Source organism: Leptodactylus fuscus, chromosome 2 (genome assembly GCF_031893055.1).
Source record: "Leptodactylus fuscus isolate aLepFus1 chromosome 2, aLepFus1.hap2, whole genome shotgun sequence".
Lineage (NCBI taxonomy): Eukaryota > Metazoa > Chordata > Amphibia > Anura > Leptodactylidae > Leptodactylus > Leptodactylus fuscus.
This window is the reverse complement of record NC_134266.1, coordinates 201,622,350-201,766,528: the sequence shown is the minus strand read 5'-3', so window position 1 is coordinate 201,766,528 and position 144,179 is coordinate 201,622,350.

The following is a 144,179-nucleotide window of genomic DNA, read 5'->3' as shown; positions in this document are numbered from 1 at the left end:
GTTTCTGACTGGGAATTCAAAGAATATATTGGGGTTACGTGCACCCACAATTTTTACTACTGGTATACAGTGCCATTGTCTGACTGGGAATTCAAAGAATATATTGGGGTTATAAATACCCTCATTTCTTGCTACTGCCATATAGTGCCAGTTTCTGACTGGTAATTCAAAGAATATATTGGGGTTACGTGCACCCACAATTTTTACTACTGGTATACAGTGCCATTGTCTGACTGGGAATTCAAAGAATATATTGGGGTTATAAATACCCTCATTTCTTGCTACTGCCATATAGTGCCAGTTTCTGACTGGTAATTCAAAGAATATATTGGGGTTACGTGCACCCACAATTTTTACTACTGGTATACAGTGCCATTGTCTGACTGGGAATTCAAAGAATATATTGGGGTTATAAATACCCTCATTTCTTGCTACTGCCATATAGTGCCAGTTTCTGACTGGTAATTCAAAGAATATATTGGGGTTACGTGCACCCACAATTTTTACTACTGGTATACAGTGCCATTGTCTGACTGGGAATTCAAAGAGTATATTGGGAATACAAATACCCTCATTTCTTGCTACTGCCATATAGTGCCAGTTTCTGACTGGGAATTCAAAGAATATATTGGGGTTACGTGCACCCACAATTTTTACTACTGGTATACAGTGCCATTGTCTGACTGGGAATTCAAAGAATATATTGGGGTTATAAATACCCTCATTTCTTGCTACTGCCATATAGTGCCAGTTTCTGACTGGTAATTCAAAGAATATATTGGGGTTACGTGCACCCACAATTTTTACTACTGGTATACAGTGCCATTGTCTGACTGGGAATTCAAAGAATATATTGGGGTTATAAATACCCTCATTTCTTGCTACTGCCATATAGTGCCAGTTTCTGACTGGTAATTCAAAGAATATATTGGGGTTACGTGCACCCACAATTTTTACTACTGGTATACAGTGCCATTGTCTGACTGGGAATTCAAAGAATATATTGGGGTTATAAATACCCTCATTTCTTGCTACTGCCATATAGTGCCAGTTTCTGACTGGGAATTCAAAGAATATATTGGGGTTACGTGCACCCACAATTTTTACTACTGGTATACAGTGCCATTGTCTGACTGGGAATTCAAAGAGTATATTGGGAATACAAATACCCTCATTTCTTGCTACTGCCATATAGTGCCAGTTTCTGACTGGTAATTCAAAGAATATATTGGGGTTACGTGCACCCACAATTTTTACTACTGGTATACAGTGCCATTGTCTGACTGGGAATTCAAAGAATATATTGGGGTTATAAATACCCTCATTTCTTGCTACTGCCATATAGTGCCAGTTTCTGACTGGTAATTCAAAGAATATATTGGGGTTACGTGCACCCACAATTTTTACTACTGGTATACAGTGCCATTGTTTGACTGGGAATTCAAAGAGTATATTGGGAATACAAATACCCTCATTTCTTGCTACTGCCATATAGTGCCAGTTTCTGACTGGGAATTCAAAGAATATATTGGGGTTACGTGCACCCACAATTTTTACTACTGGTATACAGTGCCATTGTCTGACTGGGAATTCAAAGAATATATTGGGGTTATAAATACCCTCATTTCTTGCTACTGCCATATAGTGCCAGTTTCTGACTGGTAATTCAAAGAATATATTGGGGTTACGTGCACCCACAATTTTTACTACTGGTATACAGTGCCATTGTCTGACTGGGAATTCAAAGAGTATATTGGGAATACAAATACCCTCATTTCTTGCTACTGCCATATAGTGCCAGTTTCTGACTGGTAATTCAAAGAATATATTGGGGTTACGTGCACCCACAATTTTTACTACTGGTATACAGTGCCATTGTCTGACTGGGAATTCAAAGAATATATTGGGGTTATAAATACCCTCATTTCTTGCTACTGCCATATAGTGCCAGTTTCTGACTGGTAATTCAAAGAATATATTGGGGTTACATGCACCCACAATTTTTACTACTGGTATACAGTGCCATTGTCTGACTGGGAATTCAAAGAGTATACTGGGAATACAAATACCCTCATTTCTTGCTACTGCCATATAGTGCCAGTTTCTGACTGGTAATTCAAAGAATATATTGGGGTTACGTGCACCCACAATTTTTACTACTGGTATACAGTGCCATTGTCTGACTGGGAATTCAAAGAATATATTGGGGTTATAAATACCCTCATTTCTTGCTACTGCCATATAGTGCCAGTTTCTGACTGGTAATTCAAAGAATATATTGGGGTTACGTGCACCCACAATTTTTACTACTGGTATACAGTGCCATTGTTTGACTGGGAATTCAAAGAGTATTTTGGGAATACAAATACCCTCATTTCTTGCTACTGCCATATAGTGCCAGTTTCTGACTGGGAATTCAAAGAATATATTGGGGTTACGTGCACCCACAATTTTTACTACTGGTATACAGTGCCATTGTCTGACTGGGAATTCAAAGAATATATTGGGGTTATAAATACCCTCATTTCTTGCTACTGCCATATAGTGCCAGTTTCTGACTGGTAATTCAAAGAATATATTGGGGTTACGTGCACCCACAATTTTTACTACTGGTATACAGTGCCATTGTCTGACTGGGAATTCAAAGAATATATTGGGGTTATAAATACCCTCATTTCTTGCTACTGCCATATAGTGCCAGTTTCTGACTGGTAATTCAAAGAATATATTGGGGTTACGTGCACCCACAATTTTTACTACTGGTATACAGTGCCATTGTCTGACTGGGAATTCAAAGAGTATATTGGGAATACAAATACCCTCATTTCTTGCTACTGCCATATAGTGCCAGTTTCTGACTGGTAATTCAAAGAATATATTGGGGTTACGTGCACCCACAATTTTTACTACTGGTATACAGTGCCATTGTCTGACTGGGAATTCAAAGAATATATTGGGGTTATAAATACCCTCATTTCTTGCTACTGCCATATAGTGCCAGTTTCTGACTGGTAATTCAAAGAATATATTGGGGTTACGTGCACCCACAATTTTTACTACTGGTATACAGTGCCATTGTTTGACTGGGAATTCAAAGAGTATATTGGGAATACAAATACCCTCATTTCTTGCTACTGCCATATAGTGCCAGTTTCTGACTGGGAATTCAAAGAATATATTGGGGTTACGTGCACCCACAATTTTTACTACTGGTATACAGTGCCATTGTCTGACTGGGAATTCAAAGAATATATTGGGGTTATAAATACCCTCATTTCTTGCTACTGCCATATAGTGCCAGTTTCTGACTGGTAATTCAAAGAATATATTGGGGTTACGTGCACCCACAATTTTTACTACTGGTATACAGTGCCATTGTCTGACTGGGAATTCAAAGAGTATATTGGGAATACAAATACCCTCATTTCTTGCTACTGCCATATAGTGCCAGTTTCTGACTGGTAATTCAAAGAATATATTGGGGTTACGTGCACCCACAATTTTTACTACTGGTATACAGTGCCATTGTCTGACTGGGAATTCAAAGAATATATTGGGGTTATAAATACCCTCATTTCTTGCTACTGCCATATAGTGCCAGTTTCTGACTGGTAATTCAAAGAATATATTGGGGTTACGTGCACCCACAATTTTTACTACTGGTATACAGTGCCATTGTCTGACTGGGAATTCAAAGAATATATTGGGGTTATAAATACCCTCATTTCTTGCTACTGCCATATAGTGCCAGTTTCTGACTGGTAATTCAAAGAATATATTGGGGTTACGTGCACCCACAATTTTTACTACTGGTATACAGTGCCATTGTCTGACTGGGAATTCAAAGAGTATATTGGGAATACAAATACCCTCATTTCTTGCTACTGCCATATAGTGCCAGTTTCTGACTGGGAATTCAAAGAATATATTGGGGTTACGTGCACCCACAATTTTTACTACTGGTATACAGTGCCATTGTCTGACTGGGAATTCAAAGAATATATTGGGGTTATAAATACCCTCATTTCTTGCTACTGCCATATAGTGCCAGTTTCTGACTGGTAATTCAAAGAATATATTGGGGTTACGTGCACCCACAATTTTTACTACTGGTATACAGTGCCATTGTCTGACTGGGAATTCAAAGAGTATATTGGGAATACAAATACCCTCATTTCTTGCTACTGCCATATAGTGCCAGTGTCTGACTGGGAATTCAAAGAATATATTGGGGTTACGTGCACCCACAATTTTTACTACTGGTATACAGTGCCAATTTCTAACTAGGAATTCAAAATGCGCAAGGCTCCCGGAAAGGGACGTGGACGAGGCCGTGGGCGAGGTCGGGGGAATGGTTCTGGGGAGCAAGGTAGCAGTGAAGCCACAGGGCGTCCCGTGCCTACTCCTGTGGGGCAGCAAGCATTGCGCCACTCCACAGTGCCAGGGTTGCTTGCCACATTAACTAAACTGCAGGGTACAAACCTTAGTAGGCCCGAGAACCAGGAACAGGTCTTGCAATGGCTGTCAGAGAACGCTTACAGCACATTGTCCAGCAGCCAGTCAGACTCTGCCTCCTCTCCTCCTATTACCCAACAGTCTTGTCTTCCTTCCTCCCAAAATTCCGAAGCTTTACAGAACAATAACCCAAACTGTCCCTGCTCCCCAGAGCTGTTCTCCGCTCCTTTCATTGTCCCTCAACCTGCCTCTCCACGTCACGATTCCACGAACCTAACAGAGGAGCATCTGTGTCCAGATGCTCAAACACTAGAGTCTCCTCCATCTCCGTTCGATTTGGCGGTGGATGACCAGCAACCCACCCTCATCGACGATGATGTGACGCAGTTGCCGTCAGGGCATCCAGTTGACCGGCGCATTGTGGAGGAGGAGATGAGACAGGAGTTGGAAGAGGAAGTGGTGGATGATGAGGACACTGACCCGACCTGGACAGGGGGGATGTCAAGCGGGGAAAGTAGTGTGGATGTTGAGGCAGGTGCAGCACCAAAAAGGGTAGCTAGAGGCAGAGGCAGAGGTCAGCAGCTTAGGCGAAGCCAGGCCACACCCGGAATCTCCCAAGATGTTCCAGTTCGTACCCAGCCCCGAAAAACTCCCACCTCGAGGGCACGTTTCTCGAAGGTGTGGAGTTTTTTCAAGGAATGCGCCGAGGACAGATATAGTGTTGTCTGCACAATTTGCCTCTCGAAATTGATTAGGGGCTCTGAGAAGAGCAACCTGTCCACCACTTCAATGCGCCGTCATTTGGAATCCAAGCACTGGAATCAGTGGCAGGCAGCAACGGCAGGACAAAGGCCGCCTGCCGTTCACGCCACTGCCACTGCCTCTGCCACTGCCTCTGCCTCTGCCACTGCCACTGCTGACTGTGCTGGCGATGCACTCCAGAGGACGAGCCAGGACACCACTTCATCTGCCTCCGCCACTTTGTTGACTTCTACCTCATCCTCCCCTGGTCCTGTCTTATCTCCTTCTCCTGCACCATCAAAGGCACCATCAGGCGTTTCTTTACAACAACCCACCATCTCTCAGACATTGGAGCGGCGGCAGAAATACACTGCTAACCACCCACACGCGCAAGCCTTGAACGCCAACATCGCTAAACTGCTGGCCCAGGAGATGTTGGCGTTCCGGCTTGTTGAAACTCCCGCCTTCCTGGACCTGATGGCAACTGCGGCACCTCGCTATGCCGTCCCTAGCCGTCACTACTTCTCCCGGTGTGCCGTCCCCGCCTTGCACCAGCACGTGTCACTCAACATCAGGCGGGCCCTTAGTTCCGCGCTTTGCACAAAGGTCCACTTGACCACCGACGCGTGGACAAGTGCATGCGGACAGGGACGCTACATTTCACTGACGGCACACTGGGTGAATGTAGTTGAGGCTGGGACTGCTTCCCAAACTGGCCCGGTGTACCTCGTCTCCCCGCCTAACATTCCTGGCAGGGACACGAGAAGAACACCCCCCTCCTCCTCCTCCTCTACCGCCTCCTCCTCCGCCACCGCCTCCTCCTCCGCCACCGCCTCCTCCTCCGCTGTTAGATTGACCCCAGCTACGAGTTGGAAACGTTGCAGCACTGGCGTTGGTAGACGTCAGCAGGCTGTGCTGAAGCTGATCAGCTTGGGGGACAGACAGCACACTGCCTCCGAGGTGAGGGATGCCCTCCTCGATGAGACGGCAATATGGTTTGAGCCGCTGCACCTGGGCCCAGGCATGGTCGTTTGTGATAACGGCCGGAACCTGGTAGCAGCTCTGGAGCTTGCCGGACTCCAACATGTTCCATGCCTGGCCCACGTCTTCAACCTAGTGGTGCAACGTTTCCTAAAGAGCTACCCCAATGTTCCAGAGCTACTGGTGAAAGTGCGGCGCATGTGCGCCCACTTTCGCAAGTCGACAGTAGCCGCTGCTAGCTTAAAATCTCTCCAGCAACGCCTGCATGTGCCACAACACCGGCTTTTGTGCGACGTCCCCACGCGCTGGAACTCAACGTTTCAGATGTTGAATAGAGTGGTTGAGCAGCAGAGACCTTTGATGGAATACCAGCTACAAAACCCTAGGGTGCCACAAAGTCAGCTGCCTCAGTTTCACATCCATGAGTGGCCATGGATGAGAGACCTTTGTGACATCCTACGGGTCTTTGAGGAGTCCACAAGGAGGGTGAGCTCTGAGGATGCGATGGTGAGCCTTACAATCCCGCTCTTGTGTGTTCTGAGAGAATCCCTGATTGACATCAGGGATAACTCAGATCACACAGAGGAGTTAGGGATAGCATCCGATCCGTCACAGCTGGAGAGTAGGTCCACACATCTGTCCGCTTCACTGCGTTTAATGGAGGAGGAGGAGGAGGAGGAGGAGGAAGAAGAGTTGTCCGATGATGTGATGGTGATACAGGAGGCTTCCGGGCAACTTCGAATCGTCCCATTGTTGCAGCGCGGATGGGTAGACATGGAGGATGAGGAGGAAATGGAGATTGAACTTTCCGGTGGGGCCAGAGGAGTCATGCCAACTAACACTGTGGCAGACATGGCTGAGTTCATGTTGGGGTGCTTTACAACCGACAAGCGTATTGTCAAAATCATGGAGGACAACCAGTACTGGATCTTTGCTATCCTTGACCCCCGGTATAAAAACAACATCTCGTCTTTTATTCCGGTAGAGGGGAGGGCCAATCGCATCAATGCTTGCCACAGGCAATTGGTGCAGAATATGATGGAGATGTTTCCAGCATGTGACGTTGGCGGCAGGGAGGGCAGTTCCTCCAGTAGGCAACCAAGTTCTCACCGGTCCACACAAACGAGGGGCACACTGTCTAAGGTCTGGGACACCTTGATGGCACCCCCTCGCCAAAGTGCCGCCACGGAGGGTCCTAGTGTCACCAGGCGTGAGAAATATAGGCGCATGTTGCGGGAATACCTTTCCGACCACAGCCCTGTCCTCTCCGACCCCTCTGCGCCCTACACGTATTGGGTGTCGAAGTTGGACCTGTGGCTTGAACTTGCCCTATATGCCTTGGAGGTGCTGTCCTGTCCTGCCGCCAGCGTCCTATCTGAGAGGGTGTTCAGTGCAGCCGGTGGCATCATCACTGACAAGCGCACCCGTCTGTCAGCTGAGAGTGCCGACCGGCTCACTTTGATAAAAATGAACCACCACTGGATAGAGCCTTCATTTTTGTGCCCACCTGTGTAAAGCACCCCAACATGAAACTCCATGTCTGTACTCAACCTCTCCAATTCCTCCGCATCCTCATACTCATCCACCATAAGCGTTGCACAATTCTGCTAATACTAGGCTCCCTCCAACATGATTTCCCCCAACTCTGCTGGTTAGAGGCTCCCTCCACCCTGATTTCCACCAACTCTGCTGGTTAGAGGCTCCCTCCACCCTGCTTTCCCACAACTCTGCTGGTTAGAGGCTCCTTCCACCATGAATTTGCCCAAACTGGGCTGTTTAGAGGCTCCCTCCACCATGAATTGGTCCAAACTGGGCTGGTTAGAGGCTCCCTCCACCATTAATTGGTCCAAACTGGGCTGGTTAGAGGCTCCCTCCACCATGAATTTGCCCAAACTGGGCTGTTTAGAGGCTCCCTCCACCATGAATTTGCCCAAACTGGGCTGTTTAGAGGCTCCCTCCACCATGAATTGGTCCAAACTGGGTTTTTTAGAGGCTCCCTCCACCATGAATTGGTCCAAACTGGGCTGGTTAGAGGCTCCCTCCACCATGAATTGGTCCAAACTGGGGTGGTTAGAGGCTCCCTCCACCATTAATTGGTCCAAACTGGGCTGGTTAGAGGCTCCCTCCACCATTAATTGGTCCAAACTGGGCTGGTTAGAGGCTCCCTCCACCATGAATTTGCCCAAACTGGGCTGTTTAGAGGCTCCCTCCACCATGAATTGGTCCAAACTGGGCTGTTTAGAGTCTCCCTCCACCATGAATTGGTCCAAACTGGGTTTTTTAGAGGCTCCCTCCACCATGAATTGGTCCAAACTGGGGTTTTTAGAGGCTCCCTCCACCATGAATTGGTCCAAACTGGGGTTTTTAGAGGCTCCCTCCACCATGAATTTGCCCAAACTCTGCTGGTTAGAGGCTCAATCCACCCTGATTTTCAAAACAAATGTTGGTGCCAACCTCAACTTACTACAAGGGCCAAATTCACTGCTGGTGACAAGCTCTCCTCACTGCAAGTGCCAAATACACATGTTTCAAGGTGTTTTCCTACTGTCAGAGAGGTGGTATTGAGTGTGTAAAGTGTGTAGTTGTTAGGCTGTGATGTTGGGGTAATAGAGGGTCTTTGGTGTGTTAGATGCCCCCAGACATGCTTCCCCTGCTGTCCCAGTGTCATTCCAGAGGTGTTGGCATCATTTCCTGGGGTGTCATAGTGGACTTGGTGACCCTCCAGACACGGATTTGGGTTTCCCCCTTAACGAGTATCTGTTCCCCATAGACTATAATGGGGTTCGAAACCCGTTCGAACACACGAACATTGAGCGGCTGTTCGAATCGAATTTCGAACCTCGAACATTTTAGTGTTCGCTCATCTCTAGTGAACACCTTAAAAAAAATATACTGCAATGCACAAATTAACATATTTTGGTCACTTTGCATTGGAACCAATAAAAAGTACAACTTGCCCCACAAATAAAGAGTCCTGATATATCTCCATCAACTGTATAGTGAAAAATTTATAGGCATCAGAAAACGGTGACCACAAGAAAATCGTTCATTTTCAAAAAATGACACTTTATTTGAAAAAGTGTAAAACATAATAAAAACCAATTTAACTGGGGGCCACACGGTGGCTCAGTGGTTAACACTGAAGTCTTGTAGCGCTGGATTCCTCAGTTCGAATCCTGCCAAGGGCAAAAAAACCATCTGCAAGGAGTTTGTATGTTTTCCCCATGTTTGCATGGATTTCCATCCCATACTCCAAAGACATACTGATAGGGAAAAATGTACATTGTGAGCTCTATGTGGGGCTCACAATCTAAATTTAAAAAAAATAAAAATAATAACTATGGTATAATTTTCATGACTTGCCAAACAAAGCAGTCATGTCATTTTTAATGCAGAGTGAACAATGTAAAAACAAGATGCAAAAAAGTATAATAGAATTGTGTGTTATTTCACTTGGACCCTCAAAAAACATAAATAAAAGCTAGTCAAAACATGATATTAGACCGCAAAATGGTGGCAAATGAAAGTATAATTTGTCACGCAAATAATATACCTCACATAGCATAGACAATAAAAAAGTTATGAATTTTGGAAGACGGGGAGGGAAAATCTGAAAAAAGTTGTCGAGCATTAACTTACAAACTACCCTGCATCATTAAAAGGTTAAAGAGATTAGCAATACTGATAGCACAATTAATCAGATGTTTCAGTTGACTATGCGACCTTATCAATGAACATGAACAAGAGTGCTACAGTGTGGCATGCATACTTGCTCTACTCATATCCGGATGGTCAGTGATAAAGAATAGAGATGAGCGAGTAGTGTTCAATCGAGTAGGTGTTCGATCGAATACTACGGTATTCGAAATACTCGTACTCGATCGAACACTACTAGCTGTTCGAAGTTTAATGTTCGATGCAGAAGCAGCGTTGATTGGCAGAATGTTATACATTCTGCCAATCAACGCTGGTTCTTCTCTTACCTTTCCAAAGTGTTCTCCGCGCTGTGTCCCCGCATCTTCTTCCGGGTGGAATTCTCTCTGCCTAGGCATCCGGCCTAGGCAGAGCCAACTGCGCATGTGTGGGCATGCACGCGCATACACGCACATGCGCAGTCGGCTCTGCCTAGGCCGGATGCCTAGGCAGAGTGAATTCCACCCGGAAGAGGACGCGGGGACCCTGCGCCGGGAGAAGACTTCAAGCAGAATCCAGCCCAACCGTCACTCGTGGACTTGGTAAGTATGATTTTATCGAATGTTGCCTACCCCTGAAATGAGCATTTCCCCCTATAGACTATAATGGGGTTCGTAATCCGTTCGAACAGCCGAACAGTGTGCGGCTGTTCGAATCGGATTTCGAACCTCGGACACTTTAGTGTTTGCTTATCTCTAATAAAGAACCAAAACATCTGATTTTATAGATTTTATGGATGCAGCAAAACCAATGACTTTATGTGGATTTTTAATGGTATATTATTTTTTTAATGCAGATCCCAGCTCCTGCAGCTGTAGTATACATTGTACCATGCTGAGAATAGAGCAGGTTCAGCTCCTAAACCCAAGCTATCACAGTGTCATGAATGTTTTGCTACAAATTTCAGAATCTTAGTAATCCCACTCACTTAAATGCACACACATAGTATGAAAGGGTTAAAAATGTGAAAAATAAAGACGTTTAAAACTGATATGTTAATATAGCTAAGAGATGTCTAAAAAATAAGCACCAGCTTATTATATTCAATCTGTAAGACATTTTCTCTGGGAACAGCACATTACAAATGTATTAATCCAGAATACTTGGTGTATGAGTGTCATTTTAATGTCAACCTATCTCTCTACAAGTGTCAGGAATTTCAAGGTAAGGCAACTTGATTGTGTCTTTAAAACACCACTTAGACTGTATATTTTCATTATATCTTCTATTTTCCACTAGTTCTGTCATACTGAAACAAATAAACGGTACATTTCTGGTGCATATTTATAATCAAGTAAGAAGACTAATACTAATATTCAAGTAAATAATACTAAATAATAAGTGAATATGGGGGATATGGCTTGTCACCATGTTACCAACAGGTAAAAAGCCATGTTTGCAGCCTATATTCTATGTCAATCAAGCCAGAGCTATTGGACTACAAATTGGTTCTTTGAATGCATTATCACAAAAAAAAAACATTTTTATGAGCTCTTAACACAGAAGTGGGAAAAAAAGCATTTAGAAGCACAAAAATGGGACGCTTTTCATAAAAAAAAAAAAAAAATTGTCTATAAACACAAGGGAAAAAATACACATTTGCTTTCTCCTCGTTAGAGATGAGCGAGTATATTCAATCGAATACCTCCCCTCCGTAGATATTGGTGTTAAAAAAAAGGCGCATGGGGAGGTTGGAGAGGAATCGAATATTTCTTGCGTTTCCGCGTGGTATTCGACTGAGTACACCAATAACTATGCAAATTGAGTTATTTGATCGAATAGTAGTATTCAGTCAAATACTATTCGCTCGTCTCTACTCCTCATCTGTAATTATTTGGACTATATAATATATGCTGTATTACTTATCCAACGGTGTGAACTCTATAAAAAAGATTAAAAACCCAATGCCAATTATGTATATTTAGGTCACCTAAAAAAGCATAAGTACAACTTCTCCTCCCTCCAAGAATTGGCCGACAGTCAGCCTTAACAGATATAACAAAAAAAAATTATAACTCTCAAAATAATTGTATAAGCAAATATGTTTTTTTTAGTGTTTGTATTGTGAAAAAGTATCAAACCATAAAAAAAAAACTATATGAATTTGGAATTTTGCTGTTGAATAAGACATCATTTATATTTTACAGTCCCTTCAAAATGGATGGGATTCTGGCTAATCCCATCCACATACAGCAGAAAATAATCTGCAGTGGAAATGCCGCTATTCAAAAAACGCTTGTGTTTATGCAAATTGCAGCATATTAATTATTCTATGGAATTATACTGTACGCTGGCGGTATAATGGAAACAGAAAGTCCGCAGAGTTATACTTTCTGTGACAAGCGCTGCAGGAAAAGCTGCAATGCATTTTTGCCGTGGTTTTTCTTGCAGTTCTTTTTGTCTGTGGCTCGCTATGAGGGGCCTTAGCCTTAAAGGGTTTGTCCGGCTGACTCAGGCCGAATAAATGGGCTGAGTCAGGTGCAGAATCCACGGGAAGATAGGGCAGCTCTCTTCTTTTTTGCCATACCAGCTAGCAGAAAAAAGAAGCGAGTGGCTCCCATTGAAGTCAGTGGATTTTTAGGTGGATCTGCATCAAAATCCACTGCCAAAAAACTCTGTGTGAACAGACCTTTATACTCCAAAAAATACTTTGCCAAACAATGAACACCATGAAAATAAATTGGAAAATCAAGAGTGGAATTGCTGTTTATTTGCATTCCCTCCAACAAAATAAAAGTTACTTGATATATTACAAGTACTTAAAAATGGTGCCATTAAAGAATATAATTATTCCTACAAAGACAGGAAATCACTGTATACATCTATGTTAACTGAAGTTTTTAAAAGTAGGTGTTTGAGTCTTTAATAGAGATGATTCGAATACTAGATTTGAATAGTTTTGAATACCTCCACTCCCATAGGAATGCATTGTAGTGGCCGCACACCAAGGGGTTAAGCGCTGGCCAGCGGCGCTGGCCACTAACATGCATTCCTATGGAGCGAGGCATTCGAATCTAGTATTTGAATCATCTCTAGTCTTTAACAACAAACAAGGCAAGCCCAATGTCAGCATAACATATACTGCAGGGAAATGAATGTGCATAGAGCGCTGAAGATACAGTCCAAAGCTAGCAGAAGGGAATATACCACTAAAGAAGCCTTCCATTTAAAAACCCATGTTCATTGTAAATCAGTTAAACCAAAGCCTATGCAGAGTCATGTGATTCAGACAGAAGTCCATGGTAGTCACTATGACTTCTGTAGGAAAAATGTATGTCATCTTTATGGGCTTGGGTTGGATACTGTGTTATTGGATTAACAATACATATGATAGATGTTTGATCAAAAGGCTGCTTTACTGCTATTTTATTCTATTAGCTGTGCTCTTAGGGCCCAAATGAGGCCAAAGGGAAGTATTAACCACTTCCGGACCGCCCATAGACTATATACATCCGGATAGTGGTTGCCTAGTTCTGACAGGACGTACCTGTACGTCCAGTCAGAACACAGCAGCTGCACGGAGATCATGCAGCTACTGAAGCTGAAAGCCGGCTGTAACTTCAGCCAGAGCTCCCAGAGAGATGGCAGGGAAGATTTACTACCTCCTCTGCCTTCTCGATCGCTGTGTATACAGCACTCAATGGACACTGTATACACGGCTATGGACGCTGCCATAATTCAGCTGCCCTCTGACCCGGCGGTCACGTGATCCACCAGGAGCAGAGTCTTACCAGAGCTGCTGGGTCCTACAGGACCCCAGATCAGCTCAGTAAGCTGTATATACAGTGTGCAGGGGGCTTGATTTCTCCTGCAACTGAGGCTAAATGTACCAGCCCCAGTTATAGGAGAAATCAGCCTCCAGTACAAAAAAAAGTGATCAGTTGTCCCCAAAGGTCTCTTATCACCTTATGAGGACACAATCTGAAAAAAAAAATAAAATAAAAATATAATAAAAAAGTTTTTTAAAAAATGTAAATAAAAAAATAAATAATAATAATACGCTAATAAAATGCCGTTATTAACCCCTTAGCGACCCTTGACGTAACTGTACGTCATGGGTCGCATGGGGATGTATGGAGCGAGCTCACACGCTGAGCTCGCTCCATACACGGCAGATGCCGGCTGTATAATACAGCCAGGACCTGCCACTAACAGCAGCGGTCGGTGCCCGAGCCGATCACTGCTGTTAACCCTTTACACACTGCGGTCAAACGTGACCGCAGTGTGTAAACGGCGCCGGCGGCATGGGCGCCGCCATGTTTCCCCGATCGCCGCCCTCCTGAACGTCACAAGAGGGCGGTGATCGGTTGCTATGACAGCCGGAAGCCTATTGAAGGCTTCCAGGCTTGTCTCTGCACGAGATCTATTAGACGATGCCAGAGGCATCGTCTAATAGAAGTGCTGCGATTTTCCTATTCACTGCAATACTGTAGTATTGCAGTGAATAGTATGAGCGATCAGACTCCCTAGGTTTCAAGGTACCTAAGGGGTCTGATCATAAATGTAACAGAAGAAAAAAAAAAGTTTTTAAAAGTATTAAAAAAATAAAAAAAATATAAAAGTTCAAATCACCCCCCTTTCCCTAGATCAGCTATAAAAGTAATTAAAGAACATTAAACATAAACATATTAGGTATCCCTGCACTCCAAAATGCCTGAACTATTAGAATATTAAAACATTTATCCCGTACTGCGAACGGCGTAGCGGCAAAAAAAATAAAAACAGCCAAAAAGCGTTTTTTTCAACACTTTTCCTCCTATAAAAAATTGAATAAAAAGTGATCAAACCATCGGATCTTTCCCCAAATAGTATCAATAGACACGTCATCTTGTCCCGCATAAAAAGACACCACAACCAGCTCCATACATGGAAATATGAAAAAGTTACAGGTGTTAGAACATGATGACACAAATTTTTTTTTCTATTTTGCAAAGTTTATCATTTTTTTAAAAGTATCAAAAAATTTCAAATACTATATAAATTTGGTATCACCGCGTTTGTACTGACACGTAGAACACAGGTAACATGTCATTTGTACCAAACAGTGAATGCTGTAAAAATTAAACCCATAAGAAAATGGCGCAAATGCATTTTTTCTCCAATTGCGCCTCATTCTGAATTTTTTTCCAGCTTCCCAGTACATTGCACAGCATATTGAATGGTGCCATTACAAAGTACAATTTGTCCCGCAAACAATAAGCTATCATGTGACTCTGTGAACTGAAAAATGAAAAAGTTATGGCTCTTGAAATGTGAGGAGGGAAAAACGAAAATGCGAAACCAAAAAATGGCCTGGTCCTTAAGGGGTTAAAGGTTATAGCCCCACCCCCGATGACACCATACAAAATAAAAATTACCATAATGGAGAGGAAAAACTATATTATAACGTTTTTCAGTGACACTTTGTGTTAATTAAAAAAAAATAAAAATAAAATTCATAACCAGACAAAATTTCCCTCCTATTTTGTTTATATTTTCCCGGCTATAAAAGAAATTAAAACACATTTGAAAATAAAAACAACATAAAAATAAAGCCCTATGTGTCCCCAAAAAAAGACGCAAAAATTAGTTGACTGAGACATACGGGAAGAATATTACAAAACCGCACTTACAAAAAAAACCCGAAGATGTGTCTGGTCCTGGACCACAAATTGGCCCGGTACTGAAGTGGTTAAATGTTGTATAAATAAAGTACGTTTGTTCATCTGGTATTGTGTACTTAGTGTATAAAAGAACTTTCTCAATCCTAGCATAAACCTTGATGCAGCAGTATAGGGTACAGCTTTTTTTTAGAGTTTATTTTTAATATCTTAAATTTAATATGAGCAAATATATTTGAGTGTTTTATTCTTCTGAATATATGTTCTAAGTATTCAAAAAGGAGTCAGATCCTCCAAAGCACAGCACAATTAAAGGAAGATTGATATGAAAGAGCTTAAAAAATATTGTTTTGTATTGAAATAAGGGGGAGCTTTATATGTAAATCATTCTTACTTGGAGTTTAAGAACGTGGAACAATTCTTATCACCTCTGACAAGAAGAAAATACAGGCCACATTTCCACAGCATAAATTATATTTGCACTGTCAGAAAAATAAGAACAACACATTTTACTGGTTATATTTGTAGAACATCAGAGGTTCAACCAAGTGAACAAATGTGTTTTTAGGAATTGCAGACAGCCTATGTAAAAACAAGTACAGTATTCTTAGGCAGCCTACTTAAAAATAAAATCTTGAAGGTCAGCTATTTGTTTCACACAACTGTATAATAATGGAGATCCACTTATTTGGAACTTATTTGGAACCTTATTGTAGCACAATAAGGTTCCAAATAATCTATGTCTGCAAGATTTCTCCTAAACTGTTCTGTGCAGTTTAGCAGTTAGTCCTGCAGACATAGCTAGACATGGACTATATTATACGTTTTTCTTTTTTCTTAATTGTCCGGATTTAGTGTCCCTTTAACTTGCCGGCAGCAGTCCCCTACTCCTCTATGGTCATTGCCATTCAGTAGTATGTTTGAGGCTGGATATGAAGTTGAAATCTAATGTAAACAAGCAGTCAGAATGAAGTTAGAAGAAACAGGACAATAGCTTAATAAGTGGTGAAGGAAATAGATATCCCTAATAAGATATATTACAAAGTTGGATATGCAAGCATGCTATTCATCTAGTTATTTATTACTGGGGTTATGATTTAGTAGTTTGCGATCACAAACATATGTAGAACTCATAGTCACTTCAAAACTATTCTATTATTCTCTAAAAAATTTAAAGTTTAAATTTTCTTGAAAATGTTAAAATTTGCTACTAAACTAATAAGTCTCCTAACATCCTAAAACTGTAAAGAATATAAAAAAAACTATGCCAGTATAAGGTAGGTCTATCATATGGTAAATGGTGGGAGAGGCCACAGGAAAATGGCCAACGGACATGCGCAGTCGGCGCTTTTGGACAAAGAGAAGAGGAGCGCAAGAAAAGAGGTGGAGAAGGACAGAGGCTGTCGCTGGAGAGTTTTCGGACAGTATTGGGGACACCCCCAGTGCTGCGATAAAACTCATTTACTTAAGGAAGAAAACAGATATTTCTAAGAAATGGTGGCACAGATCAGAATAATAAAGGTAAGAGAAGAATGGCCTTTCTTAAGGCTATTCTTACAAGTATTTAGTTTAAAAAGGGTATTCTGATAATAGAATCCCTTTAATTATGTTGGGAGGTGATATCTGTCTTAGAAACAGATTACTTAAAATTTAGAAAATTGCTTATTTAAAAAAAATGGAGTGAAATTTATATTTATAATAAATAATTGCTATGCTTAAAAAGTATGACCAAGAGTTGCTATCAACATAAAGTACTAAGTGTCACGAAAAACCAATCTCAAAATCACTTGTATAGGTAAATGCATACAGTTATTGCTACATAAAATGACATGTCAGATATAAAGCATGGGACTCTGTCATAAAGGCTGAAGTTGGCTGCATCTAGAAGGGGTTAGTTCATATCATCCATTACAGAACAAACAACACTTACTGTATTATCTTTATATCAAACCTTTGCTCTGAAAATAAAGCTCACCAGCTCCACATGTACAATATGTGCTGTATAAACATTGAAGACCAGCGGTCTCTTTGTCCATACAGTGTTACATGGCAGATGTGACCACTAATTTGGCTTTCCCAGGCTGCTTCCACTACTGCTCAGGTGCTGAATGATAACTGAATGCATTCAACATGTGAAAGTACGGCTAGCAGGATCCTGTTGGACGAGTTCATCTATTGTCCTGTACCTACACAGAAATTGAGGTAGCGATGACAGCCAAGAAAGTGCTCAACCAATTAAATCACATACTGTAGGTCGTGGTATTTTACATTGAATTTACACTGTGACTACCAGTCTCCAATGTTCATGGGCATGAGAATGATATAGAGATAGTTGCACTTTTAACATCACATTTTAGGCACCAAGCTCTGAATATGAAAAATAGTTGTGTAACATATGTGCTTTTAACATCCTTTATATGGCCATTTTTAGAAAAATGGGAGTGTTTGGATATATATGCTGTGGGGAGGTTAGCTCGGTAGAAGCAGTGGTGCGGACCCAAACAGTCAAGACAGGGACACAAAACGTGCAGCAAACTGGTTTATTTACAAAAAAAAAAAAAAAACCAAACAGGAAAATAAACCTTCACTTCAGACATAAAATAAACAAAACAAAATACAGCCTTAACTTCGGCACAAACAAAATAAATATCTGCGCGTCTGAGCCCCTAACTATACAAAACAAGCGCAATACAGTCTCACTGGACTTGGGGTTACAGGACAGAACCATCTACCTCCTTTCACTTTATGGAACTGCACTGCAATGCTGGATTGGCAGCCTTTTCTGGCCCAGTAATGAGCCAAGGATCTACACCTGGGCTGAGGCCTACTCCAGATACGCCCTGTACCACACATATGTCAGAAACCTGGGGCTAATATATCTGGACTCCAGCACTCTGCCTGTCACCTTCTCACATCACATGTCACTTTTTTAAGTGACAGTGATCACTGTCAGGGCTCGTTCACATCTGCACTCCGGGTCTCTGTTATGCAGGTTTCCGTTTCCTGCACGAAACTGGGCAGGAAACGGAAACCTGCAGGCATTTTTCAAACTCATTCATTTGAATGGCTTTGAAAAGTGTCCGGCCGTGAGTGCCGGTGAGCGTTTTATGCTCTCCACGGCAAAACCGTTTTTTTTTTTTTTTTTTAACTGGACACAAAGTAGGACATGTAGGACTTTGTGTCCAGTTTTAAAAAAACGGCTTCGCTGCGGAGATCACAAAACGCTCACCAACGCTCACGGTTGGACACGGTCTGTCAGGTTTCCATCTTCTGTCTGCAGAAGACGGAAACCTGAGAACGGAGACAGAGACGCAGGTGTGAAACCAGCGTCAGTTAACATTACATGTCCATTTTTTTCAATCCTGACAAACCCAATACAAATTTATAGGGTCAGATTTAAATGTTTATATTTAGGGTGAAGCATCAGTTCTACAGGCACTGACAGTTGTAAACTGATACAAAGAAGACATTGAAAACTGACACGGCCAGAGAACTGATGAAAACAAGTGGCACATTGATGAAAAATAGTCATTAAAAATTGACAATTTCATCCGTTTTTAATGTATAGATTTTTTTGTGTACAAGTAGCCTTAACAGTGAATCACTTTTGAGGAATAGAAATTAAAGTGGAAATCAGTGTCAACAATATAAAAAAAAGGCAGTAAGAGAAAAGTTTTTTTTTTTTTTTTTTTTTTTTTTTTAAAGTCCGTACACAGGGATTTTTTTTTTTTTTAAATCAACTCTGTCAAGTGTTGTAACTGCAAAAGCAGATTGCAATGCGGTAATAACGTGTTTGTACAGAAATGAGGTCAAGACCCCAGTTGAGTATTTAGACTGGAAAATATTAAAGTGTAGCGATTCAGCTGTGGGAGAAAGAGGCTGGCTGGTGGTAGAAGAATTTTTCAAATCAAGCTGGTTTTCCCTCAAAAATGAAAAGAAAAAAGTCATTAAAAAGTTATCAATAGTGGAATAAAGGCACCATAGTAGATCAAATACAGGATTATGTGATCTAACAATAGATCCAAGTAAGTTGTACTTTATGATTGAACAATACCCTGAAACTGAAAGAAGTATCTTATATTGGAATACATCTATAATATTCTATATTCTATATAGTTAAATCTTCAGCCAATGTAACTCTTACTAATTAGAACATTTGAGCTTGTTATGTTTCTCAGAGGAACTTGTTTGTCTGTAAGACATATTCACAGTCAAAAGAACCTTCAATTTTTCCCTTGCAGAATTCTCAGAGCAAAGTTTTTCTTTCTTTTGACAATGCTGTGTCAGGGTATTTTTAGTGTAGATTTTATGTTTGATTTTTATTATTATTATTATTATTATTATTATTATTATTATTACTATTATTATTATTATTATTGTTTATTATTTTATTACATATATATATATATATATATATATATATATATATATATATACATACACCGTATTTTTCGGACTATAAGACGCACTGGACTATAAGACGCACCTAGGTTTTAGAGGAGGAAATTAGGGGAAAAAAATTTTGAAGCAAAAAATGGTAAAATATTTAATATATGGGAGTTGTAGTTTTGCAACAGCTGCAAGGCCACATTGACAGGTGACCCTGCAGCTGTACGGGTACGCATAGTGTTTTTTCTACTGTTATATATATATTCTAGGGAAAGGAGTGATTTAGAACTTTTATTTATTTCATATTTTTATTATATATTTTTAAAGCTTTTTTTTTTTTTATTACTATTTTATTCCCCCCCGGGGGCTTGAACCTGCGGTCACTTGATTGCAAGTCCCATAGACGGCAATACAACTGTATTGCCGTCTATGGGACATTCTGTATATTAGTATTACGGCTGGTCATAGACCCAGCCGCAATACTAATACAGCAGTGACAGGCCTGGGGGCCTTCATTAGGCTCCCGGCTCTCACCCGAACAGGTCGGCTCCTGCGATGTCGCCGCGCAGGAGCCGGCCTGCAACTTCACAGGTATGGGGCCGGTGGGGACCGGCTCCGGGGGAGAAGGCGCCGCCAATCCAGACTACAGACCCGGCATCCACTGTACTAGAGAGGCGGATGCCGGCAAGGGATAGATGCAGGGGCCGGGGCCTGAGACATCGCTGCGCTCCTCTGCCCTGCATGAAGCCAGCGGCGGGGGGACGGAGGAGCGGAATAGCATCGCCCCTGCCGCTGCTGGCTTCATGCAGGGCAGAGGAGCGCAGCGATGTCTCAGGCCCCGGCCCCTGCATCTATCCCTTGCCGGTATCCGCCTCTCTATTACAGCGGGTGCCAGGCGCCACATTCAGAATATAAGACGCACTCTTCTTTTCCCCCCAAATTTGGGGAAAAAAAGTGTGTCTTATAGTCCGAAAAATACGGTATATATATATATATATATATATATATATATATATATATATATATATATATATATTATCAAGTCAAAAAAGGAATCAGTTTTAGGCCTATTATTTAAAAACATTATCTTTGACACATGTTACCACTAAGGTAGAGATTTGACAAATTTCTGATGGACCAGCACAAACATGTTAAGCCTTATTCACATGTCACACGGCCATTTTGAGAACACATTTATTTCAGTGAGCCTACTCACATGGACAATTTTTTGACAGACACTTTAACAACCTTCAATCAGACATAAGGATGACAGCTTCAACCAAAATGTTAAAGTAAAATAAGAAATGATGTTTAAAATTTTGACTATTGATATGTCCATACAGCTATTGATATATTTAGCAAAAAAGCAATGTACTGATCGATTACCTAGTTTCTGATTTCAATATCTAGTAATGGATTGTTTCAGTTTTATCATTAATATATCCATATTATCCAAAGTGTAAGCATCATTTGTCAGAAAAAGCAAATTCCCTGAGGTAGTTTTATAGCATTATAAACAGAAAATTCTCGGCTTTTTATGTAGGTAGGAAGCATTAAAATCAGCCCAATGTAATTAGCCCTGTAGCATTCTCTCTTGAGGAGAGGTTACATTTGCCCATGCATTATTTATACATTTTGGGAAATCACCTTTTAGCAATATAGTTAGACTCTATTTGAACTTGAAAGGCATTGTAATTTCAACGGCTCCAGCTGAGTTTAATTCACTTTCATTTATCTAGCTTGCTCGTAGAGTTAGAAGGTCTTGATGTAACCACATACTGTCATTAACCTGTCAAAGTGTGATATGGACAGATGTTCTAAATAATAAAACAGCATGTAATCAGCGCTAGAAATGAACTGCTAATAAACTAAATATACAGTATGTAAAGTGCCTGTGAAATGTTGAGCATTTTTCTTTTGTCTTCCAAAGTACGCTTTACCTTTCATCTCGCAGAGTTCAAAAAAATATGTTTCTTTCAGGTGAGTACTTAAACGCAATACCCAAGACAGCAAATGCAAACCCACAGATGTGTCCTTCCTTAACATTGCACTTGGCTTGACATATATCAAGATATTCAGGTTTAAAGAAAAACCCTGAGATTTCCTGATACTCTGTTGGGAGATTCACATGCTATATCTGTTTATGCGTGGTCAACCAGTGACTGTGATTGCAGTTTCTCAAGGGTTTTTCTAGCGTGGTGTGATACTGTAATGACTTTGTATTATGGGATATTGAAATCCTTAGAGGGGCTCTATCATTGGGAAAAGTAATTTTTAACTAAGCACATACTTGCATAGCCTTTAGAAAGGCGATTTCACACCTACCTTTTGTATGTAAATTGCCTCAGTTGTTTTTGAATGAACCCGCTTTTATTCATTTGCTAATTAGCCTCTTGGTGCACCCCGGAAGTCTCATCATGCACCCTCTGTGCTATTCTTTCCTATGTATGTGTACAGCACAGGCTGCTGATGATGATGACTCAGCTTCCTGCTTGCACACACACATAGGAGAAAATAGGAGAGTACAATCAGTGAAAAAATTAAGCAAGAAAAAGGATTTGATACTCAGCCCAAATGTTGTCGAATCTCGGTTTTCATGTATAAAGTTCCTTTTCACCGATATATCCTCGGTAAGGCTATGCCCGGAAGGTTGGACTCCCTCGACTCGGAGTAGTAGGCACAAATTTCAAAGGTAAAAAAGATCCAGCAAAAGCCAAGGTGGATGGTTCAATGTAGAAAAAATTCCTTCTTTATTGTAAATCACAAATTCTCAATAAAACCACAACGGTACAAACATTACTAGCAAAAAATAGCGTCAGACTTTCCCAATGATAGAGCCCCTTTAACAAAATTATGAATGAGAAAACATCAGTACTGCTGAAACTGTGTCAACTTTATTGTTCTTAAATGCAAAACATAGCTCAGTCCCAACCACTGCTGATCTAATGGAGGCCGGGACCATACCCTAAACTGACAACTATTTATGTCCTATCCTAATAAAAACTTTTCAGGAAAACACCTTCTGCTTCATACCACTTATCAATGGACACGTAGTAGTTCTTTTTAGCTAATGACAAAACCAAATGACTCACTTAATTGACTTAGATTAATCAATTAATAAATCTCTGACCCCTTAGTAATACTTGTTCATGTAAGTCCACCTGAACGTAAATCTGCATCAGTTAGGAACTGCTGCGTCAAATTTTGGGAAAGTAAGGCTAAAGCCCCATGGGACATCCCACAGCACTAAAGTGCTGAGGGAAAAACCTTGGCGGCAATGCATCACAGTGCTTCCTGCAGCACTTTAGACAGAAAGCTCACGGGCTGCAAACTTTCTGTTGCAATTATACCTAAATGACCAGCTGCAATTTGCAAAACCTGCGTGGAAATCGGGGTGTGTCCGCACCACAGTTTTTACCTCAAAGTGGGCATGGGATTCACTAGAATCCCCTCCACTTTGCCATTACTGTAAAACACTGCGATTTTTTCCACGGTGTTTCCACCACGGGCAAATAAAGGCGTTTCCATCCCATGGGGTCCCGATGTAATTGTTAAGGCACAAAAATAGCAGGGAGGAGCATTAGATAAATAGATACATCAGTTATCCCTGCATCCAAAAATGCCTAGACTGTTAAAGTATAAAAATATTTATCCCCCCACCAGTGAACATCGTAATGGGGAAAAAAAATCCCAAATCACCTTTTTTTCTACTTCACCTTCAAAAAATTTGTAATAGGAAATTAATTGTATTAATTTGCACCTCAAAAAATTCACTTTACACAGTTCGGTACATGGAAATATGACGTTAGGGGTGTCAGAATATGGCAATGCATAGAAAAAAACTTTTGTGGGCATTAAAACATAACATCTTAATAAATTTGGTATAAGCGTGATAATAATGATCCACATAATATGTAATTTTTACAGCTTAGAGATAGCCACAAAGACAAAACCTATGAGAAAATGAGGCAACTTTTCGGACCCCCGAGTATAATGATCGGCGGCCCAGGAGAGGTAAGAAACATAAAAAACACTGTTACTTAACTCTCCATGATCTGGGCAGGCTTCGGCCTAGTTTTCTAATGTCTCAGGATCCCGACCTGGACTCATTTGGAGGCCAACAGCATAGGAGCCGGGAGATAGGTGAGTAACAGAGGTTTTTTTATGTTTTTCTCCCCCTGGGTCTCTGATTATTGTACTCTGGGGTCTTTTCAGACCCTAGAGTATAATAATTGTTTATGGGTGTCCACAGTGAGACATAATACTGTGTGCAGGGGACACTACGGGGTACAATGCTGTGTGCAGGAACCAATATGGGGCATAATACTGTGTGCAGGGGCCACTATGGGGGATAATGCTGTGTGGAGGGGCCAGTGAGGGACATAACAGTTTTGCAGGGGTCACTATGGGGGATAATACTGTGTGCAGGGGCCACTATGGGGTATAATACTGTGTGCAGGGGCCACTATGGGGCATAATAAAGCGTGCAGGAATGCGTAGGAGGGTGGTCGGTCGAGGTCTTCGGCGTCGGTGTTGGTCGGGGGGCCCATGTCAAAAGATCACCATGGGGCCCCACAATTCCTAGTTATTAGAGATGAGCGAACAGTGTTCTATCGAACTCATGTTCGATCGGATATTAGGCTGTTCGGCATGTTCGAATCGAATCGAACACCGCGTGGTAAAGTGCGCCATTACTCGATTCCCCTCCCACCTTCCCTGGCGCCTTTTTTGCTCCAATAACAGCGCAGGGTAGGTGGGACAGGAACTACGACACCGGTGACGTTGAGAAAAGTAGGCAAAACCCATTGGCTGCCGAAAACATGTGACCTCTAATTTAAAAGAACAGCGCCGCCCAGGTTCGCGTCATTCTGAGCTTGCAATTCACCGAGGACGGAGGTTTCCGTCCAGTTAGCTAGGGCTTAGATTCTGGGTAGGCAGGGACAGGCTAGGATAGGAAGGAGAAGACAACCAACAGCTCTTATAAGAGCTAAATTCCAGGGAGAAGCTTGTCAGTGTAACGTGGCACTGACGGGCTCAATCGCCGCAACCCAGCTGTCCCAGGATCCTGAATGGAATACACTGACAGTGTATTCCCGTATACCCGATATATACCCCCGATACCCGTTCCAACGGTGTGCCCCCCCACCTTCACCCCAGAAATACCCTGCAAGTCCCCTAGCAACAGAATTGGGGCTATATACACCCACTATTTTTGCTACTGCCATATAGTGCCATTGTCTCACTGGGAATTCAAAGAATATATTGGGCTTACATATAACTTCAATTCCAGGGAGAAGCTTGTCAGTGTAACGTGGCACTGACGGGCTCAATCGCCGCAACCCAGCTTTCCCAGGATCCTGAATGGAATACACTGACAGTGTATTCCCGTATACCCGATATATACCCCCGATACCCGTTCCAACGGTGTGCCCCCCCCACCTTCACCCCAGAAATACACTGCAAGTCCCCTAGCGATAGAATTGGGGCTATATACACCCACTATTTTTGCTACTGCCATATAGTGCCATTGTCTCACTGGAAATTCAGAGAATATATTGGGGTTACGTGCACCCACAATTTTTGCTACTGGTATATAGTGCCATTGTCTGACTGGGAATTCAAAGAATATATTGGGGTTATAAATACCCTCATTTCTTGCTACTGGTATATAGTGCCATTGTCTGACTGGGAATTCAAAGAATATATTGGGGTTACAAATACCCTCATTTCTTGCTACTGCCATATAGTGCCAGCTTCTGACTGGTAATTCAAAGAATATATTGGGGTTACGTGCACCCACAATTTTTGCTACTGGTATATAGTGCCATTGTCTGACTGGGAATTCAAAGAATATATTGGGGTTACAAATACCCTCATTTCTTGCTACTGCCATATAGTGCCAGTTTCTGACTGGTAATTCAAAGAATATATTGGGGTTATAAATACCCTCATTTCTTGCTACTGGTATATAGTGCCATTGTCTGACTGGGAATTCAAAGAATATATTGGGGTTACAAATACCCTCATTTCTTGCTACTGCCATATAGTGCCAGTTTCTGACTGGGAATTCAAAGAATATATTGGGGTTATAAATACCCTCATTTCTTGCTACTGGTATATAGTGCCATTGTCTGACTGGGAATTCAAAGAATATATTGGGGTTACAAATACCCTCATTTCTTGCTACTGGTATACAGTGCCATTGTCTGACTGGGAATTCAAAGAATATATTGGGGTTACAAATACCCTCATTTCTTGCTACTGCCATATAGTGCCAGTTTCTGACTGGGAATTCAAAGAATATATTGGGGTTATAAATACCCTCATTTCTTGCTACTGCCATATAGTGCCAGTTTCTGACTGGGAATTCAAAGAATATATTGGGGTTATAAATACCCTCATTTCTTGCTACTGGTATATAGTGCCATTGTCTGACTGGGAATTCAAAGAATATATTGGGGTTATAAATACCCTCATTTCTTGCTACTGGTATATAGTGCCATTGTCTGACTGGGAATTCAAAGAATATATTGGGGTTACAAATACCCTCATTTCTTGCTACTGCCATATAGTGCCATTGTCTGACTGGGAATTCAAAGAATATATTGGGGTTACGTGCACCCACAATTTTTGCTACTGGTATATAGTGCCATTGTCTGACTGGGAATTCAAAGAATATATTGGGGTTACAAATACCCTCATTTCTTGCTACTGCCATATAGTGCCAGTTTCTGACTGGTAATTCAAAGAATATATTGGGGTTATAAATACCCTCATTTCTTGCTACTGGTATATAGTGCCATTGTCTGACTGGGAATTCAAAGAATATATTGGGGTTATAAATACCCTCATTTCTTGCTACTGGTATATAGTGCCATTGTCTGACTGGGAATTCAAAAAATATATTGGGGTTACAAATACCCTCATTTCTTGCTACTGCCATATAGTGCCAGTTTCTGACTGGTAATTCAAAGAATATATTGGGGTTATAAATACCCTCATTTCTTGCTACTGCCATATAGTGCCAGTTTCTGACTGGGAATTCAAAGAATATATTGGGGTTATAAATACCCTCATTTCTTGCTACTGGTATATAGTGCCATTGTCTGACTGGGAATTCAAAGAATATATTGGGGTTACAAATACCCTCATTTCTTGCTACTGCCATATAGTGCCAGTTTCTGACTGGTAATTCAAAGAATATATTGGGGTTATAAATACCCTCATTTCTTGCTACTGGTATATAGTGCCATTGTCTGACTGGGAATTCAAAGAATATATTGGGGTTATAAATACCCTCATTTCTTGCTACTGGTATATAGTGCCATTGTCTGACTGGGAATTCAAAGAATATATTGGGGTTACAAATACCCTCATTTCTTGCTACTGCCATATAGTGCCAGTTTCTGACTGGTAATTCAAAGAATATATTGGGGTTATAAATACCCTCATTTCTTGCTACTGCCATATAGTGCCAGTTTCTGATTGGGAATTCAAAGAATATATTGGGGTTACAAATACCCTCATTTCTTGCTACTGGTATATAGTGCCATTGTCTGACTGGGAATTCAAAGAATATATTGGGGTTACAAATACCCTCATTTCTTGCTACTGCCATATAGTGCCAGTTTCTGACTGGTAATTCAAAGAATATATTGGGGTTATAAATACCCTCATTTCTTGCTACTGCCATATAGTGCCAGTTTCTGACTGGGAATTCAAAGAATATATTGGGGTTACGTGCACCCACAATTTTTGCTACTGGTATATAGTGCCATTGTCTGACTGGGAATTCAAAGAATATATTGGGGTTACAAATACCCTCATTTCTTGCTACTGCCATATAGTGCCAGTTTCTGACTGGTAATTCAAAGAATATATTGGGGTTATAAATACCCTCATTTCTTGCTACTGGTATATAGTGCCATTGTCTGACTGGGAATTCAAAGAATATATTGGGGTTACAAGTACCCTCATTTCTTGCTACTGCCATATAGTGCCAGTTTCTGACTGGGAATTCAAAGAATATATTGGGGTTATAAATACCCTCATTTCTTGCTACTGGTATATAGTGCCATTGTCTGACTGGGAATTCAAAGAATATATTGGGGTTACAAATACCCTCATTTCTTGCTACTGGTATACAGTGCCATTGTCTGACTGGGAATTCAAAGAATATATTGGGGTTACAAATACCCTCATTTCTTGCTACTGCCATATAGTGCCAGTTTCTGACTGGGAATTCAAAGAATATATTGGGGTTATAAATACCCTCATTTCTTGCTACTGCCATATAGTGCCAGTTTCTGACTGGGAATTCAAAGAATATATTGGGGTTATAAATAACCTCATTTCTTGCTACTGGTATGTAGTGCCATTGTCTGACTGGGAATTCAAAGAATATATTGGGGTTATAAATACCCTCATTTCTTGCTACTGGTATATAGTGCCATTGTCTGACTGGGAATTCAAAGAATATATTGGGGTTACAAATACCCTCATTTCTTGCTACTGCCATATAGTGCCGTTGTCTGACTGGGAATTCAAAGAATATATTGGGGTTACGTGCACCCACAATTTTTGCTACTGGTATATAGTGCCATTGTCTGACTGGGAATTCAAAGAATATATTGGGGTTACAAATACCCTCATTTCTTGCTACTGCCATATAGTGCCAGCTTCTGACTGGTAATTCAAAGAATATATTGGGGTTACGTGCACCCACAATTTTTGCTACTGGTATATAGTGCCATTGTCTGACTGGGAATTCAAAGAATATATTGGGGTTACAAATACCCTCATTTCTTGCTACTGCCATATAGTGCCAGTTTCTGACTGGTAATTCAAAGAATATATTGGGGTTATAAATACCCTCATTTCTTGCTACTGGTATATAGTGCCATTGTCTGACTGGGAATTCAAAGAATATATTGGGGTTACAAATACCCTCATTTCTTGCTACTGCCATATAGTGCCATTGTCTGACTGGGAATTCAAAGAATATATTGGGGTTACGTGCACCCACAATTTTTGCTACTGGTATATAGTGCCATTGTCTGACTGGGAATTCAAAGAATATATTGGGGTTACAAATACCCTCATTTCTTGCTACTGGTATACAGTGCCATTGTCTGACTGGGAATTCAAAGAATATATTGGGGTTACAAATACCCTCATTTCTTGCTACTGCCATATAGTGCCAGTTTCTGACTGGGAATTCAAAGAATATATTGGGGTTATAAATACCCTCATTTCTTGCTACTGCCATATAGTGCCAGTTTCTGACTGGGAATTCAAAGAATATATTGGGGTTATAAATACCCTCATTTCTTGCTACTGGTATATAGTGCCATTGTCTGACTGGGAATTCAAAGAATATATTGGGGTTATAAATACCCTCATTTCTTGCTACTGGTATATAGTGCCATTGTCTGACTGGGAATTCAAAGAATATATTGGGGTTACAAATACCCTCATTTCTTGCTACTGCCATATAGTGCCATTGTCTGACTGGGAATTCAAAGAATATATTGGGGTTACGTGCACCCACAATTTTTGCTACTGGTATATAGTGCCATTGTCTGACTGGGAATTCAAAGAATATATTGGGGTTACAAATACCCTCATTTCTTGCTACTGCCATATAGTGCCAGTTTCTGACTGGTAATTCAAAGAATATATTGGGGTTATAAATACCCTCATTTCTTGCTACTGGTATATAGTGCCATTGTCTGACTGGGAATTCAAAGAATATATTGGGGTTACAAATACCCTCATTTCTTGCTACTGCCATATAGTGCCAGTTTCTGACTGGTAATTCAAAGAATATATTGGGGTTATAAATACCCTCATTTCTTGCTACTGCCATATAGTGCCAGTTTCTGACTGGGAATTCAAAGAATATATTGGGGTTATAAATACCCTCATTTCTTGCTACTGGTATATAGTGCCATTGTCTGACTGGGAATTCAAAGAATATATTGGGGTTACAAATACCCTCATTTCTTGCTACTGCCATATAGTGCCAGTTTCTGACTGGGAATTCAAAGAATATATTGGGGTTATAAATACCCTCATTTCTTGCTACTGCCATATAGTGCCAGTTTCTGACTGGGAATTCAAAGAATATATTGGGGTTATAAATACCCTCATTTCTTGCTACTGGTATATAGTGCCATTGTCTGACTGGGAATTCAAAGAATATATTGGGGTTATAAATACCCTCATTTCTTGCTACTGGTATATAGTGCCATTGTCTGACTGGGAATTCAAAGAATATATTGGGGTTACAAATACCCTCATTTCTTGCTACTGCCATATAGTGCCATTGTCTGACTGGGAATTCAAAGAATATATTGGGGTTACGTGCACCCACAATTTTTGCTACTGGTATATAGTGCCATTGTCTGACTGGGAATTCAAAGAATATATTGGGGTTACAAATACCCTCATTTCTTGCTACTGCCATATAGTGCCAGTTTCTGACTGGTAATTCAAAGAATATATTGGGGTTATAAATACCCTCATTTCTTGCTACTGGTATATAGTGCCATTGTCTGACTGGGAATTCAAAGAATATATTGGGGTTATAAATACCGTCATTTCTTGCTACTGGTATATAGTGCCATTGTCTGACTGGGAATTCAAAGAATATATTGGGGTTACAAATACCCTCATTTCTTGCTACTGCCATATAGTGCCAGTTTCTGACTGGTAATTCAAAGAATATATTGGGGTTATAAATACCCTCATTTCTTGCTACTGCCATATAGTGCCAGTTTCTGACTGGGAATTCAAAGAATATATTGGGGTTATAAATACCCTCATTTCTTGCTACTGGTATATAGTGCCATTGTCTGACTGGGAATTCAAAGAATATATTGGGGTTACAAATACCCTCATTTCTTGCTACTGCCATATAGTGCCAGTTTCTGACTGGTAATTCAAAGAATATATTGGGGTTATAAATACCCTCATTTCTTGCTACTGGTATATAGTGCCATTGTCTGACTGGGAATTCAAAGAATATATTGGGGTTATAAATACCCTCATTTCTTGCTACTGGTATATAGTGCCATTGTCTGACTGGGAATTCAAAGAATATATTGGGGTTACAAATACCCTCATTTCTTGCTACTGCCATATAGTGCCAGTTTCTGACTGGTAATTCAAAGAATATATTGGGGTTATAAATACCCTCATTTCTTGCTACTGCCATATAGTGCCAGTTTCTGATTGGGAATTCAAAGAATATATTGGGGTTACAAATACCCTCATTTCTTGCTACTGGTATATAGTGCCATTGTCTGACTGGGAATTCAAAGAATATATTGGGGTTACAAATACCCTCATTTCTTGCTACTGCCATATAGTGCCAGTTTCTGACTGGTAATTCAAAGAATATATTGGGGTTATAAATACCCTCATTTCTTGCTACTGCCATATAGTGCCAGTTTCTGACTGGGAATTCAAAGAATATATTGGGGTTACGTGCACCCACAATTTTTGCTACTGGTATATAGTGCCATTGTCTGACTGGGAATTCAAAGAATATATTGGGGTTACAAATACCCTCATTTCTTGCTACTGCCATATAGTGCCAGTTTCTGACTGGTAATTCAAAGAATATATTGGGGTTATAAATACCCTCATTTCTTGCTACTGGTATATAGTGCCATTGTCTGACTGGGAATTCAAAGAATATATTGGGGTTACAAGTACCCTCATTTCTTGCTACTGCCATATAGTGCCAGTTTCTGACTGGGAATTCAAAGAATATATTGGGGTTATAAATACCCTCATTTCTTGCTACTGGTATATAGTGCCATTGTCTGACTGGGAATTCAAAGAATATATTGGGGTTACAAATACCCTCATTTCTTGCTACTGGTATACAGTGCCATTGTCTGACTGGGAATTCAAAGAATATATTGGGGTTACAAATACCCTCATTTCTTGCTACTGCCATATAGTGCCAGTTTCTGACTGGGAATTCAAAGAATATATTGGGGTTATAAATACCCTCATTTCTTGCTACTGCCATATAGTGCCAGTTTCTGACTGGGAATTCAAAGAATATATTGGGGTTATAAATAACCTCATTTCTTGCTACTGGTATGTAGTGCCATTGTCTGACTGGGAATTCAAAGAATATATTGGGGTTATAAATACCCTCATTTCTTGCTACTGGTATATAGTGCCATTGTCTGACTGGGAATTCAAAGAATATATTGGGGTTACAAATACCCTCATTTCTTGCTACTGCCATATAGTGCCGTTGTCTGACTGGGAATTCAAAGAATATATTGGGGTTACGTGCACCCACAATTTTTGCTACTGGTATATAGTGCCATTGTCTGACTGGGAATTCAAAGAATATATTGGGGTTACAAATACCCTCATTTCTTGCTACTGCCATATAGTGCCAGCTTCTGACTGGTAATTCAAAGAATATATTGGGGTTACGTGCACCCACAATTTTTGCTACTGGTATATAGTGCCATTGTCTGACTGGGAATTCAAAGAATATATTGGGGTTACAAATACCCTCATTTCTTGCTACTGCCATATAGTGCCAGTTTCTGACTGGTAATTCAAAGAATATATTGGGGTTATAAATACCCTCATTTCTTGCTACTGGTATATAGTGCCATTGTCTGACTGGGAATTCAAAGAATATATTGGGGTTACAAATACCCTCATTTCTTGCTACTGCCATATAGTGCCATTGTCTGACTGGGAATTCAAAGAATATATTGGGGTTACGTGCACCCACAATTTTTGCTACTGGTATATAGTGCCATTGTCTGACTGGGAATTCAAAGAATATATTGGGGTTACAAATACCCTCATTTCTTGCTACTGGTATACAGTGCCATTGTCTGACTGGGAATTCAAAGAATATATTGGGGTTACAAATACCCTCATTTCTTGCTACTGCCATATAGTGCCAGTTTCTGACTGGGAATTCAAAGAATATATTGGGGTTATAAATACCCTCATTTCTTGCTACTGGTATATAGTGCCATTGTCTGACTGGGAATTCAAAGAATATATTGGGGTTATAAATACCCTCATTTCTTGCTACTGGTATATAGTGCCATTGTCTGACTGGGAATTCAAAGAATATATTGGGGTTACAAATACCCTCATTTCTTGCTACTGCCATATAGTGCCATTGTCTGACTGGGAATTCAAAGAATATATTGGGGTTACGTGCACCCACAATTTTTGCTACTGGTATATAGTGCCATTGTCTGACTGGGAATTCAAAGAATATATTGGGGTTACAAATACCCTCATTTCTTGCTACTGCCATATAGTGCCAGTTTCTGACTGGTAATTCAAAGAATATATTGGGGTTATAAATACCCTCATTTCTTGCTACTGGTATATAGTGCCATTGTCTGACTGGGAATTCAAAGAATATATTGGGGTTATAAATACCCTCATTTCTTGCTACTGGTATATAGTGCCATTGTCTGACTGGGAATTCAAAGAATATATTGGGGTTACAAATACCCTCATTTCTTGCTACTGCCATATAGTGCCAGTTTCTGACTGGTAATTCAAAGAATATATTGGGGTTATAAATACCCTCATTTCTTGCTACTGCCATATAGTGCCAGTTTCTGACTGGGAATTCAAAGAATATATTGGGGTTATAAATACCCTCATTTCTTGCTACTGGTATATAGTGCCATTGTCTGACTGGGAATTCAAAGAATATATTGGGGTTACAAATACCCTCATTTCTTGCTACTGCCATATAGTGCCAGTTTCTGACTGGGAATTCAAAGAATATATTGGGGTTATAAATACCCTCATTTCTTGCTACTGCCATATAGTGCCAGTTTCTGACTGGGAATTCAAAGAATATATTGGGGTTATAAATACCCTCATTTCTTGCTACTGGTATATAGTGCCATTGTCTGACTGGGAATTCAAAGAATATATTGGGGTTATAAATACCCTCATTTCTTGCTACTGGTATATAGTGCCATTGTCTGACTGGGAATTCAAAGAATATATTGGGGTTACAAATACCCTCATTTCTTGCTACTGCCATATAGTGCCATTGTCTGACTGGGAATTCAAAGAATATATTGGGGTTACGTGCACCCACAATTTTTGCTACTGGTATATAGTGCCATTGTCTGACTGGGAATTCAAAGAATATATTGGGGTTACAAATACCCTCATTTCTTGCTACTGCCATATAGTGCCAGTTTCTGACTGGTAATTCAAAGAATATATTGGGGTTATAAATACCCTCATTTCTTGCTACTGGTATATAGTGCCATTGTCTGACTGGGAATTCAAAGAATATATTGGGGTTATAAATACCGTCATTTCTTGCTACTGGTATATAGTGCCATTGTCTGACTGGGAATTCAAAGAATATATTGGGGTTACAAATACCCTCATTTCTTGCTACTGCCATATAGTGCCAGTTTCTGACTGGTAATTCAAAGAATATATTGGGGTTATAAATACCCTCATTTCTTGCTACTGCCATATAGTGCCAGTTTCTGACTGGGAATTCAAAGAATATATTGGGGTTATAAATACCCTCATTTCTTGCTACTGGTATATAGTGCCATTGTCTGACTGGGAATTCAAAGAATATATTGGGGTTACAAATACCCTCATTTCTTGCTACTGCCATATAGTGCCAGTTTCTGACTGGTAATTCAAAGAATATATTGGGGTTATAAATACCCTCATTTCTTGCTACTGGTATATAGTGCCATTGTCTGACTGGGAATTCAAAGAATATATTGGGGTTATAAATACCCTCATTTCTTGCTACTGGTATATAGTGCCATTGTCTGACTGGGAATTCAAAGAATATATTGGGGTTACAAATACCCTCATTTCTTGCTACTGCCATATAGTGCCAGTTTCTGACTGGTAATTCAAAGAATATATTGGGGTTATAAATACCCTCATTTCTTGCTACTGCCATATAGTGCCAGTTTCTGATTGGGAATTCAAAGAATATATTGGGGTTACAAATACCCTCATTTCTTGCTACTGCCATATAGTGCCAGTTTCTGACTGGGAATTCAAAGAATATATTGGGGTTACGTGCACCCACAATTTTTGCTACTGGTATATAGTGCCATTGTCTGACTGGGAATTCAAAGAATATATTGGGGTTACAAATACCCTCATTTCTTGCTACTGGTATACAGTGCCATTGTCTGACTGGGAATTCAAAGAATATATTGGGGTTACAAATACCCTCATTTCTTGCTACTGCCATATAGTGCCAGTTTCTGACTGGGAATTCAAAGAATATATTGGGGTTATAAATACCCTCATTTCTTGCTACTGGTATATAGTGCCATTGTCTGACTGGGAATTCAAAGAATATATTGGGGTTACAAATACCCTCATTTCTTGCTACTGGTATACAGTGCCATTGTCTGACTGGGAATTCAAAGAATATATTGGGGTTACAAATACCCTCATTTCTTGCTACTGCCATATAGTGCCAGTTTCTGACTGGGAATTCAAAGAATATATTGGGGTTATAAATACCCTCATTTCTTGCTACTGCCATATAGTGCCAGTTTCTGACTGGGAATTCAAAGAATATATTGGGGTTATAAATAACCTCATTTCTTGCTACTGGTATGTAGTGCCATTGTCTGACTGGGAATTCAAAGAATATATTGGGGTTATAAATACCCTCATTTCTTGCTACTGGTATATAGTGCCATTGTCTGACTGGGAATTCAAAGAATATATTGGGGTTACAAATACCCTCATTTCTTGCTACTGCCATATAGTGCCATTGTCTGACTGGGAATTCAAAGAATATATTGGGGTTACGTGCACCCACAATTTTTGCTACTGGTATATAGTGCCATTGTCTGACTGGGAATTCAAAGAATATATTGGGGTTACAAATACCCTCATTTCTTGCTACTGCCATATAGTGCCAGTTTCTGACTGGTAATTCAAAGAATATATTGGGGTTATAAATACCCTCATTTCTTGCTACTGGTATATAGTGCCATTGTCTGACTGGGAATTCAAAGAATATATTGGGGTTATAAATACCCTCATTTCTTGCTACTGGTATATAGTGCCATTGTCTGACTGGGAATTCAAAGAATATATTGGGGTTACAAATACCCTCATTTCTTGCTACTGCCATATAGTGCCAGTTTCTGACTGGTAATTCAAAGAATATATTGGGGTTATAAATACCCTCATTTCTTGCTACTGCCATATAGTGCCAGTTTCTGACTGGGAATTCAAAGAATATATTGGGGTTATAAATACCCTCATTTCTTGCTACTGGTATATAGTGCCATTGTCTGACTGGGAATTCAAAGAATATATTGGGTTTACAGATACCCTCATTTCTTGCTACTGCCATATAGTGCCAGTTTCTGACTGGGAATTCAAAGAATATATTGGGGTTATAAATACCCTCATTTCTTGCTACTGCCATATAGTGCCAGTTTCTGACTGGGAATTCAAAGAATATATTGGGGTTACGTGCACCCACAATTTTTGCTACTGCTATATAGTGCCATTGTCTGACTGGGAATTCAAAGAATATATTGGGGTTACAAATACCCTCATTTCTTGCTACTGCCATATAGTGCCAGTTTCTGACTGGTAATTCAAAGAATATATTGGGGTTATAAATACCCTCATTTCTTGCTACTGGTATATAGTGCCATTGTCTGACTGGGAATTCAAAGAATATATTGGGGTTACAAGTACCCTCATTTCTTGCTACTGCCATATAGTGCCAGTTTCTGACTGGGAATTCAAAGAATATATTGGGGTTATAAATACCCTCATTTCTTGCTACTGGTATATAGTGCCATTGTCTGACTGGGAATTCAAAGAATATATTGGGGTTACAAATACCCTCATTTCTTGCTACTGGTATACAGTGCCATTGTCTGACTGGGAATTCAAAGAATATATTGGGGTTACAAATACCCTCATTTCTTGCTACTGCCATATAGTGCCAGTTTCTGACTGGGAATTCAAAGAATATATTGGGGTTATAAATACCCTCATTTCTTGCTACTGCCATATAGTGCCAGTTTCTGACTGGGAATTCAAAGAATATATTGGGGTTATAAATAACCTCATTTCTTGCTACTGGTATGTAGTGCCATTGTCTGACTGGGAATTCAAAGAATATATTGGGGTTATAAATACCCTCATTTCTTGCTACTGGTATATAGTGCCATTGTCTGACTGGGAATTCAAAGAATATATTGGGGTTACAAATACCCTCATTTCTTGCTACTGCCATATAGTGCCATTGTCTGACTGGGAATTCAAAGAATATATTGGGGTTACGTGCACCCACAATTTTTGCTACTGGTATATAGTGCCATTGTCTGACTGGGAATTCAAAGAATATATTGGGGTTACAAATACCCTCATTTCTTGCTACTGCCATATAGTGCCAGTTTCTGACTGGTAATTCAAAGAATATATTGGGGTTATAAATACCCTCATTTCTTGCTACTGGTATATAGTGCCATTGTCTGACTGGGAATTCAAAGAATATATTGGGGTTATAAATACCCTCATTTCTTGCTACTGGTATATAGTGCCATTGTCTGACTGGGAATTCAAAGAATATATTGGGGTTACAAATACCCTCATTTCTTGCTACTGCCATATAGTGCCAGTTTCTGACTGGTAATTCAAAGAATATATTGGGGTTATAAATACCCTCATTTCTTGCTACTGCCATATAGTGCCAGTTTCTGACTGGGAATTCAAAGAATATATTGGGGTTATAAATACCCTCATTTCTTGCTACTGGTATATAGTGCCATTGTCTGACTTGGAATTCAAAGAATATATTGGGGTTACAAATACCCTCATTTCTTGCTACTGCCATATAGTGCCAGTTTCTGACTGGGAATTCAAAGAATATATTGGGGTTATAAATACCCTCATTTCTTGCTACTGGTATATAGTGCCATTGTCTGACTGGGAATTCAAAGAATATATTGGGGTTATAAATACCCTCATTTCTTGCTACTGCCATATAGTGCCAGTTTCTGACTGGGAATTCAAAGAATATATTGGGGTTATAAATACCCTCATTTCTTGCTACTGGTATATAGTGCCATTGTCTGACTGGGAATTCAAAGAATATATTGGGGTTATAAATACCCTCATTTCTTGCTACTGGTATATAGTGCCATTGTCTGACTGGGAATTCAAAGAATATATTGGGGTTACAAATACCCTCATTTCTTGCTACTGCCATATAGTGCCATTGTCTGACTGGGAATTCAAAGAATATATTGGGGTTGCGTGCACCTACAATTTTTGCTACTGGTATATAGTGCCATTGTCTGACTGGGAATTCAAAGAATATATTGGGGTTACAAATGCCCTCATTTCTTGCTACTGCCATATAGTGCCAGTTTCTGACTGGTAATTCAAAGAATATATTGGGGTTATAAATACCCTCATTTCTTGCTACTGGTATATAGTGCCATTGTCTGACTGGGAATTCACAGAATATATTGGGGTTATAAATACCCTCATTTCTTGCTACTGGTATATAGTGCCATTGTCTGACTGGGAATTCAAAGAATATATTGGGGTTACAAATACCCTCATTTCTTGCTACTGCCATATAGTGCCATTGTCTGACTGGGAATTCAAAGAATATATTGGGGTTACGTGCACCCACAATTTTTGCTACTGGTATATAGTGCCATTGTCTGACTGGGAATTCAAAGAATATATTGGGGTTACAAATACCCTCATTTCTTGCTACTGCCATATAGTGCCAGTTTCTGACTGGTAATTCAAAGAATATATTGGGGTTATAAATACCCTCATTTCTTGCTACTGGTATATAGTGCCATTGTCTGACTGGGAATTCAAAGAATATATTGGGGTTATAAATACCCTCATTTCTTGCTACTGGTATATAGTGCCATTGTCTGACTGGGAATTCAAAGAATATATTGGGGTTACAAATACCCTCATTTCTTGCTACTGCCATATAGTGCCAGTTTCTGACTGGTAATTCAAAGAATATATTGGGGTTATAAATACCCTCATTTCTTGCTACTGCCATATAGTGCCAGTTTCTGACTGGGAATTCAAAGAATATATTGGGGTTATAAATACCCTCATTTCTTGCTACTGGTATATAGTGCCATTGTCTGACTGGGAATTCAAAGAATATATTGGGGTTACAAATACCCTCATTTCTTGCTACTGCCATATAGTGCCAGTTTCTGACTGGTAATTCAAAGAATATATTGGGGTTATAAATACCCTCATTTCTTGCTACTGGTATATAGTGCCATTGTCTGACTGGGAATTCAAAGAATATATTGGGGTTATAAATACCCTCATTTCTTGCTACTGGTATATAGTGCCATTGTCTGACTGGGAATTCAAAGAATATATTGGGGTTACAAATACCCTCATTTCTTGCTACTGCCATATAGTGCCAGTTTCTGACTGGTAATTCAAAGAATATATTGGGGTTATAAATACCCTCATTTCTTGCTACTGCCATATAGTGCCAGTTTCTGATTGGGAATTCAAAGAATATATTGGGGTTACAAATACCCTCATTTCTTGCTACTGCCATATAGTGCCAGTTTCTGACTGGGAATTCAAAGAATATATTGGGGTTACGTGCACCCACAATTTTTGCTACTGGTATATAGTGCCATTGTCTGACTGGGAATTCAAAGAATATATTGGGGTTACAAATACCCTCATTTCTTGCTACTGGTATACAGTGCCATTGTCTGACTGGGAATTCAAAGAATATATTGGGGTTACAAATACCCTCATTTCTTGCTACTGCCATATAGTGCCAGTTTCTGACTGGGAATTCAAAGAATATATTGGGGTTATAAATACCCTCATTTCTTGCTACTGGTATATAGTGCCATTGTCTGACTGGGAATTCAAAGAATATATTGGGGTTACAAATACCCTCATTTCTTGCTACTGGTATACAGTGCCATTGTCTGACTGGGAATTCAAAGAATATATTGGGGTTACAAATACCCTCATTTCTTGCTACTGCCATATAGTGCCAGTTTCTGACTGGGAATTCAAAGAATATATTGGGGTTATAAATACCCTCATTTCTTGCTACTGCCATATAGTGCCAGTTTCTGACTGGGAATTCAAAGAATATATTGGGGTTATAAATAACCTCATTTCTTGCTACTGGTATGTAGTGCCATTGTCTGACTGGGAATTCAAAGAATATATTGGGGTTATAAATACCCTCATTTCTTGCTACTGGTATATAGTGCCATTGTCTGACTGGGAATTCAAAGAATATATTGGGGTTACAAATACCCTCATTTCTTGCTACTGCCATATAGTGCCATTGTCTGACTGGGAATTCAAAGAATATATTGGGGTTACGTGCACCCACAATTTTTGCTACTGGTATATAGTGCCATTGTCTGACTGGGAATTCAAAGAATATATTGGGGTTACAAATACCCTCATTTCTTGCTACTGCCATATAGTGCCAGTTTCTGACTGGTAATTCAAAGAATATATTGGGGTTATAAATACCCTCATTTCTTGCTACTGGTATATAGTGCCATTGTCTGACTGGGAATTCAAAGAATATATTGGGGTTATAAATACCCTCATTTCTTGCTACTGGTATATAGTGCCATTGTCTGACTGGGAATTCAAAGAATATATTGGGGTTACAAATACCCTCATTTCTTGCTACTGCCATATAGTGCCAGTTTCTGACTGGTAATTCAAAGAATATATTGGGGTTATAAATACCCTCATTTCTTGCTACTGCCATATAGTGCCAGTTTCTGACTGGGAATTCAAAGAATATATTGGGGTTATAAATACCCTCATTTCTTGCTACTGGTATATAGTGCCATTGTCTGACTGGGAATTCAAAGAATATATTGGGGTTACAAATACCCTCATTTCTTGCTACTGCCATATAGTGCCAGTTTCTGACTGGGAATTCAAAGAATATATTGGGGTTATAAATACCCTCATTTCTTACTACTGCCATATAGTGCCAGTTTCTGACTGGGAATTCAAAGAATATATTGGGGTTATAAATACCCTCATTTCTTGCTACTGGTATATAGTGCCATTGTCTGACTGGGAATTCAAAGAATATATTGGGGTTATAAATACCCTCATTTCTTGCTACTGCCATATAGTGCCAGTTTCTGACTGGGAATTCAAAGAATATATTGGGGTTACGTGCACCCACAATTTTTGCTACTGCTATATAGTGCCATTGTCTGACTGGGAATTCAAAGAATATATTGGGGTTACAAATACCCTCATTTCTTGCTACTGCCATATAGTGCCAGTTTCTGACTGGTAATTCAAAGAATATATTGGGGTTATAAATACCCTCATTTCTTGCTACTGGTATATAGTGCCATTGTCTGACTGGGAATTCAAAGAATATATTGGGGTTACAAGTACCCTCATTTCTTGCTACTGCCATATAGTGCCAGTTTCTGACTGGGAATTCAAAGAATATATTGGGGTTATAAATACCCTCATTTCTTGCTACTGGTATATAGTGCCATTGTCTGACTGGGAATTCAAAGAATATATTGGGGTTACAAATACCCTCATTTCTTGCTACTGGTATACAGTGCCATTGTCTGACTGGGAATTCAAAGAATATATTGGGGTTACAAATACCCTCATTTCTTGCTACTGCCATATAGTGCCAGTTTCTGACTGGGAATTCAAAGAATATATTGGGGTTATAAATACCCTCATTTCTTGCTACTGCCATATAGTGCCAGTTTCTGACTGGGAATTCAAAGAATATATTGGGGTTATAAATAACCTCATTTCTTGCTACTGGTATGTAGTGCCATTGTCTGACTGGGAATTCAAAGAATATATTGGGGTTATAAATACCCTCATTTCTTGCTACTGGTATATAGTGCCATTGTCTGACTGGGAATTCAAAGAATATATTGGGGTTACAAATACCCTCATTTCTTGCTACTGCCATATAGTGCCATTGTCTGACTGGGAATTCAAAGAATATATTGGGGTTACGTGCACCCACAATTTTTGCTACTGGTATATAGTGCCATTGTCTGACTGGGAATTCAAAGAATATATTGGGGTTACAAATACCCTCATTTCTTGCTACTGCCATATAGTGCCAGTTTCTGACTGGTAATTCAAAGAATATATTGGGGTTATAAATACCCTCATTTCTTGCTACTGGTATATAGTGCCATTGTCTGACTGGGAATTCAAAGAATATATTGGGGTTATAAATACCCTCATTTCTTGCTACTGGTATATAGTGCCATTGTCTGACTGGGAATTCAAAGAATATATTGGGGTTACAAATACCCTCATTTCTTGCTACTGCCATATAGTGCCAGTTTCTGACTGGTAATTCAAAGAATATATTGGGGTTATAAATACCCTCATTTCTTGCTACTGCCATATAGTGCCAGTTTCTGACTGGGAATTCAAAGAATATATTGGGGTTATAAATACCCTCATTTCTTGCTACTGGTATATAGTGCCATTGTGTGACTGGGAATTCAAAGAATATATTGGGGTTACAAATACCCTCATTTCTTGCTACTGCCATATAGTGCCAGTTTCTGACTGGGAATTCAAAGAATATATTGGGGTTATAAATACCCTCATTTCTTGCTACTGCCATATAGTGCCAGTTTCTGACTGGGAATTCAAAGAATATATTGGGGTTATAAATACCCTCATTTCTTGCTACTGGTATATAGTGCCATTGTCTGACTGGGAATTCAAAGAATATATTGGGGTTATAAATACCCTCATTTCTTGCTACTGCCATATAGTGCCAGTTTCTGACTGGGAATTCAAAGAATATATTGGGGTTATAAATACCCTCATTTCTTGCTACTGGTATATAGTGCCATTGTCTGACTGGGAATTCAAAGAATATATTGGGGTTATAAATACCCTCATTTCTTGCTACTGGTATATAGTGCCATTGTCTGACTGGGAATTCAAAGAATATATTGGGGTTACAAATACCCTCATTTCTTGCTACTGCCATATAGTGCCATTGTCTGACTGGGAATTCAAAGAATATATTGGGGTTACGTGCACCCACAATTTTTGCTACTGGTATATAGTGCCATTGTCTGACTGGGAATTCAAAGAATATATTGGGGTTACAAATGCCCTCATTTCTTGCTACTGCCATATAGTGCCAGTTTCTGACTGGTAATTCAAAGAATATATTGGGGTTATAAATACCCTCATTTCTTGCTACTGGTATATAGTGCCATTGTCTGACTGGGAATTCACAGAATATATTGGGGTTATAAATACCCTCATTTCTTGCTACTGGTATATAGTGCCATTGTCTGACTGGGAATTCAAAGAATATATTGGGGTTACAAATACCCTCATTTCTTGCTACTGCCATATAGTGCCAGTTTCTGACTGGTAATTCAAAGAATATATTGGGGTTATAAATACCCTCATTTCTTGCTACTGGTATATAGTGCCATTGTCTGACTGGGAATTCAAAGAATATATTGGGGTTACAAATACCCTCATTTCTTGCTACTGCCATATAGTGCCAGTTTCTGACTGGTAATTCAAAGAATATATTGGGGTTATAAATACCCTCATTTCTTGCTACTGGTATATAGTGCCATTGTCTGACTGGGAATTCAAAGAATATATTGGGGTTATAAATACCCTCATTTCTTGCTACTGGTATATAGTGCCATTGTCTGACTGGGAATTCAAAGAATATATTGGGGTTACAAATACCCTCATTTCTTGCTACTGCCATATAGTGCCAGTTTCTGACTGGTAATTCAAAGAATATATTGGGGTTATAAATACCCTCATTTCTTGCTACTGCCATATAGTGCCAGTTTCTGATTGGGAATTCAAAGAATATATTGGGGTTACAAATACCCTCATTTCTTGCTACTGGTATATAGTGCCATTGTCTGACTGGGAATTCAAAGAATATATTGGGGTTACAAATACCCTCATTTCTTGCTACTGCCATATAGTGCCAGTTTCTGACTGGTAATTCAAAGAATATATTGGGGTTATAAATACCCTCATTTCTTGCTACTGCCATATAGTGCCAGTTTCTGACTGGGAATTCAAAGAATATATTGGGGTTATAAATACCCTCATTTCTTGCTACTGGTATATAGTGCCAGTTTCTGACTGGTAATTCAAAGAATATATTGGGGTTATAAATACCCTCATTTCTTGCTACTGCCATATAGTGCCAGTTTCTGACTGGGAATTCAAAGAATATATTGGGGTTATAAATACCCTCATTTCTTGCTACTGGTATATAGTGCCATTGTCTGACTGGGAATTCAAAGAACATATTGGGGTTATAAATACCCTCATTTCTTGCTACTGGTATATAGTGCCATTGTCTGACTGGGAATTCAAAGAATATATTGGGGTTACAAATACCCTCATTTCTTGCTACTGGTATATAGTGCCATTGTCTGACTGGGAATTCAAAGAATATATTGGGGTTACAAATACCCTCATTTCTTGCTACTGCCATATAGTGCCAGTTTCTGACTGGTAATTCAAAGAATATATTGGGGTTACGTGCACCCACAATTTTTGCTACTGGTATATAGTGCCATTGTCTGACTGGGAATTCAAAGAATATATTGGGGTTATAAATACCCTCATTTCTTGCTACTGGTATATAGTGCCATTGTCTGACTGGTAATTCAAAGAATATATTGGGGTTACGTGCACCCACAATTTTTGCTACTGGTATATAGTGCCAATTTCTAACTGGGAATTCAAAATGCGCAAGGCTCCTGGAAAGGGACGTGGACGAGGCCGTGGGCGAGGTCGGGGGAATGGTTCTGGGGAGCAAGGTAGCAGTGAAGCCACAGGGCGTCCCGTGCCTACTCCTGTGGGGCATCAAGCATTGCGCCACTCCACAGTGCCAGGGTTGCTTGCCACATTAACTAAACTGCAGGGTACAAACCTTAGTAGGCCCGAGAACCAGGAACAGGTCTTGCAATGGCTGTCAGAGAACGCTTACAGCACATTGTCCAGCAGCCAGTCAGACTCTGCCTCCTCTCCTCCTATTACCCAACAGTCTTGTCCTCCTTCCTCCCAAAATTCCCAAGCTTCACAGAACAATAACCCCAACTGTCCCTGCTCCCCAGAGCTGTTCTCCGCTCCTTTCATTGTCCCTCAACCTTCCTCTCCACGTCACGATTCCACGAACCTAACAGAGGAGTATCTGTGTCCAGATACTCAAACACTAGAGTCTCCTCCATCTCCGTTCGATTTGGTGGTGGATGACCAGCAACCCACCCTCATCGACGATGATGTGACGCAGTTGCCGTCAGGGCATCCAGTTGACCGGCACATTGTGCGGGAGGAGGAGATGAGACAGGAGTTGGAAGAGGAAGTGGTGGATGATGAGGACACTTACCCGACCTGGACAGGGGGGATGTCAAGCGGGGAAAGTAGTGTGGATGTTGAGGCAGGTGCAGCACCAAAAAGGGTAGCTAGAGGCAGAGGCAGAGGTCAGCAGCTTAGGCGAAGCCAGGCCACACCCGGAATCTCCCAAGATGTTCCAGTTCGTACCCAGACCCGAAAAACTCCCACCTCGAGGGCACGTTTCTCGAAGGTGTGGAGTTTTTTCAAGGAATGCGCCGAGGACATATATAGTGTTGTCTGCACAATTTGCCTCTCGAAATTGATTAGGGGCTCTGAGAAGAGCAACCTGTCCACCACTTCAATGCGCCGTCATTTGGAATCCAAGCACTGGAATCAGTGGCAGGCAGCAACGGCAGGACAAAGGCCGCCTGCCGTTCACGCCACTGCCACTGCCTCTGCCACTGCCTCTGCCTCTGCCACTGCCACTGCTGACTGTGCTGGCGATGCACTCCAGAGGACGAGCCAGGACACCACTTCATCTGCCTCCGCCACTTTGTTGACTTCTCCCTCATCCTCCCCTGTTCCTGTTTTATCTCCTTCTCCTGCACCATCAAAGGCACCATCAGGCGCTTCTTTACAACAACCCACCATCTCTCAGACATTGGAGCGGTGGCAGAAATACACTGCTAACCACCCACACGCGCAAGCCTTGAACGCCAACATCGCTAAACTGCTGGCCCAGGAGATGTTGGCGTTCCGGCTTGTTGAAACTCCCGCCTTCCTGGACCTGATGGCAACTGCGGCACCTCGCTATGCCGTCCCTAGCCGTCACTACTTCTCCAGGTGTGCCGTCCCCGCCTTGCACCAGCACGTGTCACTCAACATCAGGCGGGCCCTTAGTTCCGCGCTTTGCACAAAGGTCCACTTGACCACCGACGCGTGGACAAGTGCATGCGGACAGGGACGCTACATTTCACTGACGGCACACTGGGTGAATGTAGTTGAGGCTGGGACTGCTTCCCAAACTGGCCCGGTGTACCTCGTCTCCCCGCCTAACATTCCTGGCAGGGACACGAGAAGAACACCCCCCTCCTCCTCCTCCTCTACCGCCTCCTCCTCCGCCACCGCCTCCTCCTCCGCCACCGCCTCCTCCTCCGCTGTTAGATTGACCCCAGCTACGAGTTGGAAACGTTGTAGCACTGGCGTTGGTAGACGTCAGCAGGCTGTGCTGAAGCTGATCAGCTTGGGGGACAGACAGCACACTGCCTCCGAGGTGAGGGATGCCCTCCTCGATGAGACGGCAATATGGTTTGAGCCGCTGCACCTGGGCCCAGGCATGGTCGTTTGTGATAACGGCCGGAACCTGGTAGCAGCTCTGGAGCTTGCCGGACTCCAACATGTTCCATGCCTGGCCCACGTCTTCAACCTAGTGGTGCAACGTTTCCTAAAGAGCTACCCCAATGTTCCAGAGCTACTGGTGAAAGTGCGGCGCATGTGCGCCCACTTTCGCAAGTCGACAGTAGCCGCTGCTAGCTTAAAATCTCTCCAGCAACGCCTGCATGTGCCACAACACCGGCTTTTGTGCGACGTCCCCACACGCTGGAACTCAACGTTTCAGATGTTGAATAGAGTGGTTGAGCAGCAGAGACCTTTGATGGAATACCAGCTACAAAACCCTAGGGTGCCACAAAGTCAGATGCCTCAGTTTCACATCCATGAGTGGCCATGCATGAGAGACCTTTGTGACATCCTACGGGTCTTTGAGGAGTCCACAAGGAGGGTGAGCTCTGAGGATGCGATGGTGAGCCTTACAATCCCGCTCTTGTGTGTTCTGAGAGAATCCCTGATTGACATCAGGGATAACTCAGATCACACAGAGGAGTTAGGGATAGCATCCGATCCGTCACAGCTGGAGAGTAGGTCCACACATCTGTCCGCTTCATCGCGTTTAATAGAGGAGGAGGAAGAAGAGTTGTCTGATGATGTGATGGTGATACAGGAGGCTTCCGGGCAACTTCGAATCGTCCCATTGTTGCAGCGCGGATGGGTAGACATGGAGGATGAGGAGGAAATGGAGATTGAACTTTCCGGTGGGGCCAGAGGAGTCATGCCAACTAACACTGTGGCAGACATGGCTGAGTTCATGTTGGGGTGCTTTACAACCGACAAGTGTATTGTCAAAATCATGGAGGACAACCAGTACTGGATCTTTGCTATCCTTGACCCCCGGTATAAAAACAACATCTCGTCTTTTATTCCGGTAGAGGGGAGGGCCAATCGCATCAATGCTTGCCACAGGCAATTGGTGCAGAATATGATGGAGATGTTTCCAGCATGTGACGTTGGCGGCAGGGAGGGCAGTTCCTCCAGTAGGCAACCAAGTTCTCACCGGTCCACACAAACGAGGGGCACACTGTCTAAGGTCTGGGACACCTTGATGGCACCCCCTCGCCAAAGTGCCGCCACGGAGGGTCCTAGTGTCACCAGGCGTGAGAAGTATAGGCGCATGTTGCGGAAATACCTTTCCGACCACAGCCCTGTCCTCTCCGACCCCTCTGCGCCCTACACGTATTGGGTGTCGAAGTTGGACCTGTGGCTTGAACTTGCCCTATATGCCTTGGAGGTGCTGTCCTGTCCTGCCGCCAGCGTCCTATCTGAGAGGGTGTTCAGTGCAGCCGGTGGCATCATCACTGACAAGCGCACCCGTCTGTCAGCTGAGAGTGCCGACCGGCTCACTTTCATAAAAATGAACCACCACTGGATAGAGCCTTCATTTTTGTGCCCACCTGTGTAAAGCACCCCAACATGAAACTCCATGTCTGTACTCAACCTCTCCAATTCCTCCGCATCCTCATACTCATCCACCATAAGCGTTGCACAATTCTGCTAATACTAGGCTCCCTCCACCCTGATTTCCCCCAACTCTGCTGGTTAGAGGCTCCCTCCACCCTGATTTCCACCAACTCTGCTGGTTAGAGGCTCCCTCCACCCTGCTTTCCCACAACTCTGCTGGTTAGAGGCTCCCTCCACCCTGCTTTCCCACAACTCTGCTGGTTAGAGGCTCCCTCCACCCTGATTTCCACCAACTCTGCTGGTTAGAGGCTCCCTCCACCCTGCTTTCCCACAACTCTGCTGGTTAGAGGCTCCCTCCACCCTGATTTCCCACAACTCTGCTGGTTAGAGGCTCCCTCCACCCTGATTTCCACCAACTCTGCTGGTTAGAGGCTCCCTCCACCCTGCTTTCCCACAACTCTGCTGGTTAGAGGCTCCCTCCACCCTGATTTCCACCAACTCTGCTGGTTAGAGGCTCCCTCCACCATGAATTGGTCCAAACTGGGGTTTTTAGAGGCTCCCTCCACCATGAATTGGTCCAAACTGGGCTGTTTAGAGGCTCCCTCCACCATGAATTGGTCCAAACTGGGGTTTTTAGAGGCTCCCTCCACCATGAATTGGTCCAAACTGGGGTTTTTAGAGGCTCCCTCCACCATGAATTTGCCCAAACTGGGCTGTTTAGAGGCTCCCTCCACCATGAATTTGCCCAAACTGGGCTGTTTAGAGGCTCCCTCCACCATGAATTGGTCCAAACTGGGGTTTTTAGAGTCTCCCTCCACCATGAATTGGTCCAAACTGGGCTGTTTAGAGGCTCACTCCACCATGAATTGGTCCAAACTGGGGTTTTTAGAGGCTCCCTCCACCATGAATTGGTCCAAACTGGGGTTTTTAGAGGCTCCCTCCACCATGAATTTGCCCAAACTGGGCTGTTTAGAGGCTCCCTGCACCATGAATTTGCCCAAACTGGGCTGTTTAGAGGCTCCCTCCACCATGAATTGGTCCAAACTGGGGTTTTTAGAGGCTCCCTCCACCATGAATTGGTCCAAACTGGGTTTTTTTAGAGGCTCCCTCCACCATGAATTTGCCCAAACTGGGCTGTTTAGAGGCTCCCTCCATCATGAATTGGTCCAAACTGGGGGTTTTAGAGGCTCCCTCCACCATGAATTGGTCCAAACTGGGTTTTTTTAGAGGCTCCCTCCACCATGAATTTGCCCAAACTGGGCTGTTTAGAGGCTCCCTCCATCATGAATTGGTCCAAACTGGGGGTTTTAGAGGCTCCCTCCACCATGAATTGGTCCAAACTGGGGTTTTTAGAGGCTCCCTCCACCATGAATTGGTCCAAACTGGGGTTTTTAGAGGCTCCCTCCACCATGAATTGGTCCAAACTGGGGTTTTTAGAGGCTCCCTCCACCATGAATTTGCCCAAACTCTGCTGGTTAGAGGCTCAATCCACCCTGATTTTCAAAACAAATGTTGGTGCCAACCTCAACTTACTACAAGGGCCAAATTCACTGCTGGTGACAAGCTCTCCTCACTGCAAGTGCCAAATACACATGTTTCAAGGTGTTTTCCTACTGTCAGAGAGGTGGTATTGAGTGTGTAAAGTGTGTAGTTGTTAGGCTGTGATGTTGGGGTAATAGAGGGTCTTTGGTGTGTTAGATGCCCCCAGACATGCTTCCCCTGCTGTCCCAGTGTCATTCCAGAGGTGTTGGCATCATTTCCTGGGGTGTCATAGTGGACTTGGTGACCCTCCAGACATGGATTTTGGTTTCCCCCTTAACGAGTATCTGTTCCCCATAGACTATAATGGGGTTCGAAACCCGTTCGAACACACGAACATTGAGCGGCTGTTCGAATCGAATTTCGAACCTCGAACATTTTAGTGTTCGCTCATCTCTACTAGTTATGCCACTGACTACAGCCATTTCTTCCCTTACCTGTCCTAATGGCTGGCAGGAAATAATCAGTCTTTCTTAATCTGATATCACAAGCTGACTACAACTTGTAATGCTGTCCATACAATAAGTGTCTGTGTGGCCGCCCAGCATCTGTTTTGTGAATTGCAGCATCTCAAGGGTACTTAACCAAAGTCAAGTACTTAACCAAATTAGAGGTAAACTAAGGATGGACACTTCTGTGCATGCTAGTTTTATTAGCGTTTAACACAAGAGATGGAATTTCCTATGACACTTCTAAAGGAAGAGATAAATAGTATCTATGTCATGCCTTTCATATCTTTATAGTCATCAGGAGTATGAAAATATTATTCACGAACATCAATGTGTAATTTTCATTCATGTGTAATATATGCATGATTAAACAACAACAATAGTAATGTGTAACTGAGCTATAAAATCTATTGATAACAAAATACCTGGGATGTGCTATTACTATACCATATGTCCTTGAGACAGTGCTACAGAAATTCAATTGACCTATCCTTAACCTTTAGCATGACTGCTGATTTAAGTTATTGTGTACTTCAGGTTTTTGAAATAGCTGTTTTCCCATAGGAAGGATGATGATAGAAATTAAATAGAGGAACCAGAATGCACTTACAGATTCAATGTCACCAACAAAAGTCAGTAAGTAATTTCAAATGTGTCAGCTGTCACAAAAGCACCAAGGTTCTTCACCTACAGTATAATTCAGTAACTGCTTACCATTGTGGCAATTCTTGTAAACTTTTTAAGAAAAGGTAAGAATTGTGTCAGTGTTGTGTCTTTATACTATATACAAAATTATTAAGAAATTATTTGTAGTAATAACTAGAGATGAGCGAATACCGTTCGATCGAGTAGATATTCAATTGAATATTAAGGTATTCGAGATATTCGATTCCAATCGATTACCATGCGGTAAATGCAGTGAAAATTTGATTTCCCTCCCACCTTACCTGGCGCTTTTTTTTGCACCAATAACTGTGCAGGGAAGGTGGGACAGGAAGCAGGAAAACGTAGGCATCAAAAAAAATGGGAAAAAGTCATTGGCTGGCGAAATCATGTGACCTCCGATTTGTAAGAATAGTGTCAGCCATGTTCATGTTATTTGCGGTTTGGAGTTAGATAGGGAGAGACGTTGTGCTGAGGGCGAGAGAGGATTTAGGTTTGGACAGGAAAGAAAAATTAAAACCAACAGCTCTTTTAAGAGCTAAACTACTTCACCAGTGTATATACACTTAGCTCCTAAAATTTCCCAAAAGCCTTTTTTAGGGCTCAAATTTTCCACCAGTGGTATACTCTGTATAACTGTCCCATAGGGGTAATAAGAAAGCTGTATACTGTTATCCGGTATACACAGCAGTATATAGGCCCAATATATCTACCCTGTGTATACAAAAAAACATAAATTTGTATACAATCCATCAGTTTGTCAACTCACTCACTCACTCATTCCTATATACTGTCATACTAGTATATACGGCAGTATATAGGCCCAATATATCTACACTCTGTGTATACAAAAAAAAGAAAATTGTATACAATCCATCAGTTTGTGAACTCGCACAAAAAAAAAAAAAAAAATTAACATTTGTATACATCTCAAAATGCACAAGGCTAAAGCAAAGGGACATGGACGGGAATGAGGCCGGAGACGTGGAAATGCAGCTGGGGAGTAAGGTTGCGGTCAAACTACAGTGCATCCAATGGCTACTGGTGAGGGGCAGCCAGCATCATACTTCTCCACAATCCCTGGCTTGATGGCTACATTAAGTAGGGTTCAGGGTACAACATTGACCAGGCCTGAGCACCAGGAACAGGTGCTGCAGTGGCTAGCACTTCCAGCAGCTTTTCCAGCAGCCAGTCAGTCACTACCTCCAGTCATCTTTCTGCCCCTTTCTGCCCCTCCTTCCTCCCAAGATGCCTAATCTTCCCAGCAGAGTCATCCCACCTTTGCCCCCTCCTAGGAGCTGTTTTCAGGTCCTTTAACTGTCCCTCACTCTGTCCCACCACTTCACAAATCCCAGGAGCTAACAGATGACTTTGTGTGTCCTGATGCCCAAACACTACAGCATCCACTGTCTCCTGGCGATTTTGTGGTTGTGGCCCCACAACCCGTCATGAGTGATGATGTCGAGACACAGTTGCCATCAGGGCAGGCTGTTGTCATGTGCGGTGTGCAAGAGGAGAAGCAGAGTGAGGAATTGGAAGAGGAGGTGGTGGACGACGAGGTGACTGACCCGACCTGGGCCGGGCTGATGTCTAGCGGGGAAAGCAGCGTAGATCTGGAGGCAAGTGCAGCACCAAAAAAGGTGGCTGCAGGCAGAGGCATATCCAGAGGCAGAGGACAGCTGCTTCACAGAAGCCAGGGCAGATCCATCAAGGCCCAAGATGTTCCTAGCCACTTGAAAAAAACTCCCCCATCCAGGCCAAGTTCCTCTATGGTGTTGAGATTTTTCAATGTATATGCGGAAGTCAAATTTAGTGTGGTTTGCATACTGTGCAACTCCAAACCAAATAGGGTCTCTGAAAAGGGCAACCATACCACCTCAGGCATGCGCCGTCATTTGGAAGGCAAGCACTGGGCTCAGTGGGAGAGAGCAAACGCATTGCCGCCACTGCCTTTTCCACTGCGTCCAGTGCTATTGCTGCAGTCCAAACCACCAGCCAGGACACCTCCACATCTGCCTCTGTCACTTTGCGGATTTCACCATCATCCTCCCCTTTTCCTGCCTCCGCTCCTTCTCCTACAAAAAATTTGCCTTCCCAGCAACCCACCATCTCCCAGGCGTTTGAGCGCAGGCAAAAATATAGTGCAACCCACCCATATGCCCAAGCCTTAAACAGGCATATTTCCAAACTGCTGGCCCTGGAGATGTTGCTGTTCAGGCTTGTGGAGACTCAGGCCTTCTGTGACCTGATGGCAGCTGCGGCACCTCGCTATGCCGTCCCTAGCCGTCACTACTTTTCCTAGTGTGTCGTCCCCACCTTGCATCAGCACGTGTCACAAAACATCAGGTGTGCCCTTAGTTCCGCACTTTGCATTAAGGTCCACTTGACCATCGACGCATGGACAAGTGCATGCAGACAAGGATGCTACATATCACTCACGGCATACTGGGTGAATGTAGTGGAGGCTGGGACCGAGTCGCAAAGTGGGGCAGCCTACCTCCTCTCCCCGCCCAAGATTCCTGGCAGGGATTCAGAACCACCCTCCCCCTCCTCCTCCTTGGCTGTAACATCAACCCCAGCTGCAAGCTGGAAATGCTGCAGCACTGGCTTGGGGAGACATCAGCAGGCCGTACTAAAGCTCATCAGCTTGGGGAACAGACTGCACACTGCCTCCGAGGTGAGGGATGTCATCCTCGATGAGACGGCAGTGTGGTTTGCATCGCTGCACCTGGGCCCAGGCATGGTCGTGTGCAATAATGGTCAGAACCTGGTAGCAGCTCTGGAGCTTGCCAGCTTTCAACATGTTCCATGCCTGGCTCACGTTTTCAACTTAGTGGTGCAACGGTTTTTAAAAATGTACCCCAATGTACATGAGCTACAGGTGAAAGTGCGGCGCTTGTGCACCCACTTTCGTAAGTCGACAGTAGCCGCTGCTAGCCTCCGAATCCTTCAGCAACGCCTACATCTGCCTGAACACCGGCTGTTGTTCAACGCCCCCACATGCTGGAACTTGATGCATCAAATGTTGAGCAGGGTGTGTGAGCAGCAGAAACCCTTGATGGAGTACCATCTCCAAAACCCAAGGGTTCCTCAAAGTCAACTCCCACAGTTTCTGCACCATGAGTGGCCATGGATGGCAGACTTATGCGAGATCTTGCGTGTCTTTGAGGAGTCCACCAAGAGGGTCAGCTGTGATGGCGCACTAGTGAGCGTAACCATCCCGCTCCTATCTGTGATGCGTGAATCCCTCATCACCATCAGGGATAATGCATTGCATGCTGAGGAGTCAGGGGTAGGAGCAGACCCATCCCAGCAGGATAGTCAGTGCACGCTCCTGTCAGCTTGTAATGACGGAGGAAGAGGAGGATGAAGTGGCAGATGAGATCATTGTCACACACGCGGCTAGCTGGGAAGTTCAGTGTGTCTCATTACTTCAGCGCGCATGGAGCGAAGGGGATGAGGAAGAGGAGGAAATGGACAGTGACCCTTCCGGTGGGAGCAGTGAAGTCATGCCAAGTAACACTCTGGCACATGGCTGACTTCATGTTGGGCTGCTTTTCCAGTGACAAATGCATTGTCAAAAGCCAGGAGAGCAACCAACACTGAATTTTTTTTGATCCTCGACTCCCGGTATAAAAATAACATATTGTCTTTGATTCCGGTAGAGGGGAGGGCCAATCGCATTTATGATTGCCACAAGCAACTTGAGTAAAATATGATGGAAATGTTTCCATCAACTCTCGTTGGCAGCAGAGAGGACAGTTCCTCCAAGAGGCTAACAACTGCCATCCAGTCCACACCCACCTTGGGCACACTCTTCAAGGTGTGGGACACCTTAATCGCACCCCTTCGCCAAAGTACCCTCACTGAGGGGCCTAGTGTCACCAGGAGGGACAAGTATAGGCGCATGTTGTGGGAATACCTGGATGACCACAGCTCTGTCCTCTCCGATCAGTCTGCGCCCTACACTTATTGGGTGTCAAAGTTGGACTGCCGCCAGCGTTCTAACGGAAAGGGTCTTCAGCGCAACTGTTGGCATTACACAGATAAGCGCAGCCATCTGTCAGCTGACAGTGCTGACCGGCTGACGCTGATCAAAATGAACTGCCATGGATTGACCCATCATTTGCATGTCCACCAGTGTCAAGCACCTCAACATGAAGTTGGATGTGTGTGCTCCAGGTCTTCAGTTCCTCCTCCTCCACCATCACAGTTGAAAAACAAAATTTAAAATCACCCCATTAAGGCTCACCTCAAGGGCCTAATATTTTTCTCCGACAAGGCTTTATTCATCCATATTAGGCTCCTACAATCCTCAATTCATCCCAAGGGCCAAAAACTATGCTGGTTATAGGCTCAATTCACCCAAAGGGCAAAAAACTATGCTGTTCAGAGGCTAAATCCACCCAAAGGGCCAAAAACCGTGCTGGTTAGAGGCTCAATCTACCCAAAGGGACAAAAACTAAAACTCTGCTGTTTAGAGGCTCAATTCACCAAAAGGGCCAAAAACTATGCTGCTACAAAGCTCAATCCACCCAAATGGCCAAAAACTATGCTGCTACAAGGCTCAATCCACCCAAAGGGCCAAAAACTATGCTGATTAGAGGTTCAATACACCCAAAGGGACAAAAACACTGCTGTTTAAAGACTTAACTCACCGCAAGGGCCAACAAATCTCTGCTGGTTAAAGGCTCAACTCACCTCAAGGGCCAAAAACACTGCTGTTTAAAGGATCAACTCACCTCAAGGGCCAACAAATCTCTGCTGGGTAAAGGTTTAACTCACCTAAAGGGCCAACAAATCTCTGCTGGTAGGGCCTAAAACTATGCTGGTAAAAGGCTGAAGTCACTTCAAGGGCCCCAGTCTCTGTTGGTAGCTCAGCTTACGGGACTTAATTTGGAAGGGCTCACTTTAATTGTCAGAAAAGTGAATTTTTGAAGGTCTTACTACATCACACACACACAATGACAGTTAAGGATGGGGCTGTTGGATTTCCCATTGCCTATGCCATCTGTGGTTGTCATGGTCAACGTGATTTAAAGGGGTGCATGGTAATGTTTCTTTAGCTTTAAAATTTTGTTTCTGTCCATACTATTGTGGAAGAAAGAAGGTTTCTAAGTATTTATCAACTTTCATAGAGGTTCTATTGAGTGTGGAAAGTGTCTAGTTGACAGGCTGTGATAGTAGGGTAATCCTGGGACTTGGGCGTGTTAGATGCCCCCAGACATGCTTCCCCTGCTGTCCCAGTTGCATTCCAGAGGTGTTGGTATCATTTCCTGGGGTGTCATTTTGGACTTGGCGACACTCTTTTGTCAAATTGTGGTTTCCCCTGAAACAAGCATTTTTTCCCCATAGACTTCAATGGGATTTGATATTCAGTTGAATAGTCGAATATTGAGGGGCTACTCGAAACGAATATCGAATATCGTATATCGTATATCGAATATTTCACTACTCGCTCATCTCTAGTAACAACTCAAGAAACAAATGCATAAGTATGATTATATATACCATAGAATGTCCTACATGACATCTATGTTATCAGATCTTAACTTTGGTAATAGGCCTTCCACTTTGCTGGTATGGGTTTCTTGTGCACCCTTTTGATGTTGGGCAGTCACTATTACAGTAGCTGAGCTTTTGTATTGGCAGTTCTTATTTCTTTCTTGCCAACAACTAAGCCTTTGTAACTGGTCTCAGACTGGAAGGTGCCGTCATTCCAGCCAGTAGGGATCCATGTGTATAAAAAAACAAAAACAAAAATGGCTTCAGGTTGTGACATCACCTAACTCAAAGAGTAGAACTGGAGTCTCAGCCCACCTTTCTACATATTTCACAGACTCGGGATCCCTGAGGAAGTGGTATTACAAACTGTGGCCATTTTTGTTTTTGTTTTGCAATGTATGTGAATCACTACTGGTCAGAGGATATCCATGGGGTAAAGAAGATCTGCAACTTCTTGAGGTACCTGTTTATGTTTATTATGAATGAACTTATTTATTTGGATTTTGGATTTATATATTGCTGAAGACAACACCTGGACAAATGACTATTTGGAGGATACTAGAGCAACATATTTGAATTGTTAGTCAATATATGGTCTTTATTCTGGAAGATATTACATCAAAGTTATCCCTTTTGTTTCATCAACCTAAAATATTTCAAAATCTATGAAATTTTGGGGACTGATGAATCCCAAGGAGGGGTTCTCTTTTGCTAAGTACAGTGCTGGTTGGGAGTTTTGGTACCTTGATCCTGATCACAATAGATAGAGGATTGTATTATGTTGTGAACAAGAGTGCACTGATGCATAATATAGTGGTTTAAACAGGACAGGTTGTTGTTTTAGGTAGTGCAAGTCCCCTATTTTGTTTCCAGCAGCCTTCTATATTCTAAAGCTATTCTCTTGTATGGTGAATGTTCAGAAGCACACCACTATTGAAGCGAGGTGAGGTGGCTGCCTCAGGTGGCACTTACAAAGGGACAGCAATTGTACCATTTTTTTTCTCTAAACTACCCCAAGAGACAGGCCACTCTGAAAACAAAACTGAACAGACCTGTGCGTCTCAAAGCAGGCAGCGATGATAAAATGTCATCACACCTCCTGCACTGAGATGCAGACGTCTTATGCACAGGTGAAGAAGAGGAGACAGCAGCAGCAGCAGCAGTGGTGGTGGCTCCATCAAGGGATCACAGGTAAGTGAGAGTACCTTTTTTTTTAATAGGCCGCTACTTGCTGGAGTATCCCCAGCAGGTAAAGGCCTATTTACCTTCCTGTCCCTGTGCTCCTGCTCATGGCCGCCCCCGCTTCCCCTTCAGCTATAGAACACAGATCCCTGAGAATAATAATCAGAAACTCAGGGGAGGTGCATAATATAGTTTGGGTGGGCTACAATAGAGGTTGGGTGGGCCACAATAGAGGTTGCAAGGGCCACTGTGTATGTGATAAAGAGTTTTTGTTTTTTTTATGTGGATTGTGGGCCCCATATAGGGGTCACAATGTACTTTTTTTTCTTATCAGTATGTCTTTGTAGAAGGGGAAGAAATCCATGCAAACACAGGCAAACATACAAACTCCTTACAGATGTTGATCCTGGTGGGATTCAAACCCAGGACTCCAGCTCTGCAAGGATACAGTGCTAACCACTGAGCCATCATGTTACCCCATGTGAGAAAGAGTTTTGTGACAGAAGATTATAAGGTCTCTGACTTCAATACTGGGTATTGTTTTCCGATCATTTGTTCCAGGCACAGGAGGCTCTTGGAGATTTTTTTTCATTTAGTTCACCAAGATGTTTGGAACAACCTCCAACCTCCATGAAGAGGTTCATGAAAAGGTGACCATGAAAAGGTGGTCACACTAAATATTGACATGATTTAGGTGTAATCAAATTTTATTGAAAATTTTTAAAACAAAGTAAAACATAACATGCGCATGAAAGGCAGAGGTCAAAGTAAAAGCAGAGCAAAGGCCAAAGGCCAACAGCGTCCAAACCAACAATATTCACAAAGACCCTCAAGCGCAGGAACATGAAAAACTAAGACAAATAAAGAGAACACAAGGAGGGACAAGAGGAGAGCAGGGTACAAAATAAAAAGGAACCAGCAGAGGGAAGACAGGACACAAAGGGAAGAGGGACCAGGGCAGGCAAAAGCTGGAAAAAAGATGGAGCGCAGTCAGAGGCCAAACAGGGAAGCGAACTCCGGGGTTTCCTGAAATATGATCTACGGCCGCCAGAGGGCTTCAAATTTAGAGGAATCCGCAGAGTCCTCAGCAACCAGAGCCTCCATCCGCCTGATGAGAAGGAGCTCCTGTAGCCACTCTACTAGGGAAGGCACCACGGGGCTCCGCCAATGTCTGGGTATAACCGTCCTAGCGGCCGTGAGAAAATGGCGCAACAAGTCGCCTTTGACCTTGGAGATTTTCCCAGGAATCAAGGAGAGGAGAGCCACTTGAGGAGAGGGAGATATAGAACGACCACTAACCTTTGAGTAGACAGAAAAGACCGAAGACCAGAATACCTGGATCTTACTGCATTCCCACCAGATGTGGAAGAAGGATCCCACTGCAGAACCACAGCGCCAGCACACGTCTGGGACGGAGGGGTAGATACGATGCAAGAGAGTCGGGCAGCGGTACCATCGAGACAGAAGTTTGAAGTTCTTCTCTTGAGCGCTACATGGCAGCGGCAGTTTATGTACAAATAGGAAAGAGCGAGCCCAATCAGCAGAGGACAGGTGCAGACCTAAATCAGAATCCCAAGCTCTAGTAAAGGGGGGAAGACCTGGGGTAGCGGCAGTCAAGAGAACATCGTAAAGAAGCGAAAGAGCACCAGGGGGCGCCTCCTGCCGGCGCAATACTGCCTCTAAAACGGTCGGAGCAGCAGCAAGAACCGGCGGCAAGGAAAACCTGCGGAAAAAGGTTGAAAGCTGGTTATACTCCAACCAGGAAAGGGACAACCCCGGAGAGGAAGCACTAAGTTGTTCGAGGGATGGGAGTGGGGAGGACCCCGCGATAGAGCCGAGCCTAATGTCATCGTCAACAGACCAGCAAAGAAAGCGACGGGCCGACTGAGCAGGAGGGAACATGGCATTCCGAAAAAGAGGAGTCAGGGAACCAGGGACCCTAGCCAAAGACGACAACTGACGAACCCTATCCCAGGTTGCTAGGAAGTGTGAGGAGAGCAAGGAAAGGAAGGCAGGAGAGGGCCGGAAGTGAGGGGGAATCCATGGTAAGGAAGCAAGGGGAGCAGACAGAAGTGCCGCCTCTATTGAGACCCACTGCTTGTCAGAGGCCCTGAACCGCCAATCGAAAAGACGGAGCAAGACCGCAGAGCGGTAATACAAGAAAGGATCAGGAAGGCCCGCTCCCCCACAAACCCTACGACGAGTAAGAGAACGAAACTTAAGCCTGCTGCGGGAGGGTCCCCAAACAAACCTACTGAACATTGACTGCAAAGTCATAAAATAACGCCGAGGAACCGGGACTGGAAGAGTTTGGAACAGGTAAAGGAACCTAGGGAGCACATCCATTTTCAGGGCATTAATACGGCCAAACCAAGACAAGCCAAGGGACCCGTATGTCCTCAGGTCTGCCTTAGTTCTTTCAAGCAGAGGAAGGTAGTTCAGGGCAACCAGATCGGATGGATCAGAAGGAACCTGAACCCCCAAATATGTAATAGAGCGAGATTGCCATTTAAAGGGGAAGCTCGCAGCAAGATGCGTCACCTCCGATTGCGGAAGCGACACGTTAAGGGCCTCACTTTTCGTCAGGTTGACCTTAAAATTAGAGACGTCGCCAAAACGACAAAACTCGTCCAAAATAGCCGGAAAAGAGACGCGGGGTTGAGTAACATACAGAAGCAAATCGTCGGCATAAAGAGCCAACCGAATCTGGGCGCCACCGACCAAGGGGCCTAGGACATCCGACCGAGTGCGCAAAGCAACCGCCAGGTGCTCCATTACCAGAGCGTATAAGAGAGGGGACAGAGGGCAGCCCTGACGAGTACCATTGCGCACCGGAAAGGAATCAGACAAAAGGCCATTGGAGTGCACCCTCGCAGACACATCCCCGTACAAGGAAAGGACTTTCTGCAAGAACCCCGATCCTATCCCTATCTGCTCCAGGGTCGCACGAAGAAAGCCCCAGTGAACGCGGTCAAACGCTTTCTCGGCGTCAACGGATAACAGACACATGGGAGTATGGCTAGAGCACGCCGCACCAGTAACGAGGAGGGTCTTACAAACATTGTCCCTAGCCTCACGGCCCGGGATGAATCCAACTTGGTCCGTATGGACCAAATGGGGCATCAAGGGAGAAAGACAGTTTGCGAGCAGCTTGGCGTAGAGTTTGATATCAATATTAAGCAGAGATATCGGACGGTAGTTGGCGCAACAACTAGGATCTTTACCGGGCTTTGGTAAAACCGTAACCAAGGCAGAGAGGGATTGGCGAGGAAAAGGCGCGTCAGCATCCACGCTATTAAAAACACGAAGCAAGAAAGGGGTCAGTAGTTCCCGAAAAGATTTGTAGAAGCGAGGGGTAAAGCCGTCCGGACCTGGAGATTTACCCAACGGAGTCGACCGAAGGACCTCCGTTACCTCCTCTTCAGTAAACGGAAAGTCGAGAGAGGAACTAACATCAGCGGTAAGAATAGGGAGAGGCGTAGCAGAAACATATTCCCGTATCTTACTCAAAGCCAGCTCCGGGTCCAGGTCGGCATAACGACCCCTAAGGTTATACAAATCACGAAAAAAGTCACGAAAAACATCCGCAATAGCAACCGAGTCGTGTACGGTGTGGGCGGCCCTGTTCCGAATACAAGGGATATAGGACGCCGAAGAACGGGGGTGGAGACGTCGATCAAGCAGGCGCCCGCATTTATCGGCAAATTCGTAGAAACGACTTCTCATCCTATCCCTCTGTCGGGCGGACGCCTCATCCAGGAAAGAGCGAAGCTCTTCCCTCACGTTAAGAAGTTCGTTGAAGGTTGAAGGGGCCAAAGTCCGCTTATGTTCTTCCTCTAGTCGGTGAATATGATCCAGCGTGGAAGAAATCCAGGCTGAACGTTCCTTCTTAAGGCGCGAGCCATGTTGTATAAGAACGCCCCGAAGGACGCATTTAAATGCCTCCCAATGAGTCGGAAGAGGGGTCGGGTCCTGAGCGTGCGACGCCTCGAACTCTCGAATAGTGGACTCGATGGCAGAGCGACACGTCGCATCCCGAAGGAGGCCGTCGTTAAGGCGCCATGTGAACGGACGAGGGGCGAGGCCCGGAATCGAGAGAGACAGAAACACTGGAGCATGATCCGACCATAGAACTGACCCGATCCGTACTGCCAGCGACCAGGAGAGGGCATGGTGGCTAATCAGAAAAAAATCAAGATGGCCGTAAGAACCGTGAGCAGGGGAGTGGTACGTAAAGTCGCGACCCTGCGGATGAAGGATTCGCCAGACGTCAACTAAACGGTGGGAGTGGAGGGAAGAACGAAGCCTCCTGAGCTGGGCAGGAGCGCAGATTGTACTGTTGAGGTAGTGACCTCTGCCAGAATAAGGGTCACTTCCAGTGGTCAGTCACCTGCTCCAAATCAATCATGCATGTGCGCGCTGACAAAGATAAACACTGACGTTGATGCAGTTTCCATCTCAGTCCATGCAACTGGGCGCTCACACAGTACTGAGGTTTATTGAGGAAGTTACAGTTTTTATACAGGAATGCAAGAAAGATAAGATAACGGCAGGCTGTAAGCATATACGTCTTGTATCCGAATACACTGGCGATCAGTCATTGGCTCTTAAATTTCAACATCTCTTAGCTTTTGATTTCCTGAGAAATGATACTGTCTTTCTTGTAAACCACATGACGATCGTGTGTGTCAGCATCTGGGTGCGGTACTGGATACGGGTGCCATCTTAATTTGTAAACGTTGCACAAAGAAAAATATAATTTCTTAAGCAGTATAAAGCATGTATAAAAATAAGAATAGACATGGTCTACCTTCACAGTACGAGGGGGGGAAGAATCAACAGTCGGGTCAAGTACAAAGTTAAAGTCACCCCCTAAAAGAACCACCCCCTCACTAAAGTCGGCTAGTTTACGCAACAGGGACCTACAGTAGACCATCTGCTGCTGATTAGGGAGATAGCACCCTGCTACTGTGACCAAAGAGCCACCAATACGCAATTTCAAAAAGACATAGCTGCCCTCTGGATCAAGCATCGAGTCCAACACCTCAAATTGAAGGGAACGGTGAAAGGCAATAGAGACACCCTTGGATTTGGAGGACGGGTTGGCGCTGTGGTACCACAAGGGATAGTATCTGCTATGAATGTCAGGGATGTGGCCCCGCCGGAAGTGGGTCTCCTGTAAAATCAAAATATGAGAGCGGGATTTGTGGAAATGATAGAGGATTTGGTTACGTTTTTGGGGGACATTAAGGCCCCTAGCGTTAAAAGAACAAAGAGTAACAGAAGCCATACCTGAGTCGCTCAGAGGGGAACACAAAGAACAGGGAAAGACACAGGAGGGAAATGGAGGACAAGGACAAAACTAGACAAAAACAAAGAAACAGAAGAACGAAAATGAACAAGGGAACAAACACAAACAAGAGAAAAAAAAAAAAAAACACTAAGTGGGGGAGGAGGAGCCTCCCTAGAAAAGGTGGGGAAGGGTGACAAAAAAAAGCACCACAATCGCACTACTGAGTAGCGCGAGGACCCCGGTGGGAGACGAGCCTAAACAGAACGGCACCGCCCCTACCCGGAGACCCCGGGCCAAATAACACAACAACAGTCGCATGACAAAGAGAAATCCAACCGGATAAAAAAGAGGAAACTGAAAAAAAAAATGCAATAAGTAACATAGACCAGCCAGGTCAAAATCAAGGTGGAAGATTGTCCTGAACTGCAGCGGCACCAGCAGAGGCAAGGGAACGGGATCGTCTGCGCTGGCGGGACTTGCGTCGAAGTCCTGCCGGAGGGAGCGCAGGAGGAGCACCTGAAGAGGAAGGCCAGCCGGGGACATCTACGGGAGGTAGGCCGAGAGCCAGCATAAAAGAAGGGATCTCGTCAGGGTGATGAAGAGAAAGCAGACGGCCATCTTTGCGGACTTGCAGACGAAACGGGAACCCCCAGGAATACGGGATACGGTGTTGAATCAGAACATCCAGTAATGGCTTGAGAGCACAACGTTTGGCCAAGGTGAGCCTGGAGAGGTCAGGAAGAAGCGACAAGGGATGATCTTGGTACAAAATCTGCTCAGAATCCCGGGCCTTGCGCATAATAGCCTCTTTCAGCTGATAACGGTGTACACGGCATATCACATCTCTAGGCAAATCAGAACTAGGGGCCCGCGGTCCCAGTGCCCGATGGGCACGATCAAGTTCCAAGGGGGAGTCCACAGGTTCACCCAGCAGTGAGTTAAATACAGAACGCAAAGTCTCATCCAATTGCTTATGGTCCACAGACTCTGGGAGACCCCGTACACGGATATTGTTCCGTCTGTTTCGATTCTCCAAGTCATCAATAGTATCAGATAAACGTTGTAGTTGCCGGGAGTGCGCTTGAAGAGTCCTGGACAGAGAGCTGAGCAGAATTAGCCGAGGCAGAAGTCTCAACTGCCGCCACGCGGTGCTCCAAGTGCTTCACAGAGGAGGACACTGCAGACAGTTCGGCCTTGTATGACCGTTCCAGTCTCAAAACATACGCTTCCATGTCAGCCTTGGTGGGAATAGAGCCAAGAGCAGCACTAAGATGACGCAATTCCCCCAACGCGTCACCCAGGGGGGTCACCTCGACACCAGGGAGCAGCAGAGGAGAAGCCAGGGAGATGTCGGGGCCTGGAGCAGCATTACCAGGAGGAGCAGCAGAGGGACCCTGAGGTCCTGAGGAAGATGGAAGTCCACTGGGAGGCCACAGGAGGGGGATATCCAGGGTGCCCCGTGCCCCAAGTACAGAGTGAGGTTGGGAAGGCTGCTGCCGGGGCTCCGGAGTGCTGTGAGCCTTAGGAGAAGGCATGGCTGCAGGGGAGGAAGGAAGGGAAGGCCAGTCCATATCCAGCCTAGAAGTAGAAGGTAGTAGGGGGCCGGCGCCATTTTGGAAGAGCCGTTCAGCGTGATACCCGGAGCGCCGAACAGCTGCTGGAGCCCTGCAGCCGATGAGACCGCTGCCGGCGGCTGAGAAGAGGACCTGGCCGGTCCACGTCTATTCCTCCCCATTCAGAAGGGAAAAAGGAGCCGGTTGGAGGTAAGTGACAGGTGGCCCGGGGATCCAGGGAAGCGGAGCTCAGAGAGTGAGCGTCTTTACTCCGCCATGGTTAGGCCACGCCCCCCTATTGACATGATTTAGGGCTAGTTCACACGTGGGCAAAGGGGAGGTTTTTGACAGCGGAATTCGCTTCAAAAACCTCTCCTTTAACATGGTGGTCTATGTAGACCACTAGCTTTTTTTTTCCTCCTAGCGTTTTCCGCCTGAAGAAGCGACATGACTAGAGATGAGCGAACAGTGTTCTATCGAACTCATGTTCGATCGGATATTAGGCTGTTCGGCATGTTCGAATCGAATCGAACACCGCGTGGTAAAGTGCGCCATTACTCGATTCCCCTCCCACCTTCCCTGGCGCCATTTTTGCTCCAATAACAGCGCAGGGTAGGTGGGACAGGAACTACGACACCGGTGACGTTGAGAAAAGTAGGCAAAACCCATTGGCTGCCGAAAACATGTGACCTCTAATTTAAAAGAACAGCGACGCCCAGGTTCGCGTCATTCTGAGCTTGCAATTTACCGAGGACGGAGGTTTCCGTCCAGCTAGCTAGGGCTTAGATTCTGGGTAGGCAGGGACAGGCTAGGATAGGAAGGAGAAGACAACCACAACAGCTCTTGTAAGAGCTAAATTCCAGGGAGAAGCTTGTCAGTGTAACGTGGCACTGACGGGCTCAATCGCCGCAACCCAGCTTTCCCAGGATCCTGAATGGAATACACTGTCAGTGTATTCCCGTATACCCGATATATACCCCGATACCCGTTCCAACGGTGTGCCCCCCCACCTTCACCCCAGAAATACCCTGCAAGTCCCCTAGCAAAAGAATTGGGGCTATATACACCCACAATTTTTACTACTGGTATACAGTGCCATTGTCTGACTGGGAATTCAAAGAATATATTGGGGTTATAAATACCCTCATTTCTTGCTACTGCCATATAGTGCCAGTTTCTGACTGGTAATTCAAAGAATATATTGGGGTTACGTGCACCCACAATTTTTACTACTGGTATACAGTGCCATTGTCTGACTGGGAATTCAAAGAATATATTGGGAATACAAATACCCTCATTTCTTGCTACTGCCATATAGTGCCAGTGTCTGACTGGTAATTCAAAGAATATATTGGGGTTACGTGCACCCACAATTTTTACTACTGGTATACAGTGCCATTGTCTGACTGGGAAATCAAAGAATATATTGGGGTTATAAATACCCTCATTTCTTGCTACTGCCATATAGTGCCAGTGTCTGACTGGGAATTCAAAGAATATATTGGGGTTACGTGCACCCACAATTTTTACTACTGGTATACAGTGCCATTGTCTGACTGGGAATTCAAAGAATATATTGGGAATACAAATACCCTCATTTCTTGCTACTGCCATATAGTGCCAGTTTCTGACTGGTAATTCAAAGAATATATTGGGGTTACGTGCACCCACAATTTTTACTACTGGTATACAGTGCCATTGTCTGACTGGGAATTCAAAGAATATATTGGGGTTATAAATACCCTCATTTCTTGCTACTGCCATATAGTGCCAGTTTCTGACTGGTAATTCAAAGAATATATTGGGGTTACGTGCACCCACAATTTTTACTACTGGTATACAGTGCCATTGTCTGACTGGGAATTCAAAGAATATATTGGGAATACAAATACCCTCATTTCTTGCTACTGCCATATAGTGCCAGTGTCTGACTGGGAATTCAAAGAATATATTGGGGTTACGTGCACCCACAATTTTTACTACTGGTATACAGTGCCATTGTCTGACTGGGAATTCAAAGAATATATTGGGGTTATAAATACCCTCATTTCTTGCTACTGCCATATAGTGCCAGTTTCTGACTGGTAATTCAAAGAATATATTGGGGTTACGTGCACCCACAATTTTTACTACTGGTATACAGTGCCATTGTCTGACTGGGAATTCAAAGAATATATTGGGAATACAAATACCCTCATTTCTTGCTACTGCCATATAGTGCCAGTGTCTGACTGGTAATTCAAAGAATATATTGGGGTTACGTGCACCCACAATTTTTACTACTGGTATACAGTGCCATTGTCTGACTGGGAATTCAAAGAATATATTGGGAATACAAATACCCTCATTTCTTGCTACTGCCATATAGTGCCAGTTTCTGACTGGTAATTCAAAGAATATATTGGGGTTACGTGCACCCACAATTTTTACTACTGGTATACAGTGCCATTGTCTGACTGGGAATTCAAAGAATATATTGGGAATACAAATACCCTCATTTCTTGCTACTGCCATATAGTGCCAGAGTCTGACTGGGAATTCAAAGAATATATTGGGGTTACGTGCACCCACAATTTTTACTACTGGTATACAGTGCCATTGTCTGACTGGCAATTCAAAGAATATATTGGGAATACAAATACCCTCATTTCTTGCTACTGCCATATAGTGCCAGTGTCTGACTGGGAATTCAAAGAATATATTGGGGTTACGTGCACCCACAATTTTTACTACTGGTATACAGTGCCATTGTCTGACTGGGAATTCAAAGAATATATTGGGGTTATAAATACCCTCATTTCTTGCTACTGCCATATAGTGCCAGTTTCTGACTGGTAATTCAAAGAATATATTGGGGTTACGTGCACCCACAATATTTACTACTGGTATACAGTGCCATTGTCTGACTGGGAATTCAAAGAATATATTGGGAATACAAATACCCTCATTTCTTGCTACTGCCATATAGTGCCAGTGTCTGACTGGGAATTCAAAGAATATATTGGGGTTACGTGCACCCACAATTTTTACTACTGGTATACAGTGCCATTGTCTGACTGGGAATTCAAAGAATATATTGGGAATACAAATACCCTCATTTCTTGCTACTGCCATATAGTGCCAGTTTCTGACTGGTAATTCAAAGAATATATTGGGGTTACGTGCACCCACAATTTTTACTACTGGTATACAGTGCCATTGTCTGACTGGGAATTCAAAGAATATATTGGGAATACAAATACCCTCATTTCTTGCTACTGCCATATAGTGCCAGTTTCTGACTGGTAATTCAAAGAATATATTGGGGTTACGTGCACCCACAATTTTTACTACTGGTATACAGTGCCATTGTCTGACTGGGAATTCAAAGAATATATTGGGAATACAAATACCCTCATTTCTTGCTACTGCCATATAGTGCCAGTGTCTGACTGGGAATTCAAAGAATATATTGGGGTTACGTGCACCCACAATTTTTACTACTGGTATACAGTGCCATTGTCTGACTGGGAATTCAAAGAATATATTGGGAATACAAATACCCTCATTTCTTGCTACTGCCATATAGTGCCAGTGTCTGACTGGGAATTCAAAGAATATATTGGGGTTACGTGCACCCACAATTTTTACTACTGGTATACAGTGCCATTGTCTGACTGGGAATTCAAAGAATATATTGGGGTTATAAATACCCTCATTTCTTGCTACTGCCATATAGTGCCAGTTTCTGACTGGTAATTCAAAGAATATATTGGGGTTACGTGCACCCACAATTTTTACTACTGGTATACAGTGCCATTGTCTGACTGGGAATTCAAAGAATATATTGGGAATACAAATACCCTCATTTCTTGCTACTGCCATATAGTGCCAGTGTCTGACTGGGAATTCAAAGAATATATTGGGGTTACGTGCACCCACAATTTTTACTACTGGTATACAGTGCCATTGTCTGACTGGGAATTCAAAGAATATATTGGGAATACAAATACCCTCATTTCTTGCTACTGCCATATAGTGCCAGTTTCTGACTGGTAATTCAAAGAATATATTGGGGTTACGTGCACCCACAATTTTTACTACTGGTATACAGTGCCATTGTCTGACTGGGAATTCAAAGAATATATTGGGAATACAAATACCCTCATTTCTTGCTACTGCCATATAGTGCCAGTTTCTGACTGGTAATTCAAAGAATATATTGGGGTTACGTGCACCCACAATTTTTACTACTGGTATACAGTGCCATTGTCTGACTGGGAATTCAAAGAATATATTGGGAATACAAATACCCTCATTTCTTGCTACTGCCATATAGTGCCAGTGTCTGACTGGGAATTCAAAGAATATATTGGGGTTACGTGCACCCACAATTTTTACTACTGGTATACAGTGCCATTGTCTGACTGGGAATTCAAAGAATATATTGGGAATACAAATACCCTCATTTCTTGCTACTGCCATATAGTGCCAGTGTCTGACTGGGAATTCAAAGAATATATTGGGGTTACGTGCACCCACAATTTTTACTACTGGTATACAGTGCCATTGTCTGACTGGGAATTCAAAGAATATATTGGGAATACAAATACCCTCATTTCTTGCTACTGCCATATAGTGCCAGTTTCTGACTGGTAATTCAAAGAATATATTGGGGTTACGTGCACCCACAATTTTTACTACTGGTATACAGTGCCATTGTCTGACTGGGAATTCAAAGAATATATTGGGAATACAAATACCCTCATTTCTTGCTACTGCCATATAGTGCCAGTGTCTGACTGGGAATTCAAAGAATATATTGGGGTTACGTGCACCCACAATTTTTACTACTGGTATACAGTGCCATTGTCTGACTGGGAATTCAAAGAATATATTGGGAATACAAATACCCTCATTTCTTGCTACTGCCATATAGTGCCAGTTTCTGACTGGTAATTCAAAGAATATATTGGGGTTACGTGCACCCACAATTTTTACTACTGGTATACAGTGCCATTGTCTGACTGGGAATTCAAAGAATATATTGGGGTTATAAATACCCTCATTTCTTGCTACTGCCATATAGTGCCAGTTTCTGACTGGTAATTCAAAGAATATATTGGGGTTACGTGCACCCACAATTTTTACTACTAGTATACAGTGCCATTGTCTGACTGGGAATTCAAAGAATATATTGGGAATACAAATACCCTCATTTCTTGCTACTGCCATATAGTGCCAGTGTCTGACTGGGAATTCAAAGAATATATTGGGGTTACGTGCACCCACAATTTTTACTACTGGTATACAGTGCCATTGTCTGACTGGGAATTCAAAGAATATATTGGGAATACAAATACCCTCATTTCTTGCTACTGCCATATAGTGCCAGTGTCTGACTGGGAATTCAAAGAATATATTGGGGTTACGTGCACCCACAATTTTTACTACTGGTATACAGTGCCATTGTCTGACTGGGAATTCAAAGAATATATTGGGAATACAAATACCCTCATTTCTTGCTACTGCCATATAGTGCCAGTTTCTGACTGGTAATTCAAAGAATATATTGGGGTTACGTGCACCCACAATTTTTACTACTGGTATACAGTGCCATTGTCTGACTGGGAATTCAAAGAATATATTGGGAATACAAATACCCTCATTTCTTGCTACTGCCATATAGTGCCAGTGTCTGACTGGGAATTCAAAGAATATATTGGGGTTACGTGCACCCACAATTTTTACTACTGGTATACAGTGCCATTGTCTGACTGGGAATTCAAAGAATATATTGGGAATACAAATACCCTCATTTCTTGCTACTGCCATATAGTGCCAGTTTCTGACTGGTAATTCAAAGAATATATTGGGGTTACGTGCACCCACAATTTTTACTACTGGTATACAGTGCCATTGTCTGACTGGGAATTCAAAGAATATATTGGGAATACAAATACCCTCATTTCTTGCTACTGCCATATAGTGCCAGTTTCTGACTGGTAATTCAAAGAATATATTGGGGTTACGTGCACCCACAATTTTTACTACTGGTATACAGTGCCATTGTCTGACTGGGAATTCAAAGAATATATTGGGAATACAAATACCCTCATTTCTTGCTACTGCCATATAGTGCCAGTGTCTGACTGGGAATTCAAAGAATATATTGGGGTTACGTGCACCCACAATTTTTACTACTGGTATACAGTGCCATTGTCTGACTGGGAATTCAAAGAATATATTGGGAATACAAATACCCTCATTTCTTGCTACTGCCATATAGTGCCAGTGTCTGACTGGGAATTCAAAGAATATATTGGGGTTACGTGCACCCACAATTTTTACTACTGGTATACAGTGCCATTGTCTGACTGGGAATTCAAAGAATATATTGGGGTTATAAATACCCTCATTTCTTGCTACTGCCATATAGTGCCAGTTTCTTACTGGTAATTCAAAGAATATATTGTGGTTACGTGCACCCACAATTTTTACTACTGGTATACAGTGCCATTGTCTGACTGGGAATTCAAAGAATATATTGGGAATACAAATACCCTCATTTCTTGCTACTGCCATATAGTGCCAGTTTCTGACTGGTAATTCAAAGAATATATTGGGATTACGTGCACCCACAATTTTTACTACTGGTATACAGTGCCATTGTCTGACTGGGAATTCAAAGAATATATTGGGAATACAAATACCCTCATTTCTTGCTACTGCCATATAGTGCCAGTGTCTGACTGGGAATTCAAAGAATATATTGGGGTTACGTGCACCCACAATTTTTACTACTGGTATACAGTGCCATTGTCTGACTGGGAATTCAAAGAATATATTGGGAATACAAATACCCTCATTTCTTGCTACTGCCATATAGTGCCAGTGTCTGACTGGGAATTCAAAGAATGTATTGGGGTTACGTGCACCCACAATTTTTACTACTGGTATACAGTGCCATTGTCTGACTGGGAATTCAAAGAATATATTGGGAATACAAATACCCTCATTTCTTGCTACTGCCATATAGTGCCAGTGTCTGACTGGGAATTCAAAGAATATATTGGGGTTACGTGTACCCACAATTTTTACTACTGGTATACAGTGCCATTGTCTGACTGGGAATTCAAAGAATATATTGGGGTTATAAATACCCTCATTTCTTGCTACTGCCATATAGTGCCAGTTTCTGACTGGTAATTCAAAGAATATATTGGGGTTACGTGCACCCACAATTTTTACTACTGGTATACAGTGCCATTGTCTGACTGGGAATTCAAAGAATATATTGGGAATACAAATACCCTCATTTCTTGCTACTGCCATATAGTGCCAGTGTCTGACTGGGAATTCAAAGAATATATTGGGGTTACGTGCACCCACAATTTTTACTACTGGTATACAGTGCCATTGTCTGACTGGGAATTCAAAGAATATATTGGGAATACAAATACCCTCATTTCTTGCTACTGCCATATAGTGCCAGTTTCTGACTGGTAATTCAAAGAATATATTGTGGTTACGTGCACCCACAATTTTTACTACTGGTATACAGTGCCATTGTCTGACTGGGAATTCAAAGAATATATTGGGGTTATAAATACCCTCATTTCTTGCTACTGCCATATAGTGCCAGTTTCTGACTGGTAATTCAAAGAATATATTGGGGTTACGTGCACCCACATTTTTTACTTCTGGTATACAGTGCCATTGTCTGACTGGGAATTCAAAGAATATATTGGGAATACAAATACCCTCATTTCTTGCTACTGCCATATAGTGCCAGTGTCTGACTGGGAATTCAAAGAATATATTGGGGTTACGTGCACCCACAATTTTTACTACTGGTATACAGTGCCATTGTCTGACTGGGAATTCAAAGAATATATTGGGAATACAAATACCCTCATTTCTTGCTACTGCCATATAGTGCCAGTTTCTGACTGGTAATTCAAAGAATATATTGGGGTTACGTGCACCCACAATTTTTACTACTGGTATACAGTGCCATTGTCTGACTGGGAATTCAAAGAATATATTGGGAATACAAATACCCTCATTTCTTGCTACTGCCATATAGTGCCAGTTTCTGACTGGTAATTCAAAGAATATATTGGGGTTACGTGCACCCACAATTTTTACTACTGGTATACAGTGCCATTGTCTGACCGGGAATTCAAAGAATATATTGGGAATACAAATACCCTCATTTCTTGCTACTGCCATATAGTGCCAGTGTCTGACTGGGAATTCAAAGAATATATTGGGGTTACGTGCATCCACAATTTTTACTACTGGTATACAGTGCCATTGTCTGACTGGGAATTCAAAGAATATATTGGGAATACAAATACCCTCATTTCTTGCTACTGCCATATAGTGCCAGTGTCTGACTGGGAATTCAAAGAATATATTGGGGTTACGTGCACCCACAATTTTTACTACTGGTATACAGTGCCATTGTCTGACTGGGAATTCAAAGAATATATTGGGGTTATAAATACCCTCATTTCTTGCTACTGCCATATAGTGCCAGTTTCTGACTGGTAATTCAAAGAATATATTGTGGTTACGTGCACCCACAATTTTTACTACTGGTATACAGTGCCATTGTCTGACTGGGAATTCAAAGAATATATTGGGAATACAAATACCCTCATTTCTTGCTACTGCCATATAGTGCCAGTTTCTGACTGGTAATTCAAAGAATATATTGTGGTTACGTGCACCCACAATTTTTACTACTGGTATACAGTGCCATTGTCTGACTGGGAATTCAAAGAATATATTGGGAATACAAATACCCTCATTTCTTGCTACTGCCATATAGTGCCAGTTTCTGACTGGTAATTCAAAGAATATATTGGGGTTACGTGCACCCACAATTTTTACTACTGGTATACAGTGCCATTGTCTGACTGGGAATTCAAAGAATATATTGGGAATACAAATACCCTCATTTCTTGCTACTGCCATATAGTGCCAGTGTCTGACTGGGAATTCAAAGAATATATTGGGGTTACGTGCACCCACAATTTTTACTACTGGTATACAGTGCCATTGTCTGACTGGGAATTCAAAGAATATATTGGGAATACAAATACCCTCATTTCTTGCTACTGCCATATAGTGCCAGTTTCTGACTGGTAATTCAAAGAATATATTAGGTTTACGTGCACCCACAATTTTTACTACTGGTATACAGTGCCATTGTCTGACTGGGAATTCAAAGAATATATTGGGAATACAAATACCCTCATTTCTTGCTACTGCCATATAGTGCCAGTTTCTGACTGGTAATTCAAAGAATATATTGGGGTTACGTGCACCCACAATTTTTACTACTGGTATACAGTGCCATTGTCTGACTGGGAATTCAAAGAATATATTGGGAATACAAATACCCTCATTTCTTGCTACTGCCATATAGTGCCAGTGTCTGACTGGGAATTCAAAGAATATATTGGGGTTACGTGCACCCACAATTTTTACTACTGGTATACAGTGCCATTGTCTGACTGGGAATTCAAAGAATATATTGGGAATACAAATACCCTCATTTCTTGCTACTGCCATATAGTGCCAGTTTCTGACTGGTAATTCAAAGAATATATTGGGGTTACGTGCACCCACAATTTTTACTACTGGTATACAGTGCCAATTTCTAACTAGGAATTCAAAATGCGCAAGGCTCCCGGAAAGGGACGTGGACGTGGACGAGGCCGTGGGCGAGGTCGGGGGAATGGTTCTGGGGAGCAAGGTAGCAGTGAAGCCACAGGGCGTCCCGTGCCTACTCCTGTGGGGCAGCAATCATTGCGCCACTCCACAGTGCCAGGGTTGCTTGCCACATTAACTAAACTGCAGGGTACAAACCTTAGTAGGCCCGAGAACCAGGAACAGGTCTTGCAATGGCTGTCAGAGAACGCTTACAGCACATTGTCCAGCAGCCAGTCAGACTCTGCCTCCTCTCCTCCTATTACCCAACAGTCTTGTCTTCCTTCCTCCCAAAATTCCGAAGCTTTACAGAAGAATAACCCAAACTGTCCCTGCTCCCCAGAGCTGTTCTCCGCTCCTTTCATTGTCCCTCAACCTGCCTCTCCACGTCACGATTCCACAAACCTAACAGAGGAGCATCTGTGTCCAGATGCTCAAACACTAGAGTCTCCTCCATCTCCGTTCGATTTGGTGGTGGATGACCAGCAACCCACCCTCATCGACGATGATGTGACGCAGTTGCCGTCAGGGCATCCAGTTGACCGGCGCATTGTGCGGGAGGAGGAGATGAGACAGGAGTTGGAAGAGGAAGTGGTGGATGATGAGGACACTGACCCGACCTGGACAGGGGGGATGTCAAGCGGGGAAAGTAGTGTGGATGTTGAGGCAGGTACAGCACCAAAAAGGGTAGCTAGAGGCAGAGGCAGAGGTCAGCAGCTTAGGCGAAGCCAGGCCACACCCGGAATCTCCCAAGATGTTCCAGTTCGTACCCAGCCCCGAAAAACTCCCACCTCGAGGGCACGTTTCTCGAAGGTGTGGAGTTTTTTCAAGGAATGCGCCGAGGACAGATATAGTGTTGTCTGCACAATTTGCCTCTCGAAATTGATTAGGGGCTCTGAGAAGAGCAACCTGTCCACCACTTCAATGCGCCGTCATTTGGAATCCAAGCACTGGAATCAGTGGCAGGCAGCAACGGCAGGACAAAGGCCGCCTGCCGTTCACGCCACTGCCACTGCCTCTGCCACTGCCTCTGCCTCTGCCACTGCCACTGCTGACTGTGCTGGCGATGCACTCCAGAGGACGAGCCAGGACACCACTTCATCTGCCTCCGCCACTTTGTTGACTTCTACCTCATCCTCCCCTGGTCCTGTCTTATCTCCTTCTCCTGCACCATCAAAGGCACCATCAGGCGTTTCTTTACAACAACCCACCATCTCTCAGACATTGGAGCGGCGGCAGAAATACACTGCTAACCACCCACACGCGCAAGCCTTGAACGCCAACATCGCTAAACTGCTGGCCCAGGAGATGTTGGCGTTCCGGCTTGTTGAAACTCCCGCCTTCCTGGACCTGATGGCAACTGCGGCACCTCGCTATGCCGTCCCTAGCCGTCACTACTTCTTCCGGTGTGCCGTCCCCGCCTTGCACCAGCACGTGTCACTCAACATCAGGCGGGCCCTTAGTTCCGCGCTTTGCACAAAGGTCCACTTGACCACCGACGCGTGGACAAGTGCATGCGGACAGGGACGCTACATTTCACTGACGGCACACTGGGTGAATGTAGTTGAGGCTGGGACTGCTTCCCAAACTGGCCTGGTGTACCTCGTCTCCCCGCCTAACATTCCTGGCAGGGACACGAGAAGAACACCCCCCTCCTCCTCCTCCTCTACCGCCTCCTCCTCCGCCACCGCCTCCTCCTCCGCCACCGCCTCCTCCTCCGCTGTTAGATTGACCCCAGCTACGAGTTGGAAACGTTGCAGCACTGGCGTTGGTAGACGTCAGCAGGCTGTGCTGAAGCTGATCAGCTTGGGGGACAGACAGCACACTGCCTCCGAGGTGAGGGATGCCCTCCTCGATGAGACGGCAATATGGTTTGAGCCGCTGCACCTGGGCCCAGGCTCTGGAGCTTGCCGGACTCCAACATGTTCCATGCCTGGCCCACGTCTTCAACCTAGTGGTGCAACGTTTCCTAAAGAGCTACCCCAATGTTCCAGAGCTACTGGTGAAAGTGCGGCGCATGTGCGCCCACTTTCGCAAGTCGACAGTAGCCGCTGCTAGCTTAAAATCTCTCCAGCAACGCCTGCATGTGCCACAACACCGGCTTTTGTGCGACGTCCCCACGCGCTGGAACTCAACGTTTCAGATGTTGAATAGAGTGGTTGAGCAGCAGAGACCTTTGATGGAATACCAGCTACAAAACCCTAGGGTGCCACAAAGTCAGCTGCCTCAGTTTCACATCCATGAGTGGCCATGGATGAGAGACCTTTGTGACATCCTACGGGTCTTTGAGGAGTCCACAAGGAGGGTGAGCTCTGAGGATGCGATGGTGAGCCTTACAATCCCGCTCTTGTGTGTTTTGAGAGAATCCCTGATTGACATCAGGGATAACTCAGATCACACAGAGGAGTTAGGGATAGCATCCGATCCGTCACAGCTGGAGAGTAGGTCCACACATCTGTCCGCTTCACTGCGTTTAATGGAGGAGGAGGAGGAGGAGGAGGAGGAGGAAGAAGAGTTGTCCAATGATGTGATGGTGATACAGGAGGCTTCCGGGCAACTTCGAATCGTCCCATTGTTGCAGCGCGGATGGGTAGACATGGAGGATGAGGAGGAAATGGAGATTGAACTTTCCGGTGGGGCCAGAGGAGTCATGCCAACTAACACTGTGGCAGACATGGCTGAGTTCATGTTGGGGTGCTTTACAACCGACAAGCGTATTGTCAAAATCATGGAGGACAACCAGTACTGGATCTTTGCTATCCTTGACCCCCGGTATAAAAACAACATCTCGTCTTTTATTCCGGTAGAGGGGAGGGCCAATCGCATCAATGCTTGCCACAGGCAATTGGTGCAGAATATGATGGAGATGTTTCCAGCATGTGACGTTGGCGGCAGGGAGGGCAGTTCCTCCAGTAGGCAACCAAGTTCTCACCGATCCACACAAACGAGGGGCACACTGTCTAAGGTCTGGGACACCTTGATGGCACCCCCTCGCCAAAGTGCCGCCACGGAGGGTCCTAGTGTCACCAGGCGTGAGAAGTATAGGCGCATGTTGCGGGAATACCTTTCCGACCACAGCCCTGTCCTCTCCGACCCCTCTGCGCCCTACACGTATTGGGTGTCGAAGTTGGACCTGTGGCTTGAACTTGCCCTATATGCCTTGGAGGTGCTGTCCTGTCCTGCCGCCAGCGTCCTATCTGAGAGGGTGTTCAGTGCAGCCGGTGGCATCATCACTGACAAGCGCACCCGTCTGTCAACTGAGAGTGCCGACCGGCTCACTTTGATAAAAATGAACCACCACTGGGTAGAGCCGTCATTTTTGTGCCCACCTGTGTAAAGCACCCCAACATGAAACTCCATGTCTGTACTCAACCTCTCCAATTCCTCCGCATCCTCATACTCATCCACCATAAGCGTTGCACAATTCTGCTAATACTAGGCTCCCTCCACCCTGATTTCCCCCAACTCTGCTGGTTAGAGGCTCCCTCCACCCTGATTTCCACCAACTCTGCTGGTTAGAGGCTCCCTCCACCCTGCTTTCCCACAACTCTGCTGGTTAGAGGCTCCCTCCACCATGAATTTGCCCAAACTGGGCTGGTTAGAGGCTCCCTCCACCATGAATTTGCCCAAACTGGGCTGGTTAGAGGCTCCCTCCACCATGAATTGGTCCAAACTGGGCTGGTTAGAGGCTCCCTCCACCATGAATTTGCCCAAACTGGGCTGTTTAGAGGCTCCCTCCACCATGAATTGGTCCAAACTGGGTTTTTTAGAGGCTCCCTCCACCATGAATTGGTCCAAACTGGGCTGTTTAGAGGCTCCCTCCACCATGAATTTGCCCAAACTGGGCTGGTTAGAGGCTCCCTCCACCATGAATTGGTCCAAACTGGGCTGGTTAGAGGCTCCCTCCACCATGAATTGGTCCAAACTGGGTTTTTTAGAGGCTCCCTCCACCATGAATTGGTCCAAACTGGGCTGTTTAGAGGCTCCCTCCACCATGAATTGGTCCAAACTGGGCTGTTTAGAGGCTCCCTCCACCATGAATTTGCCCAAACTGGGCTGGTTAGAGGCTCCCTCCACCATTAATTGGTCCAAACTGGGCTAGTTAGAGGCTCCCTCCACCATGAATTTGCCCAAACTGGGCTGTTTAGAGGCTCCCTCCACCATGAATTTGCCCAAACTGGGCTGTTTAGAGGCTCCCTCCACCATGAATTTGCCCAAACTGGGCTGTTTAGCGGCTCCCTCCACCATTAATTGGTCCAAACTGGGCTGGTTAGAGGCTCCCTCCACCATGAATTTGCCCAAACTGGGCTGTTTAGAGGCTCCCTCCACCATGAATTGGTCCAAACTGGGCTGGTTAGAGGCTCCCTCCACCATGAATTTCCCAAAACTTGGCTGTTTAGAGGCTCCCTCCACCATTAATTGGTCCAAACTGGGCTGGTTAGAGGCTCCCTCCACCATGAATTTGCCCAAACTGGGCTGTTTAGAGGCTCCCTCCACCATGAATTGGTCCAAACTGGGTTTTTTAGAGGCTCCCTCCACCATGAATTGGTCCAAACTGGGCTGTTTAGAGGCTCCCTCCACCATGAATTTGCCCAAACTGGGCTGGTTAGAGGCTCCCTCCACCATGAATTGGTCCAAACTGGGCTGGTTAGAGGCTCCCTCCACCATGAATTGGTCCAAACTGGGTTTTTTAGAGGCTCCCTCCACCATGAATTGGTCCAAACTGGGCTGTTTAGAGGCTCCCTCCACCATGAATTGGTCCAAACTGGGCTGTTTAGAGGCTCCCTCCACCATGAATTTGCCCAAACTGGGCTGGTTAGAGGCTCCCTCCACCATTAATTGGTCCAAACTGGGCTAGTTAGAGGCTCCCTCCACCATGAATTTGCCCAAACTGGGCTGTTTAGAGGCTCCCTCCACCATGAATTTGCCCAAACTGGGCTGTTTAGAGGCTCCCTCCACCATGAATTTGCCCAAACTGGGCTGGTTAGAGGCTCCCTCCACCATGAATTGGTCCAAACTGGGTTTTTTAGAGGCTCCCTCCACCATGAATTTGCCCAAACTGGGCTGGTTAGAGGCTCCCTCCACCATGAATTGGTCCAAACTGGGTTTTTTAGAGGCTCCCTCCACCATGAATTTGCCCAAACTGGGCTGGTTAGAGGCTCCCTCCACCATGAATTGGTCCAAACTGGGTTTTTTAGAGGCTCCCTCCACCATGAATTTGCCCAAACTGGGGTGTTTAGAGGCTCCCTCCACCATGAATTTGCCCAAACTCTGCTGGTTAGAGGCTCAATCCACCCTGATTTTCAAAACAAATGTTGGTGCCAACCTCAACTTACTACAAGGGCCAAATTCACTGCTGGTGACAAGCTCTCCTCACTGCAAGTGCCAAATACACATGTTTCAAGGTGTTTTCCTACTGTCAGAGAGGTGGTATTGAGAGTGTAAAGTGTGTAGTTGTTAGGCTGTGATGTTGGGGTAATAGAGGGTCTTTGGTGTGTTAGATGCCCCCAGACATGCTTCCCCTGCTGTCCCAGTGTCATTCCAGAGGTGTTGGCATCATTTCCTGGGGTGTCATAGTGGACTTGGTGACCCTCCAGACACGGATTTGGGTTTCCCCCTTAATGAGTATCTGTTCCCCATAGACTATAATGGGGTTCGAAACCCATTCGAACACACGAACATTGAGCGGCTGTTCGAATCGAATTTCGAACCTCGAACATTTTAGTGTTCGCTCATCTCTAGTTACAAAGCCTCCCATTGATTTCAATGTGTAGCGCACATATGCCGGCACCCATTGAAATCAATTGAGATCTGTTTTGAAGCGCCGCGTTCTGTATATGTGTCTAAATGAGCAGCGCATTACTCAGTGAGATCGGAGCCTTTGCGTGACTTTTTTACGCCATTCACTGTCCAGCACTTCTATTGCAGACTGCATAGAGCCTATACTAGAAATGTATGTCAGACAAGCCTGAGAGCCTTGAATAGGCTCAAGTTCCCCTGTTTTTCCCCAGTTATTCTAGTGTAAATAGCTTATACTGTTCATATAGTAGATTCCAGTCATCTGGTCAGTTTGAAATGATACATGCAGGGAAGGTTGGCTAATTGCCAAATACTACAGCATTTTATTTTAAATGTGTTTTAATGGGAAAAAAAAACATTTTAACTAAATATTAGTACAATTAAATAGTTAACAATATTTAAAACCTAGGTAAGAAATTTTGGTAAAGGCTAGCAAAAATATTGATTCAAAAAGGGTTAAGTAAGAGAGAAGTTACTGCCATTGTTGTTACAATTAAGGAGGTTATTTTAAACTAAGAAACTTAAAAAATACCCAAAGGAAATGTCACCTCTGAAATCAGCTAACCAAAGTGTAATGCATGTTTTCTATCAACTTAAAGTCATAAGACAGACAATATGGGAATAAAGCCAGATACTTTATATTAAGTTACTGAGAAATTAACTAGACTGGTTTGTTCTTGTATGATGTTCTGATCTATTAAATGCAATTTAATTTTTTAACAGACAGTTTATTTAATTTGCTTACTGGTAATTATTTTACAAATAGATGTTAATTAATCCTGACACACATAGAAAATTGAAACAATTGGATTATAATGACTTTACCAGTTCACATTCTCAAAACCTGAGTCATTTCTAATCTTCTCTCTCTATACAAAATATTTTTTCTGTACATTCCTGCAGCAGCACATACATAGTAGGTTATCCACCCCAATTTCCCCCATTGAGAGTTAGGTTGTACTCTAAGGTCAAAAGAAATCAACTCTATAAAGCTGGTATTCTACAATAGACTTTCAACAGCTGTAATGTGGTTGTCTGATCAATGATGGAATGGTACGATATCATCAATATGACCATCAACTTTAGTGTAAACCTAGCATAGACCAGGAAGTATTGCATGAGCCTGAAAATATGAGTAATGGTAAAAATGGTCCAATGGTATAAAGGTACTTAATTATGTTTGTTCAGTCAAATAACATTACCTTACTTTAGTCACATACTATCTTAGTTCAAGAGAACCCCTTTAAAGGAATTACATTTCTGATGCTGCAGTTGTCCCTGCTGGAAAATTTGATGGCCTTCTCAAAGGGCCTCTGGAGGCAACATACATCTCTCATGAGTCTCCAAACGCAGAATTCATTGTCCAATGGTCTCTCTGGGCCGCTGCATTCAGAGATAATTTAGTGCTTTTTCTTGTTCACTCAGACAGTCCATGAACATTTTCAAGCTTAATGATATCCAATATGTTGTTGGTTATTTTATATAAGTGTTCTAGGGAAGTGGGAAGACATATTTTTATGTTTTCAAAAACTTTTAAAAATGTTTAATGTTACTGGAGCACTGACCATGAAACATTTGCACTCTCTTGCAAGAGGTATTCTTGGGGGGGGGGGGGGTTTGCACCTGATCTCCTACAAATATGGGATACTGTCTTTAATTATTAAAACATCCTTAGTATGTTAACTTTATGTGATCTTCCGCATTAAGAGACTATGGCCTGGTTCACCTCTGCGTCGGTAATCCGTTCAGGGGAGTCTGCATGGGGAACCCCCAAATGGACTACCAAATGCATTGGCAAGCGGTGTGCAGTGAAAGAACATGGACCCCATAGACTATAATGGGGTCCATGTGTTTTCTGCACGGTCTCCACACCAGTCAAAGTGTAGAAAAGTAGATTGTGAACTATTTTTCTGTCTGCACGTTCCATGCGGAGACCATGCGGAAATCACATAAACCCCATTATAGTCTATGGGGTCCATGTGCTTTCACTGTACACCACTTGCCAATGCATTCGGTAATATATTCAGGTGGGGCTCCTGTTTAAGCGGCCACAAGAAAATGGCCACAGACATGCGAAGGTTGGCTCTGCCCGATGGCAGAGCAGACTGCACATGTATGACATTCAAAGCCAGAAGAAGCCATCGGAAGAAGACGTCGCAGAGAAGGCATGCCAGAAGAAGACAGAGGCCATTGCTAGAGAGTTTTTTTGCAGCACTGGGGACACCCATAGTGCTGTTTGAGCACTGGGGACTGCCCCAGTGCTACAAGAAATCTCATTAGCATACCAACGAAAACCGGGATAGCTATGGAATGGCGGTGCGGAGAAGACTTCTAAAGGTAGGAGAAGAATAGAATAGAATTTCTTAAGGCTATTCCTTATGTGTTAGAGAGGAAAAATTCCATTTTAATGATTGAATCCCTTTAATACAATGTATAGGGAGAATTCAGGGTTATTAGTAATCTGTGGGGTTTAAAGGGGCTCTATCAGCAAAATTATGCTGTATGAGCCCCACATATGCGTGAATAGCCTTTACAAAGGATATTCAGGCATCACTAATCTTATTTTAAACCCCCCGCCCATTTTCAAATAAAACTATAAAAACATATATGTAATTCACACCTTTGCATGCACGCTGGGCGGTTGTGCACGATCCGACGTTATCTTTGGTCCCGCCTTCCTCTTCTTTCTTCTTCCAGCGACGTCCTCCTGTCCTGGCTCTTCTCCGCCTTCATCTTCTGTTCTTCCAGCAGGTTGTGTTCAAATCCTGCACATGTGCAGTAGCGCTCCCTCCGGAGCGCTGCTGCGCACGTGTCAACGCCATTTTTGTTGTAGTTCTAAGTGTCCCTTAGAACTACGTGAGCATTCTTCACTCCGGAAGGAAAGAAGATAAAGGCGGAGAAGAGCCAGGACAGGAGGACGTCGCTGGAAGAAGAAAGAAGAGGAAGGCGGGACTGAAGATGACGTTGGATTGTGCACAACCACCCAGCGTGCATGCAAAGGTATGATTTACATATATGTTTTTATAGTTTTATTTGAAAACGGACGGGGGGGGGGGGTTAAAATAACATTAGCGGTGCCTGAGTATCATTTTTAAAGGCTATTCACGCATATGTGGGGCTCATACAGCATACTGTTTACTGGCCATTGAAAATATCCAGGTGTGATCATGCGTAGAAAGCAGTTTTGGAAATATGAGACACACACTGGTTAATATAATAAAGGAGGAACAGAGGTTATTATACTGTATTGTGAGATACATGAGTTAACACAATATACTGTATAGGGAGAGTTCAGGAAAGATTGGTTCTGATGTGAACTTATTTGGATGTGCCATATAGGGTTTGCTACTCTTGCTCTTAGTCACACCCTTTTATATTAACTATAACAGTTGTAAAGGCCACTCCCTTTTTGCAGTGATCTCTGTAAGGCCGGGGGCCAACTTAGCATAAATGCCACTATATTTCTGCATTGTTTTAAAGTCACCGCAAAGTCGATGGGATTCTCGTTAATCACATCTACAAAAATATCCGCAGGGGACATGCTGTGGTTTCAATAAATAATTACAGCATATCAATTATACTTATGGAAACGCTGGCATTTTCTGTATAGCTAGAATTGAAGCAGAAAGTCCGTAGAAAAAACTCTGTGGACTTTATGTGAAAACCGAGTTTTTTCCGGCATCACTTTTTCACGGCGCCTCACTATATGGGCTAGTTTTTAGCCAGATAATTAATCACCAGATTATGGGTAAGTCAGGGGAAATTGGGAGGTTATAAGTAAAACTGTGCCATTTGGGTAGTTCTTTCCCTTTATTTGCCCAAAATATTGGGATGGAATGATATATGTCACATATTGGTGAATAAAACAAGACTGCTTTTCAAGACTATCATCTACTGTTTGTTCTGAGTATTGTATACCTGTGTTTCTATCTTTTTCAGCATTCTTCCATTACAACTGAAAATTAAGTACCAATATTATTACTATTCTAATAATTAGCAATTACTCTTATTCTTTTAAAAACTCTAGTTATCTAAAAAAAAAGTAAAAGAATTTACAAAATCCAATTCTGAATAAAAAGAATTAAAGAAAAACTCAGTAATTTTGTACCGTTTCTTAGTTTCATAAAATTGTTCCTCTACATTTACATTTTGGAAATCTTAATTATATTTCACCTGGTGGAGAAGTCTAATATAAATAAATTACTGGAAATTAAAGTGCCTTCTGATGAATCATTAGCATGGTAAATATTTTTAAAGAATTACATTTTGTGTTCATTTTACCTTGAAACTCTGTAGGTGTAAGTTTTTGACCATACTAAGTATACCCCGTGGCTGTGTCATTTTGAACGTTTAGTTGTCAGAGGCAAGAACTTGGGCGGTTTTGCACATTCTGATATAATGCATTGTCTCTTTGGAGATAGCACTGTCATTTATTTTCATTTTGCAACAGTGTCATTCCATAGATTGAAATATCTATTATTGTGAAATATCTGACTTACTGGAGAAAATAATAAAATGATACATTCTCTGAATAGCATTTTATCAGAAATATATTTGAACAGAATTAATATAATACATTTTAAAATATATGAAACTAGATTAGAATGTTAGATACAACAGCTATAAATTGTAAGTAATACAATTGTTATTGAGAGAAAACAAGATAAAACTTTAACATTAATTTTAAGACATTGGCAAAATAGTGTGAACCAAATTGTTGTATCTGATATGCTCTATTAATCCAATAGTAATTGATAAAATAATTGTGATAATAATTTTTAGATATTATGGAGCAGTAGGTACCTCTATTTCACTGCAATATGTTTCTCTAAAACCAATGTATTTTGGAATGACTTAGCTCTGTATATGATTATACCTGGCAGAATCACAACTTGTACAAAGCAGAATATTCTAATGTATGTAGGGCCTAACTTATAGAGCACTACTGGGTGGGTCACTGCTGGAGGGGGTGTTAAATTATGTAGGGCCAATGCTGGGTGGCATTAAACTGTGTGGGGCCACTGCTGGGGGACATTAAACCATTTAAGGACATTGTTGATGGACAGTAAACTGCGTGAGCCACTGCTGATGGATATTAAACTGTGTAGGGTCACTGCTAGGGAACATTAAACTTTATGGGGGTGCTGCTGGGGTTATTTTAACAATACATTTTTATTGTATAGAATTTGAAAGGAACTCAACTTCACATTTTTTTTCTATGTGCAGCCCGTTTGCCCATCCAAGTTTCAGACCCCTAATCTAAACAGTTCAAGCTGCCCTGCAGTCCGAGGGTACAACAGTGTCAACTCGTACTATCCATCGGCGTCTGAATGAAAAGGGACTGTATGGTAGGATACCCAGGAAGATCCCACTTCTTACCCAGAGACATAAAAAAGCCAGGCTGGAGTTTGCCAAAACTTACCTGAGAAAGCCAAAAATGTTATGGAAGAATGTTCTCTGGTCAGATGAGACAAAAGTAGAGCTTTTTGGGAAAAGGCAAGCACTAGAAAATGGTTTGAGCGAAAGCACTGGAGACTTCTAAAGTGGCCAGCAATGAGTCCAGACCTGAATCCCATAGAACACCTGTGGAGAGATCTCAAAATGGCAATTGGAGAAGGCACCCTTCAAATCTCAGGGACCTGGAGCAGTTTGCCAAAGATGAATGGTCTAAAATTGCAGCAGAGCATTGCAAGAAACTCATTGATGGTTTCCGGAGGCGGTTGTTCACAGTTATTTTGTCTAAAGGTTGTGCTACCAAGTATTAGGCTGAGGGTGCCAATACTTTTGACCGGCCCATTTTTGGAGTTTTCTGTAAAATGATCAATGATTTGACTTTTTTTTCATTCTCTTTTGTGTTTTTTCGTTGCAAGCAAAATAAATGAAGATATTAATACCAATATCTGGCTTGCAGATATTGGCTTGTGCTTGCAATCATTTTCTGGAAGAAAATGAGTATTATCTGACAGAATTGCAGGGGTGCCAATACTTTTGGCCAACACTGTACATCAGCTTAAACACTTTATTTCTTCTCATTCTATTGTTTGTCCAACTATCATTTTGATCATGGTCCTACACCCTAAATAAAGAAGCTTGGTTACATGTGCAACATATTTTCTGGATATGTCAGTTTTAGAGACAGGTTGATAAAGGATTCATCAACAGGACACATCTGTAAGAATTTTAGCCTAAGTTTAAAGGCTTCCAGGTATTTTTTTGTCCATCTCACATTTCAAACAGTCTCAGTAATTTAAAGTGGCTTTTCCCCAAATAAAAATATTAGAATTTTCAGAGTTAAACATTTTTGAAAATATAAATAATTCAAAATTTTGCAGAATTTTAAAGCATTTCTCTCCCCATCTTAATCTGCCACTGGTCATAAATCCAGCCATGATTTCCTTATTGTGCCCAGGATATCTTCTTGTTGGGCCTTAAAGTGTACCTTCAGCTATAAACAACTCTTCTTAAATGAATATCAGATAAAAATAAGAAACTTTTAATATTTCTTATTAAGGAGACCTGTTCCCTTCAGCACTTATTAAGCTGTTCTCCTGCTCTTTATCTTGAATGTGACTTCATTGTTTATCTTATATCCATCTCTGTATTCAGCCTCACACATAAATCTCTATAGAGAGGGGAGGAGGGAGTGAGATTCTCCTGTCATCTGGTTAATTGACTTATTGCCTCATTTTGTGCTCTCACAGCCTCCCATCTACAACTTAGTTGTGTTAAAAAAGCAAGAAATTGAGTGCCTTTCTAATCCCTCTCCCTTCATAGACTAATATGGAGAAAGTAACTCCCTGAAAAGTAGAGAAGAGAATATATTTATTTAATAAGATATATTACAAAGTTTCATATATTAACCTATACTATTCATTTATGAAACGTTTATCATTGGAGTTAAGTTTTTATAAATATTGGATATTGGATCCATATAAATATTAAGTTTATATATTTTATCCTGAGCTGTATAATATTATTTAAGGAGTAACTTCATAGAACCCATATTACCCATATGCTGCATGAATCTGACAGTATTTCTCTTTACCTTTTATTTACAGACTCTATCTTTATAATTAATTGCTTGGCATTTTTCCAAGCTTCCCTCTCAATTTTTTTTTTTAATCATTGAATTGTTAATCATAGTTTTATGTATCGTAAAATTAATAATTCTGAAAGATTAACTGATCAGCAAGCAAGTATACTGGTTTTCTGGTTTGTGAAGCATTTCTTAAGGAAATATTTGAAAATATTCATGACATAAATAGTATAGCATAATCAAATTTACATCCAATTTTAGAGAATTTAAAGTTTTTTCTTAGTAAATTGAACTTTCTGCAGACTTTTCACTGGATTTTTGTTGTGTTCTGTGATAAGATATGCTGCAAAAGCTTATTCAATTGCAGAAGTTCAGGTCACGTCTGCTACATCTATATCATATATATAGTGAAAAATTTGCTTTCCAAAATTTTTGTTTCCTAGAATTTGGAGGGAACATACTAATAGGTTCAATTAAGTATAATTAGAAGAGACAGGTTAATAAGCAATAATTAACCATCAACCTACTATAAAAGGCTGGAGAGACCACATCACACTTGTATGGTATCAAGCAATGAAGGTATATTTATGGGTGCGTAAGTTGTGCTTCTGCCAGACCACAGGAAACAAAAATTTTGGTAACCATGTTTTACCTTTCCTATTTTTCTGTTGGCAGCACACAAATGGGAATTGTAAATTAATGATAATTTGGGTGATCTGAGAAGTTTTTATTTGCATATTTCTGACAAAGAATAAATCCTCCATGCCACGCTAGGAAATGCGAATACTGAAACTCTACCAAAGCGATTGATGTAACGCATGGATGTAAGATGAATCTTGGACTTTTGTCCATTAACCGATACCGAGCCTCAGAAAGGTTTGGTGACCTGAGAATATTTGAAGATTGTTTATGTGAGAATGAAGTAGCCCTTACTGCAAGGTCCTGGTGAACTGCTCTTTGATGTGAGAACAATATAAGAAAATAGTAACAGGAGGAGAATTCAGCACCTTCTTGAGCCAATAAAAATGGAGTGTGATCCTGCTTGGTTATTGCAGCTTCTAAACCTGTTAAGCTGGATGAGAATGGAGACTCTCTATGTAATGTTTTCCAATAACAGAAAATAGTATTCTTGCTATGTCATCCACATGATTGTTCACCATCATCCTAACTCTTCAGATGGAAATGGAAGAATACAAAACATTTGCCTGTCCAGCTGATGAATATTTCATTGATAGAGATGAGCGAACACTAAAATGTTCGAGGTTCGAAATTCGATTCGAACAGCCGCTCAATGTTCGTGTGTTCGAACGGGTTTCGAACCCCATTATAGTCTATGGGGAACAGATACTCGTTTAAGGGGGAAACCCAAATCCGTGTCTGGAGGGTCACCAAGTCCACTATGACACCCCAGGAAATGATGCCAACACCTCTGGAATGACACTGGGACAGCAGGGGAAGCATGTCTGGGGGCATCTAACACACCAAAGACCCTCTATTACCCCAACATCACTGCCTAACAACTACACACTTTCCACATTCAAAAAAACCTCTATCAAAGTGGGAAAATACCTGGAAACCTTCTTTACTCCCCAAATGGATGGACACAAACCCCAATTTAAGCTCAACAAACAGTAACAACCACCCCTTTAAATCACGTTCCCCATGACAACCACAAATGGAATAGGCAATGGGAATTCCAAAAGCCCTCACCCTTAACTGTCATTTTGAGTGTGTGTGTGTGTGTGTGTGTGTGTGTGTGTGTGTGTGTGTGTGTGTGTGTGTGTGTGTGTGTGTGTGTGTGTGTGTGTGTGTGTGTGTGTGTGTGTGTGTGTGTGTGTGTGTGTGTGTGTGTGTGTGTGTGTGTGTGTGAGATGTGGTAAGACCTTCCAAAATTCACTTTTCTAGCCCTTAACATGAGCCCTTCCAAACAAAGTTACATGACCTTAAGCTGAGCTACCAGCAGAGATTGAGGCCCTTGGCATGAGTAGAGCCTTGCACCAGCAGTGTTTTTGGCACTTAGGGTGAGTTGAGCCTTGTACCAGCGTGTGTCCCTTAACATCAGGCGGGCCCTAAGTTCTGCGCTTTGCACAAAAGTTCCACATTAACTAGGCTGAATGGTACAAAGATTAGTAGGCTCGAGAACCAGGAACAGGTCTTGCAATGGCTGTCGGATAACGCTTAAAGCACATTGTCCACCAGCCAGTCAGCCTCTACCTCCTCTTACCCAACAGTCTTGTCCTCCTTCCACCCAAAATTCCCAATCTTCCCAGAACAATAACCCCAACTGTCCCTGCTCCCCAGAGCTGTTCTCCCTTCCTTTGACTGTACCGCAACCTGCCCCTCCATTTCGCGATTCCACGGACCTAACAGACGAGTATCTGTGTCCAGATGCTCAAACACTAGAGTCTCCTCCATTCCATCTCCGGTCGATTTGGTGGCGGATGACCAGCAACCCACCCTCATCGACGACGAAGAGACGCAGTTGCTGTCAGGGCAGCCAGTTGACATGCGCATTGTGCAGGAGGAGGAGGCGAGACAGGAGTTGGAAGAGGAGGTGGTGGACGACGAGGACACCGACCCCACCTGGACAAGGCAGATGTCAAGCTGGGAAAGTAGTGTGGATGTTGAGGCAGGTGCAGCACCAAAAAGGGTAGCTAGAGGCAGAGACATGTCCAGAGGCAGAGGTCAGCTGCTTTGCCGAAGCCAGGCCAGACCCGGAATGTCCGAAGATGTTCCCTTTTGTACCCAGCCCAGAAAAACTCCCCCATCGAGGGCACGTTTCTTGAAGGTGTAGAGTTTTTTCAAGGAATGCGCCGAGGACAGATATAGTGTCGTCTACACAATTTGCCTCTCGAAATCGAGTAGGGGCCCTGAGAAGAGCAACCTGTCCACCACTTCAATGCACCGTCATTTGGAATCCAAGCAATGGAATCAGTGGCAGGCAGCAACGGCAGGACAAACGTAGCCCGCCGTTCATGCCACTGCCTCTGCTCACAGTGCTGGCGATGCACTCCAGAGGACGAGCCAGGACATCACTTCATCTGCCTCCGCCACTTTGTTGACTTCTCCCTCATCCTCCCCTGTTTCTGTCTTATCTCCTTCTCCTGCACCATCAAAGGCACCATCAGGCGCTTCTTTACAACAACCCACCATCTCTCAGACATTGGAGCGCCGGCAGAAATACACCGCTAACCACCCACCCACGCAAGCCTAGAACGCCAACATCGCTAAACTGCTGGCCCAGGAGAGGTTGGCGTTCCGGCTTGTTGAAACTCCCGCCTTCCCGGACCTGATGGCAACTGTGGCACCTCACTATGCCGTCCCTAGCCGTCTCAACTTCTCCCGGTGTGGCGTCCCCGCCTTGCACCAGCACGTGTCACTCAACATCAGGTGGGCCCTTAGTTCCGCGCTTTGCTGCAAGGTCCACTTGACCACCGACACTTGGACAAGCGCCTGTGGTCAGGGATGCTGCAGTGCTTATCTTTAATGACAGGCAGGGTGAATGTGGTGGAGTCTGTTCCCCGGGTGCAAACTGGGGTGGCCTATCTCCTCTCCCAGGCAAACGCTAAAACACTGGTGTGGGGAGACGTCAGCAGGCGGTGCTGAAGCTCATCAGCTTGGGGGACAGACAGCACAGTGCCTCCGAGGTCAGGGATGCCATCCTGGCTGAGATGGAATTTTTTTTTCCCTGCTACACCTGGGGCCTGGCATTTTTACGCCTGTGATAATGGCTGGAACCTGGTAGCGGCTCTGGAGCTTGCCAGCCTCCAACACGTTCCATGTTTGGCCCACGTCTAACCTAGTGGTGCAAAGTTTTTTAAAAACATACCCAAATGTACCGAAGCTACTGTTGAAAATGCGGCGCTTGTGCGCCCACTTTTGCAAGTGCACAGGAGTCGCTGCTAGCCTAAAAACACTCTAGCAAGGCCTACATCTGTCCAAACACAGGCTGTTGTCCGTCATTCACACACGCTGAAACCCTACAATACCATATCTTGAGCAGGGTGTGTGAGCTGCACAGACCTTTGATGGAGTTCCATCTACAAAACCCAAGGGTTCCTCAAAGTCAGCAACCAAAGTTTCTGCACCATGAGTTTCCAGGGGTGGCAGAGTTATGGCTAGGGGAAGAGGCATGGATAGGGATGATGTCTAGGGGCAAAAGCAGTGTGGATGTGGAGGCAAGCTAAGCAGGAAAAACTGGGGGTACAAGCTAAGGCATGGACTGGGGTGATGTCTAGGGGCAAAAGCAGTGTGGATGTGGAGGCAAGCTAAGCAGGAAAAACTGGGGGTACAAGCTAAGGCATGGACTGGGGTGATGTCTAGGGGCAAAAGCAGTGTGGATGTGGAGGCAAGCTAAGCAGGAAAAACTGGGGGTACAAGCTAAGGCATGGACTGGGGTGATGTCTAGGGGCAAAAGCAGTGTGGATGTGGAGGCAAGCTAAGCAGGAAAAACTGGGGGTACAAGCTAAGGCATGGACTGGGGTGATGTCTAGGGGCAAAAGCAGTGTGGATGTGGAGGCAAGCAAAGCAGGGAAAATGGTGGCTAGAGGCAAAGGGATGTCCATAGGCAGCAAGGGCAAAGATGCAAAACTCTCCCGTTTCAAGAATTTTCCTGACTTGTTTCCCCACAAAACATTCCTGGGAGGAGGGCTGAAACACCACCCTCCTCCTCCTCCGCTGTTAGATTTACCCCAGCTACGAGCTGAAAACGCTGCAACACTGGTGTGGGGAGACGTCAGCAGGCTGGGCTGAAGCTCATCAGCTTGGGAGACGGACAGCACACTGCCTCTGAGGTCAGGGATGCCATCCTGGATGAGATGGCAATTTGTTTATCCCCGCTGCCCCTGGGGCCAGGTTTTTTAGCTTGTTGGAGGGCTCTGGAGCTTGCCAGCCTCCAACACGTTCCATGCCTGGCCCACATGTTCAATTTAGTGGTGCAATGATTTTTAAAAACATACCCCAAATTAGCTGAGCTAAGGGTGAAAGTGCGGCACTTGGACACCCACTTTCCCAAGTCTACAGTACCTGGAGCTAGCCGCAATACACTCCAGCAAGGCCTACATCTGCCTGAAGCACCTACTGTTGTGCGAGGTCACCACACGCTCTAACCCTAGATACCGTATGTTCAGCAGGGTGTGTGAGCAGCAGAGACCTTTGATGGAGTACCAGCTACAAAACCCAAGGGTTCCTCAGAGTCAGCTCCCTCACTTTCTGCACCATGAGTTTCCATGGGTGGCAGACTTATGGCTAGAGGCACAGGCATGGATAGGGGTGATGTGTAGGGGCAAAAGCAGTGTGGATGTGGAGGCAAGCTAAGCAGCAAAAACTGGGGGTACAAGCAGCCGGTGACATCATCACTGACAAGCACAGCTGTCTGTCAGCTGACAGGCTGACTTTCACCAAAATGAACAGACAATGGATAGACTCATCATATACATGTCAGTTACATGACAAATTTAGTGCAATTTGCAAGTCCAAGATGGTTTGGAGATCTGCGGAGAGGAATCTCACCACCTCTTGCGGGTGCCATCATTTGGAAGGCAAGCCCTGGGCTCAGTGGGTGAGAGCAAGCGCAGGATAATCGTCGTTTGGCCTGGCGGCCACTGCCTCTTCCACTGTTGACAGGGCTGGCGCTGCAGTCCAGACCAGGAGCCAGGACACCTCCACATCTGCCTCTGACACTTTGGGGAGTTCACCCTTATCCTCACCTTTTCCTGCCATTTCTCTTTTTGCCCGCGCCATCATGCGCCTCTTCCCAGCAACTCCCCATCTCCCAAGCCTTTCATTTCATGCTAAAGTACAGCGCAACCCACCCACATGCCCAAGGCTTCAACGGCCTCATCTCAAGAAATCTGGCCCAGGAGATGTTGGAATCCCGGCTGGGGGACACTCTGCCCTTTTTGGGCAGAGTGTCTACTGCGCCACCGCACTGTGCCGTCCACACCAGCACTTTCCCCCAAACATGAGGCGGTCCCTAAATTCAGCGCTTAGCCCTAAAGTTCCATGTGACCAGTTACGAATGGACAAGTGCATGCGGACAGGGACGCTAACTTTCAATTTGGGCACAGTGGTTGAATGTAGTTGAGGCGTGGACCGGGTCGCAAAATGTGGTGGCCTGACTTGTCTCCCCACACAACATTCCTGGGAGGAGGGCTGAAACACCACCCTCCTCCGCTGTTAAATTGACCCCAGCTACGAGCTGGAAACGCTGCAACACTGGTGTGGGGAGACGTCAGCGGGCCGTGCTGAAGCTCATCAGCTTGGGGGCCAGACAGCACACTGCCTACAAAGTGAGTCATGCCATCCTCGATGAGACGGCAATGTGGTTTTTGCCACTGCACCTGGGCCCAGGCATGTTGTCATGTGTGATAATGGCCGTAACCTGGGATTGGCTCTGTAGCTTGGCAGCCTGCAACATATTCCATGCCTGGGCCACGTTTTTAACTCATTGCTGCTAATCTTTTGAAAAAGGTACCCCAATGTTCCTGAGCTACTGGTGAAAGTGTGGCGCTTGTGCGGATAGTTTTTAAAGTGTATAGTTGCCGCTGCTAGCCTCTATGCACTCCTACAACGCCTGTACCTGCTGGAACAACGGCTGTTGTGCGACGTCTCCACACTGCTGGCACTAAACATATCATGTGTTGAGCAGAGTGTGTGAGCAGCACAGACCTTTGATGTAGTTCCAACTCCAAAACCCTCGGGTTCGTCAAAGTCAACTCCCTCAGTTGCTCAACCATGAGTGGCCATGGGTGGCAGACTTATGTGAAATCCCATCCCATCCATTGCACTGGACACGAAACATTAGCATGCGCTCAGCACAACTTCGGATATGGCAGATGCGTTAAGCAGGGTGCAGGGTACAACACAGACCAGGCCCGAGCACCAGGAACAGGTGTTAGAAATACTGCAGCATCTGCCATTTCCTTCCAATTTTGGGGTTTTGGACCCGCCACCGACTTGTCTGGACCTAAGTGGGGATCATGAGACACAGTTGCCATCAAGGCAAGCTGTGGTCATGTGCGGTTTGCAGTAAGGGGGCAGTGCGCAATTGGAAGAGGAGTTGGTGGATGACGAGGCCACCGACCCCACATGGACAGGGGTGATGTCTAGGGGCTAAAGCAGTGTAGATGTAGAGGGAAGCTAAATCAACAAAAAACCTGGGAAGAAGCAAAGGCATAAACTGGGGTGATGTTTAGGGGTGAAAGCAGAGTAGATGTGGAGGGAAGCTAAGCAGCAAAAACAGTGGGTAGAAGCAAAGGCATGCAAAACTCTACCCTGTTGGAAGACTTATTCCTAGGTCTGGAACACGTTAATGGCCCCCCTGGACAAATTACTGCCACTCAGGGGCCTAGTGTCACCAGGAGGGACAAGTATAGGCGCATGTTGTGGGAATACCTGGCCGACACCAGCTCTGTCCTCTCCGATCCCTCTGTGCTCTACAGCCTAAACTTATTTTCTCATCTTTTTTTCTGAACTGCACATCTCTTGCCTGCTTCCTTTGGGATCTTAGAAATGGTGGTCCACTTCCACAGATGGTAACTTCAATAGACAGTGTAACGGGAGTAGCTGAGGGATCGCTGTCTTAACCACTTTTTGGCACAAAATTAACTTCCAAAGCCAAATATGGTGCAAGTATATGATGCAAGGACACCTACACACCTATCTCTGACACATTGGGGAGTTCACCCTCATGCGCCCTTTTGGCCTGCACCATCATGCGCCTCTTCCCAGCCACTCCACATTTCCCAAGCTTTTCATTGCAGGCAGAAGTACAATACAACCCACCCCCATGCCCAAGCCTGTAACAGCCTCATCGATAAACTGCTGGCCCTGGAGATGTTGGTGTTTGTTTATGCTTCTGGAGACCCAGGCCTTCCGTCAGCAGATGGCAGCTGGGGCACCTCCCTATGCTGGGCCTAGCCGTTACTACTTCTCTTGGTGTGCTGTCTCTGCCTTGCGCCTGCATGTGTCCCATAACATCAGTCGGGCCCAGAGCTCTGCGCTTTGCTGCAAGGTCCACTTGACCACCGACACATGGACAAGCGCCTGTGGTCAGGGATGCTGCAGTGCTTATCTTTAATGACAGGCAGGGTGAATGTGGTGGAGTCTGTTCCCCGGGTGCAAACTGGGGTGGCCTATCTCCTCTCCCAGGCCAAAATTCATGGCAGGAGTAGACTGAAACCCTACGAAGCTGCAACCTCCACCCCAGCTACTAGCGGAAAACACTGTAACACTGGCATGGGGAGATGTCAGCAGGCCGTGCTGAAACTGATCAGCTTGGGGGACAGACAGCACAGTGCCTCCGAGGTCAGGGATGCCATCCTGGCTGAGATGCATTTTTTTTTCCCTGCTACACCTGGGGCCTGGCATTTTTGCGCCTGTGATAATGGCTGGAACCTGGTAGCAGATCTGGAGCTTGCCAGACTCAAACATGGCCCACGTTTTCCAACTTGTTGGTGCCATGTTTCTTTGAAACCTACACCATTGTGCCTGATATACAGGTCAAAGTGGGGCCATTTTCGTAAGTGAGAACTAGCCTCTGCTAGGCAGAAAACATTCAGAGCACACTCCTCTCATCTTCGCACCGTTGGCTGGCGGAGGAAGACGAGGGGGTTGGAGTGGCATCTGATGTCCCTATCCCACACGAGGCTAGAGGGTGCACTTCAGTGCATCCCATTGCTTCACCACAAATGGTGTGAAGGGGAGTGGAAAATGGAGGAAATGGAGAGTGACCCTTACAGTTGGGGCCAGCAAAGGCATGCCAAGTAACACACTGGGACACATGGCTGACTTCATCTTGGGTTGCTTTTCAACACATATTTCACATCATGAAGAACAAATAATACTGGATTTTTTCAAGCCTCGAACCCCGGTCTAGGTCTAATGTCTGTTCCTTTCTTATATTAGGGGAGAGGGAAAAAAAATTACTTCAGTGATACGTTTAGCGTACATAGACTGACTATTAATGTGTATCCCACTTAGTGTTGTTAGGGTTACACACCGTCACAACCTGGCTAAAGCTTCTATAGCTGTTAATAAAGTCAACATAACTTTACGGTATCCAAAAAGACAGCTGGTACCGACAGAGAGCAAGACAAATGTCACCCAAAGCTGTGAGCTCTGAACACCCACAGTGACTTTGGCGTCATCATCATTATAAGGGAGCGGGTGGTAATAAAAAACTTGGCAGTGCCTAAAACCCAAAAAGCTTATACAACTATATTTACATTAAGATACACAAATGAAACTTTTCAGTAGCATGTCATGAGACAAGCTGATAAGCTCTTCCTTTGTGCAGTGCTATTTGAAAGTTAAACGCTGCCTTTATTTTAATTCTGGAGAAGGTGCAGACATTAGATTTAGAACATGTTGTCTTCATTGTCCAAATCCTCTATATAGGTAACGTGTTTTTCGGGCCGAGCTGTCTGGGAACGAGCTGGTGCAGCACTGACAACCTGGGTGAATATGGCAAGAGCCTGAGATGTAGGGTGAATGAATCCCCAAATTATTTGTGGAATTCCCAGTGAGACAATGGCACTGTATACCAGTATTAAAAATTGTGGGTGCACATAACCCCCATATATTCTTTGAATTCCCAGTGAGACAATGGCACTGTATAGCAGTAGCAAAAATTGTGGGTGCACGTCACCCCAATATATTCTTTGAATTCCCAGTCAGACAATGGCACTGTATACCAGTATTAAAAATTGTGGGTTCACATAACCCCCATATATTCTTTGAATTCCCAGTCAGACAATGGCACTGTATACCAGTATTAAAAATTGTGGGTGCACATAACCCCCATATATTCTTTAAATTCCCAGTGAGACAATGGAACTGTATAGCAGTAGCAAAAATTGTGGGTGCACGTAACCCCCATATATTCTTTGAATTCCCAGTCAGACAATGGCACTGTATACCAGTATTAAAAATTGTGGGTGCACATAACCCCCATATATTCTTTGAATTCCCAGTGAGACAATGGCACTGTATAGCAGTAGCAAAAATTGTGGGTGCACGTAACCCCCATATATTCTTTGAATTCCCAGTCAGACAATGGCACTGTATACCAGTATTAAAAATTGTGGGTGCACATAACCCCCATATATTCTTTGAATTCCCAGTGAGACAATGGAACTGTATAGCAGTAGCAAAAATTGTGGGTGCACGTAACCCCCATATATTCTTTGAATTCCCAGTCAGACAATGGCACTGTATACCAGTATTAAAAATTGTGGGTGCACATAACCCCCATATATTCTTTGAATTCCCAGTGAGACAATGGCACTGTATAGCAGTAGCAAAAATTGTGGGTGCACGTCACCCCAATATATTCTTTGAATTCCCAGTCAGACAATGGCACTGTATACCAGTATTAAAAATTGTGGGTGCACATAACCCCCATATATTCTTTGAATTCCCAGTCAGACAATGGCACTGTATACCAGTATTAAAAATTGTGGGTGCACATAACCCCCATATATTCTTTGAATTCCCAGTGAGACAATGGAACTGTATAGCAGTAGCAAAAATTGTGGGTGCACGTAACCCCCATATATTCTTTGAATTCCCAGTCAGACAATGGCACTGTATACCAGTATTAAAAATTGTGGGTGCACATAACCCCCATATATTCTTTTAATTCCCAGTGAGACAATGGAACTGTATAGCAGTATTAAAAATTGTGGGTGCACGTAACCCCCATATATTCTTTGAATTCCCAGTCAGACAATGGCACTGTATACCAGTATTAAAAATTGTGGGTGCACATAACCCCCATATATTCTTTGAATTCCCAGTGAGACAATGGCACTGTATAGCAGTAGCAAAAATTGTGGGTGCACGTAACCCCCATATATTCTTTGAATTCCCAGTCAGACAATGGCACTGTATACCACTATTAAAAATTGTGGGTGCACATAACCCCCATATATTCTTTGAATTCCCAGTGAGACAATGGAACTGTATAGCAGTATTAAAAATTGTGGGTGCACGTAACCCCCATATATTCTTTGAAATCCCAGTCAGACAATGGCACTGTATACCAGTATTAAAAATTGTGGGTGCACATAACCCCCATATATTCTTTGAATTCCCAGTGAGACAATGGAACTGTATAGCAGTAGCAAAAATTGTGGGTGCACGTAACCCCCATATATTCTTTGAATTCCCAGTCAGACAATGGCACTGTATACCAGTATTAAAAATTGTGGGTGCACATAACCCCCATATATTCTTTGAATTCCCAGTCAGACAATGGCACTGTATACCAGTATTAAAAATTGTGGGTGCACATAACCCCCATATATTCTTTGAATTCCCAGTGAGACAATGGAACTGTATAGCAGTAGCAAAAATTGTGGGTGCACGTAACCCCCATATATTCTTTGAATTCCCAGTCAGACAATGGCACTGTATACCAGTATTAAAAATTGTGGGTGCACATAACCCCCATATATTCTTTGAATTCCCAGTGAGACAATGGCACTGTATAGCAGTATTAAAAATTGTGGGTGCACATAACCCCCATATATTCTTTGAATTCCCAGTGAGACAATGGAACTGTATAGCAGTAGCAAAAATTGTGGGTGCACGTAACCCCCATATATTCTTTGAATTCCCAGTCAGACAATGACACTGTATACCAGTATTAAAAATTGTGGGTGCACATAACCCCCATATATTCTTTGAATTCCCAGTGAGACAATGGAACTGTATAGCAGTATTAAAAATTGTGGGTGCACGTAACCCCCATATATTCTTTGAATTCCCAGTCAGACAATGGCACTGTATACCAGTATTAAAAATTGTGGGTGCACATAACCCCCATATATTCTTTGAATTCCCAGTCAGACAATGGCACTGTATACCAGTATTAAAAATTGTGGGTGCACATAACCCCCATATATTCTTTGAATTCCCAGTGAGACAATGGAACTGTATAGCAGTATTAAAAATTGTGGGTGCACGTAACCCCCATATATTCTTTGAATTCCCAGTCAGACAATGGCACTGTATACCAGTATTAAAAATTGTGGGTGCACATAACCCCCATATATTCTTTGAATTCCCAGTGAGACAATGGCACTGTATAGCAGTAGCAAAAATTGTGGGTGCACGTAACCCCCATATATTCTTTGAATTCCCAGTCAGACAATGGCACTGTATACCACTATTAAAAATTGTGGGTGCACATAACCCCCATATATTCTTTGAATTCCCAGTGAGACAATGGAACTGTATAGCAGTATTAAAAATTGTGGGTGCACGTAACCCCCATATATTCTTTGAAATCCCAGTCAGACAATGGCACTGTATACCAGTATTAAAAATTGTGGGTGCACATAACCCCCATATATTCTTTGAATTCCCAGTGAGACAATGGAACTGTATAGCAGTAGCAAAAATTGTGGGTGCACGTAACCCCCATATATTCTTTGAATTCCCAGTCAGACAATGGCACTGTATACCAGTATTAAAAATTGTGGGTGCACATAACCCCCATATATTCTTTGAATTCCCAGTCAGACAATGGCACTGTATACCAGTATTAAAAATTGTGGGTGCACATAACCCCCATATATTCTTTGAATTCCCAGTGAGACAATGGAACTGTATAGCAGTAGCAAAAATTGTGGGTGCACGTAACCCCCATATATTCTTTGAATTCCCAGTCAGACAATGGCACTGTATACCAGTATTAAAAATTGTGGGTGCACATAACCCCCATATATTCTTTGAATTCCCAGTGAGACAATGGCACTGTATAGCAGTATTAAAAATTGTGGGTGCACATAACCCCCATATATTCTTTGAATTCCCAGTGAGACAATGGAACTGTATAGCAGTAGCAAAAATTGTGGGTGCACGTAACCCCCATATATTCTTTGAATTCCCAGTCAGACAATGACACTGTATACCAGTATTAAAAATTGTGGGTGCACATAACCCCCATATATTCTTTGAATTCCCAGTGAGACAATGGAACTGTATAGCAGTATTAAAAATTGTGGGTGCACGTAACCCCCATATATTCTTTGAATTCCCAGTCAGACAATGGCACTGTATACCAGTATTAAAAATTGTGGGTGCACATAACCCCCATATATTCTTTGAATTCCCAGTCAGACAATGGCACTGTATACCAGTATTAAAAATTGTGGGTGCACATAACCCCCATATATTCTTTGAATTCCCAGTGAGACAATGGAACTGTATAGCAGTATTAAAAATTGTGGGTGCACGTAACCCCCATATATTCTTTGAATTCCCAGTCAGACAATGGCACTGTATACCAGTATTAAAAATTGTGGGTGCACATAACCCCCATATATTCTTTGAATTCCCAGTCAGACAATGGCACTGTATACCAGTATTAAAAATTGTGGGTGCACATAACCCCCATATATTCTTTGAATTCCCAGTGAGACAATGGAACTGTATAGCAGTAGCAAAAATTGTGGGTGCACGTAACCCCCATATATTCTTTGAATTCCCAGTCAGACAATGGCACTGTATACCAGTATTAAAAATTGTGGGTGCACATAACCCCCATATATTCTTTGAATTCCCAGTGAGACAATGGCACTGTATAGCAGTAGCAAAAATTGTGGGTGCACGTCACCCCAATATATTCTTTGAATTCCCAGTCAGACAATGGCACTGTATACCAGTATTAAAAATTGTGGGTGCACATAACCCCCATATATTCTTTGAATTCCCAGTCAGACAATGGCACTGTATACCAGTATTAAAAATTGTGGGTGCACATAACCCCCATATATTCTTTGAATTCCCAGTGAGACAATGGAACTGTATAGCAGTAGCAAAAATTGTGGGTGCACGTAACCCCCATATATTCTTTGAATTCCCAGTCAGACAATGGCACTGTATACCAGTATTAAAAATTGTGGGTGCACATAACCCCCATATATTCTTTGAATTCCCAGTGAGACAATGGCACTGTATAGCAGTAGCAAAAATTGTGGGTGCACGTCACCCCAATATATTCTTTGAATTCCCAGTCAGACAATGGCACTGTATACCAGTATTAAAAATTGTGGGTGCACATAACCCCCATATATTCTTTGAATTCCCAGTCAGACAATGGCACTGTATACCAGTATTAAAAATTGTGGGTGCACATAACCCCCATATATTCTTTGAATTCCCAGTGAGACAATGGAACTGTATAGCAGTAGCAAAAATTGTGGGTGCACGTAACCCCCATATATTCTTTGAATTCCCAGTCAGACAATGGCACTGTATACCAGTATTAAAAATTGTGGGTGCACATAACCCCCATATATTCTTTGAATTCCCAGTGAGACAATGGAACTGTATAGCAGTAGCAAAAATTGTGGGTGCACGTAACCCCCATATATTCTTTGAATTCCCAGTCAGACAATGGCACTGTATACCAGTAGTAAAAATTGTGGGTGCACATAACCCCCATATATTCTTTGAATTCCCAGTCAGACAATGGAACTGTATAGCAGTATTAAAAATTGTGGGTGCACGTAACCCCCATATATTCTTTGAATTCCCAGTCAGACAATGGCACTGTATACCAGTATTAAAAATTGTGGGTGCACATAACCCCCATATATTCTTTGAATTCCCAGTCAGACAATGGCACTATATACCAGTATTAAAAATTGTGGGTGCACATAACCCCAATATATTCTTTGAATTCCCAGTCAGACAATGGCACTGTATACCAGTATTAAAAATTGTGGGTGCACATAACCCCCATATATTCTTTGAATTCCCAGTGAGACAATGGCACTGTATAGCAGTAGCAAAAATTGTGGGTGCACGTCACCCCAATATATTCTTTGAATTCCCAGTCAGACAATGGCACTGTATACCAGTAGTAAAAATTGTGGGTGCACATAACCCCAATATATTCTTTGAATTCCCAGTCAGACAATGGCACTGTATACCAGTATTAAAAATTGTGGGTGCACATAACCCCCATATATTCTTTGAATTCCCAGTGAGACAATGGAACTGTATAGCAGTAGCAAAAATTGTGGGTGCACGTAACCCCCATATATTCTTTGAATTCCCAGTCAGACAATGGCACTATATACCAGTATTAAAAATTGTGGGTGCACATAACCCCCATATATTCTTTGAATTCCCAGTCAGACAATGGCACTGTATACCAGTAGTAAAAATTGTGGGTGCACATAACCCCAATATATTCTTTGAATTCCCAGTCAGACAATGGCACTGTATACCAGTATTAAAAATTGTGGGTGCACATAACCCCAATATATTCTTTGAATTCCCAGTCAGACAATGGCACTGTATACCAGTATTAAAAATTGTGGGTGCACATAACCCCAATATATTCTTTGAATTCCCAGTGAGACAATGGCACTGTATACTAGTATTAAAAATTGTGGGTGCACATAACCCCCATATATTCTTTGAATTCCCAGTCAGACAATGGCACTGTATACCAGTATTAAAAATTGTGGGTGCACATAACCCCCATATATTCTTTGAATTCCCAGTGAGACAATGGAACTGTATAGCAGTATTAAAAATTGTGGGTGCACGTAACCCCCATATATTCTTTGAATTCCCAGTCAGACAATGGCACTGTATACCAGTATTAAAAATTGTGGGTGCACATAACCCCCATATATTCTTTGAATTCCCAGTGAGACAATGGCACTGTATAGCAGTAGCAAAAATTGTGGGTGCACGTAACCCCAATATATTCTTTGAATTCCCAGTCAGACAATGGCACTATATACCAGTAGCAAAAATTGTGGGTGTATATAGCCCCAATTCTATTGCTAGGGGACTTGCAGGGTATTTCTGAGGTGAAGGTGGGGGGCACACCGTTGGAACGGGGATTTGGGGTGTATATATGGGGTATACGGGAATACACTGTCAGTGTGTTCCATTCAGGATCCTGGGAAAGCTGGGTTGCGGCGATTGAGCCCGTCAGTGCCACGTTACACTGACAAGCTTCTCCCTGGAATTGAAGTTATATGTAAGCCCAATATATTCTTTGAATTCCCAGTGAGACAATGGCACTATATGGCAGTAGCAAAAATAGTGGGTGTATATAGCCCCAATCCTATTGCTAGGGGACTTGCAGGGTATTTCTGGGGTGAAGGTGGGGGGGCACACCGTTGGAACGGGTATCGGGGGTATATATCGGGTATACGGGAATACACTGACAGTGTATTCCATTCAGGATCCTGGGAAAGCTGGGTTGCGGCGATTGAGCCCGTCAGTGCCACGTTACACTGACAAGCTTCTCCCTGGAATTTAGCTCTTATAAGAGCTGTTGGTTGTCTTCTCCTTCCTATCCTAGCCTGTCCCTGCCTACCCAGAATCTAACCCCTAGCTAACTGGACGGAAACCTCCGTCCTCGGTGAATTGCAAGCTCAGAATGACGCGAAGCTGGGCGGCGCTGTTCTTTTAAATTAGAGGTCACATGTTTTCGGCAGCCAATGGGTTTTGCCTACTTTTTTCAACGTCACCGGTGTCGTAGTTCCTGTCCCACCTACCCTGCGCTGTTATTGGAGCAAAAAAGGCGCCAGGGAAGGTGGGAGGGGAATCGAGTAATGGCGCACTTTACCACGCGGTGTTCGATTCGATTCGAACAGCCTAATATCCGATCGAACATGAGTTCGATAGAACACTGTTCGCTCATCTCTATTCATTGATAGAGTTTGACCCAGCCAAGATAGGAAGGGAAAAGATTGTTTTGCATGGACTTTGGTTGTCATTACATGAAGATCAGAAAACTCCATTTACTTAATCTGCAGGAAGAACAGAAGATCCAGGCTCTGTTCTTCAGGGTGAAGGATGCTGCAGGTGAGACAGTCATGTTTCATGCACCTCATGTGCTCTTTGGATACCAACAGAGACATCTGTTTGAATTGACAATTGATTCTGCATCCTGGAAATTATATTTTTTGAACAAGAAATACACCCACTGCAGACAAAGTCTGACTATCAGAACCACATTATGGGGATAATGTCCATCCTTAGGGAGAGAGCACCTTTTCAGGTGTGTTGAGACTTATGCAGCCATAGTTGCTCCACTGCAAGGGAACATGGGAAGAATATGTAAATCTGTCTCCCAAGATGTAAACAGGGAGACAGTGCCTCTGTTATACCGCCCTCTATGGGAAACACCCTGAACATCATGCCCGACTTTCCCAGAAGTCTTTACTGCATAATGCGGGGTTATAACCAAATCAATTTCTCAGCTACGGATGGCACCATTTCTGTCTGGTTGGACTTCATCAGCACAGCCTAGAGAGAATTGATTTAGTAGAAGTGAGAGGCTGAGAGACCAGATTATGGGGATAACGTCCATCCTTAGGGAGAGACCACCTTTTCAGGTGTGTGGAGACTTTTACAGCCATAGTCGCTCCACTGCAAGGGAACATGGGAAGAATATGAAAATCTGTCTCCCAAAATGTAATAAGGGAGATGTTCAGGGTGCTTCCCATAGAGGGCGGCATAACAGAGGCACTGTCTCCCTGTTTACACCTTGGGAGACAGATTTGCATATTTTTCCCATGTTCCCTTGCAGTGGAGCAACTATGGCTCCACTGCTAAGGACAGAAGAGAGAAAGATCAGTTTAGTTTGTAGCAGCTGTAACACAGGCAGCCACACATGACGGCGCCATCTTGAAAAAAACAACAAACAAAACTGTTAATTTTAACATTGTGTACTGTGTGCAGCAGGTAAATATGGATAGAAAGCAACTTATCTGCACTGGCAGAAGTGTCCATGAATCCTCAGCTTTAAATGCATTGATTCGATACTCCAAACACATGCACACCTTCCTGAGAACCAGGAGCGAGAGAGGACTTACACCACCTTATCATCATGCAGGAGGATCATATCTGGGAACAGCAAGATCAACATTCCATAAACCAAGTCCAGGGCTTCTCCACAATATACAGAGTGTCTAAAACCTGTACTCTTCTTATGCACGAAAGAGAAAATACAAGAATGGCGTGGTCTCTCCAGCCTTATATAGCTGCACCATAGTTATTTAATTGTTAATTACTTTTTATAAACCTGTCTTTCTTAATTAACCTATATAAATATATGAATGGCCCATACAAGATATATGGGGGAAGCTGATCCATGTAAAATCCCCTGAAAAGACAAAAGGGGCACTCTCCAGCACAGCTGGAGGGAATGAGTGCAAGAATAGTCAAGGGTCCAGGTGCAGATTCAATAATAATAAACAGTAATGTGCTTATTCAAATAAATGCTATAGAAGAGCAAGTAATACTACGGTATTTGAAATACTCGTACTCGATCGAGTACCACTCGCTATTCGAATGTAAACGTTCGATGCAGAACCAGCATTGATTGGCCGAATGCTATACAGTCGGCCAATCAACGCTGGTTCTTCTCCTACCTTTAGAAGTCTTCTCCGTGCAGCTTCCCCGCAGCGTCTTCTGGCTCTTCATTCACTCTGCCAGGCATCGGGCCTGGGCAGAGCCGACTGCGCATGTCCGCTTGTAGTGCGGGCATGCGCAGTCAGCTCTGCCCAGGCCCGATGCCTGGCAGAGTGAATGAAGAGCCGGAAGACGCCGCGGGGACGCTACAAGGAGAAGACTGCTCGGAGGATCCAGCCCGACCCTCACTCGTGGACTTGGTAAGTATAATTTGATAGAACGTTGCCTACCCCTGAAACAAGCATTTTCCCCCCATAGACTATAATAGGGTTCGATATTCGATTCGAGAAGTCGAATATTGAGGGGCTACTCGAAACGAATGTCAAACCTCAAACATTTTACTGTTTGCTCATCTCTAATAAATGCCTTTTTAAGTTCTCACTCTTATATATAAAAATGAGCAATGAAAACAATGCCTCTTATACCATACCACATTCACAACAACCCATACTATAAATATAATGCATTAGATAACCTACACTATAAATGGTGTAAAAAAAAATCTACATCAGTTATCTAAGCATGCAAAAATATAATAAAAAATGAGCAAAAGTCATATGTATAGATGTAGTCTTCTTTAACTTGAATCTAATAACTGACTGCATTGTGATATTTTAAAATAAAAGCCATAGAAAAACGTTAGAAAGGCAAGTTGAAGATAACAAAAAAACAAGTCTGCAATATCATTGGAAAGATAAAATAAGAAGTTATGGATCTCAGAACATGCCAACAAAAAACTAATGATTTTTTCAAAAATCTTATTTTACAAAATTAGATTGTTATTGCTGTTGTTGTAGTGGCCAAAAGAATAGGAATAATATTTTATATATGCTGTATGGTGAATGGTAAAATAGTAAAACAAATCTGTGAAAAAAGTGATACTTTTCATCCTTCCCAGAAAGAGTTGATACAGTTTGCTCAGTAAGTTATAGCCATCCCAAAAAGGTGCTATTGAAAACAATCATTTTTCCCACAAACAACCAAACCCTGAAACACAGTGATGTCAACATGATAAAACAAAATATCTATAGACACATTTCTTTATTGAATTTAGAGCTGAAGTTGTGGGTGATGTTACTAGCCTATAGAATTAAAATAATACTTCCCCTCCTGATTCATCATGAGCAGTCTGGATTTGTAATGAATAGGGAAGGTAAGGACAATGCTCATAGAGTACTACAAGCAATACATTATGCTCACAAGTCTTACCCATCACAACTCTTACCCCTCTGGTCCTTCTCGATATTGATGCCGAGAAGATCTTTGATAGGGTTAGCTGGGCCTTCATGAGAGATACCCTCTTAAAATTTGGCTTCCCTGCAGAGTTTGTTGGGACTATCCTCACTCTGTACTCACAACCACATGCCAGGTTAAGGAACCCTTTGATATAGCCAATGGAACTAGACATGGGTGCCTGCTCTGCCCTTCCTTGTTCATTTTGGTGGTTGAAACATTGTTACAGAACATTTGCCAGGACATTGAGATCCAGGTTTGGCAGGTTGGTTCTGAGCGGCTCCAGGCGACTGTTTTCGCAGATGATCTGCTCTTCCCAATAATGAACACTACGGAGGGCCTCCCGGCATTATTTAAGGAGCTGGAATTTTTTAGCTTTCTTTCTAACTTCAAAGAAAATTATTGTAAGTCCGAATTTCTCAATGTCACCCTGCCTAGATTCCAAATAGATGCCCTCGATGTGCATGCTTATTTTCAGGCAAAACAATTGAATAGGTGGTTGGAGATGGTCCAGCCGGTCAGGAATCTGCATGTTACTAATTTCATCCGTGCGTCACACGGTCCATCTTTCCTTAGAGTCCTCTGGCTACCACATTCTGCAAGTTCTTGCACCAAAGGACTGAACCCGATCCTGGTGGCACCTGCTAAGCTATGGAGACGCTTGAGCCCTTCACTAGCCCCCTTTCCCTCTCCCGTGATGTCCTGCTCCCTTATCCCCCACTCCCTTGCAAAGATGACTGGCTCCCCAACTGACTTGTGGTCCAGGTATTGTATCTTGATGGGTCTGACCAACATTAACACCCTCCATCATTCTCACTTAAACAGATCTTGCTCCCTCTTTACTTCCCAACACCCACCTCACACAGAGTGTACTGACTTTGAGAAGCTTATATTAGCCCCTCTCCCCATACTTAGGAAGATTTCTAATTTATATCACCTGTATATTGTTAAAAGGGAGTCCTTGGCCCCTGCCTATCTTCAGTCTTGGGGAAAAAGAATTGGGTGTATCCCTATCTGATAGTGAGAAATCCTCCGTTTTAGCCTCGTCTCATGGCTTCTTCCAGTGTATTAGAATACAGAAGAACCATTATAAACTGATATCCAGGTGGTATAAAACCCCAGAATTTCTGCACACACATAAGTTGGCATCCTCTAATGTGTGCTGGCGCTGCCTGAATGCGGTTGATACTCTTTCTTACATCTGGTGGCATTGCCCAATTCTGGCTCCCTTCTGGTCCATGTTTGAGTCTGTCTTGCAGATCATCTCTGGGGCACCCTTCAAACTATCTCAGATAGCACTTGGCCTATCAGACCAATACTTACGGCCCTCCAGGGGCGATCTGATATCACACATACTCTCAGTGGCAAGACTGTTGATCCCTCTTAAATGGCTACAAACTACGCCCCTGACAAAAACTGAGTGGTTTGCTAAAATCAATGAGATCTACAGGTTTGAGGAACTCACAGGTTGGGGCACTCATAAATGCAACAAGTACATCAAAACCTAGTTCCCTTGGTTGAATGTTCTCCGTACTACTAAAGCACAATGGCAGTTGGAGACCAGGGACTTGAATGAATCTCGATGACTTGACCTGACTTGTCCTGACATAACTTGACCCAACTTAACATCCCTTGATCGGACCTACCCTGACTTGAATTTGTTTGACACCCCCCCCCCCCCGATCTGACCTCTCTTGACTTGAACTAACCTGCCTCACTTTACCTACCTAGCTTTAGCTCATATCAACTTTACTCAGCCTAACCGCACTTGGTTGGTCCTGGCCTGACTTGATTTCATTGCATGATATCTGATTCCCCACCCCAGTGTGCCTGGCCTGGTCTCCATGCCTTGTCGTCTAGCCTTGTACCATGTGCTTACTCATTGCCACTGTGATTGCACGTACAGTGCTTTCTGTCTCGTACAGTCTACTTTGGTTCTGTCTCAGCATGGCTTTGCCAACCGCACCATCCCCACCTCTGTGTATATATTTCAGAAATGAAAAATTTCTTGTAATAGTGGAGGCAGTTAGGCCTCTACTCACAATTATACACATCTTCCCATGACATCACCCCTGTACTCATACAGAACACCAGTGACTGTCTTTCTGCTGTCTCTAATATCATGTCCTCGCTCTATCTGAAACTAAATCTCTCTAAGACTGAACTACTACTGTTTCCACCATCTAATAGATCTGTCCCTGATATATCCATTGCAGTCTCAGGCCTTACTATAACTCCTAGGCAGCAGGCCCGCTGCCTGGGGGTCATGTTTGATGCAGACCTTTCTTTCACCCCTCATATTGAATCACTCGCACGTTCATGTCACCTCCACCTCAAAAATATCTCCAGAATATGTCCTTTCCTTACCAGAGATACACTAAAGACACTTATTGTCTCTCTGATTCATTCTCGCCTTGACTACTGTAACTCCTTACTAATCGGTCTTCCCCTCACTAAACTCTCCCCTCTACAATCTATTCTGAATGCAGCGGCCAGGCTCATCTACCAGGCTAGACGCTACAGCGATGCCTCCGGTCTGTGCCAGTCGCTACATTGGCTGCCTATTCAATATAGAATAAAATATAAAGTTATCACCCTCATCCACAAGGCTCTCCATAATGCCGCACCTCCCTACATTTCCTCCCTCATCTCTGTCTACCGCCCAACCCGTGTTCTCCGCTCACTCAATGACCTAACACTTACATCCTCTATTATCAGAACCTCCCACGCTCGTATACAAGACTTCTCCCGAGTTGCACCACTTCTCTGGAATGCTCTACCCCGGACAATCAGATTAACTCCCAATTTCTACAGTTTCAAACGCAAACTAAAGACGCATTTTTTCAGACGGGCCTATCACAATTCCTAATGCAAACCCTTCTTGATGCCTTTTCAGCCTAACATAGTTGTCCATGCTCTATCCACATGTTAAAGGACACTACTAGTGACGGCCCATAAAGCTTTGTTTGTGTAATGGCTGCAACCTCTATTACAAAATTGTCTGAACACTGTATAAGCAATGCCGCCCCTCCTACCTCTTGTGTCATCCTCTCTACCTCATAGATTGTAAGCTCTTGTGAGCAGGGCCCTCAGTCCCATTGTGTGAAATGACGTTCTTTGTTTTGTATCTGTCTGTATCTGAACCCTACAAATTGTACAGCGCTGCGGAATATGTTGGCGCTATATAAATAAAATTTATTATTATTATTATTATTAAGAGTTAATAAAAGAAAATTTTAGATAATCATATGCCTGAATAGCCTTTAAAAAGGATATACAGGTGCTGCTCATAGTATTAGAACCCCCCCCCCCCCCTCTTTTTATGATTTACCGGTAAAATGGACATGCTGTGAGTTCTCCACAAGAAAACTGCGCTCGGGCATGCTTACTGCGCATGCCCAAAATTTCAATTCTCTACTGCCGAGAATACAGACGCTGGAGGTGGTTGCTCACAGGGAGGAGGAGGAGGACTTAAAGAGCACAAACAGCAGAGGTTTGAGTGAGGAAGGTATGATGCTGGGGGGTGCACGGAACGTCCAGGGTGCACTGAGGGACTCATTAGTATATCTGTTTTACCGGTAAATTATAAAAATAGGGTTTTTTTCTAAAACGATTAGCAGCACCTGAATTGCCTTTTTAAAGGCTATTCAGGCATATGATTATCTAAAATTGCCAAGATCTAATGATAGAGCTCCTTTAAGGCTGCAAATTTAAGGGGTTAAAAGTGCTTGTCAGTTGTTTCAGAATTTTTTTATCAGATTTTACCATAGAAGTTACTGTAAGTGCTCATAAATACACGCCAAATACATTTGCTCTTATTTTGTGTTTATTTTAATGTTTTACAAGCTGATATTACTTTAATATACTGTATATGTTTTGGATGTCTCCGTGTTCTGAATATAAATTGCATATTTTGGGTAATATAAATTTAGTAAACCCTTCAAGGTTCACAGCATCTTTTTGTTCATAGACTCTTTTTGTGCATAATATGTGTATTATGACACATGAATTACAATAACAAATCTATATTATTTACTATAATTAAAGTACAGTATTGTTTTACAATTAAATAAATCATAAAATTGTTTCTGTCTATGTTTTTCTCTTGCACAGGCTTTTTTTGATTGCCGTGTCCTTGTCACACAGGTCAATTTAATTCAATCACATTGGAATATTTCAGGTAAAGTATGTTGCACATGTGCACACCTCATGCTCATTTGTCACATTATTGCTTGCTGTCACTTTTGAAGGTAGGTGTCTAGTTGAAGAATGTGTAGCAGCTAGAGGGTCATGGCATTTGCATAAAGCACTAAAATGCTCTTTCTAAAGAGACTAAACATGATGTTTCTGCACTTGCTGAATACGAAATGTGCATAGAGTTCAACTGTCGAGTCTGTAATTCAAAAGTCATCTTACAAACTTACATTTTTAGATGTATTTATGTATACAAGTGAAACATCTGCTGCTTTATTGTTTGGCCGTATTTAACATGTAACTGTAGCATTCACAGTCAAAAGTAGGTAATAAAATACAGTAAGACTGATTCCAATATATTCCTCTAGCATGGGTAGTAAACTATACAGAATACAGGGAAACTACAAGTATACTGTAATATAGCTGTTAGGAGTATTCAATCATTTTATGTCATTTACAAATTACAATTAAATAAAAACAGACAAAAAAATCCATTCTGTAAAGTAAGCTTTTATCAGACAATTACATGAATATCTGACATGTTTGTTTATATTTAGATTTGCAATGGAAATATTTTTTTTAATTGCATTATTTATTTATTTATAGACATTTGTATAATTGGTTTTAATTATTAAACATTCTTTTTTATGTCCCACTAATTCAATATAGTAGAAAACCTCTCCATTGTAGTATATATTATATATCTGCAGTTGTGTATTACAGTAGGTCCTGGTACTACTACGTGTCTGTACATGATAGCCAGGAGGCTGTTGATAGACCTCCTGGCTGCTATTGTAACCTCCCAGAACTACACAATCTCATATCATGAGGGAGATAGGGGTGAGAGAACGGGCCCTTACCTTACCCACTTAGATGTCAGAGGTTATACTGACGAATTCATATTTTCTACAAGGGTATTTCCACACTATTGTTATTGCAGCCCATTATAGTCATCTGCCAGGGGTTGAAAGCAATGGACATTAAAGAGGACCCTTTTATCACTTGCGGCACATGCGGTTTTATATACCGCTAGAAAGCCGACAGTGCTATGTTGGCTTTCACGATCTGTGCTCCAGGTGAAGAGCTTTCGGTGCTGGTACCATAGCTCTTCACTGTCAGAAGGGCATTCCTGACAATCCGTCAGGAACGCCCTTCCTCACAGCAGCGTCTATAGTACTGTACTATGAGAGCGGAGAAGAACGCCTCCCCCAGTACTCATCTATGGACTCGAGTACTCGTCTCGGCTTTCTAGCGGTATATAAAATCGCATGTGCCCCAAGTGATGAAAGGTCCTCTTTAAGGGTAGTAGAGTAATGGACCTAGATGGAGCCACCTCCGTCTATATCTATTCCCATTGACTATAACGTAAAAAACATAAAGGACCCTTCCTTCCTTCATATTTATTCACTTTTATAATGGAAGAAAAAGTCCTGCATGCAGGACTTTTTCTTATATCAGAAAAGAAAAAAACATGATAGAGGAAAGCTTCTGTAACTTTTTTTTTTATTATTATTTCAGGGTGAATGCAGATGGACAATAGATGGAGGGGGCTCCTTATGCATCTGTTTAATGTCATCAATTCCTCTCATTCTGCGATGGATGAGAGCAATGGACATTAAATAATGGTAGTGTGAGCCGATCCTAACTCCTGAAGTGTGTAGTAGTGCTTTTTTCATTGTTGCAACCAGAAAACCACAGCAATTACTGCTGACTGTGCAGGACAAATCCGGGTCAAAAAAACAACTCCCATTGAATTCAATGGGAGCCAGTCATTTCATTTTTCCGTGAGCAGTATTTACCACCGCGGCATCTGCGTCAAGACAATCCCTCCAGACAAGGCCCATTCATTTGGGCCTAGCCTGGAGTGGAAAGCCGTGACTGTTGATGATGCTTAGAATAGCAGATCCATTTCAGACTAAACAAGTTTGGCCAAAACAAAGCTTCTGTGTGAATATCGCAAATATTCACCAGACAAATTTTGCGAGGTTTGTCCAACACCACTAAGCAGCTGTAAAAGCAAATAAGATTTTAGGAACAATAAAAGAGAGATCAAATTCAGGATCCCAATGTAATATATCTGGCAATATGTGGGCACCTAGATTATTAAAAGGGATTGGAGATCTGTCTTATAATAAGCAGCTACAAACAATAGGTTTGTTCAACTTGGGAAATAGACATCAAGAAGTGATTTAGATGTACAAATATTGATTTCTCAGTGCAAAGAAGTGGTACAGAATTTATTCTGTCCATGGACCTGTACAATGGACCATTTAGGAAAGTTCAGTTAGATATATACATAAGAAGGGGTCTTTTACAGATCAAGTAGTAGAACTATGGCATGGCCTACCATAAGAGGTAGTGATGACAGATACAATATCACCATTTATATAGACTAAAAGGTCATCAAGTACTGAAGTACTAGCTCTATGCTAGCCATGCTAGCAGTTATCAGTATAGCAGTCGAGTCAACTGCACTTGTATGAGAGCACTGCAGTATACACTACTAGATGTACAATTACTACTAAAAGGCACAGAAGCAGTGCAGCCCTTGGCATGTAAACAAAGCTGCACAAATTGATAAACACTGATCTGCAAGGGCCTGCGCAGTCAGACCCCCACTGATCTAAATCTTATAGGAATCAATTTGTAAGAAGTGGTTAACCCTCTCATCTAACTATATAAGAACTATATTTAATACTATAAGATAGTACGATAGAACTATATTATAACTATATAAGAACTTGAACTAGAAGAGGGGTAGATCTAGGAATATATTCTGAATGCCAAATATGAAATCAAGAAGGAATTTTTCCCCTAATATGGTGTAATTGGCGTCAAAGCTCCTAGAAGTTTTAGCCTTCCTCTGGATCAACACTGTAGGGTTATACAGTTGAACTTTATGAATCCTTATTCAATCTTATTAACTAGGTAGCTGTGTTTGGACTTATTCTTGGTCCTCTTTGAACTTGGATGAGATGCAGGTGTAGCAGAAAGACAACTTATTTTAAGCACTATGGAGTCTATCATTAGAATACCCTTTTTAAACTAAATACACATAGGAATAGCCTTAAGAAAGGCTATTCTTCTCTTATCTTTATTATTCTGATCCGCACCGCCATTCCTGAGAAATAGCTTCTTTCTTCCTTATGTAAATGAGTTTTGTCGCAGCACTGGAGGCGTCCCCAGTGCTGCTTGAAAATTCTCCAGCGACGGCCTCTAGATCAAGATTCCTATATCTAGAAGCTCTGCAGTTTTGCCTCCATCTCTCTTCTAAAAACCCTTATACTTCCCACACAGAAAAGGAGTATTAATTATGTCTAAATCATTTCTCTAGCAAGGCGGCCATTACTTCATATCCTGTAGATGATGTGGTCAATTTCTAATCACATGGTTTATTGGCTCACTGTAGGAAATACATTACTAATAAAAATTGATATTACAAACAAGGCAGCATGATAATAAGTTACTTGGGGAGGTAGAAACAAAGAGGCAGTACATCACCAGAGCATCCTTTTAACTTTACAACATAATGATCTCAGGCCCTTTACTGATGACTTATTTATCATGCAAACAGACTAGTAGTGTTCTTTGAATAAATAGACTGTTCATTCAAGAGCCTAGACCTGAACATGGCCGTTGAACTGAATTGCTGAATTATGCGAAGTAGAAAATGCATGTAACTTCTAAGCATGTATTTTGGAAAAATATCCATGCCGGCCTCTTTGAAAAACTAAATGCAGATATTTTAACAAGAATAGAAATTGCAATAAGTTTGCAAATGAAATACCATTATTTAGTGATATGGAGACTTCCACCATATAAATATCTGGTAAATACAGGTTTCTGCCCTTCTCCTGATAAAGTAGTATGAATAATCTTTTCTCTGAAAATTTATATGATAAGATATGGTCTTTGCACCTTTTTTTTTTTTTTTAACACATATATAATTTTTTTGTTGTTGTTGTTCAACATGAATTAGGGTAAAAAATTATCCACCTTCTGGCTATAGAATTTCTTTTAGTTTAAGGGCCCACATAGTAGGCAGCAGTGAAAACGTGACATGAGAAAAACCATGGTGGTAACACCAAGTTTTTTCCTGCATCACTTTTCAAAGAGCGTCCGCAGAGTTTCCTCTATGGACTTTCTGATTTAATTATACCTGTAGGAAAACTGCCTGCGTTTCTGTATTTTTATGCAATGTGTGGTTGCAAATTGCTACAATCCTATCCACTTTGCAAGGACTGTAAAATGCCACGGTTTACACCACAGCCAAATTGCATATTTATGCCACGTGGGGCTTCAGCCTTAAAAAAAACTTTCAGAAAAGATAAATACATATTTTTTTTTAAATATATTCTCTTTTTAGTACACTTTGTCAAATCTTTCATATTCTCCAATTTTAGCCTGAGGTATTATTAATTATTATTATTATTATTATTATTATTATTATTATTATTATTATTATTATTTTATTTTATTTTTTTTTGGGGGGGGAGAAGGGAAAAGCATAAGCACTTCCTTTATAGTCCCCATTCCTCTTCAAGCCACTCACAACTTTATTTGAAACAACCTCCCTGCCAACTTCTTTCAAACATTGGGTACAAGTGTACCTAGAAGAATTGATGCTGTTCTGAAGGCAAAGGTGGTGACACCGAATATTGACTTAATTTAGATTTTTCTTATATTCATTCACTTTGTTTTGTTAATTGATTAACACTTTTATTTTTGAAAGCACTTCTTACCTTGCCATATTTTTCCAAACTTGCTATGCTGAATGTATGACTATATACAGTCCTATGAAAAAGTTTGGGCACCCCTATTAATCTTAATCATTTTTAGTTCTAAATATTTTGGTGTTTGCAACAGCCATTTCAGTTTGATATATCTAATAACTGATGGACACAGTAATATTTCAGGATTGAAATGAGGTTTATTGTACTAACAGAAAATGCACAATATGCATTAAACCAAAATTTGACCGGTGCAAAAGTATGGGCACCCTTATCATTTTATTGATTTGAATACTCCTAACTACTTTTTACTGACTTACTGAAGCACAAAATTGGTTTTGTAACCTCAGTGAGCTTTGAACTTCATAGCCAGGTGTATCCAATCATGAGAAAAGGTATTTAAGGTGGCCAATTGCAAGTTGTTCTACTATTTGAATCTCCTCTGAAGAGTGGCATCATGGGCTACTCAAAACAACTCTCAAATGATCTGAAAACAAAGATTGTTCAACATAGTTGTTCAGCGGAAGGATACAAAAAGCTGTCTCAGAGATTTAACCTGTCAGTTTCCACTGTGAGGAACATAGTAAGGAAATGGAAGACCACAGGGACAGTTCTTGTTAAGCCCAGAAGTGGCAGGCCAAGAAAAATATCAGAAAGGCAGAGAAGAAGAATGGTGAGAACAGTCAAGGACAATCCACAGACCACCTCCAAAGAGCTGCAGCATCATCTTGCTGCAGATGGTGTCACTGTGCATCGGTCAACTATACAGCGCACTTTGCACAAATAGAAGCTGTATGGGAGAGTGATGAGAAAGAAGCCGTTTCTGCACGTACGCCACAAATAGAGTCGCCTGAGGTATGAAAAAGCACATTTGGACAAGGCAGCTTCATTTTGGAAACAAAAATTGAGTTGTTTGGTTATAAAAAAAGGCGTTATGCATGGTGTCCAAAAAGAAACAGCATTCCAAGAAAAACACATGCTACCCACTGTAAAATTTGGTGGAGGTTCCATCATGCTTTGGGGCTGTGTGGCCAATGCCGGCATCAGGAATCTTGTTAAAGTTGAGGGTCGCATGGATTCCACTCAGTATCAGCAGATTCTTGAGAATAATGTTCAAGAATCAGTGACGAAGTTGAAGTTACGCCAGGGATGGATATTTCAGCAAGACAATGATCCAAAACACCGCTCCAAATCCTCAGGCATTCATGCAGAGGAACAATTACAATGTTCTGGAATGGCCATCCCAGTCCCCAGACCTGAATATCATTGAACATCTGTGGGATGATTTGAAGCGGGCTGTCCATGCTCGGCGACCATCTAACTTAACTGAACTTGAATTGTTTGTCCAAAATACCTTTATCCAGGATCCAGGAACTGATTAAAAGCTACAGGAAGCGACTAGAGGCTGTTATCTTTGCAAAAGGAGGATGTACTAAATATTAATGTCACTTTTCTGTTGAGGTGCCCATACTTTTGCACCGGTCAAATTTTGGTTTAATGCATATTGCGCATTTTCTGTTAGTACAATAAACCTCATTTCAATCCTGAAATATTACTGTGTCCATCAGTTATTAGATATATCAAACTGAAATGGCTGTTATAAACACCAAAATATTTAGAACTAAAAATGATTAAGATTAATAGGGGTGCCCAAACTTTTTCATAGGACTGTATATATATATATATATATATATATATATATATATATATATATATATATCCTATTAATATTATAAATGTGAAATGTTTGTGAGTTTGTGAGTTTGTGGCTTTGGATGTTCGGATGTTCGGTCAATCAAGCAAAAACCGCTCTACCGATTTGGATGAAATTCTCCACAAACATAGTTCACACACCCGATTGCGCAATAGGCTACTTTTCAACACAATAACCCACATACGTTTTCCACACGAACCACTCAAAAAACCAAATCACATCACCTTCTCTGCATTCTCACACACTTTGGACCATGGCAAGCCCCTAAACTTCACATTACCCCCTACAGCCTAGCCCCTAACCCTACACACTCACATTCACATATACTTTCACACTTTCACCCTCACCTTCACCATCCTGCAGGAGCCAACCTGGTTCCCTCTCTGGCACAGCCATCTTTGCCGACTCCCACCGCTAGGAGGATCCGCGGCACCGCCCACCACAATACTCCACAGGCGAATGCGCATTTTGCAGACATAAGCAATGTGGTACTAGCACGCCACCATTTTGCGCCTCCACCTTAGCCCGCAGCACACGACATCCTGCCTCCAGGCCGCAACAGTCCCCGACGCCGCTATCACCTCCCTGCTGCTGCCTCGGCATGATCCATCCACCAGAGAGACACTGGTAAGTGCACGTTCCAATTCCAACAGTGCCAACACCTTACGCTCCACAATAGCCTGACCCCTCTCCCTCAGTGCCCTTTTGTTACACTTCTCCGAACACACCTCACACTTACTTGCAGCTCATGTCACCCCCCTTGCTACGGGCCATGCCACTCCTGTTCCTATGGCAACCGCCCGCCATAGCCGCCACTGCCTTCCACACCACCGCTGACATTGCCTCTGCTCCCTGCCGGCATAACCCCTTATAGTACGCCGCATGTCACCACTTGCCGTCTGCCAGGTGCCCAGTAGCCCTACACCTGCCATAGCCCTTCCCTGTCACAGTCGCGCATACACTGCGCTACCCCCATCATGTCTCCGGATACTGCACACTTTCCAGCCCCCGCCGCCTTTTCTTACCTGTCCCGTGGCTCCCGTCTGTCCCACGCTGCGTGGAGGCATCCTCCTGTAGATCTCCGCTGCTGACACTCCGCAGCCGCCGCGAGGGTTTCTATAGCAGCCGCTAGCTCACCCAGGCCGCCCACACACCTCCGTCTGGCCAGGCTGCTGCAGGCTATGCTACATAACCTGCAATAGCACTGGCACAGTTATGCAATGCATAGCAATACAGTAGTATTGCAATGCATTACATTGCCAACGACACCCCCTGCTGGTGTACAACGGTAGTGTTTTGCAAGCTGCTGGATGCAGCCTGCAAACCACTTTAGCATTAACCATACATAAAAAATAAAAATAAACAACAAAAAAAATTACTGTGAAACACACACATTTCCTATTCCCGCCTCCAAAATCGCCCACTAAACATTACGCCTGCATACACTCACACTATTATGCAATGCATTGCAATACATTACTATTGCAATGCATTGCATTATTCAGCGCACCCCCTGCTCTCCTTCACACCCAATAAAAGCCCATACATTTGCTGAAAATACACCGCCACAAATACACGTATAAAGGTACATTCACACGGTGTAACGCACCGCTCATTTGGTGCTTCTTCTTACGACCACTGCCACGTTACCGGGGCATTTACGCCGCATTTGCACCATGCTATTTACGCTGCGCATTTAGGATCATCTGTACACGACGTTAACGCCATCATACATACAAACGTAAAACACGCGCAGCGCCGATGCATACACACCGTAATGCGCCGCTCAACGTTAAAATAAGCACCAAATGACCGCCGCGTTACGCAGTCTCAATGGACCCTAACAATAACACTCACATTCATAAAAAATACATTCAACAAAAAAGCCTCACGTTTTCTCTCAATTACCCAACATTCATATCCCATACCGTATTACACAGGAATCAAATTTCACCCGTGCCTCTATTCACACACTTCTACAATCACCGCAGACGAAGTCGCGGGTAGCAGCTAATATATATATATATATATATATATATATATATATATATATATATATGCAGATATTATACATATATACAGTAATGACATACATGTATATATAATTCAGCGATACATATGTAGAATATAGACTTTATCTATGATATTCTGTTTCTCCTTTTCTACAATATAGTGAGAACATATTTTTCAAGGATTTTGCAGGGATTGTAATAACTGGCTTAATAAGCTTCAGCAAATCAAAGACTTATAATTTCTTTTCAAGCTAATATCAAATGCATTGTGACATCTCTAGCACTAAAAGGTTATTTTACATAAATCTTATATGATTTTAAGTTGTTTCATGTGACACTTGTCTTCACTATAAAGGCTGTTTTGTGGATTCATGAACTACAAACATTGACATTTTAAAGCTAAAAATCCAATGCGTTCACACAGAAAATACCAATGATTTTGAGAATACTAAGCCAACAGCAAAAGGCTACACAGCTTGTTTATTGCTACATAGAAAGTAATGATGATGTATCCTGACTGTACAGAAGACAGAAAGTCAAAACTATAAGCATAATAGAAAAATAAAGCTTATATTTTTGTATATTTTTATAGTCTTAATTGTATTGTCAATTTATAACCATGGCAAGGTCCCATAGATGATGTATAGCTATAGGGAAGGATCTGTATGCCAGAATAATGAGCTTAATTTAGCTACAACTAGAGATGAGCGAGTAGTACTCGATCAAGTAGGTATTCAATTGAATACTACGGTATTCGAAATACTTGTATTCGATCGAGTACCACTCGCTGTTCGAATGTAAAAGTTCGATGCAGAACCAGCATTGATTGGCCGAATGCTATACAGTCGGCCAATCAATGCTGGTTCTTCTCCTACCTTTAGAAGTCTTCTCCGTGCAGCTTCCCCGCGGCTCTGAATTCACTCTGCCAGGCATCGGGCCCAGGCAGAGCCGACTGTGCATGTCCGCTTGTAGTGCAGGCATGCGCAGTCGGCTCTGCCCAGGCCCGATGCCTGGCAGAGTGAATGAAGAGCCGGAAGATGCAGCGGGGACGCTACAAGGAGAAGACTGCTCGGAGGATCCAGCCCGACCCTCACTGGTGGACTTGGTAAGTATAATTTGATCGAACATTGCCTACCCCTGAAACGAGCATTTTCCCTCCATAGACTATAATAGGGTTTGATATTCGATCCAAGTAGTCGAATATTGAGGGGCTACTCGAAACGAATATCGAATCTTGGACATTTTACTGTTCGCTCATCTCTAGCTACAACACATCTCAAATGACCCTGGTTAACACCTAGTGAATTAGTCTCAATCTCCCAAAACTGCTTTACCTGTCTTAACATGATGCATTGATATGCTAAACTTCTAAACTAGCCCCCAAAATTCAATTCCCTTTTCCTAAACATTTACACATAGTTATTGTGTGTCATCAGGTCATTAAATAATTCTAATTAGATTATGCATATAGCATTTACAGACAGGCACTGGCTGGTGTCCCTGTTTTGTGGTAGCATGCCTTTATCCACACTGAAGGCGGCTGTGAACGGCGTTGTTAAATAGCTTGGAAAAACACGTCTGCCCCTTAAGAGGCAGGAAGGCTATCCAATCTGCATGTGAAGTGTGTCTGGCACACCCACTGTGGAACAACCCATCAATTTGTAGTCCTCCTTGGAAGGGTGTGTCCGGGAGGCGCAAGCGTCCATGTTACTAAGAAGATCATAAGTGGCTTATTTACCTTATTGACATTGAGATTTTTGAGTGCAGTAGTTTTCAAAACCAGTGGCGAACCCATCTGAGATCAGAGAAGGAAAGTCACAGTAATGTCAAATAACTATATCACACCAGAGTAATTTATGTCTGAGAGACACATCATGAGAATGAAAGGACAATTGATCGGTGAGGTCATATGGTCTAACAGTATGTAGCCAAACACTTTCCATTTGTATCCATTTTTAAAATTAAACGTAAAGTCCTTTCCTCGGTTTTGTTTTTCTTTCTACACAGAAAAAAACCCAGAAAGCCAACAGAAGGAACCTTCCATATGTACACTGATGAACTATATATATATATCATACAGTAACTGTAGTCAAGCTCCTGCCTAGGATAACCTAATACACTTCCACAGGATTCAGATGATCAATTCAGTTCAGACAGCCACTAGTCAGAAAGGCTTGTAAAGCAGTATGTATGTACTCATCCCTTAGGTACCAGGGAAATCTAGAACAAAGGGAGAAATTATGATATCAAAAACATAAATCACAAATGTTTCATGAGCACTCATGCAGGAAAAGAGACCCAAGGAACCCTAACCAGCTTGTGACATCCAAAATATAAAGGTTTAACATTTAGTGCCCCAAATAATGTATCTGAGGAATGGATTATGTTTGATATGCACAGATTTGTAAAAGCTTTAGGCATCACTTGACAGGCATATTAAACCTAAATGTATATATACCCCGCAAGAGTTATGGAATATTCCCAAAAAATATCATATCTATCTGGATTTGGCAAATGCCTTTAGTCACCCATGGGTGGGAGGTTCCAGGAAACAGTCTGGATGAGGCTTCTTGAAAATTTGTGATGTCAGGATCCCTAGGTATCAGATAATTTGGAGATGCAACCATCAATAGACGTGTCCAATAATTCCTGTTATATCTCCAAGCCAAGCTCGGATAAGGTCTGTTTTGTTTTATTCTCATTTTATTTCATATTGTTTGCAAGTATATGTCTTTTTGTTACATATTTCCTTGTGTAGTAGGTTATTTTCTGTTCATGTTAAATTTAAAATTGAATAAGGTTGTCCTTGGCACTAAACACCCCCACAATTCTGAAGAGACGAAACATTGCTTACGCTTATTACCTTTTTGTTTGCTATTGAGTGCCAAAGGGCAAAATTGTGAATGGTCTGGATGTTAGGTGGTAGGAAGATAAATCTTGCTGCACACAAAAGTAGTATTGAACGAATATAATGATTTATTTTACAATAGAACATACGCCATTGACACAATGCAAAATAATAGTTTTGAAAAGCAAACTAGATCAATCAGTATTGACGTTTCGGTCGTTAGACCTTCATCGGAATAGATCTAGTGGATAGCATGGCAGGGAGAAGTGTCAGGGCTGGATGTTAGGTGGTGACAGCTATTTGTGTGGAGATGTGCGGATGTGCAGTTGCTTCCCTCATTTGTTGCCTAGTGTAATAGGTGAAGGTGGAACCAGATTGCCCCTTTATGGACCCATCCAGGTTAATATATGCTTGTGTGGAGTAGGTAGTGTATGGTTCATTGACATAATTGGTTGTCATCAAGTGGGATATATTTCTTTATTTTGCCTTTTTGTGACAATTGGTGGCACCGTGGGATACATACACTTTAATATAAATATATGTATCTGTTGAAACAAAGCTGGAAAGACATCTGTAGGTCACAAGACAGATAACTAATTTCTATACATGTCTTTTAAGAGGTGAGGAAGCAGGAGTGAGCAGGAAAAGCAAGAGAAAATAGAAGAAACACAGGCTATACAGATACTAAAAACAAATAGAAGGCTTATATAATAACTAAATCACTTCCCTTACGTTAAATATATGACAGTACTTTTTTATAAATGGTCTACCTGTTTCTTCGTGAGAGAGACATTATAGAGTAGATTCCTCTCTTCTTACTGTAAGCAGTGTGTGACTGATAGACTTCACATAGCGCAAAGTGGATTGAAAACTACAGGAATAACCTGCAGAGGGGAAAACTGCTAAAACTACAGCACATAAACCATATAATGACCAGAAATGCTCATCACGTACTTGCATATATTAGCTTATCCTTAAAAAGTCAAATGAAATGGCAGGCATGCTTTAACCCTCCTTTTAAAACCATTGAAGTTCTTTGGAGTTAATTTTCAGTGATATTATCAAATGCTTTCCCCAAACACAAGGGATAACTTTAGATTAAGTTGCAAATGGAATTAATTGTGGATCAATGGAAAAGTAACCTGTTAGAAGCAAAGAATTATAAAATGTTGTGTAGAATATATAATGTTTTGTTTGTTTTAGGACAAATAGGGATGTTCTATCTATTTTTGGCATTTTTGTAACAATCATTGCTCAATGTCAGGTAATTCCATTTAATAAAAAATGATCTAAGGGTATGCTTAGGCACCAAATCATTTTCAATATTTTTCAACATACAATTGCAGTGATTTTTCTAACTGCAGCAAAACGCCAAACAATACCACACAAAACCCACGTAAATATACCCTCAGTGTCTTTCTATTATGATAATTATTGTTTCCCTTTTAACAAGTTTTAGAAGATTGCTTTAGTGCAGCATAATCATTTTCATTTCAACAAAAAAAAATAACATTTATAAGCTATTTCTGTGAGCATAAAGCTAACATTAATCATATGCAGTTTTGATAAAAGTACATTTTTATTTGACAATTAATGAGAATGTGTCATGTTTCTATTTTTTAGTAATGTAGATAACTATAAAAAGTATAAAACACTTAGAATTGTACATTTAAAAAAAAAAAATATATATTCTATCTAAGTCTGGAAGCCACCATAATAAAGCAGGGCTTATAATCATCAAACTCTCTGATGAGGAAGCACCACATTGTGTAAAAAATAGAAATTGACTAGCAATTATCTGCTTTGTCTCTTCTACGAAGCCACTGAGCATGCTCAAAGCTCTGTATCAAACACAGATGGTGTAGCTTTAAATTTCTCTTGTTTCTAGCTTAGAGCTAAAAGGGGTTATCCAGGATTTTAACAAATATTTGAAAAAGTGGGAATGGTGATAAAGCAAAAAAATACTATTACCTGGCAAATCCCCATCAGCACAGCTGCTTGGATTTTTCCAGCTATCTATGGTGAGTTTTCAGTAGTGATGACGCACCATACACCCAATGGACCATTGCAGCCAATCAGTTTGCTCTCTGGTCCTCTCCTATATCTGCATTTAATTTCTGAATTGATACATTGTGATACAAAGTGACCTCATTTTTTAAAACTGCACCCCTAAAAGAATTTATCAGGCGGTGTAGTGAGTATTAGTATCCCAGATGTGACTCCACTGCGGATGGCGAAGAGGGAACATATAAGCGGAGTGCATTGCAAACACCAAATTCCCTACTATGTCCCAGTAGCTCCTATAATTGGGGGAGTCACTCTAGGGGTCACTTTAGGGGTCTGCTTCCTGCTGCAGCCAGTTTAGTTCTAATGATCTGGCGATTTTTCAGGTTTTTGTCTTCACATTACTAGATGCTATATTTTCTTTATTTTTATGGTGATGTGGCCATATAAAGGCTTGTTATTTGCGGGATGAGATGCATTTTGTAATGACACCATTTTTGGGCGTCTACAACTTATTGAATACATTTTATTAAGGGTGAGTTCACACGGAGTAAAGTGCCGTGTGATGTGGCACGTATACGCCGTGTGAGCTTTTGCGGGCCGTATACGCTCCCATTGATTTCAATGGGAGCCGGGATCGTATATGCGGCGCTATTTTGCGGCCGTGATTATTATAGTATGTCAAAGGTCGCTAAGGGGTTAATACTGGGGCTACATGGAAATTTTGGCCAGATGACAGGTTCCCTGGTTTATATGGGTCTTTGGACAACACTGTGGTCTCCTTAATAGTGATCCTATAAATTCCGTACAAGATTTTGACTCCCATAAAAAGAATGGATGACTTCTGCACTTAAAATCTACAGTATGTCCAGAAAATAATGAGTTTACTTGTTTTTCAGAACTTCATCCACATGCACTATAAGGTGACTTGCTGTGCAGAATCCACACTACTAATAAGCAACATATCAGCGGGGATCTATATATATAACTTTTTATTTATTTTTTTTATTTTAACCTGTTAAAAATATCCCAAACTATCAAAATAAATATTCTAAAAGTTGACATTCTATTGTCTATTGTGACACACATACCCTTCATATATTTCCATTTATGGGCTGCATAAGGCGTCTTTTTTTTTTTTTTTTTTTTTTTTAAAGAGCCTGAAGTAATTGTTGTTTATACCATTTTTTAGAATGTGTAACATTTTGTTCTCTTTCTATTCAAATTTTTATGAGTAGAAAACAGTGAAAAAACAGCTAATAAAACAGCTTATAAAAAGTAATCTTTTTATAAGTTTGTAGACCATCCTTTTTGGAAGCTGGTATGCCTAATATCTGTGTTTTACACGGTTTAATTATTTTAATATGTGGTCTAGGGAAAGTGGAGTGATTTAAACTTTTTTTTTTTTTACTTTTTTAACTTTTATTTTTAGGCCCCCTAGGGGTCTTAAACCCAAGATAGTATGATTATTAATACAATACAATGCACTGCAATGCTAATGCATTGTAAAATTCCTGTCCTTCTATTGCAGGCTGCCTTGACAAGCCTGTAATAGAATTAATTGAATAACAAGCAAAATGGCATTGCATATGCAATGCCTGCAAAATGAATAAACATGAAGTGCTGAGGAACTGTGCGCTAACCATATCCACTGTGTCTGTTTTAGACAGTGGAGGCTTGATGGCAATGTCCATGATCAGAATCCTCACTAACTTCAGACATTAACCCTTCAGATGTCTCAGTCACATGCAAGCAAAGCAACTGAAGAGCTGCAGTGTCGGGGCTCTACCATGTTAATATATCAGGGATTCAAAACTAAATCCAAAACCTCAGCTCATAGAGACTATTGCCTTTCTCTACCAACACAACACATATAATCTCTCCTGCACTGGACAATAAAAGATATTCCATACAAGAGTGCATGTGAAATAACCTGATGTTGCACAATTTTTAATTATCATATTTCTTAGTCCTGTTTCCGAATTGGGAAAGTACCTGTATAGGGATTAGCTCAATTATTCTTCTTTTTTAGAGATGAGCGAACAGTATAATGTTCGAGGTTCGATATTCGTTTCGAGTAGCCCCTCAATATTCAACTACTCGAATCGAATATCGAACCCTATTATAGTCTATGGGGGGAAAATGCTCGTTTTAGGGGTAGGCAACATTCGATCAAATTATACCTACCAAGTCCACGAGTGAGGGTCGGGCTGGATCTTCTGAGAAGTCTTCTCTGTGCAGCGTCCCCGCGGCATCTTCTGGCTCTGAATTCACTCTGCCAGGCATCGGGCCTGGGCAGAGCCGACTGCGCATGCCCGCACTACAAGCGAACATGCGCAGTTGGCTCTGCCCAGGCCCGATGCCTGGCAGAGTGAATTCAGAGCCGGAAGACGCCGCGGGGACGCTGCAAGCAGAAGACTTCTAAAGGTAGGAGAAGAACCAGTGTTGATTGGCTGACTATATAGCATTCGGCCAATCAATGCTGGTTCTGCATCAAACTTTTACATTCGAATAGCGAGTGATACTCGATCGAGTACGAGTATTTCAAATACCGTAGTATTCGATCAAATACCTACTCGATCGAGTACTACTTGCTCATCTCTATTCTTTTTCCTTTCTGAAATGTTTTTCTTGTCTGGATTTTTACCCTGTACAGGGGTGAAACTAGCTTTGCTGCCTAAGGCAAGCTATAGATACCCAACTCGGCTATTTTTGGCTTCATGATGGAGCTCCCCCGCCAGTCGAGTCTGCTGTATATTGTATTGTAATAGGTAGTGGACGATAATTTTTATTCATCTGTCCATGTTCTTGTCCAGGCCAGCCTTCATAATAACAAAATAAATAGTGGTCAATTAAAAAAAGAATGTCACCACCAAGTTTATTTCACGAGGCGCCATCTGAGGCCATAGCCTCAGGTCGACTCATAGGTGATGCACCCTTACCCTGCAGTCTTCTAAAGATCAAGACAGCCCTAGCATATCCATTACCATGGACAGCAAATTACCATCCACAATTTATGCCTTGAAACCTCTTCCAAAATTCAATTCCATTAGGTAATGTGGAGTGTGAGAGTATGGGGCCACAGTAGGCAATCTACTGTATGAGGATGAGGGAGTCATAACTGATATTTCAAACAGTCATATAGTAACCTGCTGTCACGGTTGTGTCAATGCTCAACAACCGTGGTACTGAATGGTGCTAGCACTACTATGAACACGGGGTAGGAAAGCTGTCCCTAGCACTATGACGGCTGACTAGGCCTTGCCTGAGGGGGTTGGTCAGCTGTTTATGAGCTAAGCTCGGCCCCAATAACTACTGGCTCTCTAAACATGAAGACCTAACAGACAGGTAGGAGAGCTGAAAGAGGCTAGGGACTGGGAAACCGGAGGCATATCCTAGTGAAAGCATAAGTGCAGCTGCAAACATTACTAACTAGGATGGGACATACTGGAAAACTAACAGGTGCAGCACAACCACAAAACCCACAACAGGGAGAGGAAGAGTGGAGTAGTGAGGAAAGGGTATCATAGGACAGGGGTAAGACAAACCTGGAACCTAAAACAGAAAATCACTAATACCAAAACAGTGACAGGCACCAAGAAATGCAAGATAGGGGTTGAGTAGGAATATATGAGGGAAACGCAGACTCTCACACAGAACAAAACTCACACCACTTCCAATTTAGCTCCAGAAACCACACAACACCACCTAAACTCTCCTTCAACATTGGGCCAAGAATCCTAGCTGGTAACCATGAAAACCGTCGAGGACTGAAGCCAGCAGTCAGCCTTTTACAGATCTCGGAATGACCTGATAGGTTGATGACAATTACCCATGCCTGAAGCTGACATCCACCTATACACAAAGCAAGCTCAAGTAGACACTGTGGCAGAAACCCAACCACTATCCCAACAGCTCAGTGGAAAGAAAACCAACCAAAGAACCACAGGACCTCGGCTCAACTAACCAGACGAACACCACCAAAAAACACAAAACCATTTTATAAACAACTCAGATCCTGACACCTGCTAGTCTATAAGGGTCTTCTGTTTATAAATGAACCCTATTTATAATAAGAAAAACCACCCTGTCCGTTTATCTTTGAGTAGTTTTGTGTTCAACTGATCTATACAAAAAAAATTCTATTTTTGCATTAGTTAGTGCAAGTGGAACAGGAGTTGTGTTTGTTGCCAAATATTTTTTTTTAGTAGCTGTAGCTCATATGGCCCTGGTGGATCTTCCTGTAACAGCATTGCGGTCTTTGCTTCCACGATAATGATAAAAACTGCCCAGCCCACTCAGGATTCATGTGAATGTTACATTTATGTGCAAGGTAGTTACTAACTAAATTCCACACATCTCACATGAGACCAATCCCAAAAATTATAATAAATGTCAGTATTCAGCTGATGCCACACAAATACATGAGGTTTGGTGACATTTTGGACTATGTCAATGGTGTAATGCACGCTCTATGAAAGATCAGTAAAGACATATATTCATAGGTGCTAAATTAAATATATTTATTCAAGCTAAACGTGGCATCCAATAAATGTTTAATTGTGAGAAGTGATAGTGACCATATGACCATTTGGCATCAGAGACAATCAATGTAATTTCTTTTAACTTGATATATATTGCTTATGGAAGTCACCTCTAAATCTTTTGAGAAGAGGTTCCAACTTGTGTTCAAAAGAAGAGGTAGGGATTAGAGATGAATGAACAGCGTTCGATCGAGTACATGTTCGATCGGATATCAGGCTGTTCGAGATGTTCGATTTGAGTCAAACACCAAGTGGCAAACTCGCTAAAAATTTGATTCCCCTGAATTGGTCACCTGAATTGGCTGGCTAATTCAGGTGACCTCCAATTTATATGAACAGTGGATTTAATATCCGGTTCATATGAGACTGTGAACTATGTGACTGTGAGACAAGGATAGATGTACAAGCAGGGTTAGCTAGGGATTACCTTTATTTAGGTGGGAATGTTACTCACCCAGCTCTTTAGGGCTCTATCTGGTCGGGATCCCTGTCAGCTTGCGATATGCGCGAGCTGACTTTTTCCCATAGGAATGTATTGACCAGTGTTGATTGGCCGAATGTCATACAGAGTAGAGCGTTTGGCCAATCAACGATGGTTCTGCCGGAGGCTCGTCCGTGAGGAGGTGGAGTCTAAGATCGGACCAGAATGGAGACTGCTGTGGACCAATCTTAGACTCCGCTTCCTCCAGCAGAACCAGTGTTGATTGGCCGAATGCTGTACTCTGTATGGCATTCAGCTAATCAACGCTGGTCAATGCATTCCTATGCCGATATGTAGCAGTGCTGGCCGTGCACTCAGCTCGACTACTCCAGAGATGCAGCTGAGCTGAGCGACACCGGAGCAGTGCAAGCTGACAGGGATCCCGATGTATTACTGTGACTTGGGCATGTTAGATGCACCCAGGCATGCTTCCCTTGCTGTCCCAGTTGCATTCCAGGGTGTTGGCATGATTTCCTGGGGTGTCATAGTGGACTTGGTGACCCTCCTGAATCGAATAGTGGTTTCCCCCTAAACGAGTATTTATTCCCCATAGACTATAATGGGGTTCAATGTTCGATCGAACAGTCGAGTATTGAGCGTCTACTCGAATCAAACTTCGAACATCTCACTGTTCGCTCATCTCTAGTAGGGATGCGTGCGTCCACATGAGCTATATAATGTTACATTTGTAAATATACAAATTGCTGCCCTACCAAGCTCTGAAATTTCTGTCAGGCTGTTGTATACGGCAGTATTTTTCCTTGAGAATCTAGTATACTATCCAGTAGATCACAGCCCTACTGTTTTATGGGGGAGCGAAAAAGAATAATGAGGAGTTAGTTTATATAACTTCTATACCTGGCTCCATGCTTGGATTACAAACTAAATTACTAGATTTTCCCTGACCACATTTTAGATATAGTCGGTACAAAGGTGTAATAAAGTTTCTCGTATAACTGAGTACGCACAATGACTTTTCTGTGGGATGCTGATGAAGTGTGAGATATATCTAAGCCAATCTGTCTTATTGCAGTGATGGGAGCCCAAGGAATAAAATCAGGAACAGGAACTTTCACCACTTCCCTTTAATTTAGAAAGGGTCTAAATTAATTTTGAGGTCTGCCATGGCACCAAATTATTTTGGACTATGCAGGTTGCTGCATGAAAGGAGGGGATAGAGACTTTATTAAGATATGGTTACGTGGTGGGATATCTTTAGGATTAGTAGTACCAGTAGTAGCAGGCAGCAAACATCTTAGTGAGTGACTGTGACTCCACCAGATACTTTTCAAGTTACATCATCCTGCTCAGGATTGCTCTGGACCCTGCCTCTTTTATCTCCCCACACTCACTCATCCACAAAGCCCTCCACACCTAAAGAAAGCCATGCACTTTTCTTTGTAAAACTTATGATTTTATGAAACCGAGTTTTGTATCCACCGATAGTAATGTATCTGTAGAACAGTAAAATAATCCTGTTAACCAGAAATTGCCTAACACTTCTGCAGACAGAATAAAATAATGTGTTTGTTCAATAACTGCTCAGTAGATATGGACCGAGTCTGTAATCTTTGGAACACAGTATGAGAATACAGTGAAAAAACCACATGACATCAGATAGGCAATTAGTTCTTTCCCCCATGAGTTTTACCTGCACATCTGTATAGTCTACACTTTCTTCAATTACTGTAGTTATTTCCATGCATAAACAGAACAACAGTTAAACATGTCTATAATTATAATATCAATAATAAAACAATAAATAAATAGAATAAAATAAAAGTCACAGAACATAAAGTAATAAGATAGATAAAAAAAAAAGCAAACTATAAAGCAGAGCTGGTGTGACAGCTATTACTGCGCTGTTATAGAAATGATACATAATGTAACACTGCCACCTTATGGATTTTATTTATAACCCTGTTCTCTCAGTGGCTACATCAACAAAAGTAATATTCCTTGAAGATTAATGATGTTTACTTACTTGTTTGCCCCGTATTCCCACTTTCATTTATCTGTGTTGATTTTATAGTTACTAGACACTGAACATTCCTTAGTATAATGTAAAGCCTAATTCTTTTTTTTTTTTTTGTGGGGAAGCAAAAGTTCTTTTTCTTTTTATAGCAAGGTTTGCCTATTTCTGTTGTCGGCATTTTTTAAAATACTCATTTTAGAATACTTGTATGTGATTTTTTTAAAAATTTTTTTTAATATCTGTAGTGAGACTTCAGCACATGATAAGCACTTATTGAACTTTACTTTATCTTATGTGCTTGTAGAAACAAAGGTATAAATCAAAATTTTCGCAGAAAGCCTGGTCACTATGGAGTTCTATCATTAAACTACGAGTTCTTGCCACGAATATCTCCAAGTAAAACATATTACTTCGAATTTAACACACTAAAGTAAATCATGTAGTACTATCTTAATGTCCACATTTTACATATTCTAGATTGCCATAGCAACTGATCATGTTTCACTTTAGACGCAACCGTGTTTTTTTTTTATTTTTGTGGTTTTGTTAAATCTCGCCTTCTAAAAGTCAGAACTTTTTTTTTATTTTCCCTTTTATAGAGCCATATGAGGGCCTGATTTTTTGCAGATGAACTGTACTTCCCAATGCCAAAATGTAATAGTTCATACAATGTACTGAGAAACTGAAATAAAAGTCAGAATGAGCTAAATTTGATAAAAAATACATTTCTCTGTTCTTTAGTAGCATCCATTGTGTAGTAACATGTTATCTTTATTCTGTGGGTCAGTACAATCAAAGTGAAACCAAATTTATATATTTTGCAAAATTTTTAGAATCTAAAACTTTGAAAAAAAAAATCTATATATATATATATAGTGTGGGCATTTTCTGAGGTGGGAATACCTATTGTCTTTAATTTTGGTAATGTATACACCTGTCATTTTAACATTCGCTTCTGTTGTTCTGCTCTGTTTATAGGAGCAGAACATTGAGGTTAAAGCCCCACGGGACGATATGCAGTGCTAACGCGCATCGCGGTTCTTCCTGCAGCACTTTAAATGGAAAGTTTGCAGAGTTTTCCTCCATGGACTTTCTGTTACAATTATGTCTATGGGAAAGCCACTGGCGTTTCTATAGATATAATTGATATGCTGAGATTTCCAAAACTGCCGGTTTTGGAAATCGCAGCATGTCTGCGCTGCAGCATTAACCACAAAGTGGGCATGAGATTTGCATAAATCCCAGACACTTTGCCAGTACTGTATAACGCCGCAATTTTTCCCGCAATGTTTCTGCTGCGGGCAAATCGCCCATTTCCGGCTCGTGGGGTCCCAGCCTAAGGTTCCACATTTTAGAAACACAGCTTTTTTTGTGCCAGGATTTGTTGCGATTTTTGAGCTCAAACCAGGAATGGATGGAGCAGAAGATAGAAGTATAAAAACTTCCTATATATTTCACATTCCCTTAGTAGCCACAATTTGGCTTTGGTTCAAAAAAATGCAACATAATCTGCAACAAAAAAAGCTGCATTTCTGCAACATGGGGCCTAAGCCGAAAAGCAAAAGATCATTAAAGTGAGGGATTATAACAGAGACCTAAAGATTAGAGATGAGCGAACAGTGTTCTATCGAACACATGTTCGATCGGATATCAGGGTGTTCGCCATGTTCGAATCGAATCGAACACCACGTGGTAAAGTGCGCCAAAATTCGATTCCCCTCCCACCTTCCCTGGCGCCTTTTTTGCACCAATAACAGCGCAGGGGAGGTGGGACAGGAACTACGACACTGGGGGCATTGAAAAAAATTGGAAAAAGTCATTGGCTGCCGAAATCAGGTGACCTCCATTTTAGACGAATAGTGGATTTCAAATCCGGGTCATATGAGAATGTGAACTTTGTGACTATGAGACAGGGATAGCTGTACAGGCAGGGATAGCTAGGGATAACCTTTATTTAGGGGGGAATGTTATTAAAAATAACTTTTTGGGGCTCTATCGGGTGTGTAATTGTGATTTTTGTGAGATAAACTTTTTCCCATAGGGATGCATTGGCCAGCGCTGATTGGCCGAATTCCGTACTCTGGCCAATCAGTGCTGGCCAATGCATTCTATTAGCTTGATGAAGCAGAGTGTGCACAAGGGTTCAAGCGCACCCTCGGCTCTGATGTAGCAGAGCCGAGGCTGCACAAGGGTTCAAGCGCACCCTCGGCTCTGATGTAGGAGAGCCGAGGGTGCACTTGAACCCTTGTGCACCCTCAGCTCTGCTACATCAGAGCCGAGGGTGCGCTTGAACCCTTGTGCACACTCTGCTTCATCAAGCTAATAGAATGCATTGGCCAGCGCTGATTGGCCAATGTATTCTATTAGCCTGATGAAGTAGAGCTGAATGTGTGTGCTAAGCACACACATTCAGCTCTACTTCATCGGGCTAATAGAATGCATTGGCCAGCGCTGATTGGCCAGAGTACGGAACTCGACCAATCAGCGCTGGCTCTGCTGGAGGAGGCGGAGTCTAAGATCGCTCCACACCAGTCTCCATTCAGGTCCGACCTTAGACTCCGCCTCCTCCGGCAGAGCCAGCGCTGATTGGCCGAAGGCTGGCCAATGCATTCCTATGCGAATGCAGAGACTTAGCAGTGCTGAGTCAGTTTTGCTCAACTACACATCTGATGCACACTCGGCACTGCTACATCAGATGTAGCAATCTGATGTAGCAGAGCCGAGGGTGCACTAGAACCCCTGTGCAAACTCAGTTCACGCTAATAGAATGCATTGGCCAGCGCTGATTGGCCAATGCATTCTATTAGCCCGATGAAGTAGAGCTGAATGTGTGTGCTAAGCACACACATTCAGCACTGCTTCATCAAGCCAATACAATGCATTAGCCAGTGCTGATTGGCCAGAGTACGGAATTCGGCCAATCAGCGCTGGCTCTGCTGGAGGAGGCGGAGTCTAAGGTCGCTCCACACCAGTCTCCATTCAGGTCCGACCTTAGACTCCGCCTCCTCCGGCAGAGCCAGCGCTGATTGGCCGAAGGCTGGCCAATGCATTCCTATGCGAATGCATACTTAGCAGTGCTGAGTCAGTTTTGCTCAACTACACATCTGATGCACACTCGGCACTGCTACATCAGATGTAGCAATCTGATGTAGCAGAGCCGAGGGTGCACTAGAACCCCTGTGCAAACTCAGTTCACGCTAATAGAATGCATTGGCCAGCGCTGATTGGCCAATGCATTCTATTAGCCCGATGAAGTAGAGCTGAATGTGTGTGCTAAGCACACACATTCAGCACTGCTTCATCAAGCCAATACAATGCATTAGCCAGTGCTGATTGGCCAGAGTACGGAATTCGGCCAATCAGCGCTGGCTCTGCTGGAGGAGGCGGAGTCTAAGGTCGGACCTGAATGGAGACTGGTGTGGAGCGATCTTAGACTCCGCCTCCTCCAGCAGAGCCAGCGCTGATTGGTCGAGTTCCGTACTCTGGCCAATCAGCGCTGGCCAATGCATTCTATTAGCCCGATGAAGTAGAGCTGAATGTGTGTGCTTAGCACACACATTCAGCTCTACTTCATCAGGCTAATAGAATACATTGGCCAATCAGCGCTGGCCAATGCATTCTATTAGCTTGATGAAGCAGAGTGTGCACAAGGGTTCAAGCGCACCCTCGGCTCTGATGTAGCAGAGCTGAGGGTGCACAAGGGTTCAAGTGCACCCTCGGCTCTCCTACATCAGAGCCGAGGGTGCGCTTGAACCCTTGTGCACACTCTGCTTCATCAAGCTAATAGAATGCATTGGCCAGCACTGATTGGCCAGAGTACGGAATTCGGCCAATCAGCGCTGGCCAATGCATTCTATTAGCCCGATGAAGTAGAGCTGAATGTGTGTGCTAAGCACACACATTCAGCACTGCTTCATCACGCCAATACAATGCATTAGCCAGTGCTGATTGGCCAGAGTACGGAATTCGGCCAATCAGCGCTGGCTCTGCTGGAGGAGGCGGAGTCTAAGATCGCTCCACACCAGTCTCCATTCAGGTCCGACCTTAGACTCCGCCTCCTCCAGCAGAGCCAGCGCTGATTGGTCGAGTTCCGTACTCTGGCCAATCAGCGCTGGCCAATGCATTCTATTAGCCCGATGAAGTAGAGCTGAATGTGTGTGCTTAGCACACACATTCAGCTCTACTTCATCGGGCTAATAGAATGCATTGGCCAGCGCTGATTGGCCGAATTCCGTACTCTGGCCAATCAGCACTGGCTAATGCATTGTATTGGCTTGATGAAGCAGTGCTGAATGTGTGTGCTTAGCACACACATTCAGCTCTACTTCATCGGGCTAATAGAATGCATTGGCCAATCAGCGCTGGCCAATGCATTCTATTAGCGTGAACTGAGTTTGCACAGGGGTTCTAGTGCACCCTCGGCTCTGCTACATCAGATTGCTACATCTGATGTAGCAGTGCCGAGTGTGCATCAGATGTGTAGTTGAGCAAAACTGACTCAGCACTGCTAAGTCTGCATTCGCATAGGAATGCATTGGCCAGCCTTCGGCCAATCAGCGCTGGCTCTGCCGGAGGAGGCGGAGTCTAAGGTCGGACCTGAATGGAGACTGGTGTGGAGCGACCTTAGACTCCGCCTCCTCCAGCAGAGCCAGCGCTGATTGGCCGAATTCCGTACTCTGGCCAATCAGCACTGGCTAATGCATTGTATTGGCTTGATGAAGCAGTGCTGAATGTGTGTGCTTAGCACACACATTCAGCTCTACTTCATCGGGCTAATAGAATGCATTGGCCAGCGCTGATTGGCCGAATTCCGTACTCTGGCCAATCAGCACTGGCTAATGCATTGTATTGGCTTGATGAAGCAGTGCTGAATGTGTGTGCTTAGCACACACATTCAGCTCTACTTCATCGGGCTAATAGAATGCATTGGCCAATCAGCGCTGGCCAATGCATTCTATTAGCGTGAACTGAGTTTGCACAGGGGTTCTAGTGCACCCTCGGCTCTGCTACATCAGATTGCTACATCTGATGTAGCAGTGCCGAGTGTGCATCAGATGTGTAGTTGAGCAAAACTGACTCAGCACTGCTAAGTCTGCATTCGCATAGGAATGCATTGGCCAGCCTTCGGCCAATCAGCGCTGGCTCTGCCGGAGGAGGCGGAGTCTAAGGTCGGACCTGAATGGAGACTGGTGTGGAGCTATCTTAGACTCCGCCTCCTCCAGCAGAGCCAGCGCTGATTGGTCGAGTTCCGTACTCTGGCCAATCAGCACTGGCCAATGCATTTCTATGGGGAAAAGTTAGCTTGCGAAAATCGCAAACTGACAGGGATTTCCATGAAATAAAGTGACTTTTATGCCCCCAGACATGCTTCCCCTGCTGTCCCAGTGTCATTCCAGGGTGTTGGTATCATTTCCTGGGGTGTCATAGTGGACTTGGTGACCCTCCAGACACGAATTTGGGTTTCCCCCTTAACGAGTTTATGTTCCCCATAGACTATAATGGGGTTCGAAACCCATTCGAACACTCGAACAGTGAGCGGCTGTTCGAATCGAATTTCGAACCTCGAACATTTTAGTGTTCGCTCATCTCTACTAAAGATCCCAGTGTCTAGAATGGAGTCAGTTGGTTTCTTCTCTCTCTCTCTCTCTCTCTCTCTGTATATTCGCGGGATCAGGGGCAGGCAGTGACAACCAGGGGCCTACGTGTGAAACGTTTAGGCCCCTTTCTGCGTAACTGTCCTATATGTGTCATAAGTGGTACAGATAAGAAATAAGACACATGATGCACATACGACTCATGGTACACATTTTGGTACAATTCCGTAGAAAAATGTGATGAATCCCTTACAACATCTGTGTGTTAAATGTGTATTTTGTTACAGAATTTGGTGTGGAATTACCACAAAATTCACCCTACACATTGCAATGGGTGAAATCCAAAGGATAAATTGAAATACTGCAGGTTTAAAATCGAGACTACAGAGCAATGTCCACAGTAGCACGTGGGCGAGATTTTGAGATTTTCTTAAATGTTACTTACTTTGCTAAAACTGTAAAGCACTACGGAGTTTTCACCTACAATTCTACAGTAAAAAAAACCTGCAGCATTTCCACCACAAATGAACCCTTACTCAGCAAGTTTGTTAGACTTTGCTAAATGCTTTAGCTCTATATAGTACATTGAGTACATGTGTACAAACAGAGTCTCCTGGCAATGCTTAGTTAGAATATTGCAAACTGAAACTTTACAGCCTGTTTTCTATTAAAAAGAAGTTAGATAGATTAATAAAATAAATTACAAAAATGTTCAAAAATCGGAGTTAGACTGTAACTTTTGTCTTCTCTAAGCATACAAAGCCCAGCACTATGAAGATGAAACATTAACAAATATGTTCACACTGACCTCTGTATACTGAGCTCATATGCAGTAGTAGCCCAAGGCCGGATTAGACAAATGTGACCCTGGGAAAAATGAAATGTGGAGCCCCATGTGCTCAAATAATATTCCAAAAAAACAGAAGTCAATGTAAAGAAAGCTACAACGCTGATCACTAGAACTTCTACAAACACTGCTAATTTCTTAAAGAATCAAGGACACAAGCCCATAGGCAAGCCCATCCCCTCTCACCACGCATACGAGAATTTTTATACATACATAGTTCTGAAATAATAATGGTGAATTAGGATAAATATTACCAAAAGATAGCAAGTAGTCTCTCAATGGTTCTTTACCTTTCCCTGTTAAAGGGTTTGTCCAAGACCTAGGAAAACGGGATATTGATGACTTATCAACACGATAGGTCATCAGTATCAGATTGCTCACATTCCGACACTCAAACCCTGCACCAATCAGCTGTTTGGATTAACAGAAGCCGTATACAAGGTATATGGCTGGAAGCAGTCCCCTGCATCACCACCACAGACAGGATGCTGTATACAGTGTATGGATTGCAGTTCTGCTCTTATTCACTTCAATAGGAGCAGAGCTGCTTCCAGCCATATATCTTGTACATGGTTTATGCATCAATATCGGGGGAGACAGTTATTTGCTGAACAAGCTTTCAACTGACAGCTAACCTATGTATACACATAGATATGGAGATAGAGAGACAGACAGACAGAGAGGCAGATAGAAAGACACTTATAGACATATGGAATAGATCTAGAGGTTTCACTTTGTACACTATTTAGAGTGCTGTCTTTTAATTACTTATTCACTAGGGATGATATAGCCTAATCCTTGCAACTTCCCCATTAGAGGATTTGTAAACAGTGTTGCTCTATGATAGATAGATAGATAGATAGATAGATAGATAGATAGATAGATAGTCTGCCTGTCACTGACTGCAAAATCGTCACAGGCCCTGTTGTTATACCAGGAGCAGACTGAATCACTGTGTGCTGCCACCTACAAGTCATAAAACAGAGAAGAGATATCTATACCTAAATCTTTCTGACAGCAGGCCCCCCTTTCCTCTGGGCCCCTGTGAAGCTGATTTGGCTTCACTTTGGTATGTCCACCCCTGCAGATGACTCTGTCTGTCCTGTGGTGAAGCTGGGGATACTCTCAAAGGGCTTGGTTGACTTAGATTATCCTCAGAAATTACTCATTTGTCTCTAATTTCATCCCTTAGGCTGAAGAAACAATTTTCTCTGTGTTTCAGGGCTGCTGCATATTCTCTATTAGAGCTGGAACACATGTCTCTCTTCACTGGAACCTGAATGAAGACTTACAGTCACCGACCGCTCCCTATCCATGTGTTGGCTGAACTAAACCATCATCTCAGAAAGGTGCAGTTACAATAATTATATATAGAAATTATCTACATATGATGCATGACACAGTAATCTTCATGACGCAGCACAGCATGCGTTTTTCAGCATCCACTAGGATGATGCTCAAATATGAATTATTTATAAAGCAAACCTCTTAAGGTTTATATTTTTCTGTGTGATGTGTACCCTGAAAATACATCCACGGACTAACAATCATAGCTGTACATTACTGTGCACATAGCATTCTTAAAAGATTGTCCCTTTGACCTGCAAAGCTCCCAAAGTTTGATAAATGTTCATGACTAGAGATGAGCGAACAGTGTTCTATCGAACTCATGTTCGATCGGATATTAGGCTGTTCGGCATGTTCGAATCGAATCGAACACCGCGTGGTAAAGTGCGCCATTACTCGATTCCCCTCCCACCTTCCCTGGCGCCTTTTTTGCTCCAATAACAGCGCAGGGTAGGTGGGACAGGAACTACGACACCGGTGACGTTGAGAAAAGTAGGCAAAACCCATTGGCTGCCGAAAACATGTGACCTCTAATTTAAAAGAACAGCGCCGCCCAGGTTCGCGTCATTCTGAGCTTGCAATTCACCGAGGACGGAGGTTTCCGTCCAGCTAGCTAGGGCTTAGATTCTGGGTAGGCAGGGACAGGCTAGGATAGGAAGGAGAAGACAACCAACAGCTCTTGTAAGAGCTAAATTCCAGGGAGAAGCTTGTCAGTGTAACGTGGCACTGACGGGCTCAATCGCCGCAACCCAGCTTTCCCAGGATCCTGAATGGAATACACTGTCAGTGTATTCCCGTATACCCGATATATACCCCGATACCCGTTCCAACAGTGTGCCCCCCCCACCTTCACCCCAGAAATACCCTGCAAGTCCCCTAGCAATAGAATTGGGGCTATATACACCCACAATTTTTACTACTGGTATACAGTGCCATTGTCTGACTGGGAATTCAAAGAATATATTGGGAATACAAATACCCTCATTTCTTGCTACTGCCATATAGTGCCAGTTTCTGACTGGTAATTCAAAGAATATATTGGGGTTACGTGCACCCACAATTTTTACTACTGGTATACAGTGCCATTGTCTGACTGGGAATTCAAAGAATATATTGGGAATACAAATACCCTCATTTCTTGCTACTGCCATATAGTGCCAGTGTCTGACTGGGAATTCAAAGAATATATTGGGGTTACGTGCACCCACAATTTTTACTACTGGTATACAGTGCCATTGTCTGACTGGGAATTCAAAGAATATATTGGGAATACAAATACCCTCATTTCTTGCTACTGCCATATAGTGCCAGTGTCTGACTGGGAATTCAAAGAATATATTGGGGTTACGTGCACCCACAATTTTTACTACTGGTATACAGTGCCATTGTCTGACTGGGAATTCAAAGAATATATTGGGGTTATAAATACCCTCATTTCTTGCTACTGCCATATAGTGCCAGTTTCTGACTGGTAATTCAAAGAATATATTGGGGTTACGTGCACCCACAATTTTTACTACTGGTATACAGTGCCATGGTCTGACTGGGAATTCAAAGAATATATTGGGGTTATAAATACCCTCATTTCTTGCTACTGCCATATAGTGCCAGTTTCTGACTGGTAATTCAAAGAATATATTGGGGTTACGTGCACCCACAATTTTTACTACTGGTATACAGTGCCATTGTCTGACTGGGAATTCAAAGAATATATTGGGAATACAAATACCCTCATTTCTTGCTACTGCCATATAGTGCCAGTGTCTGACTGGGAATTCAAAGAATATATTGGGGTTACGTGCACCCACAATTTTTACTACTGGTATACAGTGCCATTGTCTGACTGGGAATTCAAAGAATATATTGGGAATACAAATACCCTCATTTCTTGCTACTGCCATATAGTGCCAGTGTCTGACTGGGAATTCAAAGAATATATTGGGGTTACGTGCACCCACAATTTTTACTACTGGTATACAGTGCCATTGTCTGACTGGGAATTCAAAGAATATATTGGGAATACAAATACCCTCATTTCTTGCTACTGCCATATAGTGCCAGTGTCTGACTGGGAATTCAAAGAATATATTGGGGTTACGTGCACCCACAATTTTTACTACTGGTATACAGTGCCATTGTCTGACTGGGAATTCAAAGAATATATTGGGGTTATAAATACCCTCATTTCTTGCTACTGCCATATAGTGCCAGTTTCTGACTGGTAATTCAAAGAATATATTGGGGTTACGTGCACCCACAATTTTTACTACTGGTATACAGTGCCATTGTCTGACTGGGAATTCAAAGAATATATTGGGGTTATAAATACCCTCATTTCTTGCTACTGCCATATAGTGCCAGTTTCTGACTGGTAATTCAAAGAATATATTGGGGTTACGTGTACCCACAATTTTTACTACTGGTATACAGTGCCATTGTTTGACTGGGAATTCAAAGAGTATATTGGGAATACAAATACCCTCATTTCTTGCTACTGCCATATAGTGCCAGTTTCTGACTGGGAATTCAAAGAATATATTGGGGTTACGTGCACCCACAATTTTTACTACTGGTATACAGTGCCATTGTCTGACTGGGAATTCAAAGAATATATTGGGGTTATAAATACCCTCATTTCTTGCTACTGCCATATAGTGCCAGTTTCTGACTGGTAATTCAAAGAATATATTGGGGTTACGTGCACCCACAATTTTTACTACTGGTATACAGTGCCATTGTCTGACTGGGAATTCAAAGAATATATTGGGGTTATAAATACCCTCATTTCTTGCTACTGCCATATAGTGCCAGTTTCTGACTGGGAATTCAAAGAATATATTGGGGTTACGTGCACCCACAATTTTTACTACTGGTATACAGTGCCATTGTCTGACTGGGAATTCAAAGAGTATATTGGGAATACAAATACCCTCATTTCTTGCTACTGCCATATAGTGCCAGTTTCTGACTGGTAATTCAAAGAATATATTGGGGTTACGTGCACCCACAATTTTTACTACTGGTATACAGTGCCATTGTCTGACTGGGAATTCAAAGAATATATTGGGAATACAAATACCCTCATTTCTTGCTACTGCCATATAGTGCCAGTGTCTGACTGGGAATTCAAAGAATATATTGGGGTTACGTGCACCCACAATTTTTTCTACTGGTATACAGTGCCATTGTCTGACTGGGAATTCAAAGAATATATTGGGAATACAAATACCCTCATTTCTTGCTACTGCCATATAGTGCCAGTGTCTGACTGGGAATTCAAAGAATATATTGGGGTTACGTGCACCCACAATTTTTACTACTGGTATACAGTGCCATTGTCTGACTGGGAATTCAAAGAATATATTGGGGTTATAAATACCCTCATTTCTTGCTACTGCCATATAGTGCCAGTTTCTGACTGGTAATTCAAAGAATATATTGGGGTTACGTGCACCCACAATTTTTACTACTGGTATACAGTGCCATTGTTTGACTGGGAATTCAAAGAGTATATTGGGAATACAAATACCCTCATTTCTTGCTACTGCCATATAGTGCCAGTTTCTGACTGGGAATTCAAAGAATATATTGGGGTTACGTGCACCCACAATTTTTACTACTGGTATACAGTGCCATTGTCTGACTGGGAATTCAAAGAATATATTGGGGTTATAAATACCCTCATTTCTTGCTACTGCCATATAGTGCCAGTTTCTGACTGGTAATTCAAAGAATATATTGGGGTTACGTGCACCCACAATTTTTACTACTGGTATACAGTGCCATTGTCTGACTGGGAATTCGAAGAATATATTGGGGTTATAAATACCCTCATTTCTTGCTACTGCCATATAGTGCCAGTTTCTGACTGGGAATTCAAAGAATATATTGGGGTTACGTGCACCCACAATTTTTACTACTGGTATACAGTGCCATTGTCTGACTGGGAATTCAAAGAGTATATTGGGAATACAAATACCCTCATTTCTTGCTACTGCCATATAGTGCCAGTTTCTGACTGGTAATTCAAAGAATATATTGGGGTTACGTGCACCCACAATTTTTACTACTGGTATACAGTGCCATTGTCTGACTGGGAATTCAAAGAATATATTGGGGTTATAAATACCCTCATTTCTTGCTACTGCCATATAGTGCCAGTTTCTGACTGGTAATTCAAAGAATATATTGGGGTTACGTGCACCCACAATTTTTACTACTGGTATACAGTGCCATTGTTTGACTGGGAATTCAAAGAGTATATTGGGAATACAAATACCCTCATTTCTTGCTACTGCCATATAGTGCCAGTTTCTGACTGGGAATTCAAAGAATATATTGGGGTTACGTGCACCCACAATTTTTACTACTGGTATACAGTGCCATTGTCTGACTGGGAATTCAAAGAATATATTGGGGTTATAAATACCCTCATTTCTTGCTACTGCCATATAGTGCCAGTTTCTGACTGGTAATTCAAAGAATATATTGGGGTTACGTGCACCCACAATTTTTACTACTGGTATACAGTGCCATTGTCTGACTGGGAATTCAAAGAGTATATTGGGAATACAAATACCCTCATTTCTTGCTACTGCCATATAGTGCCAGTTTCTGACTGGTAATTCAAAGAATATATTGGGGTTACGTGCACCCACAATTTTTACTACTGGTATACAGTGCCATTGTCTGACTGGGAATTCAAAGAATATATTGGGGTTATAAATACCCTCATTTCTTGCTACTGCCATATAGTGCCAGTTTCTGACTGGTAATTCAAAGAATATATTGGGGTTACGTGCACCCACAATTTTTACTACTGGTATACAGTGCCATTGTCTGACTGGGAATTCAAAGAGTATATTGGGAATACAAATACCCTCATTTCTTGCTACTGCCATATAGTGCCAGTTTCTGACTGGTAATTCAAAGAATATATTGGGGTTACGTGCACCCACAATTTTTACTACTGGTATACAGTGCCATTGTCTGACTGGGAATTCAAAGAATATATTGGGGTTATAAATACCCTCATTTCTTGCTACTGCCATATAGTGCCAGTTTCTGACTGGTAATTCAAAGAATATATTGGGGTTACGTGCACCCACAATTTTTACTACTGGTATACAGTGCCATTGTTTGACTGGGAATTCAAAGAGTATATTGGGAATACAAATACCCTCATTTCTTGCTACTGCCATATAGTGCCAGTTTCTGACTGGGAATTCAAAGAATATATTGGGGTTACGTGCACCCACAATTTTTACTACTGGTATACAGTGCCATTGTCTGACTGGGAATTCAAAGAATATATTGGGGTTATAAATACCCTCATTTCTTGCTACTGCCATATAGTGCCAGTTTCTGACTGGTTATTCAAAGAATATATTGGGGTTACGTGCACCCACAATTTT